General features: G+C 30.8%; 12 protein-coding genes and 1 long non-coding RNA gene across 14 annotated transcripts; 7 read left to right on the top strand and 6 right to left on the bottom strand.

Moving 5' to 3' along the window:
- The first annotated feature begins 206 nt into the window (after positions 1-206).
- Cul4 (cullin 4) lies at positions 207-6892 on the top strand. Its single transcript, XM_074255467.1, has 5 exons — positions 207-1063; positions 1737-2100; positions 2845-4372; positions 4458-4610; positions 5285-6892. The coding sequence occupies exons 1-5, from the start codon at positions 556-558 to the stop codon at positions 5378-5380; spliced, it is 2649 nt and encodes an 882-aa protein (XP_074111568.1). The 5' UTR covers positions 207-555; the 3' UTR covers positions 5381-6892.
- On the bottom strand, positions 6597-12461 carry LOC141535510 (mitochondrial intermediate peptidase). Its single transcript, XM_074255469.1, has 3 exons — positions 12181-12461; positions 9737-11087; positions 6597-8691 (listed from the first exon to the last, which is right to left on the bottom strand). Exons 1-3 carry the CDS (start codon positions 12319-12321, stop codon positions 8087-8089), a joined length of 2097 nt encoding a protein of 698 aa, XP_074111570.1. The 5' UTR covers positions 12322-12461; the 3' UTR covers positions 6597-8086.
- On the top strand, positions 12386-13763 carry LOC141535518 (uncharacterized). Of its 2 annotated transcripts, XM_074255479.1 has the most exons (5): positions 12386-12511; positions 12617-12716; positions 12799-12879; positions 13289-13434; positions 13502-13763. In XM_074255479.1, exons 2-5 carry the CDS (start codon positions 12653-12655, stop codon positions 13619-13621), a joined length of 411 nt encoding a protein of 136 aa, XP_074111580.1. In that variant the 5' UTR covers positions 12386-12511; positions 12617-12652; the 3' UTR covers positions 13622-13763. The 2 variants fall into 2 exon arrangements, with proteins under 2 accessions (XP_074111580.1, XP_074111579.1); XM_074255478.1 differs by lacking the exon at positions 12386-12511 and having other exon boundaries at positions 12543-12716.
- A 122-nt stretch (positions 13764-13885) lies between these two features.
- On the top strand, positions 13886-15479 carry Nrk1 (nicotinamide riboside kinase). The gene has a single exon (XM_074255477.1). It carries the CDS (start codon positions 14101-14103, stop codon positions 14695-14697), a length of 597 nt encoding a protein of 198 aa, XP_074111578.1. The 5' UTR covers positions 13886-14100; the 3' UTR covers positions 14698-15479.
- Csn3 (COP9 signalosome subunit 3) lies at positions 15469-18823 on the bottom strand. The gene is made up of 4 exons (XM_074255471.1): positions 18634-18823; positions 18231-18485; positions 16888-17612; positions 15469-15860 (listed from the first exon to the last, which is right to left on the bottom strand). Exons 1-4 carry the CDS (start codon positions 18686-18688, stop codon positions 15567-15569), a joined length of 1329 nt encoding a protein of 442 aa, XP_074111572.1. The 5' UTR covers positions 18689-18823; the 3' UTR covers positions 15469-15566.
- Positions 18824-18961: 138 nt separating this feature from the next.
- Positions 18962-28579, top strand: LOC141535509 (dynein regulatory complex protein 11). The gene is made up of 8 exons (XM_074255468.1): positions 18962-19221; positions 23295-23684; positions 23747-24516; positions 24610-24894; positions 25514-26046; positions 26134-26226; positions 26286-26403; positions 27506-28579. Exons 1-8 carry the CDS (start codon positions 18962-18964, stop codon positions 27613-27615), a joined length of 2559 nt encoding a protein of 852 aa, XP_074111569.1. The 3' UTR covers positions 27616-28579.
- Positions 20950-22705, bottom strand: LOC141535515 (uncharacterized). The gene is made up of 2 exons (XM_074255474.1): positions 22135-22705; positions 20950-22060 (listed from the first exon to the last, which is right to left on the bottom strand). Exons 1-2 carry the CDS (start codon positions 22177-22179, stop codon positions 21281-21283), a joined length of 825 nt encoding a protein of 274 aa, XP_074111575.1. The 5' UTR covers positions 22180-22705; the 3' UTR covers positions 20950-21280.
- A 1120-nt stretch (positions 28580-29699) lies between the features above and the next one.
- Fasn1 (Fatty acid synthase 1) lies at positions 29700-44398 on the top strand. The gene is made up of 4 exons (XM_074255463.1): positions 29700-29982; positions 35336-42276; positions 42343-42579; positions 43319-44398. The coding sequence occupies exons 2-4, from the start codon at positions 35407-35409 to the stop codon at positions 43418-43420; spliced, it is 7209 nt and encodes a 2402-aa protein (XP_074111564.1). The 5' UTR covers positions 29700-29982; positions 35336-35406; the 3' UTR covers positions 43421-44398.
- Positions 44399-45009: 611 nt separating this feature from the next.
- Positions 45010-48197, bottom strand: LOC141534521 (2-oxoglutarate and iron-dependent oxygenase domain-containing protein 3). Its single transcript, XM_074253912.1, has 6 exons — positions 48120-48197; positions 47779-48030; positions 46452-46889; positions 46226-46379; positions 45333-45459; positions 45010-45258 (listed from the first exon to the last, which is right to left on the bottom strand). Exons 2-6 carry the CDS (start codon positions 47874-47876, stop codon positions 45104-45106), a joined length of 972 nt encoding a protein of 323 aa, XP_074110013.1. The 5' UTR covers positions 47877-48030; positions 48120-48197; the 3' UTR covers positions 45010-45103.
- A 225-nt stretch (positions 48198-48422) lies between these two features.
- Positions 48423-56242, top strand: L(2)k09022 (HEAT repeat containing 1 homolog l(2)k09022). The gene is made up of 2 exons (XM_074253359.1): positions 48423-48574; positions 49862-56242. Exon 2 carries the CDS (start codon positions 49869-49871, stop codon positions 56136-56138), a length of 6270 nt encoding a protein of 2089 aa, XP_074109460.1. The 5' UTR covers positions 48423-48574; positions 49862-49868; the 3' UTR covers positions 56139-56242.
- Positions 56184-76479, bottom strand: LOC141534184 (uncharacterized). The gene is made up of 8 exons (XM_074253361.1): positions 76073-76479; positions 70304-70407; positions 68978-69154; positions 68482-68664; positions 68153-68338; positions 58105-58290; positions 57753-57837; positions 56184-56727 (listed from the first exon to the last, which is right to left on the bottom strand). The coding sequence occupies exons 1-8, from the start codon at positions 76462-76464 to the stop codon at positions 56658-56660; spliced, it is 1383 nt and encodes a 460-aa protein (XP_074109462.1). The 5' UTR covers positions 76465-76479; the 3' UTR covers positions 56184-56657.
- An 8340-nt stretch (positions 76480-84819) lies between these two features.
- On the bottom strand, positions 84820-104721 carry LOC141535016 (protein FAM135A). The gene is made up of 16 exons (XM_074254734.1): positions 104645-104721; positions 103806-103882; positions 103052-103280; positions 101189-101323; positions 101018-101047; positions 100861-100942; positions 99435-99764; positions 98677-98917; positions 98144-98554; positions 95971-96724; positions 94426-95135; positions 92946-93402; positions 92649-92850; positions 91117-91366; positions 90800-91027; positions 84820-90289 (listed from the first exon to the last, which is right to left on the bottom strand). Exons 1-16 carry the CDS (start codon positions 104719-104721, stop codon positions 90084-90086), a joined length of 4419 nt encoding a protein of 1472 aa, XP_074110835.1. The 3' UTR covers positions 84820-90083.
- Positions 100926-101251, top strand: LOC141535017 (uncharacterized). Its single transcript, XR_012480522.1, has 3 exons — positions 100926-100937; positions 101021-101075; positions 101169-101251. It is a non-coding gene; the product is annotated as an uncharacterized LOC141535017 (long non-coding RNA).
- Positions 104722-116230: the final 11509 nt, after the last annotated feature.

Genomic DNA, 116230 nt, shown 5'->3' with positions numbered 1-116230 from the left:
CATTTCAATTAAATACATGTTAAATTAATTTTTATAAACAAAGAAGATTTATTCTTCAGTAATATAAATACTCGAGTCAGTGACACATTCTTAAAAAAAATTTAAACACATTAACACGAAAATAACATTTGACTAAAGTCCCGTCAAAAGATGAATAAAATGGCGCGTGCGCGCAACGACATTGTGAGTAATTTTTTTTTTATTTTACAAAAGGCTGATCGTAAAATTTTGTCTGTGGTACTGCGCGATCGTTCTCGATGATTTTTATACTATTAAAACACTAGTGGACCAATTAGTAGTTAATTTGTGTAGTTAATCAAAAACAAATAAACAATAACTTAAACAACAATAATCGCAAGTAAATAACCCAAAAAACAGTAAGACAAAAAAAAATAATAGCAATTTAAATATTCACATAAATAGATAATAAAAGCATCTACAGGAAAGTGTCAGCTAGCTACATAAAAAAAAAAAAAAAAAAAATCCAACATCTTGAGGAATTATTATAAATTTATTTATATAAAAACAGGGCCCACGGCCGGGTGATGCTTGCATATGTCTAGGCTCGGGAGGACCCAGCCTCTGGCAATAGGACAGGTGAAGAGGCCCGCTGTCGAGCATCATCACCACAATCATCACAACCACAGTCACTACGGTCCTAGCACTAGCGGTAGTAATAATAGCACCAGTAGCAGCAGCAGCAGCAGCGGTCCCAGCACCAGTACCAGTGCCAATAATTTGATTCAGTATCAACGTCAGCCTGTACCACCTGTCTTGATTGACTACGGCGGTGGCCCGTCGAAGCGCTTCAGACACAATAACCACCCCGGTAACTCAGCTTCGACCTCCAAGGCCGCGGCATCAACCTCTAACGACGTCGACGACGACGACGACGACGAGGAATTCGACAACAGTATGACTGACACGGCGACAGCTACCACCGAGAAGAGAGCTAATTTTTCGGCACTAAATGTTTCTAATCCAAATGGAGTTAATAAATTGTCCAATGTTGTTAATTCCAAGCCAGGATCTGCTAAAAAACTTATTATTAAAAATTTTAAAAGTAAGAATTTTTATTTAATTTTTTTTTTTTATATTTATTACAATTTTTTAATGGCGATTCATTTTTAGTGTGACATAACCTACAATCAGCTGACTGTAATTGGCAGGCTGCCTTTAATTGCGAAATTTGTCATTGAAAATTATTGTACTTTTTTTTTTTTATTCAGACCTATTTTATAAAAATTAAATTTGCCGACATTTAAAAATTTTTATAATTTATTATTTTGAAAAATTAATTTTTAAAAAATTCTAAGAAAAATTTTCACATGTAGAAAATTTAAAAATTTTTTTTAAATGTCTTTTTAGTTCAAATTTTAGTTTAAAAAAAAATCCAAAATTTTTTTTAGTGTCGGTTAATTTAATTTTCATCATATTTTTTATTTTTTTTTTATGATAGTAATTGTCGTTTAGGTTTTGTCAACGCGACATAACCTGTATGTTAATAATAGTAAAAATTATTTTTGATAATAATAATTTTATAGGAATGAAAAATAAATTAAAAAAAAAAAAAATAATTGAGAAACAATAAAATGGCTCAGGATGCTCGAGAATGTTCGTCAATGTGTACATTTATAGAATTTTTCGTCACTTTTTATTTTTATTTATATTTAGTTTTGTTACTCATTGTTGGTAGGTTTTTTTTACTTGAATAAAATTTGTTGTTTTATTTGCAGACAAACCAAAACTGCCGGAAAACTATCAGGAGGAAACATGGGAGAAACTGAGAGAAGCTGTGGTTGCGATACAGACCAGCAAAAGCATACGGTACTCACTGGAAGACTTGTACCAGGCTGTTGAGAACATGTGCAACCACAAGATGGCTTCGACGTTGTACGCGAACTTGACAGTGCTGACGGAGTCACACGTCAAGGCGAACATTGAACAATTTTTAGCGGAGTCCATGGATCGACATATATTTTTAAAAAAGATGAACGAGTGTTGGCAGAGTCATTGTCGCCAGATGATTATGATTCGCAGTATCTTTTTGTACCTGGATAGAACTTATGTTTTACAGAATCCTACTATCTCGTCTATTTGGTATTCATTTTTACTTATTTTTTTATTTTTATTATTATTTTAAAACACCGGGATCAAGGTCTAGAATTTATTAAAGATAAATTTAAGAAAAATTAATGAAAATTAATTTAGCAGATATTTGACAATTTTTGTAACAAATTATGACAAAAAAAATTGACATGTAGAAATTAAAAATGCAATTTTTTTTAAATAATTTTTCGGAGCAATTTTTTTTTATTAAATAAAATTTAAAAATTGTCAAATGACAGCTAAATTTAATGTCAAAAAATTGTTTCAATTAGAGATTATTAAAACTTATTAAAGAAAAAATTCTTTTCAAGGTTTATTAATGTTTAAGATAATAGACCTAGTTATTGACACTTTTAATTTTATATTAATTAAAAAAAAAAAAAACAAATCAACTCTAATAAATTAATAAATACAATTTTTGAATTATAAATTTAAAAAAAATTGGTTTTTTGAAAACATTTGATTTTTTTAATTAGAATAAAATTGCAAGTGTCAATAACTGGGTCTTTTACCTTATTACAATTTAAATATGAATTCTGTTAGTAATTTTAATTGAAAAAGAAAAAAAAAACGATTTATTACAATTTAATTTTTTGCATGTGAGTCTGTTACCTTAATAGTAAAAAAAAAAAAAAGAAAAAAAAATTATTAAAAATAAATAATAAAATTTATTAAAAATATTTATCAAAAATAATTAATAAAATTATTATTTTTAATTATTAATAATTATTTTAGGGACATGGGCTTACACCTCTTCAGGATGCACATAGTTTTAAATAACCTGGTGCAAACCCGAACCGTGGAAGGTCTGTTGATGTTAATAGAAAAAGAGCGACAAGGAGACACAGTCGACCGAACACTGTTAAAATCATTATTAAGAATGCTGTCAGACCTGCAAATCTACCAGGAAGCCTTCGAGACGAAGTTCCTGATGGCGACGGAGCGGCTTTACGCAGCAGAGGGTCAGCGACTGATGAACGAGCACGACGTCCCAGAGTACTTGGCCCACGTGGATAAGCGACTACAGGAGGAGAACGAGCGACTCCTCCACTACCTCGACATGTCGACCAAATGGTCGCTGATCCACACAGTAGAGAAGCAGCTTCTGTCTGAGCACGTGACCAGTATCTTGCAGAAGGGTCTCAGCGGGTTGCTCGAGGAGAACCGGATCAGCGACCTGACGTTACTCTACAACTTGTATAGCCGGGTGAAGAACGGGCTGGTGGAGTTGTGCGTTAACTTCAACGCTTATATAAAAAAGAAAGGCAAGACGATAGTGATCGACCCGGAGAAGGACAAGACCATGGTCCAAGAGCTGCTGGACTTCAAGGATAAAATGGATAATATTGTTAACACTTGTTTTTACAGAAATGAAAAATTCGGTAACAGCTTGAAGGAAGCCTTTGAGGCGTTTATCAACCAGCGCGCGAACAAACCCGCGGAATTGATAGCTAAGTTTGTGGATATGAAGCTAAGGGCAGGCAACAAGGAGGCGACTGAGGAAGAATTGGAGAGACTGTTGGATAAAATAATGGTTCTCTTCCGTTTCATCCACGGCAAAGATGTCTTCGAAGCTTTTTACAAGAAAGATTTGGCCAAGAGACTGCTTGTAGGAAAATCGGCTTCTGTTGACGCGGAGAAGTCGATGCTTTCTAAGTTGAAGCAAGAATGCGGAGGAGGATTCACCAGCAAGCTAGAGGGCATGTTCAAGGACATGGAACTCAGCAAGGACATTAATATCGCCTTCAAACAGTACTCTGGTAATCTCCAGCACGAGATAGTAGCTAATAATTTGGATTTGACGGTATCTATTTTGACAATGGGCTACTGGCCGACCTACCCGGTCATGGAGGTCACGCTGCCCTCGGAAATGGTCCAGTATCAGGACGTGTTCAATAAATTTTATCTAGGCAAGCACAGTGGACGCAAACTTCAATGGCAGCCGACTTTGGGACACTGTGTTCTCAAAGCTTGGTTCCAGGCGGGAAATAAGGAACTTCAGGTGTCACTCTTTCAAGGACTTGTCCTTATTTTGTTCAATGACGCTGATGATTTGTCGCTGGAGGAAATTAAGGCGGCTACGAATATTGAAGACGGTGAATTAAGGAGGACTTTGCAGTCGCTAGCTTGTGGAAAAGCTAGAGTGTTGCAGAAAAATCCACGCGGACGTGATGTTGCTGATAATGACCGTTTTGTCTTCCACGCTGATTTTACTAACAAACTTTTTAGAATAAAGATTAACCAGATTCAAATGAAAGAGACGGTAATTATTATTTTTTTTTTTTTTTTTTTTTTTAGTTATTTTGATGGATTAATTTATTTTTTTTTTTTTTTTTTGTTTTATGTAGAATGAAGAACAAAAGGCCACTGAAGAAAGAGTTTATCAAGATAGACAATATCAAATAGATGCAGCTATTGTGAGGATTATGAAAATGAGGAAAACCCTGACTCATAATCTTCTTATCAGTGAACTTTATAATCAACTAAAATTCCCTGTCAAGGTAATTTTATTTATTTATTTATTAATATTAATTAAAATATTTCTTTGTCGCTGATATCTTCAACTGTGCAGTGAGATTAAAAATTTAATTTTTTTTAAATTGGCATTGTTGAGGCAAGAATTTAATTTGTTGGAAATTGAAAAAAAAAATTATTTCTTCAGTTGAAAAAAAAAAATTCAATAAATTGATTTATATTAAATTAATTATCTATATTATTAAGAGAATAAGGAAAATTTTGTGGGCAGTATATTTTAAAAAATGTCAATAATCAAGAAATTACTTTGTATCTTTTGAACTATTGACATTTTTAAAGGTATAAGCTCATCCTGATGTTACAGTCATCAAGACCTTTCATTTGCGTACCCACATCAATTTTTCATATATTTTATATATTTATATATATTATATATATGTATATATGAAAAATATATAAAAAATGCATGTGGATACTCAAATGAAAGCTCTCGATGAGTGTAACATCGGGATGAGCTTGTATTTTTAAAAACGTCAATATTTAAGAAAGAACAGTGCAATTTAACAAAAGTCAATATTTAATAAAACAAAATTTTATTTATTTATTAAATTAATTTCTTGAAGAAAAATTTTTTATCTCAGTTTATATTTTAAAATGTATCCTGTACGATAATTAATGTTTCTCTATTTCAAAAATTTAGCCAGCTGATTTGAAGAAAAGGATTGAATCCCTGATTGATCGTGATTACATGGAAAGGGACAAAGACAATGCAAATCAGTACAATTACGTTGCGTAACCACAACCACTTGCCAAAGTAACGTTGAACCTACGGGAATTGTGTTTAGAATTAAAATAATCAGCATAACATAAATGGAAATGGAATAAAATAAAATAAGTAAATAAAAAAATAAGTCAAAGTAACAGAAGATGAATGACTGGCTTAGCTCGCAGTTTAAAATAAATCTAACAAGCAATAAAATTTATAACTCAATGTCATCAACAACATATGGAGGATCTGGAATTTTATTTTATCAATCAGTGAACAAGTGACTACTTTAATGCAGCTTCTTCTAAAATTATTCAACAGTGAAATTAATTTTTTAAAAATAATTACACTCAGCTCGATATTTTTTTCTTTTTTGATTTTTTCACTTGATTCAGGTTCGTTTTTTTTATTTTTATTAAAAAGGATGTAATTATATATTTAAAAAAAAAAAAAAAAAAAAAAAAAACTACGGCTCAATAATGTTTGCTTGCAATAAATTGAGCTTGCAATGATACGATACAACTAAACTTTGTAACGATTAATAATAAATAATAATTACATTTTAAGAGACTGTTTGTACGAGTGAAAAAGTGTTGAGTGTTTCCAGTGCGTAGACGTCGACTTAAATAATAATAATAATAATAATAATTATTTACAAAATATAAAAAACTAAACAATTGATAAATAAACTCCAAAAGATCAAAGGATTAATTAAAATGATAACAATAGCATACAATAAATATTATTAAATTTTTTCATTGAAATAATCAATAAAGTGTGAACTATTATAGAATATAATTGTATAAAAAATTATAACTTACATTTAATATCATCATTTATAAATAACAAATCATTATAATTATTAATTGATATTAATATTAATTGTTATTATCATTAATATTATTATAAAAACAAAAAACAATTTGTTGAGAGGTCATAAGACTTTTTTGTGATCATCTCATTATTTATCAGCGTAGCTTATTCATTTACTGGAACAACTAATTTAAAAAAAAAAAAAAAAAAGAAAAAAAAATTATGGCCAGATTTTTTATGTTTTAATTTTATATCACAGTAGGGCAAGTTGATTTAAAAATATCTGGCCGGCATTAAATAATTATATTTTGATACAAACACAGTAACTAGTCGTAAATCATCACAGGTATGATTTTCAAAATATTTTTTATCGTCAGTATCGAAAAAAAAAAAAAATGGCTACAAAATTATTTTTTTAGTTCTGATGAAAGTGTTATGCATTATATTTATAATTTATATTATTAAATAATGAATTTACTTATAAATAAAAAAAAAAAAAAAAATAAAATAAAATAAAATAAAAAAATGAAAAAAAAAAAAAAAAACGTTAAAAACTATGTGCTGTGTTTGTGTCCACTTTTTTGGACTTATGGTAAAACTTATTGATTAATTATCGTTATTTTAATAATGTAATATTTCGTAGGATTTGTCAAAGGAATGTAAATAGGGTAAAATTAAAAAAAATCACTAAATAATAAATATTCTTACTTGTAATAGAAATACAACGAAGATGATATTATAAATATCAATTTTTTTTTACACTAAGTGTAAAGTCAAAAAATTAATTTAATCTTATCTATATTATTAAGAGAATAAGCAAAATTTTGTGGCAAGTTTGTTTATGTGATAAAATTGGTTTTTATGGTTAAATTTAGTATCGTTGGAAAAGTCTTGACCTGAAGTTGTGTCTTTCAAGGTTTAATATCATTCTAATCAATAGTAAATTTACTATAAGTATTTAGGCTGCATTCGAAAATATTCTATCTCTAGATTCGTAATTAAGAAAGGGCCTTGTATCTTGTGAAATATTGACATTTTTAAAGATATAAGCTCATCCCGACATTACACTCATCGAGAGCTTTCATATAAGTACCCACATCAATTTTTCATATATTTTATATATTTATATATATTATATATATGTATGTATGAAAAATATATAAAAATGCATGTGGGTACTCAAATGAAAGCTCTTGATGAATGTAACATCAAGATGAGCTTATATCTTTAAAAATGTCAATATTTAAGAAACTACAGTGTAATTTAACAAATATCTTGTGAACTATTGACATTTTTACAGATACAAGCTCATCCCGATGTTACACTCATCAAGAGCTTTCATTTGAGTACCCACATGCATTTTTATATATTTTTCATATATACATATATATAATATATATAAATATATAAAATATATAAAAAATTGATGTGGGTACTCAAATGAAAGGTCTTGATGAGTGTAACATCGAGATGAGCTTATATCTTTTAAAACATCAATAGTTAAGAAAGTACAATGCTTTATCTCTAGATACCTAATTAAAAAATGACCTTGAATGTTGTGAACTATTGACATTTTTAAAGATATAAGCTCATCCCGACATTACACTCATCGAGACCTTTCATTTAAGTACCCACATCAATTTTTCATATATTTTATGTATTTATATATATTATATATATGTATATATGAAAAATATATAAAAATGCATGTGGGTATTCAAATGAAAGCTCTTGATGAGTCTAACATCAAGATGAGCTTATATCTTTAAGAACGTCAATAGTTAAGAAAGTACAGTACAATTTAACAAAAGTCATTTTTTAATAAAGCAACAAAATTTTATTTATTTATATTTCACAAGTCACGGCAGTCACATAGAGACTGCAAGATTGCTCAAACTAAAATAATTATATACATATTAACAATTATTTATTGAGAGCCATGATCGATTGAACATGTTGATCTTTTTCGTCGATCTCGTTAACAAGAGCATTCGCAAAATTACTAGCACTAGCTTCTTTATTTAAAAAGTCAGAGACGACTTTGGAAGCCGGTTTGCCGCCTCCGTGAGCAAGACACTCTCTGCGATACTTTTCACCGGCTGATCTGCTGAGCGGGTCTTTCTGGAAGTACGTCTGCCAGATCCAGGAAGCGACTGCACGAGAGATGAGGTACGAGTAGTACTTTGCGCCGTAGCCGACCAAGTGGGAGAACTTCAGCTGCCAAGCAGTGTTTTCTACATAGGGAAGTCCATAGTATTTGTTCTGGATGTCCTTCAGAATTTTTGTTGTACAGTCTTGGATCTTACTCGAGTGATACGTTTGATCCAGCATGCTGTAGAAAACTTGGACTTGTAATTCCGAAGCTGGAAATACATTCTTAGAGGCGCAGAGCTTCTCTATCATGTCATCGGGCAAAGGTTCTTGGGTTTGATAGTGCTTGGCGAAGAGCTTTATTATTCTTTTGTCGCTTGCAAAGTATTCCATTAATACACTTGGTACTTCTGCAAAATCTGAACTACAGCGAGTACCTGTAATTAGAAATTTAGTCATTATTTGCATTAATATGTTCACTATTTTTTGGTCTTAGAAAATTTTAAATTGAATTTTAGTCAATTTTTTATTACAGCTTGTAAATTAAAAAAAATCTAATTTTTTGAAAAATTAATTAAAAAAAAAAAATAATTTTTTATTAATATTTTTTGAAAAATTAATTTAAAAAAAAAATCTAATTGTTCATTGATATTTTTGAAAAATTAATTTTTAGAATATCATACAATTTTTTTTAAGTATTTAAAATTGAACAATAAAAAAAATTCATTGCAGGTATGATGATATAAAAAATTTTTAATGAAATTTTGAAAAATTTGTAAAGTTTAATATTCAATCAATAATTTAAAAGTGATAAAAAAAATTTCCATTAGTACAGTACTTTAAAAATTTATATTTAAAAAATTTTGATAAAAAAAAAGACAATTTTGCATTTTTCAATTTTAAAGTAAAAAAAAAATTTTATTTTACTTTTATTAGTTGCAGGAATGGCCTTTAGGGTCAACCCTTTTCCTAATTTTTTATACTGAATACATAATAAAAATATTCAAAGCATAAAACAAGTAAGAAACATGTTTAGTTTTTTTGGGGCCCGTTTTACCCCACTTTTCTCAATTTTTTAATTTCAATAGACACAAAAAAATTAATACCATAAACTCAGTAAAAGACTAAAAAAAGTAAAACAAGCTGAAAAACTCATAATGTAAAAATTTTTTGAAGGTGGCCCATTTTGCCCCACATTGAAAATTTTTATTTTCAATGAACAGAGCAAATAAAGGTCAAATACTTAGCAAGAAACTAAAAAAAAAAGTAAAACTAAACAAAAAGTAAGGATTTCAACATTTTTTTAAGTGGCCCATTTTGCCCCCTCTCCTTCCCCTATGATACTCTGAAAAATTAATTTCTAAAAATTTTTAATAAAAAACAAGACAATTATAGATTTTTCAACTTTAAAATAAAAAAAAAAAAAAAAAAAAAAATAGTCTCAGATTTGAACAAAAATTGAATAAAAAAAATATTTTTCACCTGTAACATGTTGATACCGCGTTCTCCCGAGCATAGAATGGAGCGCGTGTCCCATTTCATGGAACAAATTATCGACAGCAGAGGGCGAGAGCAAACAAGGATTGTTCCACCTTGGTGAAGGCAGCGACAGCATCAGAACAACCACCGGGTTCTGATAGGAGCCATCCGCGAGCATTCTTCCTCCCCTGATCGTGAAATGACAATCCTGATTGGCCTTTCCAGGGCGTTCGAAAAAGTCGCAGTAAATGTGTCCCAGAGTTCCTTCAGATTCGTGAACCACCGCGAGTTTTTGGACACTGGGTGCCCAGATCTCTCCAGCTTCCGCAGGCTCGGGTTCAAGCCTGACTCCGTACAAGCTCTGAGTCAAAATGTTCAGACCATCCATGCACGCTCCTAAAGAAAAATAAGGCGCGAATTCATTGTTGGAGGTTCCGAGCCAGGTTTTCTTGACTTTGGTCGTGAAATAAGTGGTGTCCCAGGGCATCAAAGGCAGCTGGGTTCCAGTTTCTTTAATTTTCATGTCCCGCATTGTGTCGAAGTCAGTTGCAGCTCTAGATTTTAGCTCGAGGTTCAAAATATCCAAAAATTCTCCGACTACTTCTGGAGTCTCGACGGTGTTTCCTTTGATAGCGCGATGCGCGTAAGTAGGAAACCCGCAAATTTCAGCGAGCTGGTGCCTGGAGTTCAGGAGTTCCTGCAGAAGACTCTCCTGTCGCTCGTCCGGGTATAAAAATATTTTATAAGCAGCTTCACGCGCCAAAGCGTTCGCAGAATCTGTAAAAAGACCGTAGACCAAAATATTGTCGCCTTCTTTCATGAAGTACTGCCTGATGTGCTCGGGAAGCAGCTCGCAGTCGACAGACCTTGGAGTGACGGCTCCTGCCATGAACTTCTGGCCTACTTGGAGAATTTTGTCGTTGATACGCACTACCTGGCGACGGAGATTCTCCGGAAGGTGGATGCCACACTGCTCAAAGTCAAACAGAAATAATTTAGACACGTGGTTGTCGATTTCACTTGTCGGCACTATGTCACCAGAAGCAACGACTTTGCTGAGAGAGGTGTAGAGCTCTCGGTGGGTGTTCAGCTTCTCGACGATCCCGCTCACTGCCAGACAGGTGTCTTCTGCTGCTAAAGCGTACTTTTGGTCCGGGTGCGCCATCCGGATGAACTCGGCCAGGTCTGCTACTCTGCAGAGAGAGTCTGACAGGTCATCGAAGATCTGGACCATTTTACGGGCCCTTCCATGGCCTACTGCTTCTTCTATCAGACGGTCCGAGTCATTGATCGCTTGCGATTTTAACTCTGAGAATCCTTCGGCGGTTGTCAGCTCTGGTACTCCAAATAATCCCTGCGTAAAATAAAAAATGAATTTAATATTTATAATACGTCAGATCCTATATCGCGTGCTTAAAGGTAAAAGGGCTTATAGCTAAGGGTTAATAGGAATTTGTGGTGAAAGGGTGGATAAAAAAAATTTTTTTTGCCATTCGTTTTAAAATTGTCTGAAACGTAAAAATCTGTGGAAAAAAAAAGTTGGTATCCTAAAGCTGAAAGGGCGTATCTCAAGACATACGCCCTTTCAGCTTTAAGAAAAGTATACTACTTAAAGGTAAAAGGGAGCATAAAAAAATTTTATTTTTCATACCAAATGTTAAATAATAGTTTCACGAGTTATGCTAAAATAACAGCCTCATTTACAAAGTTTAATATAAACAAATAGAAAATAAATCAATCAAAAACAAATTAAGTAATAAAAAAAATCACAATGACAGATAACATTCAAATATTTTGAAATTTCCCGCTTTTTTTTAAAACATTGTAATATTTTTAAATTATAACATTTGAATATTTTAAAATTTCCCATTTTTCTTCAAACATTATAATTTCATGATAATTGTTCATGTTTTTAAATTTTATAATAACTATTTCTTAAAATAAAAAGCGAGAAAATAATTACGCGTACTTTATTGTTTTTTGGATATATTTTCTTTTGTAACTTTAAAAAATTGTACAGTTGAGGTTTTACGCCGCTACTATCACAGAAAGTTTTTTTTTTTTTCACATTTTTAAACTACGAATATGTTCCTTTGTAAACTGGTCGAAAAAAAATTATACGCCCTTTCACCTTCAGATCACCAAAATTTCGAATTCTTAAAAGTAAAAGAAAATAAAATCTTTGATTTTTTTTATCAATTAAATTACAACTAAAAAGATATTTTTAAAAAATTACACTTCATGTTTTTCAAGTTTTTTACAGGTGAAATTTTTTTTTAAATTATTTTATTGAAATTTTCTCAATAAAAAATTTTGAATAAAAATTGTCAGCTGTCTGCTAATTTTATTTTCATCTAACTTGATTGAGATAAATTCTTTTACACTCACAAAAATAAAAATATAGAAAAATACAACATAAAATAAAAAATAAAAAATTTTTAACTTACACTTGTTTGACGAGATAAATTATTAACTGACAAAGCTTCTGTTAATCCAGAAGAATTAAAAGCTTTTGCTAAAGGTGACCAAGTGCTGACACTCCGACTTCCTTTTGGTTTCTTCACATACTCACGTAATATTCGCAACATTTTTAACAAAATTTGTCATCAGTCATCAAATTAAATAATTAATTAATAATTTTTTTATTTCCAGTCATTCCTAGCTGTTTCTTCTTTTTTAATTTTTGGAGTAGATTTAAAATGTTTAAAATGTAAACATTGTTCGAGGTTATAAGTCACACATGTTCAGTTCGGCCTTCGGCATGGTGGAAATAGAAAGGTAGGAATCTGTAAAATTGTAACAGTGAAAATTTGTACAGTAAAAGGAACACATGTTACTTACATCGCTCTTGCTGTTTACTTTTTTTTATATTATTTTAAGCAGAGTAAAATTAATAAACAGCTGATTTTTTTTTGTAAAATGTCAAATTCTCTTCTTCGCGCGAGTTTGGAGATTATAAATACTGGTGATGATGTTAAACTAGGTAAGTGTTGTTTTATTTTTTATCAATTTGTTTTTTTGAGGTTAGGTATTAAAATTTAAATGTTTATTTTTTTATTTTTTAGATAAAAAAAAGAAGAAGAAGGCAAACGATATACTAGGTTTAATTCCTGCTAATCACAGGATTAATAAAAAAATTAAAAAAGGTATTTTTTGGTTTTTTAATTTTTATTGCAATTATTATGAAAATTAAATTAGAAGACATTTAAAAATTTTAATAATTTAGTTTATTGAAAAATTATTTAAAAAAAAATTTTACTTGTAGAAAATTTTTAAAATTACACATGCAATTTTTCAAAAATATTTTTTCGTTATAATTTAATAAATAAATAAAAATCAAAATATTAAAAATGTCGGCTAATTTTTGTATTTTTATTGCAAGTCTATAAAAAAAATATTATTAAAAAATTTCACTTTTAATTTTTCAAGTTTTTTAATAATGAAATTAAAAAAAAATTTTTTTCAACAAAAAAAAAATTCTTAAAATTTTTAGATATCGGCTAACTTAAATTTCATTAATTTCGAAATTATTTAAAACCACATTGTTAATTACAGATTCATCTGTCTTCACGCACAACCGCAAAGTAACCATCAACGAGGCAAGAAAAAAATTAGCTGACAAAAAAGACCTGACTGAAGAAAATATTGAAAAATTATTACACCTGAGTAGTTTTTCCGTCAATAGAGAAGTCGCAACCAAGGTATTAATTTGAGAAAATATTTTTGACTAACTTAATAAGAATAAAAATAAATTTAATAACTTTCTAGTTGATCGAACGCGCAGTGTCAAAACGCGCTGTAGTAGAAAAAGAAAAGATCAAAGAAGAAGAAGCTACAGCGTTCACCGAGGAAGACTTTGCTAAATTCGAAGAGGAATTTATGTTATAAATGTCATGTTGAGCAGCGACAGGGAAAGAGGAAAGTTTATACTCATCACAACATCAATATTATTCCTTTACTACACTGTGTGGGTCCTAGGCCTACCATTTATCGACGACAGCCGTTTGCAGTCGCTCTTTTATTCCCACGACGTCGCTCTGATGGTCCCAGCAGTTATCAGTTTTTGTTTCATTGGAGGTCTTGTTGTGTTTACTTGCTATCATCTCAGCCCTCTAATGTTCGCGTCGAAGAAAGATAACTAAATAAAAATATTTTAAAGTAAACAATCATTCAGATCAACAATTCTATTTTTTTTTTTTTTTTGCTCAATTGATACAAACAACTTGAGTAATTATTATATAATTATAGATAATTATAATTATTATGATTGCGTTGTAATTTATCGCTTAAACCTCAGTTTATAGTGAGCAAATGATAGTTTAAGTAATAAATTTAAATCGCAATTGAAATAAAATTTGACAAAAATAATGGCCAGGTGGTTAATTGTCGGCATCGGTGGTGCAACTTGTAGTGGCAAAACCACCTTGTCAAAACAACTCCACGAATTTTTTAAAAACAGCAGGTTGATTAATCAAGACTCTTATTTTCTTCCTGAAGATGATCCAAGACACGTTCACATTCCTGAATTGAATCATCACAACTGGGATATTCTTACCAGCTTGGATACAAGTCGTATGTACGCAGATGTGCTAAAAATCCTCTCTGGATCCAATAGGTCATCAAGTGGAGTTAACATTAATTGCTTGGATATTAATAAAAAAATTGAAGAAACACGTGTGCTAGTTCTCGACGGGTTTTTGATATTTAAAGACAAGCCTATTGCCGAGTTATGCAATCTCAAGTATTTTTTAACACTAACTAAACAGCAGTGTTGGGAAAGGAGACAGAAAAGAGTCTATGATCCACCAGACGTTCCTGGATACTTTGATAAAGTTATTTGGCCGGAGTATGAAAGACATCTTGAAGATATTAAGCGTGAGAAGAAGATTTGTTTCATTGACGGTACCATGAACCAGGAGGAAATTTTTCAGCAAGTTTTAGCAGATATTTCAAAAGCAATGTGATGAAATATTTTAGCTTCAGGTGTGGATTAAATATTGTGCGTTACAGATGTCATAACGGCGTACCAAAAAAATTTTTTTTTCGGGAAACAACTTATTTTTACTTTAAACGCTTAGAAATGACGAAAAAAAATTTTTTTCAAATTTGAAATTTTTTGGAATGCTCTTAAAGCACCTGGGGTATCCACTAGGGGTCATAAGGGCGTACAAAAAATTTTATTTTGAGAAACAACGGATTTTTACTTTAAATGCATAGAAATGATGAAAAATTTTTTTAATTAAAAAAAAAAAAAAAATTATCACAAATTTCAAATTCCAAAAAATTTTGATCAAAGTTAATTTCAAATTAAAAAAAAATTTTTTTTCATCATTTCTATGCATTTAAAATAAAAATAAGTTGTTTCCGGAATTTTTTTTTTCGGGATACGCCCTTATGGCATCAGTACCTCGATTTAATTCCTTGAATAAAAATAAAATTAGTTAATTTTCAGTCATTTATTTTATCTTAGATAAATTATCGGGGTTGTAAACAATTACGCGTAGTAAATTCACATACAAACTTACAAACTACCTTAGGTAGTAATCGAGTTATTCGAAATTAACGAAGTTTACCTCTCGTTGAGCATTTATTAATCCACATAAAAAAAAAAAAAAAAAAATAACAGTAGTTAATGTAATTAATAATAAATAAAAAAAAAAAAAAAAAAACAGATTTTTTTAATGAAAAATTTTATAAAGTGTAATGTAAGAGAAAATGTATTAATAAATTATGCGGATTCTGGTGACGTTTTTCTCGTCAATTTTTTTGCTTCAGATGTATTAATTTGTTAATAATTAATAATAATAATAAAGTAAAGATAGCACGACGTATGTTACATAGAGTAAGTGTTAAGTTTAGGTTGAACTTGGGCATTTGTGACGTTAGTAGCCGGGGCACCAGCGGTATCATCTGAGTCGCTTTGTCCACATGCTTTGCGAACGTATTGCGGTGTTACGATTACTTCTTCTTCCATGGCAAGTACTCGTTTGTCTAACTCGGCACATGCTGCCATTTCTTGCTCTAGTTTTGCAAGCATACGAGGTGAATTGTATTTTTCTGGGTCGTCGTGGAACACTACCATTCCATCTTTTTGATTGATCGTTGCATATATTTCTCCATCTTCAATCTAAAATAATTAATTTGTAGCAATTAATATTAATTAAAATAAAATTTTATAGACTAAAAATTCATAATTTAGTAAAAAATTAAACTTCTCTGAGAATTTTTTTTTTTTTGCAAACAGGCATTTATTTTTGTGACAAAAAATTAATTTTTAATAATTTAATTTCTCAGCTAAAGAAATAAATTTTTTTTTTACAGAAAATTTCTTGTTAAAGAGATCAATTTTTTTTTAATTGTGCATTTTTTTTTTTTAAATACATCAATAAAATCAAATAAAAATTTCGTTGAAAAAAAATAAAAAATAAGAGGTGACCCCACTTGAAAATATTTACTAAAAATTTTTCAACTCCAAATTATTGGAAAAATTGTGTTTAAATGATCCTTAAATATTTTCTATCTATGCAATGGATTGCATTTTTGAAAAAATGAACAATTTAAAAAAAAAAATTAATTATCACAATTTTAACAAATTTTCAAAAAAATTTATAAATTAAAAAAGAAAAAAGTTGAATGTCACAATTTTTAAAAAAATTATATAATCCAAGATTCTACTGAGTATAATTCAAATTATACGGGATGTTTTTTAGTATTATATCCAGCGTAATCTTACGGGGTATAACTAGAAAAATTATTTGGTCAAATCGGAGATTACACTGAGTATAATACAAAAATAATTTAGTGTAATCTGGATTATATTTGATATTATCTAAAATTTTTTTCACCACATATTACACTGAGTATAATATGGGAGGATATGCAGTGTAATTTTGTACTTGGATCACCTTAAAAAAAAAGAAAAAAAAATTTTAAATAGACAACTTGTGAATTTTCGTCCAATTTTTTTTTACTGTGAAAAAAATTTTTGTTTTTTAAACTAAAAAATAAAATTGTTTAAAATTTTTAACAAATTATTTTTTGGACGGAAAAATGTTGATTTTTTGCAAAATAAATTTTTTTTTCAATGTATAACTTAAAATTTTCCATCAAATAATTATTTTAAAAATTAATAAAAATAGTAAAAATAAATTTACCATGTTCAAAATATATTTTTCAGCATCAGCAGGCCCAGGAAGCTGAACGCGACTCGCAACATCACTAAGACTTAGTGTCAAAAAAGTTTTAGTTAATCTTTGAATATTTTTCTTGTACAAATAACTAAGTACTTGTTTAACCAGACCAAGATTATGATCTCTGACAAATACTTCTCGATATTTGTTAATAACTCCTTGAACTTCCTCGCAGCTGTTGGTTGAATACGCAGTAGCAAGTTCGCAGTACGGCTGACTAAGGGGCCTGATAAAACGGATCAGTACTTGGCTCGCGTACTTCGGTATGTTGACTATCTTTCCATGAAGAATCAGCGAGACGAGGATGAACTTTTTGTACGCCTCCAACATTATGTGGCTCACGGCCATCGCTGGTACCGTCACACACACCTCGAAGAAGTATAAAGCCCTGTCGTAGTTTTTTAGCGCCGTGTAAATCATCCCGCCGTAGTAGTAATACAGAAGGAAGTATTTGGATTCAAACTGTCCACCTTCCTGGCTCACGCCGGTGATGTCCGTGTTCAGGAACTCCAGTGCGGGCTTGAAACACTTGGCTAGTAAGCACAGCTGACACAGGTCCGCGTGGATTGACGTCAACTGGCTGTCGTATAACTGGATTTTTCGGATCGCCCGTTGCAGGAGTTCTATGCCGCGCATTGGGGTGTTCATCTCGATTAAAGATTGGGTGAGTGAATGACACAGCTCAGCGTCTAAATAATAAATACTTGATATTAATTATAGAAAATATTTATCACAATAAAATAAATAAATTTCTTAATAATTAAATCAAAAGATTAAACATTTTTTTTAACAAATTAATTGATAAAATAATTCACTTTTTAAATTTGAAGAAAAATTGTAAATGCAATTTTTTATAAATTATGAATTATGGTACGAAAATTGAAAGACATCTGATGATTTTTAGAATTTTTTTAATTATTAAATTATATATATGAAAATTAATTTAGCATATATTTAATAATTTTAAGAATTTCACAACAAATAAATTATGGCATAAAAAAATTGACATGTAGAAATTTTTTGAAATTAAAAATTCAATTTTTTAAAAATAATTAAAAAATTGTAAAGTGACAGTTGAATTTTATGTTATATCATGTAAAGAAAAATTTATTTAAAAAATTTCATCTTTAGAAGATCTAAAAAATTATAAATACAATTTTTTAGAAATAGAAAACTAAATTAAAAAAAAAAAGTGTCTGTTAATTTCAGTGTCATAATTTATTAGCTAAATAAAATCTGCTGATTTCAAAGTAATTAATTTTTAGAAACTTTAAAACAGAATAATAAAAATAAATGGAAATACTTACAACTATCAGGCGCGAATCTAACTTGTTCGCCATTGCATCCAAGAATAAATTCTTGAACTTGGGTAAAAAGCAATTTGTTCGCCTCTGAATTAGTGTGCCCAGAGGATAAATTGAGCTTGATGCAAAGTACAGCAAGAATCCCCAGGGAATGCTGCTGCAGATCAAGCGTCTCAAGGACGTTATCTAGAAGCGAGGCATTTTTCGTCAACGTATCGTGTGATTTTCCAAGTATGTCGCATAGTTCCCGGTAATTACCTAAAAAAATAAATTATTAATTTAAAAATAAAAAATAATTCAGAAAAAAATTTTTAAGTTTAATGAAAAATTTTTGGGATAAAAAAAATCTCCAAAAAACAAAAAATTTTTAGGTTATAATAAGTGTGGTTGAGAAAAAATAACTAACCTTGAGTAGAAAGTGTCTGGACGTTATTTACAAACACTTCCAGTGCCGAAGCCATTGTCAGTGTTGTATACTGCTCATCACCACGACTGATAAAAATTATTATTTCAAACTATTTATTTACAAAAAATAAACTAATGTACATCAGCAGTGAGGACACGAAGCACTTTAACCAATTTGCCGGACCTAAAAATTACGTTCTTTTTTTTTTAGCGTTACAGTTTTGATTTTATTTTCCACCAGATGGCGCTTGCCAGTAGTGTGAAGTTGTTCAGTTTAAAACTATCACTTCTTGCGTAAGTACAACTCGAAAGTCGAACGCGAATTCAAAATGTTTTGTTACTATAGCAACGATCAAGTTTATTTATCATTATTAGAGGAATCAAACAATCACTTGAGTGTTGAGAATAATTATAACAGCTATTTATTTTTTATTTATTTACAGATGTCAAATATTACTTACAATGAAGTTTGGAGAGATACAGAATCATGTCTTGAAGAAATTTTACAAACAGATTCTAATTTGCAAAACGCTAAACCGCAAAAAGATAGGAAGAAAATTCATAAAAATATTTCTGAGTTGTATGTTAGGTAATTATTTTTATTTTTTATTTTTAATTTTTTTTTTTAGGTCAAAATACAATAAAAATAAAAAAATAAATAAATAATAATAATAAATGACATATATTAAAGTTAACTAGGGTAAGTGTGAGTATTACTGTGGATTTTTTTTATTTCAATTATAAATAAATCTTACTTGAGCTTTTTGAATAAAAAAAAAATTGTTTCTTATAATTGAAATCTTCAAGAAAATATTTGCATAATATTTTTACACGTACAACAATTATTCAATTTGTTATTAATAAATTAAAATTAACTGACTAACAGGTAGTAAACTATAGCTTTTTTGTGAGTTTCTGTACGAAAAAAGGTGCTACTAAAAGATCTTTTTCTTTACATAAAATGGTTCAAATTAAAAATTTTTTGCATATAAAAGTAAGATAATCCTTCTTTAATATCAGTTACGCATTAAAAATTGAATTTTGATCAATTAATATTATTTATTTAAGGACGCAGTAATTGGTACCAAAAAAATGAACATGCTTGTATTACTGCGAATGTTTTCAATAATCCGCAGTAATAGAAGCACCTCTATTTCTATGCATTTGTACCAATTATTGTGGGTGTAAAAATGCATATATTCTAAATTAAAATGAAAATATTGCCTGTCAATTCACAGTTTAAGTTGCCTTCAAATTGCTCTTAGTTAAAAATAAATAATCTTAAAAATAAATTGTAAACAGAAATTGATAAAAAATAAAACAAGTAAATCAAAGTTGATAAAAAATACAAGCGGTGATTATAATAAAGAATTTACTGTGTTAAATTAAGCAGAAAAATTTTCAAACCAAGAAATTTTTATTAAATTAAGTGAATGTAACTTTATTCAAAATTTTTTTCTGATTGATTTAAAAAAATTCAAAATGATTTTTTTAAATCAAGATTTATGTTTCTTCGATAAAGCTAATTTTTTTAATTACTATAAAAGCTCTGCATGTTATGTTATACATCATTATTTCGGTCATTATTATTAATTCAAATTATTTCAGGAATACGTTTTTCTAATCCATTCATTTTATTAAACAAATAATTATCTTTCAAACGTATTTTATTAATTTCTTATATGATCCCGAAGTTGTTTATCATTGAATTTCATCCGCAGTGATAGGCACGCAGCCCAGTAAACAATATGATGTCTTTAGAGGTTCTTGATGAACTCCTATTTAAGATTTGGACGTCGTAATTTTTAACGGAATGGTGTCTCTAAGACGTCTTGAGGACGTCGAATGCGCCACTTTAAGAGTAATATAAGACTTCCACAAATATTCTCAAAGAGATCTTTTTTCTGAGTTCAAAAAAAAAGAGTGCTTACAGAAGTTAGAATTAGGAAGTCTTTTTGAGTTCAAAAATAAGATGTCTTGCAGAAATCCGAATTAAGAGCTCTTTACGACTTCAAATAAAAGAGTACTTATAGTAGTCAGAATTGAGAGCTCTTTCTGATTTCATACAGAAAATTTGCAGAATATTATTATTATAAATTAATAAATATTATTTATTCATGCTATAAATTTATTAATATTAATTGTTAAATTATTATTGTTGTTATGTAATACTCATAATAATTATAATAATAATATTGATTTTCAGTCATTTTGTGACTTAATTTAAGTAAATTTTTATCATTTAGTCGCCATCCTTTCGTCCACGAAGTCAGTATTTTTTTGATACTCCTTGACAAACAAGATGCATGTAATCCACTGGAAATTGAGACACCATACCAACACCAATATCTTCAAAATCTGATTTTCCTAAATGATGATCTTCATTTAAACGATTTATAAAATTCGAGTCAGTGCGTAATGGTGCATCCATATCAAGAAATAACATTCGATGGTCACTATATTCTCCTTCTTGAATGCACTTATCGCAACCATAAAAACCACCATGACCTTTTGTGTAGGTTACAAAAGCTCTCGCTGGTGAATCACAAATGACAGCCCTTATAATTACTTTAAATTTATGACTATCATACTCGAAACCTTCCTCTCTCAGATTTTTGTACTCATTAATGAAATCTTGAAGAAATTCATTAGTCATTTGGTTTGTTCAGTCCATGGTATATACCAATAACGAATGGTACAGAGACTTTTGGAAAAATTTCTCCCAGTATAGGATACAGTTGTCGTTTTGAATTCTTCGATATTGGCAAACCATCAATGTGTATACTAATCAGGATAATATCTGTAATCTGTTTTATATCGACAATTTTTAATTGATCAATTAATCCTTCTTTCAGTCCATAGTGGAAATATTCTCCTGGTGCAACCTCACGAATAGTAGTATCTGTAGGAGTATCAATTAAGGTACGACTGTCATTTGGAAGACTTTTTAACTCTTCTATTGACTCCACATTTCTAATAATTTTTAGTAAAGCACTTGATCCAGCTTGAGTAATGTTAAATTCGCATTTCCATTGAGCTAATTGTTTGGTTAAAGGAATTGGTACTTCGATATCACAATTATTATTATTATTATTATAAGTGATAGAAGTTGTAGTAGTTGTTGCTGTTACTGTTGATGTTGTTTTTGTTGTTGTACAATGAGAATTATCATTATTATCTGTGTAAGTCTTTAAAGAGATATCGGTTACGGTATTATCTAAATGAATCGACTGTAAACTGAAATCATCACTGTCATAATTATTGTCGTTGTTCATTACACTGTTATTAATAACTGGATTATTATCAAACGAAGTATCAACCGATGCTTTTGCACGTGCAGTCTCCAAAATTGCCTGCTCATAGCGTTTTTTCAATCTTCGATTTTTCTGACTCTTAGACAGTTCACTGAATCTTTTTCTTTCAGACATCTTGAGAAAAAAATATTTTAAATTAAAAAAAAATCATAATTTATATTTATTTTTTGGATAAATGTATACGTTACCTTTAAAATCGAATGATTTCTCAAATTTATCACTGATAAAAACATGAAATATCATACACAGTCAAATATTAATTAGCTACGAATATGCACTTACATTATTTTTAGAACTTTTAATTTACAAATTACGAAATCACTGGTTATAAATAATTAATTGATTTCACTAAATTAAAGTTTTGCAATTCGACGCTGAATGTAAACAGAAAACGTACCATACACTTATAGGTTATATTAAAACAGAGATAAAAAATAAAAATAAAATTTCTATCGTTGTGCGCATGCGCCAATACAATTCAATCCTACCTCAGCAAAAAGACCTCTGAAAGAGTTCATATTCATGACATCTTACGAAGTCAGAAAAAAGACCTCTTAAAAAGCTCAGATTATTGATGTCTTATGAGTTCAGTAAGTAAACTACTTGAAGAGCTCATATTTTAGAAGTCTTACAAAGTTTGTCAAAAGATTTCCTGTCGACTTCTTGATTAAGAGTTCTGATTGATGAATTCGTTAAGACATCATATTTAGACTTCTTATGGACGTCTTTGAAAAGACTTCTTCCAGAAGTCTTTCTGATTTGGATGCTGACTGGGAGATAGGCATGCATATGAACTTTTTTTTTAAATGCTTATTATTTTAAAAAAATATTAGTTTATCGTACTCTTGATTTTTTTTTTGAGCCAATAATGAGTCAAACTAGGGTTTAAAAAAAAAAATTATTGTTATTTTTAAAAAATTTAATGAAAATGCTTTTGAAGTAAGACCTAACGAAAAAACCGCAGTAATATAATACCCACATTTACCCTATCTTCACAATTTTTTAAAACTTTTAAAAAAATTTTTTAAAAAATTGCATTTTTTATTTTTTTTAATTTCTAAATGTCCATTTTTTTCTTAAATTTTTTTTTTTGTCATAATTTAAAAAAAAATCCTTAAAATTATCAAATACCTGCTAAATTAATTTTAATTTAATTATGACATTAAAATTAGCAACTTAAAAATTTTTTTATTTTATTTTGATAAACAAATTTGTTCCAAAAAATTCTTTTTTAAAAAATTGTATTTTTAGTTTTAAAAAATTTCTCTATGTCAATTTTTTTTGCCATAATTTATTTGATACAAAAATGATGAAATATCTAGTAAATTAATTGTCACTTAATTATAAGGTACATCGTATGCTGTAATAAACTAGAGCAATGTTACGATCAAATGATCCAGCCACAAAAGCGCATGTTGCTGCGTAAACTTCTAGACTCAACACTAGGAAGAATATTAGAAATAAAACACGAGCTGGTGGAAGTAGACCTCTCGGAGTACAATTACTACGACGACGTACTACTAAAGTATGGGATTTTATCGCAAGAAGTTGAACTAAGAATACCTAATTACTTCAGACGAGAAAGAGAGTCTGAAATCTTGCAGCGTCGAGAATTCATCAGCGAAGTTTTAAGAAATGCAGGTGTCCTGGATGAAGTCGTGCAGCCGCGTAAAATGAGTGAGTCCGAAGCAATAAGATTGATACAGACTCACGAAAGAGCGCGTCAGGGACGAGTCAGGTAATTTATCGCTTTTTTAGGCCCCAATAGACCTGTATAATTAATTGTTAATTGATCGACAGATTTCAGTTCATGAAAGAAATCCGAGAAATGAAAGAAAGGTCGACTATAAAGCCAGAAGTAGCTCAGGTCGACGTTTTAAGAGAGATAATGGCTACAATGAGAATCCAGAAAGTCTGGCGTGGTTACATAACGCGAAGACGAATGAGAAAGAGGAGGATTGCAGAGATGCTGTTGATTGGAATGGTTCAACCAGGTCAAGTTATTACGGATAATTATAGGAATGCTGAGAAAATAAAACTTCACAGATACGAAAAGCAAGTTGAGTACCAGGAAATCTTCGAGAAGAAACTTGCTGAGATCAAGGATTACGTTAGGAGCGAGAAGAGCGCTATCATGGAAGAAAATATAAGAAGTGACATCAGACAGTGGATTAATGAATACTTCCAGCAGACTGGCAAGATACCCGAGCTTCCGTCGGCAGAAAGCGGTGGCTCCGGGATGATTTTGAGCCGACAAGGCACCGAGAGCTCGATGAGCAAGTCAAAAGAGTCATCTTCGTCGAAAGAGTCCAAAAAATCTAAAAAATCAAAGTCCAAAAAAGAAAGCGATACCGAAAAATCTGAAGATGAATCTGACCCCGGGATCAAAGTCGTTCCTTCGAATTTTCTTCCTGAATTGATCCAAGCGCATACCGAGTATCAGGACGTCTGGAGGGACAAAGACGAGTCCAAGAACCCTTGGCAGCTGCCTTACGACGACATGATTCTCTCTGAAAAGACCCGAGAGATCGAGGATGAGGTAAGAGTCGGGGTTGATCAAGCGCTCAGAGGTAAGTGTTGGACTTATCACTCAATTGCTTTTACCTTTATGGTCTACATTTGCTAGAGCGTAATGTTTGAGTTGCTGAGTGATTTTGTTACAGACGATATCGAGGCGCTTCAGGCTGCGCTGGACCGAGACAAAGGACACAAAGGTAAACGGGCTAAAAAGCCGCAAAAGCGAATGCGTCGGAGTGGAAAACGTAATAAACGCAAGAAAGAAAAAGACTTGACGCCTGATCGAACTACAGAGTCACTCTTTGAGGAACTATTGACCCAGGGTATTATTAAACTCATTCCAGAAGTTTATTTAAATTGTTTTAGAGGTGAAAAATCTTACGCGAATTTTGATCTTTGGGAAAAAGGGAAAGATCCTCTGCCTACGATAGGTGAATCTATTACTCTAAAAAATAGATTTTTTTTTTTTTGAGGGCTACAAAATAATTATACAGAAAAAAAAAATTTACTTAAATCAAGTAAATAATTTTGAAGAATTTTATCTTCTTGGACAAAATTTTGGCTCATGTTTTTGGGTAAAATTTTTATTTTATCTTTTTTTTGATATTTTTTTTTTTTTTTTAAGTACATAAAAAAATGAACAATTTAAAATAAAAATGTTGAATATCTCAATTTTTAAAGAATTTATAAATTTTTTTCAAATTGTGATAATCACCTTTTTTTTAATTAAATTTTTCATTTTTATTTATTTAAAAAAAAAAAAAAAAAAAAAAAAAAAAACCAAAATTTTCAAAAAAAAAAATTTGTTAAAAAAAATGAAAATGGTTTACCCCACTTGTAAATAATTACCGAAAAATTCTTAAACTAAGAAATTTTTTTTGGTTTAATTAAATTTAACTTAATTCAATAATTGTTTGTCTTGATTCAAGCCAATAAAACTCTTCAAAATTATTTTCTTTATTCAAGAATTTACCTCTTGATTCAAATCAATTTTTTTAGCTTATATTAAATTAAATAAAATTTTTTGTTGAATAATTTATTGATTTTTAGGCGATATCAGACAATTAGTAGCTGAGTACTGCATCTTGCCTCAAGGAAATGAAGATGTGAAGTTATTGTCACCGCTAGTGCGATCAGTTCTGATAGCAGGACCGCATGGTAGCGGTAAAAAAATGCTAGTCCACGCAATTTGCACTGAACTGGGCGCAACTCTATTTGATATAACTCCAGCTAACATAGCTGGCAAGTATCCAGGAAAATCTGGACTGATAATGCTGCTCCATTTAATTTCAAAGGTATCGCGTCTGCTCCAGCCTTCGATAATTTTTATGGATGGCGCCGAGAAACCTTTTGTGAAAAAAGTCCCCAAGACCGACAAAACTGACCCGAAGCGCCTGAAAAAAGACTTGCCGAAGCTCGTTAAAAGTTTCACCAATGAAGATCGGGTCATTCTGGTCGGTACGTCCAATGCTCCTTGGGACGGTGATCAGAAGTTGTTGTATCAGACGTATGATAAAGTTATTTACATCCCCAGGCCGGACTATGGATCGATGTCGATGCTGTGGAAAGATTTGTTGTACAAAGTACTCTTTTTTTTTCCTAAAATAAAACAGCTATGACGTTTGTCATTAATTAGTCATTAATAACGGCTTAATTGTTTTGTTTATCAGTACTCTGGAATTAGTCGACAGTTCGATACATCTGCTATGTCAAAGATTTGCGACGGATTTACCGTCGGCACTGTTATTGCCGCAATTAATGAAGTAATTATTATTTTATACTGCGTAGGTATTATTTTATTGCTTAGTGATGTTCTTTCTAGGTAATGACTACCAAGAGAATGGTCCAATTAAGAGTTCAGCCGCTAACCCACGTTGAATTAGTAAATGCTTTAAGTACCCGTGATCCTGTTTATAAAGAAGAGGAAGAAGCTTTTCTAGGTATTTATTTATTTATTTATTTGGTAAGTTTACGTCAATCGGCTTTGTGATTGATATGAATATACATATCTATTTATATATATTAGGGTGGCCCAAAAAAACCGACTTTTTTTTTTTTTTTTTTTTTTTTTTAGTCGAGTGAAAAAATGTTAGTTTTTGATGTTTTAAGAGCCCTCTCCAAAGGACAGCTCAAAAAAAAATTTCTAAGAGGTCGCTTCAATTTTTTTTAAATTTCAAAAATCGTCAAAAATCGAACTATTTTTTTTCTCGTTATAGTATAATTTTATAGACCAATAAAAATAAGTTTCTGAAAGTTTCAGTTCAAAATTTAAATTTTGAAAGGTCGCTCATAATTTTTTTTTCTTTAATTAATTATTATTTAGAGCCGGTGAGTCATTGAAGTATTGTTAAAATGTTGTAGTTGATTAAATAAAATTATTAAATTAAAAATAAATTATGTTTTCTATATTGTGCTATATTGTGCTATATTAAATAAAAAAAAAAAAAAAAAAAAAAAATAGTCGGTTTTTTTGGGCCACCCTAATATATATAAAAGGGAAATCAAAAATTAGCAGTGATGGTAAGAATAATAAAAATAGTAAAAATAATAATAATAATAATAATAATAGGAGAATTTCTGAGTACAATATAATAAGTAAAAAGTTATAATAGAATAGAATGACATTAGGATTGATTTAATCTGAGCTTAATGTTCAATGTCCGACGAGTTGGTCACATGATGAGGGTTCTTAGTTGCGCTTGAAAGGAGTTTAAGGGTCCACTGAAGAAGTCGATGTCTTGGTGAAGTTTGTTGATGGCTGTGGCTATTCTGTTAGTTGGTAGTTTTCAAAAGACGGTTTTGTTTTAGATCACGCTTTTTATCCATAAACTCAATGAATATAATGTATATAATGAATATCTGTTACATAATTATTTTTAGGGGGCTCAGGTAGAAAGAGTATTATACCTACGCATAAATACGCCCCTATATTTGGTCTCTTAAAAAAAAAATATAATAAATAGCATAGAAATTCTTTTGATAATTTTTTCTATTGTTGAATTTTATTCTGAAATATTTGAAAAAAATTATTTTTTATTTTAGCCTGGTACTCAAAAACACCAACGTGTCGCAAGAAGCAGCGAGCTGTAGAGCAAGAGCTTCAAAAGTTAGAAGAGGCTAACGAAAAGCAGAAGAAAAAAGGAAAAAAATAATCAAACATTGATAATTTATTTAGAATTATTTTTTAAGTGATAAAACTATCTTCTAGAGTTATTTTTTATTCAAAAAGAGTTTTATTATCTGACCTTTGGTAGTTTATCAGCAAATGGTGTCTCGGCTTACTAAAAATTTATATAAAAAGTTAAAAATAAAATTGATACATTGATCGGATAATTAATTTCACGTGTGCCATGAGTGATAATAGTACACTATGATGCTGTAAGTTAGCAGACACTTGAAAATTTTTAGATTTTTCTTTAAAAATAAACTAGGCATAGAAAATTATTTATAAAAATCTTATTTATAATTTTTCAGAGCTTCTAAAAATGAAATTTTTAAATAAAATTTTCTTGATATAATTTGTTTGGTAAAAAAATGCTGAAAATTATCAAACGTCTTTCAATTTCAGTATCACAGTATACTACATGTATAATTTGCGATATGATATCATAACATCTCGGACATTTTGTACTCTTAAAATAAAATAATTCATATTTGTCACTATTATCATTATTACATTATATTCTTTGGACAAAAGTCCTATTAAGAGATAAAGAAATGATTTGTTTAATTTTATTTAATCTTTTCATCTAGAATTACTCACTTCAATTTTTTTATTTATTCACTTGATAATAAATTAATTATAATTATTAAAAATATAAATAATTTAATCGCTTTGTACTATTAAAAATTTACAAGGGATGAATATTTTACTTTTAGCACAGGTGAGCCGAAAAAAAATCATTCATTTCAAGGTGTTGTCCCACGTGGTATAATGAAGCTCTGTTTGACATTAAAGTTAGCAACTGATTATTTTTTAAATTTTATTTAAAAATCATTTATTTCGAAATTAAAAAAAAAAAATTGCATTTTTAATTTTTAAAACTTTGTCAATTTTCAAAAAAATAAAAAAAAAATTTCAAAAATTGCAAGTGCAATTTTTTAAAAATATTTTTTTGTTTTAATTTAATAATTAAAAAAAAAAATCAAAAAATTTTAAATGTTAGCTAACTTTAATGACATATTTTTAATTTTTAAAATTTTGTGTCAATATTTTTTGCAATTTATTTATTAAAAAAATTATCAAATATTTGCTAAATAAATTTTAATCTTACACTATGACATTAAATTTAGCTGTCATTTGACAATTTGTTAATTTTTTTTAAAAACAAATTTGTTCCAAAAAATGATTTTTAAAAAATAGCATTTTTAATTTTTAAAATTTTGTCAATTTTTTTCGCCATTTATTTATTAAAAAAATGATTAAATATCTGCTAAATAAATTTTAATCTTACACTATGACATTAAATTAATTAAATTTAGCTGTCACTTGACAAATTCTCAATTTTATTTAACAATTAAATTAATTCCAAAAAATTATTTTTGAAAAATTGTACTTTTTATTTCTTTAAATTTATAAATGTCAATTTTTTTTTTTGCCACAATTTATTTGTAAAAAAAAATTCTAAAAATGATTAAATATCTGCTAAATTAGCTTTCAACCTTAAATTTAGCTGTCACTTGTCAATTTTTTAATTTTCTTAACCAACAAATTTGCTCCAAAAAATGATTCTTAAAAAAATAGTATTTAAAATTTTTTAAAATTTCTAAATGTCAATTTTTTTTTTATAATTTAATTATTACATAAATTAAAAAAATTATCAACTATCTGTAAACTTAATTTTCATTTTTACACTTGACAGGTTCAGAGTATCATGGCTCCAAAGTAGCTTTTTTTTTCAAGATAACAAAAGCAAAAATCCAATCCAACAATAAATTGAATAACGCCGTGGAATTTTAATGTATAACAAGGGCTAGATAGACTTAGATCCCGGTAGGACGTATATGCGACGAAAAATGTTTCGATGTAACATAAAACATAAGGGACGTAGTTGCGCGGTCGGTACTTTGTCTTTGATGCGCGGGAGCACTAAGCTATAAAGACGCGCGCAGGCGCGTCGGAAAATCTAAACTCCTATTGGTCAGAACCACATGGTCTGATGTCAGACCACGGGGCCGGTCCAATTCAATAATAACGAGATGCCCGCACAACCAAACGCCAGCCAGTCCTTTGAGACAAGCCAGTGAAGTTCTTTCGTAGGAACTTTTCGGCACAATACTGACTAATAAATATTCATTAAAACTATATTCAAAACTATTTCAACGACTTTAAATACAATCAAATTTTATTTTTTGAAGTAATTTATTTTATTGAATTTGTTTACTTTTATCAGAGACTACTCAGGTGCTCTATCAATAACTGGTGTTATCATTATTACTTAAGCAATTTATAAATATAAAGGTTGATAAAAACGGATTGTTGTCCATTTGTGAATTCTACTGGATTATCCACGTCTTAAGTGAGTTTTTAACCCCAAATTAAAATTAATAATCAATTAATCCAATTTTTAAAATTACAAAAGTTATTTATAATTTATTTTAATTATTATTTTTTAATACTTAATTTATTTTTTTAAAAAATAGTTTCCATGAAGAAGAATAATTATTAAAATATCAAAAATCAATTTTTAATTGATCGTCAAGATGATATTAAATTTGAAAACAAGAATTGTATAATTGATTGGTGAAATATGAAGTATAATATTAAAGTTGGAGTTCTTGGAGCGTCACAAACCAAACGGTAATGTCGTGTGTAGTGTGACGCATCAGATTACGTTAGAAATATAGACGCCACCAGAAACTTCCGGTTTTTGGTTGTATTTTATAATATCTCCTTCAAATTTTTATGCAAATATTATTACATTAATATTATTATTTTGCATTGACAGTAACACCGGCAATAATTTATTTCCAGCGCAGTACAAAATTTCTAAAATTTCTAAAATTTTGTTATTTTAACAATTGAAATTGTTAATAATAGAAAAAGTCTAGGCCACGTGAGTACTTCTATATATACGCATAGTATAACCTATTTGCATTGTTCGTAATTCAAAATTACCGAACACCTGAACCTGGAAATAAGTTTTAACACGCGGAGATCACGTGTTAATAAGCCTAACTGATTATTCATTAATTATTGCTACTAGACTTTTAATACTCACTTCGATTCATTATTAATACTTGTTACGGTACGTCATTTTATATTTTTCAACGGTTTCATTTGTCAAGGTCATGGTTTTACATGGTCGCAGGAAGTTAAGGGCGGTTGTTCCATTCTATTACTTTCTTTGGAATTTTTCGTTATCGTACCGAGTATTTGCACGATAATATTTATCCTCGTTTCTATGAGCTGGCTATTGTTACTGTAAGGATTATTTTATTTGTTTATACTCGGTATTACGAAGAATTAATCACACTTCACTTCAAGATTTTTCTAGCCATTTTTTTAAATGTTTAAATTAACAAAATATTTATGAGATAATTACGCAAGTGTCACCTTTTTGACGACCTACAATCAACTATTGCAAGTCAAATTTTTCTTTTAAATTCATATTTAACTTTTTTTTTTTTTTTTTTTTTTTTAATTTAAATTATTCATATTAATTACATTAATATTCGGTTTAAAAATAAAAATCACTCAAAGTTCAATTAAAATTAGTAGAATAATTTATTTTTGTGCAAATAGTCAATATTTAATTTTTGACAAATTTATTTATTTACAAATATTTAAATTAGCAATTTTAATTTACTAAATAAATATTGTATTGATAAAATTACTTCAAAGTTATTTTTAATTAAATATTTACAATAGTCATTTTTTTTTTTTTTTATTAATAATTTCTATTGAATTTTGTTAATTTATCATTTTTAAATTAAAAAATATTATTATTTTTTTTTTAATACTTGTAATATTTACTTTAATTTTTTTTAATTTTAATTAGCAATTTCAATTTACTAAATAAATATTGTATTGATAAAATGACTCCAAAGTTATTTTTAAATATTTACAATAGTCATTTTTTTTTTTTTTTTTTTATTAAAAATTTCTATTGAATTTTATTAATTAATCATTTTTAAAATAAATTTATAATTATTATTTTTTTTTTAATACTTGCAATATTTAATTGAATTTTTTAAAATCAAAAAAAAAAATTTCCTTCACAATTAGATAATTTTATTTAAAAATTTATTTATTTATAAATATTTAAATTAGCAATTTCAATTTACTAAATAAATATTGTATTGATAAAATTACTCCAAAATTATCTTTAAATATTAACAAGTCATTTTTTTTTATATTAAAAATTTCTATTGAATTTTTTTAATTTATCATTTTTAAATTAAAAAATATTATTATTATTTTTTTTTAATACTTGCAATATTTAATTGAATTTTTTAAAATAAAAAAAAAAAAAAAAAAAAAAAATTTCCTCAACAATTAGATAATTTCATTTAAAAATGTATTATTCTGATGAACGCGTGATTGATAAAATAATTGAGTTGTTATCGAGAGTGATTAATGAATTATTTAGTAATTACAATCGTGTTGATTTAATTATTTTAATCTTTAAAATTTACATAATTTCATTGAACTCTAGTTAATTATTTAAAATGAATATCTAATCACGAAATTAAAGTAATTAATTACCATAAAATAAATTCTAATTTATAAAAAAATTTTTTTTAAACTATCGAATGTCTTAAAAAAAAAAAACTTTGAAAGTAATACAAGCTGCAATGCCTGAATAGTTACCAAAATTAAAATAAACATGTGAGTGAAAAAAAAAACATCATAAAGTCAAGTGAGGAATTAATTTCCAACACTCAACACAACCGAAGTAACCCGATCCATTTAATCCTAATGCAAGAAGTTATTGTCGTAGGTACTCATACGATTTGTGTTGGTGACCTGTCGGATTGGAGTTAACACTAAGTGCGACAGCAAGTGCGATATTTAATTAAAATGATAATTAAGAAGGAAGTAAATCCGCATCGCGTTATCGAACGACTCTCAGCTGTTGTCAATTGAACTTGACCTTGTTTCACTCGCATTTTATTTAACACATCAATACATCATCTACTTTTAATATATACCCTTCTTTTCGCTATTACTCATTCTATTTACTTATTTATTTATTTATTTTCCCTCTTAATGTTATTCATTACTCTACTCTATATTCCCTTATAAATTACCATTTTAATTATTAATTATCAAGCAATAACATTCGCTTTGATTAAACACGACAGATCCACGACATTAGCACACTATTTAATCAGCTTTTTATTAAGACGCGTGTATCCAATTTCGTCATGATAAAACCTTCAAAATTGATAAATTTTTTTACATTTCTTTCAGCTCGCTATCAATATTTGTTTTTTTTTTTTTTATTTTTTTATTTTTTTATTTTTTATTTTATTACAAAGCTTTCATACACGTGGTTCACTTCCCTCACTCTTAGCCGGTATATTCTTCACGATAATTCCCGATATCTTTTATGTCTTTTAATATTTTTCTGAGAACCGTCTAATATTTTAATAGTAAAAATATCAAAAATACTTGCATAAAATTAAACATAAAAATTGTAATTTAATTTTAAGCATATACATTGAAATTTAAAACAAAAAAAAATTTTTTTTTCATTTAGAAATTTTTTTGTTTAAAGTAAAAAAATTAAAAAAATTTTTTTAGTTCAAAATTTATCAAAAAAAAAAAATTAACTTTTATCAGTGTAAAATTTTAAATGAAAAAAATTGAAATTTTAAACGAAAAAAAATTTTTTTTCAATTAGAAATTTTTCTGCTCAAAGTAAAAAAATTAAAAAAATTTTTTTCAGTTCAAAATTTATCAAAAAAAAAAAAAAAAAAATCTATTTTTATTAGTGTAAAATTTGAAACTATTACCTGACTAAAAAAAGTTTCTTCTCGCCTTAAAACTCGGAATTTTCTTAGAAAGATAAGCGCTACGATTAAAATGATGAGGGTCTTTTTTTTTTTTTTTTAGATACTTGAATTTCCTAAAAAAAAAAAAAATCTTACACTATCTCTTACACTTTTTTCATATTTTTATCTGACAATTAAAATTTAAATAAAATCTAATCTAAAATTTGAATTTATTATCTTAAAAAATCTTTTAAAAAAAATCTAATCTTTAGATTAATTAATCGCTTATTAATAAGCCAATCAAACTCGGTAGTAAAAATTTAATCTCGGAATTTTACCGAGTAACAACATTAATGTCAGCTAAAATAACTGCTTACGACTTAATTATTTTAGCGCAGCACTAAGGAATTATTTGAATTTTTTAGTTATTAAAGTAATTGTCGATTAAAATAATCTTAGCGGTCACAGGTGACGATTGCCCGCAAGATGATGCAATAAATATATATTTTTAAAATAAAATAATACTCTTGCATTCTTACTGCGGGTTGTTGTTACATTATTATATGATCCGCATATTTTTTGTGATAACGGTTATATCAATTGGAATCGTGATCATGCGATCGTGTGTTTTTGCATCGTATTAATGTCACTGAACATTAAGTAAGGTAACTATTTTATTAAAAAAATCAACGTTAAGAAAAATTATTGTTATCTTTATTTATTCAAAAGGTCGATGTGATTGACACAAGCGTGAGCGTAATTTGAATTTTTATCACTAGTCATTTTGACATTGTTTATCTTCTATGGAAATTTTTAATTTTTTATTGTTTAAATATTTATTTTTTAATTTTCTATTCAATTGCGCATTTTTTTATTTTATTTCAAAAATTTTTTTTTACTTACGTTATCCATTTATATGATCCAATTACGGGCCGGTTAATCGGATCAATAAAAACGCTGGCCCTTTGAACTATTAAATAATAATTAAAACCCAAAGTGTCAACGGCAGCTCAATTACTTGCTCCCAGCTCGAGGTCACGGCTATTACGACGTACAGTTTAATTGAGTAATCGCAATTGGATTTTATTTTAACAATAAGTTAAACCTATTTTATGCAATTACTTCGAGAAAAGACAAACAAGTTTTGTTTACTAGTTGTTACTTTTTTTTTTTAATAATTCTATTTGTCAGTTACTTTTAACAGCCGGCTGTTTTATTACTCTGAAATATTTTTATTAAATAGATAAGAATTTTATAATGAGTGGGCAAATATTTAATTAGTTAATTGTTTGTAATTTAATTTAAAAAAAAAAATACTTTTATAAATTAAATAAGGATTATTATTAATTTTTTTAAAACTAAATTTATTTTTTAAGACAATTTTTTTTTTTACTTTCAGTAAAAAAAAATTTTAATTAATTATTTACTTATTTACTTTATTTATTAATCACTTTATTTGTTAATCAATTACAAAAAATTTTTTTTTAAATACAATTTTTTATTGAATTAAAATTTTTCACAAAATATCCTCCAATATTTTGATTTCATAAATTATTAAATTAAATTCTATCAAATTTAAAAATTTTATTTACTAAGTATTTTGTAAATAAATTAATTAATTGAAAAAAATTATTTTTGGAGTTTTTGGCAAATATTTGATCATAAATAAAAAAAAAATTAAGTTTTCACTTATTTTATTTTTAAATTAATAAAAAATTGAATTAAATCAAATAAAAAAATCTATTAAATTTTTTTTATAAAATAAAGTAATTTTTTTAATTTTTTAGCTATTAAAAAATTAAATTAACTTTATTTTTAAATATTAAATGTTTTTCCCTAAATATCAATAAGTAATTTTTTTTTTTATTAATTTATAATTTTTTAATTAATTTATAATTTATAAAAAAAACTAAGAATGAATTTATTTTCCAGCCTGCTGTCCACGAGGTTAAAACGTCAGATAAATCACCCAGAAGTTCACTCTAGTCCGAAAATATTCTAAAATGCCAGCTCGATTTGAAGGAGTAAACAATCCAATGATGCGCGACCAAACGATCCCAAATGGGGTATCCCACTCAGCAGACAACGAGATAGTAATCACCGGATTTTCGGGACGTCTGCCAGAATCAGAAAACATCGAAGAGTTCAAGCGTAACCTCTTCGATGGCATAGACATGGTAACAGACGACGAGCGGCGATGGCCGCGAGGTCTTCACGGGTTGCCAGCCCGAACAGGAAAACTAAAAGACCTAGCATCATTCGACGCGACCTTCTTCGGAGTGCACGCAAAGCAAGCAACAGTAATGGACCCGCAGCTGCGAATGCTGTTGGAGCTGACGCACGAAGCGATCGTCGACGCAGGAATCAACCCAGCGGAGATCCGTGGCTCCAAAACGGGAGTGTTCGTCGGAGTATCAGACTCAGAGTCTGACGAGTTTTGGACCGCGGACCCGGACATGGTAAACGGATACGGCTTAACCGGGTGCTGCCGGGCCATGTTCCCCAATAGAATCTCCTACACCTTCGACTTGACCGGTCCGTCGTTTGCAGTGGACACCGCGTGCTCCTCGTCTCTGTACGCGATGCACCAAGCGGTGATGTCCATGGAGACCGGACTCTGCGACGCAGCCATCGTCGCCGGAGTTAATTTAGTCCTGAAGCCCACCAGCTCCCTGCAGTTCCACCGCTTGAGCATGTTGTCGCCCGACGGCAAGTGCAAAGCCTTCGACGCCTCCGGAAACGGGTACGTCCGGGCGGAAGCCGCCGTTGTCATTTATTTACAGAAAGCCAGAGACGCAAGGAGAGTCTACGCGACAGTCGTCGGCTCCAGGATCAACGTCGACGGTAACAAGTCCGAAGGAATCACTTACCCTTCCGGAAACATGCAGAACAAATTGATGAAGGAGCTCTACGAGGAGTCCAAAATTGACCCCAGAGACGTCGTCTATGTAGAAGCTCACGGAACCGGAACTAAAGTTGGAGACCCCCAGGAGGTAAACTCAATTGCGAACTTGTTCTGTAAGAACCGAAGTTCTCCGCTGCTCATGGGCTCAGTCAAGTCGAACATGGGTCACTCTGAGCCAGCCAGTGGACTCTGTTCCATTGCCAAGATGCTGATTGCTATGGAGGCTGGAATAATTCCAGCGAACTTACACTTTAACTCTCCCAACCCTGACATCGCGGCTCTCAATGACGGCAGGATCCAAGTTGTTGATAAACCGACGCTCTGGAACGGCGGGTTAGTTGGAGTAAATTCCTTCGGGTTTGGAGGAGCTAACGCTCACATTATCCTGAGAAGCAATCCAAAGCCCAAAATTCCACCGGTACTCAATGTTGAAGTGCCCAAGATTGTTGGAGTATCTGGTAGGTCTACAGAAGCTTGCGATATTTTCTTAGAAAAGGTCAGAGAGCAGCAGAAAGACGATGAGTTTGTTGCTTTAGTACACAGTGTTCATAATAAAAATATTGTTGGACATAATTACCGAGGGTTCCAAATTTTGGGAACTGAAGTCAAGGAAATTAATGAGTATCATTCGACCCAGGAAAAGAGACCTATTTGGTACGTCTTTTCAGGAATGGGAACTCAGTGGGCTGGAATGGGAAAACAATTGATGGGAATAGAAGTTTTCCAGCGCAGTTTGCGTCGGTGCGCTGAAGCACTCAAGCCAGAAGGTGTTGACTTGTTGAATTTAATTTTGAACGGGACTGACGAGACATTTGAGAGCGTTTTAAATAGCTTTGTGTCGATCGCTGCGATCCAGGTGGCTTTGGTGGATGTTTTGACACTAATGGGCATCCAGCCAGACGGAATTGTCGGACACTCTGTAGGAGAGCTTGGTTGCGCGTACGCTGATGGAACTTTCACGCCCGAGCAAACTGTCCTAGCAGCTTACTGGAGAGGAAAGAGCATCCAGGATTCTCAATTGCCACCCGGAGGAATGGCTGCTATTGGTTTGAGCTGGGAAGACGCTGCTAGAAAATGTCCACCTGATATTTCTCCAGCTTGTCACAACTCTGCTGACTCTGTCACTGTTTCCGGGCCGGTTGACTCTATCAAAAAATTCGTTGAAGATCTCAAGGCTGAAGGAGTCTTCGCGAAGATCGTCAACAGCTCCGGAGTCGCCTTCCACTCAAAATACATCGCCTCAGCGGGTCCTAAATTGAGGACAGTCTTGGAGAAAATAATCACCAGTCCCAAGCAGAGAACTTCAAGATGGATTTCTTCTTCGATCCCCGAGTCCGCCTGGGGAACTCCCTTGGCTCAGCTCAGCTCGCCGGCGTACCACGTCAACAATCTTCTCTCTCCAGTCCTCTTCCAGGAAGCATTGAAGCACGTGCCTGAAAATGCAATTACTGTTGAAATAGCGCCGCACTGTTTGCTCCAAGCGATTCTCAGACGCTCCTTGGCTCCAACAGTGACCAACGTTGGCTTGCACAAAAAGGATCACTCGAACAACCTCGAGTTCTTCTTGACGAACGTCGGCAAGCTTTACATCTCTGGTGCTCAGCCAGACTTCAGCAAGCTCTACCCACCGGTGAGCTTCCCAGTGGGCCGAGGAACGCCCATGATAAACTCGATCATCGGTTGGGATCACTCTGTCCAGTGGGACGTCGCTGACTTCTCTGGAAAAACTGCCGGTTCTGGAGAAACTGTCGTAGAGGTTGATCTGTCCAAAGAAGAACACGCTCACATTGCTGGACACACAATCGACGGTAGAGTTTTATTCCCCGCTACCGGGTACTTGACAATTGTCTGGAAAACATTTGCAAAACTCCACGGCAAAGATTTTGAAAAAACTCCAATTATTTTGGAAGACGTTCAATTCCACCGGGCGACTATCATGCCCAAAGAAGGTCCTGTGAGATTTTTGATCAACATATTTGAGGGAACAGGCGCTTTTGAAATCTGCGAAGGCGGATCTCCAGCAGTGACTGGTAAAATTCACGAGTCGGAAAACATCCAGAAGGACCAGCTTAATTTGCCAGTACCTACAGTCAAGAGCGAGTCTGACTTGCTGAACCTGACCACCGGAGACGTCTACAAGGACCTGAGACTCCGCGGGTATGATTACAATGGAATCTTCCAGGGAATAAAATCGTCAGACAATCGTGGAATTGTTGGAGAACTTGGTTGGGTCAACAACTGGATTTCATTCATGGACTGCATGCTGCAGTTCAGCATTTTGGGAAAAGATACCAAGGACTTGTACCTGCCGACGCGGCTCCAGTACGCTGCAATCAATCCAGTAGCTCATCTAGAGGCCGCTGAAGCTCTGGAAGAAGAATCAGGCTTCCCGGTATACTCCTACCCCGACATCAGTATTATCAAATCAGGAGGCGTCGAGCTAAGAGGAATGAAAGCTTCCCTCGCTCCTAAAAGACAGCAAACTCAGTCAGCTCCCAAGCACGAGCGATATGTCTTCATTCCGTATGAAAATGCTCAGACACTCGTTGAAGATCCTACTAAAGCTCGCACTCACGCTTTGACTGTCTTATTGCAGACGATTGTTGAGAACCTGGGAGTCATGAAGGTCAAAGGAGTCGAAGCCGCGGGGGAACGAAGCGCAGAAGCTCTTCTGGCTCCTTCTGTGATGGACATCTTGCTCAGTGAACCAGCGCTCAGCGTTGATATGCAAGTCGCTGCTACTTTTCCAGAAAACTACACTGCTAATTTAGAGCAGTGGGATATTAAAACAGTCGCCAAAGACTTGATCAAGACTCCCGTTGGTCAGGATCTTCACTTTGTCATTGGCGCGGACATTCTCAGCAATGGAAACGCATCAGGTCTTGCTAATTTGGTAGCTTCTATCAAACCAGGCGGTTTTGTCATCTTGGAAGAAACTGGAACGCCTCAAAAGTCTTACCTGAAAAACTCTGGACTAGTTTTAACAGCCAGTCAATCTTCACCAGGCAAATGTTATCTTCTGTTGAAGAAAATTAAAGAAACTCCGGAGCCAATAATCATCCAGATAACCGAAAAGAACTTCTCGTGGCTGGAAGGCGTGAAGGGTGCGTTAAAAAAATCCGAGACTGAGAACCAGAATATTCTGCTAGTGTCTCAAGGTGAAGAACTTCTGGGTCTTATTGGACTGATGACTTGCATCCGTCGTGAAACAGGAGGCCAGAACGCACGCTACATCTTCATCCAGGACAAAAACGCCCCGAAATTCGCTCTGTCAAATTCCTTCTACTCGTCACAATTGAACAAACAGCTGACTTCAAACATCCTGAAGGGAAACCAATGGGGAAGCTACCGTCATCTGCGCATGGACTCTCAAACAGATGTGTCTTCACTCCAAGTAGAGCATGCTTACATCAACGCGCTCACCCGGGGTGACTTGAACAGTCTCAGGTGGATAGAAGGCCCGCTGAGTTTCTACCAACCAGAAAAATACCCCGACAGCGAGCTCTGCCACGTCTACTACGCGCCTCTTAATTTCCGAGACATCATGTTAGCCACAGGAAAGCTTCCACCAGACGCACTTCCCGGAGACCTAGCCGGCCAGGACTGTATTCTGGGTCTTGAGTTTGCGGGTCGCGACAGCAAAGGCACCAGAGTCATGGGAATGGTCGCCGCCAGAGGATTGGCCACCACCGTGCTAGCTGACCCAGGTTTCATGTGGGAAGTTCCTGAAAAATGGAGCCTTGAAGAAGCTGCTACAATCCCCGTCTGCTACGCGACCAGTTACTACGCGTTGTTCGTTCGAGGAAGACTCCAGCCTGGAGAAAGTGTCCTGATCCACGCTGGATCCGGTGGAGTTGGTCAGGCGAGTATTGCAATTGCTCTTCACGCTGGTTGCAAAGTATTCACCACGGTAGGTTCTCAGGACAAGAGAGACTTCCTGAAGAAAACATTCCCGCAGCTGACCGACCGCAACATCGGGAACTCCCGAGACACCAGCTTCGAGCAGCTGATCCTTACCGAGACCAAGGGCAGAGGAGTCGACGTGGTTCTGAATTCTCTTGCTGAAGAAAAACTCCAGGCATCTGTCAGGTGTCTCGCCAAGGACGGGCGCTTCCTGGAGATCGGTAAGTTCGATCTGAGCAACAACACCGGGCTAGGAATGGCCTTCTTCCTCAAGAACACCAGCTTCCACGGAATCCTCCTGGACGCGCTCTTCGGAACCGACTCTATCGAGAAGAAAGAAGTCGTCAGGCTGGTCTCCGAGGGAATCTCCAACGGAGCAGTCAGACCTCTGCCTGCTACAGTCTTCTCCGAGCAGCAGATCGAGCAAGGGTTCAGGTACATGGCTTCAGGAAAGCACATAGGAAAAGTCTTGCTGAAGATCAGAGACGAGGAGACCCGCGGAGTCGCTCAGCCTGGACCCAAGACAGTCGCTGCTATTCCAAGGACCTACATGAACCCAGACAAGAGCTACGTTCTTGTTGGAGGCCTCGGAGGTTTTGGACTGGAGCTCGCTAACTGGCTGATCACTCGCGGCGCCAAGCACATCGTTTTGACCTCCAGGTCTGGAATCAGAACCGGGTACCAGTCGGTTTGCGTGCGTCGCTGGAGAGAAATGGGCATAAATGTTTTTATATCCACTGCTGATGTCACCACGCTCCAGGGCGCTGAGAAACTTATGAAGGAGTCCAGCAAGCACGTTCCAGTAGGAGGAATATTTAATTTAGCAGCCGTGTTGAAAGACGCGTTGATTGAGAACCAGGAAGAGGCGCACTTCAAAGCCGCCGCGCTTCCTAAAGTCGATGGTACTAAAAACTTGGACACTGCGTCAAGGAAAATGTGCTCTGCGCTGGACTACTTTGTTGTATTCTCTTCTGTTTCTTGCGGGAGAGGTAATGCTGGCCAGACCAATTACGGGCTGGCCAACTCAGCTATGGAGAGGATCTGCGAGCAGCGGCAGGCTATTGGACTCCCTGGACTGGCCATTCAGTGGGGAGCTATCGGAGATGTCGGTCTTATTCTTGAGACCATGGGCAACAATGAAACTGAAGTTGGAGGCACCTTGCCGCAGAGGATGTCCAGTTGTCTGGCCACCATGGACACGTTCTTGCAGCAGCCCCACCCGGTGTTAGCTTCCATGGTGCTTGCTGACAAACACAAGCATGGAGACACCGGCAGCCAGGTCAGTATCCTGGAAGCAGTTGGTCATATTTTGGGAATCAAGGACGTTAAAACTGTCAACAAGTCCAGCAGCCTGGCTGACCTCGGCATGGACTCGCTGATGGGAACTGAGATCAAGCAAACGCTGGAGAGAAATTACGACCTCGTTTTGTCTGCTCAGGAAATTCGAGGGCTGACTTTTGCTAAGCTCGCTGCTCTTGCTAACGGTGGAGAGGAAGTTAATTCCAGAAGCAACTCTCCAGGAAAAATTGGCTCGCCCAAGAGTCCAGATCAGGAAGAGGACTCCCTGCTGTTCCAGTGCTCGGGCTCTGAGATTGTCCCGCATGAAGCCGTCTTGAGACTCAACAGCGATGACATCACCGGGCAGCCCATCTTCTTCGTTCATGCTATTGAAGGAACTATCTCCAACATGAAAGGCCTGGCTGTCATGTTCAAGAGACCTGTCTATGGACTCCAGTGCATCAAGGACGCGCCTCTCGACTCCATGGAGAACTTGTCACAGTTTTATGTCTCGCAGATTAAAAAGATACAGAAGAAAGGTCCTTACACTCTGATTGGATACTCATACGGGGCATGTGTTGCCTTTGAAATGGCCTTGCAACTCGAGAGTCAGGGAGAAATTGTTACGCTTAATTTGATTGATGGATCTCCGGAGTTTGTTAATAAACACAGCGAAAGCATTGGAAAAAATGCTACGCAATCTGGATCTACTTTGCAGAGTGATGGAGAACGCAAGGCACTTGCTTTCTTTGTAAGACAATTGAATGCTGATGTTAACTTTATCAAGGTAATTTTTTTTTTTTTTATATTTATTATTATTGAAATTTTTAATGATTTTTTATTTTTTTTTTAGGCGTATGCTACACTCAGAGAAATTGACAGTCATGAAGAAATGATGGAAAAAATGCTGGAACTTATTGGACCAACACCTTTTGAAGGCGAGGACATCAAAGATGCTAGTTTATTATTCTATAAAAAATTGTATGCTGTTAATAAGTACAGACCATCGGGTAAATTCAATGGTGTTGTTACTCTTATTAAATCAACAGACAGTTTTATGTCACTTAGTCGTGATTATGGACTTACTGAGGTAATTTTTTTTTTTATTCAATATTAGTAATAACAATTATTATTAACTTAAAAGTTTTAACAATAGAGAAGTTTCAAAAATGCTCTCTAGATACATGATAAAGAAATTACCTTGTATCTTGTGATTTATTGACATTTTTAAAAATATAAGATCATACCGATGTTACACTCATCGAGACCTTTCATTTGAGTACCCACATCAATTTTTCATATATTTTGTATATTTATATATATTAAATATATGTATATATATATATATGAAAAACATATAAAAATGCATGTGGGTACTCAAATGAAAGCTCTTGATGAGTGTAACATCAGGATGAGCTTATTTCTTTAAAAATATCAATAATTAAGAAATGATCTTGTATCTTGTGAACTATCGACATTTTTAAAGATGTAAGCTCACCCCGACATTACACTTGGAGACCTTTCATTTGAGTACCCACATCAATTTTTCATATATTTTATATATGTATATATGAAAAATATATCAAAATGCATGTGGGTACTCTAATGAAAGCTCTTGATGAGTGTAACATCAAGATGAGTTTATATTTTTAAAATCGCCAATATTTAAGAAAGTACAGTGCAATTTAACAAAAGTCATTATTTATTAAAACAAAATTTTATTTATTTATATTTCACTAGTCCCGGCAGCCACATAGTGACTGCAAGGTTGCTAGTTAATATTATTATTATAATTGATATTAAAAATAAATTCTATTTTTTTTTTACAGTACTGCAGTCAAAGTGTTAAAGTAGAAGAAGTATACGGTAACCACAGAACAATAATGACGGGTGATAGTCTAAAAAAAATGGCTGAGATATTGAACGCATAAATGAGAATGCCAATAAATAACAAACGTACATCATTCCAAAAAAAAAAAAAAAAAATGAAACTAAATAAAAAAATTTCTCACTAATAATATATATATATATATATATATATATATATATATATATATATATATATATATATATATATATATATATTTATTTATTTATTTAATTATATAAATAATGATTGAAAACTGTCAGCTACAATCCTCGTGTATAAAATCTATTGCTAGGAGAGTCTCCTCATGAAGAAAAAAGCCATTTTATAGATTAAGCTCATGATTATTTTAATTATTATAATAATTTTTTAAAAATCATCTACACTAAAGAAATCAGCATTTAAATGTACTAATAATTGAAGCTGGTGCAATGTACGATCAAAGCGTGTCTATACGGCGTTTGGATGTAACTCAGTGGACAGATTGGCATTCTTAAGCTGTATGGAACGCCATATTTGTTACTATTAACGCCATATCTCATGAGAGTATCGAGGATCACACAATAATTGTAGAAAATAAAATATTAAATATTAAATATTAATTAATAATAATTAATAACTTTAGATATTATTTATTATTAAAAATATTTAAATTGATAATCGTTTTTTAAAATATATTGAATTGTTCAATTGTAAGTTAACGTTAAAGTTTGTAATATACTTCTGTAAAATGTAAAAAATATTTCTTTATATTTTTTTAAAAGCATTTCTTGATCTTTATATATATATTATGATACATTCGCCTTCATTATGTTGTGATTTAGCTTAATTATCATCTCTTTAAATGTCTGTTGTTATTAGCAGGTGTTCTTAAACATATGTGACTAATTTTTCATTACATACTATTATCACTACTATATAATATTACTCTAAATAAAGATTAATTAATACTGTAATTGTAAAACACGATTGGGACACACGTCACAATTTTATGGTCGTAATTTTAAGTTTAATTATTAAATAAAACAATGTTCCAATTTTCCATCAATTTTTTTATTGTTTTATCCTATTTTTTATTAAATATTAAAGTAACAATTTAATTACTATTAATAAGTAATTAAAAAAAAAAAAAATTAAAAAAAAATTTTTTTTTAACAAAAAAAAAGTAAATAAAATTTTTTAAAAATTACTTTTTTTTTTTAACTTATGAATATCAAGGTAACAAATTTAATCAATACTAATGAGTTAGATTATTTTTAAAATTTACTTAATTTTATTTAATCATTAAATAAAACAATTTTCCATCATTTTTTTTTATTTTTTCTCAACTGCTAAAGTAATAATTTAATTACTATTAATGAGTAATTAAAAAAAAAAAAAAAAAAAAAAAAATTCTTTTTAATAAAAAAAAGTACATAAAATTTTTTAAAAATTACTTTTTTTTTTTGAACTTATGAATATCAAGGTAACAAATTTAATCAATACTAATGAGTTAGATTATTTTTAAAATTTACGTAATTTTGTTTAATTATTAATAATGTCCCAATTTTCCATCACTTTTAATTTTTTTATCCTATTTTTTCTTAACTACTAAAGTAACAATTTAATTACTATTAATCAGTAATTAAAAAATTTAAAAAAAAGTACATAAAATTAAAAAAAAATTCCTTTTTTTTTTTATTTTGAACTTATAAATATCAAGGTAACAAATTTAATCAATACTGATGGTTTGAATTATTTTAAAAATTCACGTACGTTTTTTGGAAGTTTTTAAAGTTGGATCTGTTATCGCGGCCGCGGGATTACACGTGAATGAAACCGTGAGTGCAAATCGCGTTCCCGAGGTCACGGGTTCTACTGCGTGAAGGTTCTCGCCTCCAGACGTAAACATTGACACTCTGCCTGTTTAATTATTCACTCGTAAGTATTTAATCCAATTAAATAAATGAATATTTTAAAGAATCTAAATAAATTACCTTTACGAGGTTCGACCGTAGAGTTGACATTATTGTCATCAATGAATACAAACCTCCCACCATCGAAATCTCGGCCAAAGTCATTTAGATATAATAGAGACGTGTAATGAAAATGCTCGTATGTTTCCTGGGAAAAATTTTTTTTATTAAAAATCAATGATTTATTAAAAATTATTAATGATTTTAAAATCAGCAGATTAATTGTTTTTTTATTTTATCAAAAAAAAAAAATTTTTTTTTTAATTAAATTAATATAATTTTTGGTTATTATTGACAAGTGGGGTCCACTAAGGTGTGCCAAAATGTAACTTCCGTGATGGATTTTTTAAAATTAGAATTTTGAGTTCTGCTTTTATCAAAAACATAAAATTTTAATTTTACCCAAAAACATGAAAGCCAAAATTTTGTCCAACTTTTGAACGATATTTTTTATCAAAAATGCGCCGTAAAAACAAGCAGAATAAAAAATATCGTGAGAGAAAAAAAATAAAGATTGTAATAGCTTTTTTTCCTTCAAAAGTTGGACAAAATTTTGGCTCTCATGTTCTTTGGTAAAATTAATATTTTATTTTTTTTTTTAAAAGTACATAAAAAAACGAAGTAAGAAAAAAAATAGTTGAATATCACAATTTTCTAAAAAATTTATTAATTTTTTTGAAAATTTTTTAATCACCTTTTTTTTTTTAATTTTTCATTTTTTTTATGTATTTTTAAAAAAATTTTCGTTCAAAAAAATGAAAATTAAATTGATGGACCCGACTTGTAAATAATTACCTAATTTTTTAAAAATTTATATAATTATATATTTTTTCAATAATTAATTGATTTAAAAAAAATCATCAGATATCAGCTGATTTCAGTATCATAATAATAATCATAAAAAAAAAGTAAACCTTATCAATATGAGGGTGCCAGTACTCATCATGAACAGTTTTGGCAGAGACGTTGGTCATCCGTGAGAAAAAAGTGGGTTTTGTTAAATAAATTTTGTCTGCATCAACTCCAAAATGATGAGCAACAGCGTGCTGGATCTTAGTCTTGACAACCCTGTAATTAAATAACTCAATTAATTCACCGTATATATTTCCAATAAAATCATATCACAAAAAGTAGACTTTCTTATAAATAGCAAAGTCAGCAGGATTAAATATTTTAGCAGCTTGCTCCAGCGAGTAAACATCAATAAACTTCTTCCCCTTGCTCAGCGCTCCGCTGTGAAGGTCCAGTATGCTAGCTCCGCCGTCAGATCCGCCGAGATTCATTCCATTCAAGGCTATTTTGTACAGCACCTCAGTCTCGGTGTTAGAAACTAGCTTATCAGTGACGACACGGCCGCATTTTTCTGGTACGCAGCCTGGATACGTGGCGAGCTCGGCTTTGTAGTCATTAGCACAATCTAGATTCTGAGTTCTGCTCAATAGAATGTCTTTCTGCCGCGCAAATGACACTTCTTTGCCACGTTTGCTGTTGTACCAGACAATCAACAGGACTCCGAGAATCAGGACACAGCGAGACCAGACTTTTTGATAAGGAAACGATACCCTTGGTCCAAATTTCCTTAAAAATTAATTTTAAATTAAAAAAATTAATTCCAATATTTTTTAATGACAGCTGAAGTTTTTAGCTGTCAGCTGTCAATTTTAAAAATTTTTTTAACAAATCAATTACAATAAAAAAATACTTCTAAAAAATTTATTAATTTTCACATGTGAAATTTTTTAATCAATTTTTTTTTATAATAATTTAATTGATGAAAATGAAGTTAGCCGACATTTAAAAATTTTTAGAAATTTTTTATTGAAAAAATTTAAATTAAATAATTAAAAAAAAATTTCACTTGTAATAAACTTGAAAAACTATAAGTGTAATTTTTTAGAAATATTTTTTTTAGTTGTAATTTAATTAATAAAAAAAATAAAAAATTTGCTAACTTCAGTGTCATTTTAATTGCCATAAAATTATAAAAAAATTTATAACATAAAAGTCAGCTGTCGCTTGACAATTTTTTAATTTTTTTTAACAAATAAATTTGCTCCAATAAATTATTTAAAAAAAATTGCATTTGTAGTTTTTTTTAAATTTCTAAATGTCAATTTTTTTTAGAAATTTTTTTTTGCCATAATTTATTTGTTACAAAAATTATTAACTATCTGCTAAGTTAATTTTCATAAAAAATTTTTAATGAAAATAAATTTAGCAGAAATTTAATAATTTTAAAAATTTTTTTTAACAAATAAATTATGGCAAAAAAAAATTAGGAAAAAAAATTGACATTAAGAAATTTAAAAAAATTAAAAATCCAATTTTCTTTTAATTATTTTTTGGAACTAATTTTATTGTTAAATAAAATTTAAAAATTCTCTAATGACTGCTAACTTTAACGTCATAATTTTTTAATGTCTGTCAACTTCAGTGTTATTATTTTTTAAAGTAATTTTCTACTCACGGTTCTACAGGAACATCCTGATCCTGACTGTCTTTTTTCGCCTCAGTTTTACTTCCTTTACCTTCTCGCTGTCTTACTTTTTTTTCTTCTTGTGTCATTTTTTGTTTTTTAATATTTTTATTTTCGAGGACGGATTTCGGAATGTAAGTGACGTTTCGTTTGACAGATCGTTGACACTTATTTATAAATCGTCACATAACCTCCCGCTCTTATTTATCGGCTTTTTTGAATAACATTGAAGTTAGCCGTCAGCTGTTGATTTAAAAAATTTTTTTAACAAATCAATTACAATACAAAAATGCTTATAAAATTTTTCACTTGTAATTTTTATTAATTTTCACCTGTAAAACTTTTTAATTTAATTTTTTTTATAATAATTTAATTGCTACAAAATCCTAAAAAAATTTTTAATATCTGTCAACTTCAGTTTCATGCTTTTTTTGAGTGTTCTTCAAGTGTCAGCGCCTCTGACGGCTAAAACTCGCGAATTTAAATTTTCCGCCGCTAGAGGCGCTGAAACTCGTCCAACTGTCAAATAATAATAAATTTAAATCTGCTTTATCAACACAGTATTTTTTCACACCGATTTTAATTTTTAATTTTGTCTAAAAAAATATCACGTTTCCTTTTTTCATACACTGGAACACGTGTTTTAAGTAACCGCATGAAACGCAATAAATATTAAAAGTATTGACGTATAATTACATTAAACAATAATTGTTAATTTTAATCCAATTAACTGAAAATAATTTTTTCAAGTATTTTATTAAAGTTAACAATTGTTACTTTTATAAAGGTGAGTTTTTGGTTATGTTTACTAGTGGTGATTATTAATTTTTAAATTTAAATACAAATAAATAATTTAAAGTGAAATAACATAAAATTTCCTATTTGACATTTTTTTTTATTGTTCTTAAAAAATAAAGTAGTTTTAAAAAATTATTTAAAAAAAAAACGCAATTATAATTTTTTGGAGCGATCTAAAGATGAATTTTTTTTTTATAATTTAATTATAAAGAAAATTATCAGATGTCTCTCAATTTCAGTACCATTATATAAATTTTAATTAATTATGATTAATTTCATGATAACGCATTTGAGAGATATCTGACAACTTAACAATTCAATTATAATAAAAAAATTTCCACGTGTAGAAGTTTAAAAAAATCCCAAGTAAAAATTTTTCAAATTTTTTTTTTAAATTGATTTATTATAAAAATTTGAAAAGTTTTTATATTCCCGCTAATTTGAGTATCATTTAAAATCATAAAAATTAAGTTAGCCGACATCTAAACTTTTTTAGAATTTTTTTTTAATGACATTAAAGTTAGCAGTCACTAGATAATTTTTAAAATTTTATTTAACAAAAAAATTACATTTTTAATTTTTAAAAATTTCTACATGTCAATTTTTTTTGCCATAATTTATTTGTTAAAAACAATTATTAAATATCTGATAAATTTAATTTAATTTTTTTTTTTTTTTTTTTTTTTTTGATAAAATAATTACAAAAAAATTGCGCATGTAAAAAAATTTGAAAAACTAAATGTCCAATTTAAAAAAAAATTTTTTTTATTGCTAATTCAATTAATACCATCAGACAATCGCACAGAATTGCAAACAAAAATAAAAACATGACTTTCAAAATACCAAACTTAGTCACTACAATCTATGAGCATTAATTTGTTATGTCAGCTTAATGGTTCTGGCAAGATTTACCTCCTAAAATTTCAAATTCTCTTAGTTTAGAGTTTCTTAAGATGAGAGTACTGGATTTTCTGATAAATCTTGAATAATAATATAATAGTAAGCTGGTTAAAATAATTACTTTATAATATTTAAAAACATTATGTACATTTAAATATTATGTAAATTTTATGTTTTAAGCTATCAAGTAAATTCTTTATCATTAATATGTATCGGCTGTACTTTTGTGAATTATAATTTTGTAGACATTATTTTGCCATTCGGCTTTCCAGTCTAGTTCGTGTCTAGGCATTTAAACCTAATAAATAAATAACAAAAAAAAAGAAATTCAAAATTTTTTGCTGTCGGCTAATTTTAGTTTCATTTAAATTTCTAGCTAAAAAATGGCAACATCATTAGCAGCCCAACTAAAAAAGCTCGAGGTTCCTCAAACTTCATTGCTTCTCCAAGATAAAAAGCGTCCGAGTTTATTATTTGACCCGAAGGAAGCAGCGAATCTCGACCTAGAAAAAGTCTTCAAAATCGGTAAGAGTGGCTTTGACGAGCTTCTAAAACAATCAGCTGTCTTCCAGCAATTCGAATCAATATTCTTTTCCGAAAGCTCGCTGAAATTCGAGCGAGCAGTCCACTCATCAAAGGAGAATAAAAAACTCGACTTGGTAATAAATAATTTTCTAATTTATCTCTCGCCTTATTTTCTGCTCCACACTGCGCACAAGACCTTGGAGTGGTTAATCCGTAGGTTCCGGATCCACGAGCACAACCAGGACCAATTTATAATGTTAATCTTACCGTATCACGACACCAGGATTTTTGTACGAGCGCTGCAGCTCGTGGACTTGACGAACCCGATCAACAAGTGGCACTGGCTCGAGCCGATCCAGAAACCAGGAGTTCCACTGTCTTCCCTAGCGGTGGTGAACCGGTTGGCGTGCGACAACAGTTTTCTGAACTTGCTCTGCTCCCATGTGCTCGCTGCGACGGAAATCTACGGAGTAGAATCTCGCCGGTTGAGTACTTTGTACTCGTTCTACGCGACGAGAGTCATCGGAGCGCTGGAGCGGTCTAAAGAAATCACCGAAGTTCAAGTAAGTCATTTACTTCCAGTACTTGTGCATGGACTCATCAGTTCCGTTGTAGACTTTACCGCGAGTACCTACATGGTTCTCACGCAATTGTGGACCAAAGCGCGTCTTGATGATCGGACTATGAAATCATTGCTAGCCAAAGCTCTCAAACACCCGCCTGACGAGCTCAGAAATGAAGTATTGATGCTCGTTTACTACGTATACGACACACCTCATCATTCTTTCACAGCAGTTTCCGATAAAATAGTAACCCGCGCAAACAAACCGTGGTTCTGCGAAGAGTCCACCAAAATTCGAGGTACCAAAATTGATACTTCTAAATTTTTAATTCTCCTGAGCGAGAATGCCATCAAAATGGTGGTAAAAAATCCAGATGAGGCTAAAAAAGTCAGAGATTTTGTGACAACTATTTTTGAGAAAATCAATTTTGAAGACAAAGAAATTAACACTATTTTAAAAACGACTTTAAAGCCGAGTTTGGTCTCCGGAACGTTGTCTCTGGCTGGTAAAGAGTTTCTGAGCCAGCTGTTCAAGGCTATCGAGACCCGTTACCCGGTGTGCTTCGACGAGTACCTCAAAAACTTGATGGCAAAGAGCGAGAGCGACCTAGAAGCCAAGAGTGTCCTTCAATTTCTGACATCCTGGCACTCCGGAACGAGAGACACCAAAAAATCAATGGATATTTTAAGCAGATTGTTCCACTACAGCGCTGACCAAAGAGTCCTGGCCTTGAAAACTTTCTCCACAGAGACTCTGCACATCAGTGACGGGTTCCAGGAGCTGTTAAACAACGCCCTGCTCCAGAGATTCAACGACGAAGATGTAAGAGTTGTAAAAGCTCTTTTGGATTTCCCGGTGAAGCGGCTGCAGAGTTTGTTTTCCACCGAAGTTCTGGTGGACAATTTGATGACTCTATTGTCGCAGTGTCACACAGCGAAGCGTCACACTCTGGCCAGTCCGGCGCTTAAAATTTTACTTGAAGTCTGGGACGAGGGAGACGACACCAGTATTTTCATCGCAACTCTGCCGTATTTATTCCCGAGCTGCGGCGAAGAAATTACACTAGCGTTGCAAATTCTTAATTCTGAGTTCGCCAATAAAAATAAATTATTGCAGAAGGTGAAGGAAAACCTAGGACCCCATATACTCGCGAAAGACCCCACAGTGTCTGGAATAACCGCGGAAGAAATTGGATCAACTGCTTTTCACAATATGATCAATTGGGAATTGATACCGCCTACTGAAAATATTTTGTCTACCATGAAATTGTCTGACAATGTCGACGCGACAGCTGTGTTCTTTAATCTGATGCTTCTGGGGTCAGTTGTCCGAGTTCCAGTTAAGAAATTGCCACCAAAAACAGCTTTAGAAGTGATTGAAATGGTCGCTAAAATGATAAAACAGTACCCCAAGGTCCAGGTTATGCCCGGATACAATCAACTAAACGGACAAAACATCCACGAAGCGCTAAAAATGACTTCCAAAGAAATTCTACCACTGCAAGCTGGTACTGGAGTCCTTGAACAAGTCCACAGACGCTTTGATCTCCAGTCAAAATTGAACCTGGACTTTGAAAATGACCCTGAAAACGCTCATCTTATTTTACGGACCCTTGAGATCCTGTTTGACGGCATGGCTTCGTCTATTCACAAAGCTATTCACTACTCTTGGTGCGTAAAACTATTTTTCCAACGTCACTTTTCTTCAGCGTCAGATTTGTTGCGCTTTTTGTCCCAATTTTTCGTAAAGCCCGTAGCGCCTCAAACTTCATTCCACTGTTTACAAATAGCCTTGGCAGTATTGTCCCACTCTGATTCATTCCAGTGGATTCACCAGGACAAGACCTTCATCACAAATTTACTGATTGCTTTAGCACGACCGAATCCAAGATGTCGCGAAGCAGCGTTGACTATTTTAAAGCGCATCACCCAGACCTTCAATATCTCGATGGAGGGAGCGTCAGTTCTTCTGAACCAAATCTCCAACCGAGAATCTGAAATTTCATTAGACCCGGAGCAGCTTCGAGTAATTCTTTACCTTACATTATCTCCAGACCCAGCTGTAAAGTCCCAGTTCAAAGAATGTGAATGGGAAAAGCTTCAAGACACCCGAGAATTTTTATTCAAAATAATTCTAGACGACAGTGTGCCAATTCACACATCAGCTCAGCTTCTGGAAGTCCTGACTTTCGTAAACGGGCCGAAGGTGCTCCAAGAACTCGCTCCGAAAGGCGTGAGACTGCTGAAACAGCTGAAGGAGTTTCCAGAAAAATTTTATACAAAATTAGCGCTCAGTAATATTTTGCAGAGGTTTGAGAGCTGCACAGCAGAAGCTCTGAAGCAGGAATACGCCTGGCAGCTGTTCGACCAAGCTATCGTCACTCACCACGTTGAAATCCCTTGGAAAGACAAGCACAAGTCTCCCAGCATCGTCATATTGAAGCAAATTGACCAGAGCTTCTACGACAAAGTCAGCAAAGTTGTCCCGGGGCTTGAAAAAAAAATAATCGGCAAGCTCGTGGACATTGTAACTGACTGCGAGGTCGGTAGCATCGTTACAGCAGCCACCCGGGTGGTCAAGAGAATCCAGATCGACGCCCAGCTGATAATAGACGAGCTCAGGGCGATGAAGGAAGCCAAGCTGCCTGAAGAAGACACTTCCCAGCAGACTCCAGCGCAGAAGCGGCGATCTCAGCGCATGAAGCGCATCCACTTGCGACCGGAGATCATCAACACCCGCGAGTGGAGGCGAGGAATCACCGTCCTGGAGTTCATCCAGCGGGCTGACAATCAGGAGCTCAATGTCAACAATCAGGAGCTTTTATTGCCAGTTTTGTTCGAGCTACTTCGACTGTGCATTGCCTTTGAAGAGCAGAGTCCGCTTGAGTACACCAACCAGCTGCTGCTCTCTGCGATTAATTACCTGTCCTCCAAAGGACTCCCCATTCCGGATCCTCATCAGCAGGTGGATTTAATTTCTCAGTGTATAAGAATCTCCCAGAATCCTGGAACTCATCATCACGCGCTGCTGGTTCTGGTGGAACTATTTAAAGTTGCTGATATTTCAACAGCCTTGCACAGCATCATGCCGATCTTCACTTTCATGGGAAGCTCTGTTCTTCGCCAAGACGACGCTTATTCAATTCAGATTATTTCCAAGACCATTGAAACTGTCGTGCCGATTATTAATGCTACTAATGATGAAACTCACGCCTGTGAAATTCTCAGAATTTTTGTTATTTCTCTGCCAGATGTTCCTGAACACAGAAGATTCCCGATATTTACCAAGCTGCTGCAGCTTTTGGAGAATCATCTCCATTTGTTTTACCTTTTGACGTTTGAAAGTCATGTTTTGATTCAAGGAAAAGATCCTCAGTTACAACAAACTTCCTCACAGCGGCTTGAATTTGCGCTTAGTATTTCTAAAGAATTTTCCGCTAAAACGCTGATCGACGTCTGCGTTAAATTGGTTGAATTTATGAAGATTTTGCCAGTGGAAATAAAAGAGAACCAAAGACAGCACATTGTTTTTCCAAAAAATTATATTTTTGACGTCAGTAAAAATTCTCCCAAACAATTAAGACACTACCGGTACACAATTGTCCAATTTTTGAGCTTACTTTTGTCTTCTCAGGAGTTTGTCGACAAAGTAGCTCTTTTGAGCGACAAAGGTCTCTCAAAAATCAGATCATTGTGTGACAAATTGATTGTGGAGCTGATAATCATCATCCAGAGCGTGGCTAAGAGCGCGGACTCGGCTCAGGGCAAGCCGACGGAAAAGTACTGGAAAGTCCTTCTGCACAATTTGTACGACATTTTATCAGCAGTGAACAATCTTCTGCCGAGTGAAGTTTTTGTAATGAGCGTCGAGAAGCTGATCAACCACGACTTGTTGACGGTAAGACGTAAAATTCTGGAATTACTCAACGCGCGGCTCCAGCAGCGCAAGTTTGCGGAAGAAAACCGCACGAAGCTGATGACTTTGGTGAAGCATTTGATGGAGATAGTCGGTAAACACGGAAGAATGCTGAGCCAAGAGATGGAAGTCGTCCAGCAAACAGCTCTCATTACTCTGAAGCTCCTGGCCAAGCTGCTAGCCTTCGAGCATCCTGAAGAGTTCAAGCCAGTGCTAACACTCACCACCGAGTACATGAGCGCGAAAGAAGGGCCACTGTTAGGATCTGTTGTGCTGTGCGTCGCGGAACTCAGCAGCGCGATGAAAATCCACGCGATTCCTCTGATGAGCAAATTCATGCCGGGGATAATTAAACTGGTGAAGACTCACTGTCATCACGAGTCTCCGGACATTGTCGTGATTAGTATAATCAGCGCGCTGCAGAAGATCGTCGATTCTTTCGCAAGATTCTTATCCAGCTACCTTGATGAGCTTCTCCCCGAATTATGCAGATTAAATATTCTTTACACAGACCCAGATCATCCCAAAGTAGGAATAGTCGTTTCTAAACTCAAGGCGACTTGTCAGAAAATTTCTTCTGACGTAAGATTGTCGCCATTGTTGCGCATAACTGGAGAAGTTTATGATTCCGTGATTGAGGGACAGAATTACGCGCTAATCCCGCCTCTGGTGGCCATTTTGTCGGACGCCTTTGCAGGCTTGACGCGTATCACCTTAAAAGGGGTTAAAGGCGAACTGACTTCGTTTTTCTTGAAGTTTTTGGAGTTCCGCGAGAAGATAGGAACCACCGACGCCATGGAGACTGACGATGAGCAAAATCAAGTCGCTCAGAGGATTTATATGGTTGAAGAAAGCGTGAGCAAAGCTTTGATCGCCTGGGTGCTGAAATTCGACGCTGAAACTCTTAGAGATTTTTACAGAAAGGAGCTGCTGCCTTGGACCAGAGGAGACTCGGAGCTCAAGTGCAGAAAGATTATTTTTTACAGATTGTCTTCGAATGTCATGGACGGAATAAACGAATTGTCCGAGTCTTTGCCTGAGTCTTTTTCCAAGGCCTTGGCGGAGTTGGTCTCTGCTGTACCGAACTTCATGCTGCCGCTAGCGGCGCCACTGCTCAAAGACAACAACTTGGCGGTTAATCCGCCAGGTGACGACACTTTCCAGGAGGAGTTCTCACGTGTTGAAGTCACGGAGGCCATTTTGTCGACGCTGAAGAAGATTTTTGAAATTGTTCCCTGTAATGCTATCAACTCGGAGTGGTTTGATATTTTGACACAGCCGATTGTGGATCAGATTGAAAATGTCTTGGGAAGCAAAGAAGATTTTGAATTCAGGGCTAAAGATCTGATTGTTCCCTGTGTGGCGTTCTTCGCTGCTGCGACTTCAGACGCCGCTGTTCATAAGAAGATTATTTACCAGACGCTTCTCAAGACTCAGCACAAAGAGTCTCATGTTCGCGGCACCGCGCTAAATGCTGTTGTGGAAATTGCCAGGAAACTTCAGGAAGACTTCATGCCCTTCTTGCCGGAAACTGTGCCCTTCCTCGCGGAACTCCTGGAGGATGGAGAGAAACAAGTTGAGAAGGCTACTTTGGAAGCTGTTAGGACTCTGGAAGATATTCTTGGAGAACCCCTGCAGAAATATTTCTAATTTTTTATTTTATTCAAGATAATATTAATTAATAAATTTGAATAATTATTTAGAAAAAAAATAGTTTATTTTTAACTTAAATACAATTTCTTATTCGAAATACATTTATATAGTTTTTTTTTATAATACAAATAGATTACATAAAAAAAAAAATAGCCCAAATTTAATTAGTTGTCAGTTTTTACATTAAGTAGTAAAAAAAATATAAGGTGATTTATGGATTTATAAAATTTTGTGGAAAATTATATTACGTATCGAACTTTGACAGTTTTTGCTTGTTTAAATAAATGGACGCAATATCACGCGGTCAATATTAAATCAATTAGTTTTTTTTTTTTTTTTTAAAGTCGCTCAAATAGTAAGTTACTTTTTATCCAAAGCTTGGATTTATTGTTTTAGTTTATTTAATTTTTCTGTTAGTTACAATTAGGCTCGTTTTTTTTTTTTTTTTTTTTTTTAAGTCGAGGATTTTTTATGTTTGTCGGATAGTTGTCTTGTTTTTTCACCGCTGTTGGGTAATCAGACTTGTGGAACTTCTTGCGCTGGTCTCAGAGCCATTCCTTCTCCCGAGTTAGTTGCCGGCGTTTTCCTGGTCATAAAAATTTTTTATTTTAATTAGTTAATAAAATTTGAGGGGAATTTTAAATGGTTTTTGAGTAGTAAAAATTAATGTGAAATTTAGAGTCAATTATTAGAGAGTTTATTTTTTGAAAATTTTTTTTCTTTAGGTTGGATTTATGGATTATTTATTACAAGTTTACAAAAATTTTATTTGTATATTTTTTTTTGCAATTTAAAAATTTTAATCATTGAGTACTTAAGTATCAAACAATTTTTTTGATTAGTTTTTTAAGTTTTTCGAGAAAAAAAATGATATGGTACTCTACAAATTTATTTTTCAAAATATTCAATTAAAAACTAGACAAGTATGCGTTTTTTTTTTTTTTTTTTTTTTTTTTAATTGGACTTTTGCAATAAAAAAATTTATTGTCCACAATTAGCTAATTCAAATTCATAAATTTGCTGCACTAGAAAATTAAATAAAAATTTAATTACTAAGTTAATTTTTTGATTTTTCAAGATAAAAAAATAGTGTAGCTCTTAATCTAAAAATTCATAAATTTCCTGATTCTGGAACTAGAATAATTTTTTTTTTTTTTTTCTACTAATAAATAATGAAAATCAAGTTAGCCGACATCTAATAATTTTAAGAATTTTATTTTTATTAAAAAAATTATTACAAAAAAATAAAAAAAAAATTTTCAATTTTCATTTAATTTTCAAAAAACTTTAAAAATTATAAGTGCAATTTTTTAGTTCTAATTTAATAAATTAAAAATAATCAAAAAATTAAAAACGTCGGCTAACTTTATTATTGTTAATAAATATTAAAAAAAAATTATAACACTAAAAATTAATATGATAAATATTTAAAAAAAAATTCCACGTATAGTTTTAAAAATTTTCTACATATGAAATTTTTTCCTTTAATTTTTTAAAAATAATTTTTCAATAAAATAAATCATTAAAATTTTCAGATGTCGGCTAATTTTCATAATTAATAAAATTAACTAAAAAAAAAAAAGTAATAAATATATTCAAAAGAGCGTTTACCTCTTTCGGTATTGAAAAATGATATAAACAATAACCGCGTTGCCAACAAAGAGTAGTACAATCAGGATGGACGGCACCACCATATCTGCAAAAGAAAAAAAAAAAAAAAAATGTTAATAATTAATTAATGAGAATAAATAATGTAGATTTATCGATTAAACTGTTTACAAATGAGTCACTCGAACGCCGCATGGCACATTGACCTATGAACTTTCAGTATATTTAAATAAATAAACCATTTTGCCCGGCAAAAATTCGAGCGGTTCTCTGTAGAAGGTTTTGAGAAAGCCCTCGACCTAACTCTGGCCAGGGTGCTCCATTTGCATGGAAATAATCTAAAAAATCCACTAACCTATGACAAAGTCCCCCTTCTTGCTCATCGCGGATTGCGCTGGATCTGCCATATCAAAATTACTTCCAACGGCGACTGCGTTCTCGATTCTTCCGATTCTCACCCCCGTTGACTGGATATTACTGTCTGATAGGCTCGATAAGCGGTTGCTGTCCGACTCCGTTTTTAAAATTGCCGCCGACGATGCTGGAAAATTATTTTTTATCAGTATTAAGTTACTAAAAAATTTAATGATAATTTGTTTCGTTATTTGTACGAGTAGTTTTTAAATTTAAGTTGTAGTTATGTAGTGCTGACGAATCGGTTATTAGATACGAGATAAGAAACATTTTTTTTAATGTTCATAAGCGTAATCTATTTTTAAATATCTTTTTTTTTTTTTTTTCTTTTAATGTTTAAAAAATAACTTTGTCAGTTTATGGTAATAAATAATTACTGTATCAGTAATTACGAAATAATTTATTAATAAATTTCATATTTATGTCAATTGGTATAATAATTGATAAATTAATAATAATAATAATTAAATGGTCAATGACCATATTTTTGCTCTGGAATTAAAAAATTATTATTTATAGAAAATTTTTAAATAAATCTTAATTTTTTAATAATAATAAAATTTTTTTATTATTATTATAAATTAAGAAAAAAATAAATCATAATGATTTAATATTATTTTTATTCTGAAAAAAATTATAATTTATAGAAATTCTTTAAAAAAATTTTGATAAATTTTTTAGTCTATATTATTAAGAGAATAAGCAAAATTTTGTGGCCAGTGTATTAATATGATAAAATGGGTTTTTATGATTAAATTTGGTATCATTAGAAAGGTCTTAACTTGAATTTGTGCCTTTTTAAGGTTTTATATCATTTTCACCAATAATCGATTTATAGTGATAAGTATTTAGGCTGCATTCGAAAATTCTCTATCTCTAGATACATAATTAAGAAATAATCCTGTATCTCGTGAACTATTGACATTTTTAGAAATATAAGCTCATCCTGATGTTCCACTCATCAAGACCTTTCATTTGAGTACCCACATCAATTTTTCATATATTTTATATATTTATATACATTATATATATATGTATATATGAAAAATATATCAAAAATGCAAGTGGGTACTCAAATGAAAGCTCTTGATGTATGTAACATGAGGATGAGCTTATATTTTAAAAAACGTTAATATTTAAAAAAGTACAGTGCAATTTAACAAAATTCATTACTTAATGAAGCGAAATTTTATTTATTTATATTTCACAAGTCACAGAGTGACTGCAAGGTTGCTATAATAACAATAATAATATAGTAATAAAAAATAAAAATAAATCAATGCAATTTAATGTTATTTACTTTATGAAATGATACTATTTTAAAAAGCCACGTGGCTGTCATGCGTTAATACTTTTAAAAGTTCTTACTGTATAGAATCTTACGTAGTAATGCAATAAAATTATCATTAACAATAACGATAATAACAATAACTAAGAAGCATGAGGTCAGAATGAGGCTATCGCAGTTGACTTCCCCTCGTAATTCACTTAAAACATCGCGTAATATATACTACGTACATATGTATATGTATATAGAAACATTTAAAAATAATTCTCTGTATTTACCGAGTTACTTTCCGACCGGAAATTCGAATTCTTTGTCACTCTTTCCGTCGATTGTCCGAGCATTTCTTTTAATGCGACACAATGGAGTAGAGATTAGTATGTAGTGAATGATAAGAGTGATATGAGCGAGTGTTTCGAAGACGGGCGAACTAACACTGAAGAGCGCTTATTTATATTATATAAAATGACGATTGTGTCGGAATTCGTTTGGAGGTAGATTGGGGACTTGTCTACTAATTCTCACGCTAATTGATTCAACACGCTTCTGTTTGTTATTTGTTCTGTGGTTTGATAGATATGTTTTATTTTTTATTTTTTTACGCTCAGTTTTTGTAGTTATTTTTTTTTAATTTTTTAATTCAAAATTTGAATTTTTTTTAATTTTTTAATTTAAAATTTGAATTTTTTTAATTTAAAATTTAAATAAAAAAAAATTTTTTAATTTAAAATTTCAATTTTAAAAAATTTTTCAATTTAAAATTTGAATTTTTTTTAATTTCTTAATTTAAAATTTTAATTAAAAAAAATTTGTCAATTTAAAATTAAAATTTTTAAATTGAAAATTTGAATTTTTTTTAATTTCTTAATTTAAAATTTGAATTAAAAAAAATTTGTCAATTTAAAATTAAAATTTTTAAATTTAATAAAATTAAAAATAACTTTTTTACTTAATTTAAAAATTCATAGCCAAAATTTGGAGTATAAAAATTCAGTATAAAATTTCTGAATTATTTAAACATTTTTCTGTAAATAAAAAATTTTTTTTTTTGGTTTCTAAAGATAAAATTTAATTAAAATAGAATTTATTTAACTAATCAACTTAAAAAAAATTTAACATCAAAATTCATCAATAAAATTTTACTGTTTTTTTTTTTTTTTAATAATAATAATAACACAATTTTGACTGCCGTTAAAAAATTCAAATTAAAAATTGACGTTAAAACATGAAAAAAAATTAATTATATTAAAAAAATATATAAATAAAATTTTTTTTAATTTTTTTAAAATAAATTTTTAGTGTTTCAATAATATTTAAATTAAATTAAAGATACTTTATTTTTTTATAAATTTTTTTCAAAACTAAATTTCATTTAAATTTCAAATAAAAAAGTAAATCCGAGATTGACGTCCTCAAAACTCAAACGAATTAAAATCTCCGATAACGCTAATCTTGAAAAAATCTTATCAACATATATTATTATGCATTAATATTATTATTATTATTATTAAGTCACCTACGCAACTATAAATACATTGTAAAAGAATAAAATATTAGAATAGAGCAGAAATCAAGGATTTAGCAAACTATTGCATCAGTTTCTAGCAAAATAATAAATAATTAACAATGGCTTAAAAATGTGATTACAACTGTTCTTTTGGCATGAAAAAAAAAAAAAAAAAAAAAAATGTTCTGTTTATGCAAATAAAAAAACTCGGCAAGCAAATGATAAAAAAACAAATCGAGCGAACAAAGAGGAGAATTCTCATCCAAAGTTAACTCACTTATGAGGTTTCTTAGCGTGTCTGCAAAAATCCGTATCATGATGTCTTTGGTTCAGCGTACAAATAATATTTAATAAATAATAAAAATCAACAAAAATGAAAACTAGCAAAAAAAACCATTTTTAAAAATTTAAAAAGCAGCTCCAAAAAGCGGAAAAAAATTTATTAATATTTATCGAAGACATTTACAATTCGGCTCGGAATTGTCAGCTGAACACGGTCAGCATCACGTTCTCACACCGTTTTCACGATACTGTACAATCTCGCGGATTCTGACTCTCTTTCTCGGTCTCTGTCTTTGTTTATCAGCACAAGGCACACTCTACAGTCAGACAAATGTCCAAAGTCTCTTCCCGCCTTGTTCTGTTCCACTATATGTGCAATTTTATCCGCTAAACTTAACTAAACTCCAATCCGCTCGTTACGTTTAAGATTGTTCTCAAATAAATGTGATTTTATATGATTTTTAAAAATTTTATCTATTTAAAAAAATAAAATATCGCTTCTCTTTGTCTCAACACGAATACCGTAACTGTGTTTCAAATGATTTCATCGATTATTACTCAGGAAGTTAAGTAAATTGCACAAACACAAAGAGCGAAACTTGCTAGTCGAATGCTCAAGTTCATTTGACTGCTCTTCGATCTTATTTGAGTTATATATTTTATTTACATTTATCGTTGCAATATAACACAATTATCCGAAATGGAATCTCGGTGGCGTGATCCGAACAGAGAATTATTTAATAATGTTATCTTATTTTTATTCTTAATTAGTGATAAACTTTTAACCTACTATAAATTATGCCTATAAATGATTTCTGTTGTTTGGAGTCATGTTCATTCATTTTTATCAATTGGAAGAAAAAAATTTTTTTTTTATAGAAATTTATTTATTTCTATTTAGATTGCCGAGTTATTTTGTAACTTGATTTTATTTGACATTGATATTGTAATATAGTTGGAGAAAATATTTTTTTTATGGAATATTGTTATTGTTTTTTGATAAGTTTAAAAGTGAGCATGTTTTTTTTTTTTTTTTTTTTTTTAATTTTGAATTTTAATATAAATAATTGAATTTTTAAAAATAATAATAATAATAATAATAATAACGATAATAATAAGGCTTATTATAATTACTTGAACATTTTCATTTAAAAAAATTAAAACTGATTCTTATTTTAAAAATTGTTTAAAATAAAATAATAATTAAATAAAATTAAATATATAAATTATTTTTAATATTATTATTGTTATTATTACAAATAAAATGAATTATAAAATCTAAAAAAAAACATTTAATATCAACGTTCAAAATTTATAATAATAATAATCTGTGTTATTAAAAGAATGAGCAAAATTTTGTGGCTAGTGTGTTCATAAGATAAATGAATTTTTTTGGTTAAATTTGCGATCATTGCAAAGATTTTGACTTGAATTTGTGCCTTCTTAAGGTTTCATTTCATTTTCACCGATAGTCAATTTATTATAATAAGTATTTAAGCTGCATTCGAAAATTCTCTATCTCTAGATACATAATTAAGAAATAATCCTGTATCTCGTGAACTATTGACATTTTTAGAGATATAAGCTCATCCCGATGTTCCACTCATCAAGACCTTTCATTTAGGTACTCACATCATTTTTTCATATATATACATATATATATTATATATATGTATATATGAAAAATATATTAAAAATGCATGTGGGTACTCAAATGAAAGCTCTTGATGAGTGTAACATCGGGATGGGATTATATCTTTAAAAATATGAATAGTCGAGAAACTACAGTGCTCTATCTCTAGATACATAATTAAAAAATGACCTTGTATCTAGTGAATTATTGAAATTTTTAGGGATAAAAGCTCATCCCGATGTTACACTTATCAAGACCTTCCATTTGAGTACCCACATCAATTTTTCATATATTTTATATATTTATATATATTATATATATGTATATATGAAAAATATATGAAAAATGCATGTGGGTACTCAAATGAAAGCTCTTGATGAGTGTAACATCGAGATGAGCTTATATCTTGAAAAACATCAATAGTTAAAACAGTACAGTGCGATTTAACAAAATTTATTATTTAATAAAACAAAATTTTATTTATTTATTGTTCACAAGTCCCGACAGTCATATAGTGAATGCAAGGTTACTAATGTAATGAATTTATTTAAATGGCCGCAGGACTACAAGTCCTCTAGCAGCCAAGACTCAAAATTCATTTTAATAATAATAATAATAAGTTCGAAATTTTTATGAGAAAAAATTAAAATTAATTTTAAACGAGTTTGATAATAAAAAATTTGAAACATAAAAATAATAATTATTATTATTGGTATTATAACATATAAAATGAATCATAACATAAAAAAAAATCAATGAAAATAAACTCTAAAATTTTTGATCCATATTATTGATAAATATGTTAAAATAATAAAATTAAAAATAATGATAATAATAGATATAAGTGAATAATCATTTTCTAACACTCAATACTTAACTTAAATTACTCTAAAAAATTATCTATTATTTTTTTAAATATTTAGAAAGTTGTTTTAAACTTTCATTAAAATTATCTTCAGTAATTACCATTATTAAAAGTAAAAAAAAAAAAAAAAAAAAAAAAAAACAACTGATAATTTAACTCTATGAAATTCGTAAGCACGTGACACATGGAGTAATATATATGTTTATATTTATAGTTTTGCCGGCGAGTTTAACGGAATGAAAAAAGAGCAAAATCAAAGTGGTTTTGTAAGGACGGCTACCTTGGAATTTATTTATTTGGCAATTAGAAATAAACTTCCATCCTAAATAATAATTATAGTAATAATAATAATTATTTAAATGGAAGCGTGGCTGATAAACTAGGAGGTAATTAAAGCGTAATTTATGTATTTATGTATTTATGTATTTGGGGAATAAATGCTTGAGAAATGGTTAGACTAACCTTGAGCAAAAATCGAGAATATTTGTGAGATGAGTACACGTGCCGTAGTATCGGAGCTAACTGGCGTCGTGAAGAAAGTATACTCGCACTCTACCCCACTGGATCTTCCCTCTATCCCCACCAACTAATATATAGATAATATATACTGTATATTTGTATGTACAGAGTGAGTACGTGTAAAGTGTACTTCTTGCCCTGTTCTAGTACTCTGAAGGTCCGGGAATTCCCTACGATAATTTCAGGGCCGTAATTTCGGACACGAGCCCAAAGCTCGACACAATACCGCGAATAGAATGCGAATGTCTGGCACGAAAAGCGCGAGTCGATTATCGGGTCTATTCGAATTCTGGTGACCTATTTCGCTTCGAAATGTCTGGTTAGAGCTATTGAATTGGGTCAAAGAGTTTTAGACAGTGGTATGGACGGCTGACGATTTCAATAGACAGTATAGATAGAAAAAAACCCCACGGAAAATATATATATGCAAAAATAACTGCTAGCTTACATTTAATTAAATCCATTATTTGTTTTTTTTTTTTTTTTTTTTTTTTTTTAAATTAAGTTTAAAAATATGACTCTGAAATTAGAAGACACTTGACAATTTTTTTTTCAAATAAACTATGTATAAAAAATTGCGCTTGTATTTTTTTGAAGTTTCTAAATATGGAATTTTTTTTTTAAATTTCTCTTAAAATAAATCATTTGTTATAAAAATTATCAGTAAGATTTTTAAATAAGAATCAGTATAAATTTATTAAATAAATATAATCATTATTCTTAATAATTAGCAACCTTGCAGTCACTATGGGACTGCCGTGACTTGTGAACTATAAAGAAATAAAATTTTGATTTATTAAATAATGAATTTTGTTAAATTGCCCTGTACTTTCTTAAATATTAATGTTTTTGAAGATATAAGCTCATCCTGATGTTACACTCATCAAGAGCTTTCATTTGAGTACCCACATGCATTTTTCATATATTTTTCATGTATATATATGTATATATATATATATATATATATATATATATATATATATATATATATATAATATATATAAATATATAAAATATATGAAAAAATTGATGTGGGTACTTAAATGAAAGGTCTCGATGAGTGTAACATCGAGATGAGCTTATATCTTTAAAAATGTCAATAGTTCACGAGATGCAAGGTCACTTCTTAATTATGTATCTAAATTGACTATCAGTGAGAATGACATGAAACCTTGAAAAGGCACAAATTCAAATCAAGACCTTTGCAATGACACTAAATTTAACTAAAAAAAAACCGATTTTATCGTATGACTATTAGGGTGGGTCAAAAAAATCGAATAATTTATTTTTGACTTTATACTCTGAAAAATAGGTTCGTAGACACCTAAAAAGAATTCTCTCCAAGTATAAGCTCTTAGTTATAACGGGAAGGTCCTCCGCTTTGCGGGTTTCTATTTTTTTCGAATAATCAGATAAAAAAATTTATATCTCGCTTCCAACTGCTTGGAAAAATATTCCGTGGCATAGATTTTGTGAGAAATTGAATGCTTTACAAAAAAGGTCTCTTATGACTTTTTCAAAAACTCAACCGATTAAAAGATATTCATAGTTAAAGTTTGGCTATTTTAAGGAAAATATTCGTTTTTATTATGAATTTTATAAGTCGATGAAAAAAATTATTTCGGATTGCGGAACTCATGATTTTGTAGGAAATTTACTGCTCTACAAAAATGGTCTCTTATGATTTTTGATTAAGTGAAGCCGTTACGAGATATTCATCGTCAAACATTAACGAATATCAATATTTCCAGTTTTTGATCAATAATTCGATAAATTTTAATTTAAACTATGAGTTTCAGGAAAATTTACATAAATTTGAGTTTCGATCGATAAAGAAATGTTATAAACAATTTTTTTAATATTGTTTTCAGTCTTGAGCTTGTTTGATTGCATTAAAACAAGAAATTAGAGCATTTTTTTCGACATATAGCCAATGATTAGTTTAATTTGAAGTGAATGACATATTTCTTTGTCAAATTTAATATGAAAAGTATTGAATCAAGTGAGAAACAACCAGTATTTAACTTTTTATAGATAAATTTTTTATTGAATTATCAATTGCAATATAATTGTCTATATTTTTAACATAACAGTACGCTATTACTATAAATAATTTCTTTTATTACAATTTGGGAATGTTTTTGATGTTCTTTGACAACTTGCAATAAGTACTGGAATTGTTCTTCATTTTTTGTCAAGCATTGATTATATTCACTGACTAATGCAACAGCTCGCTCTGCTGAATCATTGACAACTTTTAGTTGTTGAAAGTATTCTTTATTTTCGAGATAACTCTCATTAGTAGGCCATAATTCAACATCGACATCAAGAAAGTCATACGGTAGATCGAAGATTTTGAAAAGATTTAATGACTTTTTAGACACAAAGTCACTCAGAGTTCTCTGCGCCAATGAATTCAAATCTTTTTAGCAATTACAAATCTTTTAGCTTTAGAATCTGTACCTTCACGAGTATTAACAGCTTCAACAATACGTTTTTTTACTTCTAATGGAACGCCATCGTCAAACAGTGATAAAATGGCAAGTTCATCGCTCAAATACCATAAGTGCGAAATCATTTTTTCACACGTAGCTGAAGAAATCAAAGGATTGATATGTTTGTACTCCAATAAATTTTTCATAAACTGCAAGTCATGATAAGCAGCAGTTGTTGCAGAAGTTGATGAAAACCAAGCTTTTAAATACAATGTGACTATAAAAATACAGAAATGACGAAGACCATGCAATTCTTTCTGAGAGAGTTTGAATTCATCTCTGAATAGATACATTTTCAAACTATAAATGGCCTTAGCCATCCATCTAGCATGATGAACAGCACCAGGACGTTTGAAAGAAATCTTTTCTTGAGGCATTTCTCCAAGGAAAATCAATGATAATTCCAATAATTCTTTATCTAACTTATTATAACATTTCTTTATCGATCGAAACTCAAATTTATGTAAATTTTCCTGAAACTCATAGTTTAAATTAAAATTTATCGAATTATTGATCAAAAACTGGAAATATTGATATTCGTTAATGTTTGACGATGAATATCTCGTAACGGCTTCACTTAATCAAAAAATCATAAGAGACCATTTTTGTAGAGCAGTAAATTTCCTACAAAATCATGAGTTCCGCAATCCGAAATAATTTTTTTCATCGACTTATAAAATTCATAATAAAAACGAATATTTTCCTTAAAATAGCCAAACTTTAACTATGAATATCTTTTAATCGGTTGAGTTTTTGAAAAAGTCATAAGAGACCTTTTTTGTAAAGCATTCAATTTCTCACAAAATCTATGCCACGGAATATTTTTCCAAGCAGTTGGAAGCGAGATATAAATTTTTTTATCTGATTATTCGAAAAAAATAGAAACCCGCAAAGCGGAGGACCTTCCCGTTATAATTAAGAGCTTATACTTGGAGAGAATTCTTTTTAGGTGTCTACGAACCTATTTTTCAGAGTATAAAATCAAAAATAAATTATTCGATTTTTTTGACCCACCCTAATGACTATCCTGGACACAAAATTTTTTTTATTCTCTTAATAATAAAGATAATAAATATATTTTTTCTGTGTGGTAATTAGACAAACCATGAAGTAAAAATACACAGTAAAAAAATTTTTCGTCATTGTGTAGAGCGTTAAAAATTGTGTGTTAAATATTACACTCTCGTGTGTAGAATTTAACATTCTCATGTGTTGATTTAATGATTTAACACACTAGAATGTTAAATTCTACACACTAGAGTGTAATATTCTACACACAAATTTTAATACTCAACACAATGACGAAAAATTTTTTACTGTGCAATAAGATCTACTTTCTTGTTTTTTTTTTTTTTTTTTTTTGTTTATGTTTATTATATTTAATAAATTGAATGAACAATTACCGACGCAAGTTGGCAGTCTGTCGATACTCTCGTTCCAGCGTCCATTTCGACAGTCAAGAGTCCTCGTGGGCTCCTTGGTATCCGGGAATATCGTCCCCGAGAAGCACTTGAAGGTCCTAGAGTCGAGGGTATTGTTGGTGACGTAGCTTCCTTTAGGGACTGTCGTTTCCGGGCAACTTCTTATCGCTGGAATAATTTATAAAGATCAAGAATTTTTCAATTAAATTTTTTTTTACTTAAATCGAAACCATAAAGTTCTTAAAAAAAATGTTCTTAGTACCAGAAATTCTTCTGGAGAATTTTTTTAGACGAAAAATAGATCTCAGTACCTTCGTAGTGAAGCAAAAATCCCCTTCCTGGATAGACACGTGACGAAGAGATGAGATCGACTGTTATCTTGTTAGAATGGGAGATTATTTTAACTCCAGCTCTCGTTCCGCAGGAGTCAAATAAAATTCTGCCGTTCTCACGAATCCTAACGCTGTCGAGGCAGCTTCCGTTCGGTTCAGGACCTGGGGATTCATTTGCAAGTGAATAAAGTAAATTACAATATGAATTATTGTTTAAAATAGAAACAGAGCGATTCACAAAAAATTTATTTTGTTGTAAAAAAAGTGAGGGAGCTTGATGAATTTAAAAAAAAAATATTTTATTGATAAAAAAATTATGAAAAAAAAAAAAAAAGTAATAAAATTATTTTAAATATTTTTTTCCATGTGAAAAAAATTTTTTTAATAAAAATAATTAATAAAATTTTTTTCTTTGAGTGTAAAAGTGCGTTAATATATAATTAAAAATTAATAAATCTATAAAAGAGTATCTTACTGCGAATATTAAAGTCATGAAAAATCAGCGAAACTCTGTGACCCGGAACGGTATGAAAAGTCCAGTTACAAGCGTACTGTCCAGGATAATACAGAGGATAACCTGGAGACTTAACATACCCGCCTTGATTGTCGTCAATCCTCACTTTCATGTTGCAGTATTTATTAACCGCGTTTTCTGAAAATCATTTAATAAAAAAATAAAATTACATTTATTTATAAATTATTAATAATTAATTTTCAGTTTAAAAAAAAAAATAGAGTTTGCAGTAAAATTCACTCGCGAATCCGCCCTTGGCTGACTTTTATTTCGATTCACCCCCTGGAGTTCGCTCCCGGCCTCCCGGATGGGAATGAACAGATGGGAACAAGAGTCAGCTAGATCCAGGGGTTGCGATTTATAAATGTAGATGTAGATAGAGATATCAAATATAGATATATGAATATAAGCTTGCAGGTCTACACACTATATAATAGTAACATAACAAAAAAATCTACCTCGCTTCTCTTTTTAATTCTAATTTTTTTTTATTGTTTGTCATCGATTCACTCTCCATTCCACCAGGCAGGTTCATCTCGCTTCTGGCTTTTAAAGTAGCTATTCAAATTCCACTCAATTCAATTAAAATTTTAAAATAGTTACGAAAGGGTTGCGAAAATTGTTATTGATATTGATATTTTAATTTCTTAATTTTTATTTTTTTTTTTTCAATTTAATTAAAATTTATTTTTTTTGCAGTTTAATTTTAATTGCCTGCACGGTAAGAACAAGATTACACTGGATATCATCCTAAATTATACTGAGTAAAAAATTTTTTTAGATAGTAGCTAGTATAATCCAGATTACAATCAGTATAATCTCAGATTATAATGAGTATAATCTCAGATTACAATGAGTATAATCCAGATATCATTCAGTATAATCTAGATTTTTCTAGTTACTGTCTGAAATTTTTTCCACCACAGATATCACTGAGTATAATCTGGGATGATATCCAGTGTCATCTTGTTCTTTCCGTGTATTTAATAATTTTTTTAGTTAAAAAAAAAAAATTTTTTTTTAATTTCATTTTATTTGAAGTGTGAATTTTTAAAAATTGTGTAAATAATAATTATAAGCCTTATTTATGTCACACGGCCAGCTGTTTAACATGATACTAATCTAGACATTCGGTTTAATTTGATTTGTCGGCGCCTGATTTTCGATTGTGGGAAATATGGACACAGGGTGTAGTTAGCTGCTTTAGGATATTTGTTTCGGGGTATTGTTGCTGTTTATTGGTCACATTGTTAGTTTAATTGGTGTAATAATAGTTACAGGCCTTACCGGGTATGCATGCGTACTTAAGCCGCAGGTTAGCCGGCTGCCACTTTGTCGCGCCTGGATGGTCTTCGTTGATGGTCACTCGGCAGTGATAGCGCCCGCTGCATCTGTTTAATTTAACAAAAAAAATTTTTGCTTATTATTTTTATATTAACAAAAAAAAATTTATTCAATTTACAATTTTAAATAAAAATTATTTAATTTAATAAAATTAATAATAATTATATTTTCATTTAAAATTGTAAAAATTTAATTTAATTTTGTTAATTTTATTAATCAATTTAATAAAATTAATAATTATTATATTTTTATTTAACATTGTAAAAATTTAATTTAATTTTTTATTTAGTTACACCAATAATTATTTTTTTGTGGCTTAAAAATTTTATTTTTAATTTTTAAATGAAAAAAAAATTGTCAAAATTTAATTGCAATTTTTTTCTTCGACGTTTTTCATTGAATTAAATTAATTCGACAACTTTTTTTTATTAAAAAAAAAATAATAACAATTAAAAACTATCATAACAATAGTTTGTTAACTTTTAATCACTAGAATCGAGTCATGAATAGATACACCGCAAAGAGAAAGGGTGTAAGCCAAAAAAATACCAGAGAATATGTTTTACAAAAGGGGAATGCAAAAAGTTGTGTACCCAAATGCAATTACTCTATTCGCTTGCCTACGGGTTAGGTACCGATAGTAGTATAGTACAGGGACGTCGTTTTAACACACACATATATACATATATAAAATATAAAATGAACATACATTGAAGCCAATAGAATCAGCGACTGAAAGTTTGTTTTTTTACATTTTAATTCACAAAGGGTCGTTTAATAATTTTCTTTGTCTCAATTAAAATTATTCATTATATTTTTAATTAAACTTTTTTATCAGATAAATTTTCTCTCTCTAGAGTTCTGTTTTTTATAACAAAAAATTTTATAATTTATAGAGATATCTATACATATGTATGAATGAATTCATCAAGTAGGAAAAATATTGGTAGGAAAAATTTTTATTTTCTTTCGATAAAATGGGAAAAGGTGAAAAAGCAATATTAATATCATAGCAGATGCCACGATTTGAAGTCTAGTGATAATCCCGTGGATCGAGCTGAGAGCTAACACGTGATCCGGGGACGTTTCTTTGTTCCTTTTCATCCCTTTTTTCTTTCTCTCTGTGTACTTATTCTGTCGATTCTGGCGATGATTTTCCAGACCCTCCTTTTTATTCCGAATGATGCACATCTGCGATCACTACTCTCGACATCTTTCACCATATTACTATTTATGTTAGATTTTTTTTTAATTTATTACTCTTCACACTTCTAATGTCAATATTAATAAATTTTTATATTTAAATTTTATAGAATTAAATTTTTATATTTAAATTGTATAAAATTAAATTTTTATATTTAAATTTTATAAAATAAAATTTTTAAATTAAAAATTTTAATTTTACAACTTGATTTAACTTACAAAAGAAAAAAAATAATAATTAATTAATTCTACAAAGAAAAAAATATTCTTTTAAAACTTTGAAGTGTACAAGTATTTTTTTTTTTTTTTTTTTTTATTAATTTGTCATTAAATGTCTTTAATATATCACTTAAAAGTTCTGCTGAACCTCTCAATTTTTTATTATATTTCTCCAATAAATTTATCAAAGTTCAGCCTTTAATTTTTCACACAATTAATATCTTCGACATTTTTGATTTATTATTATTAATAGAGCAAATTTAATCTCTTTTAAAATGTTGTTTTTTTTTAATTAGTTTTTTTATATTTTATTTTTGATAAAATAAAAAATGTGTAATTGTTAAAAAAAAAAAATTCCAGAGAATTTTTATCAATCTATATATATATAAGAGATTCCTATCTATATAGTCACTCATCACGATATCTCGGGAACCATCAGACCTAGAAACTTGAAATTTGGTAGGAATATATTCCTTTCGCCGAGTGGAGGTCAGCTAAGAACGGATTTTACGGAATTCCACCCACAAGGGGGGTTGCGGGGGCGTTAACAATGAAAAATTCCCGTTTTTAAACTATAGCTCCTATCGACACCAAATTTGGTAGGAATCTTCTGTAGGAGATGTAGAAATAATCTATGAATGAATTTCACGATATTTCACCCCCCCCCCATGGGGGCTGCGGGGGTGACTTTGAACAATGAAAATTTTTAATTTTCAAGCTAAAGGTCCTATCGACTCTAAATTTGGTAGAAATCTTCTGTAAATGATGTAAAAATAATTTATGAACGAATTTTACGATATGTCACCCTCCCAGAGGGTTGCGGGGTGGCTTTTAACAATGAAAATTTTTAATTTTCAAGCTATAGCTCCTATCGACTCTAAATTTGGTAGGAATCTTTTGTAAGAGATGTAAAAATAATCTATGAACGAATTTTACGATACCTCACCCCCATAAGAGGTTGCGGGAGTGGCTGTTAACAATGAAAATTTTTAATTTTCAAGCTATAACTCCCATCGACTTCAAATTTAGTAGGGATATTACTTTTACCATGTAGAGGTCAGCTAAGAACAAATTTTCAGAAATTCCATCCCCAAAGGAACTTGCGGGAGCGTTAACAATGAAAAATATAGGAGCTGTTCTATAGGTAGATTGACTCATCACGATATCTCTGGAACTAAAAGACCTAGAGACTTGAAATTTCGTAGGAATATTACTTTTACCATGTAGAGGTCAGCTAAGAACGAATTTTAAGAAATTTCTCCCCAAAGGGGTTTGCGGGGGCGTTAAGAATGAAAAATTCCCGTTTTTAAATTATTAATCCTATCGACTCCAAATTTGGTAGGAATCTTTTGTAAGAGATGTTGAAATTATCTATGAACAAATTTCACGATATCTCACCCCCATAAAGGGTTGCGGGGGTGGCTATTAACAATGAAAATTTTTAATTTTCAAGCTATAACTCCCATCGTTCTCAAATTTGGTAGGAATCTTCTATAAGTGATTTCAAAATGATGTAAGAGCGAATTTTATAACAACCTACTCTCAAAATGGATTGCAGGGGTGGGTGTTAACAATTAAGATTTTTAATTTCCAAGCTATAGCTTCTACAGGTTTTAAATGTGGTAAGAATCTTTTGTATGTGATGTAGGAATGCTATAAGAGCGGATTTTATGATAGCCTACTTATAATATGGATTGCGGGGGTAGGTGTTAACAATTAAGATTTTTAATATCCGAGCTTTAGCTCCTGCAAACCTTGAATTTGAAAATACTTTTGATCTACCCACCTCCTCCTACACATCTACCTCATAATTCTTACGCATTTAACATGTCGCGATATCAATTGTTGCCCAGAAATTATCCTTGAGGCAATAATTTTTCTATTGACTCAAGAAAATTTATTTGTTTAAAATGGTGTTCTCGGTTAAAAATATTTTAATAATTTCAAGGTTACATATTTTTCAGCGTATTAATAACAAAATAAATTCACATATGATGTTAAATTCAGCTAGAAATAGCTTTTCTCGAATTCTGACTTCAAAAGGGATTACGCGTGCGTTAACAATGAAAATCTCTTATTTTTAAACAATAGTTTTTATGGCCTCAAACTTTTGTTGGAACTTTTTGTTTACAATGTAGAAATCATTTCAAATAGGATCGTACGAAATTCCTCCCCTACATAGGAGTGCGGGAGTGATGTTTGTCAAAAAATTCACATTGTTCCTATAGATATAAAATTTAATAGAATCTCAGGAGAAACAAAAAATCACAGGGATGGCCTCCAAGGACAACCAATTAAAATTTTTTTCTTTCTTAATAATTATATTTTCTTACAACAATCGTCTCTTTAGCAGCGGATAAAAAGTCATCATTATAAGGTTTCTAAAATTTTACTTCATATGTAACTATTGAGTCAACGGACTAAGAGATTAACATACATTTTATTTTTATTGATCATTAATCGATGAATTGTTGTTATTACGGAGAAAATTTTAATTAACAACAAAAATCGCTGGACTTTGACCTAGGCAGATTTTAACTTCACTTATGAGACCTACAATATAACTTTAACTGAAATTTCCAATGCTCATTTAAAATTTTTTTCGTTGTATGAATTGTTATTCATTTTTTCAAGAAAGCCACGGGAATGTTATATTAATTGCACATGGAAAGTTACAATACATATTAGCTAGAAGGATCACGTGGATAAAAGGTAAATGTTACTCCGATGGAATTTGGAATCTCTAAGTCAATATAACATTCCAATCAAATTTCAAATTTAAATCTATAAATACAATTCTGTAAACGCCCAGCAGAGCGGGCGGGTAACAGCTAGTTAAATAATAATAGCGTCTTAGCAAATTTTTGAAATAAATATCTTCAGTAAGCAAACTTTGCCACAAATTTTTTAACTCGATAAAAAAAAAATAAAAACGTGTATTTTCTCTTCTAATTAACCAGAAGTATCAAATTCATTTTTTGCGGTCAACATTTTCTAGTCTTCTTTCGAAATGCTCACATTAATCTTGTCCTTTACAATTCTCAAGAAACTCAATACCATGCCTCCATTACTCGCCTTTTACTCAACACACCGTATCAAAAAAAAATAATAGTTTACAAAGCTAACAAACCCGCTTTACTAAAAAGTATAAAATAATTTTCAATGCGTTGAAAATAAACAAAAAATTAATTTTAGTGTAAAAAAGTGTCGAGAGTTTTTTAAGATATTTTAACAATTGACATCAAGTATTCCCGGCTTTTATACAATAAAATAAATTTTTATGAATATTTTTATTGACTAATATATCAAATTGGGAGATCAAATAATATTGAATCATTTTTTTTTTTTCATTCAATATGTAAAATTGCACGCTAAAATAGTATAAAATGGGTATTAAATATTCAAGAGAAAAATTTTCTCAAGGTGAGAAAATTTTTATCTTAGCTGAAGTAGGTGGCGATATTTTCCTAAAGTGTCTAAAAATTTTGATCAAATATAAAAATTTATTGTATCAAGTATTTATGATAATTTGAATTAAGAAAAAATTACTTCCATCAAGAATAGAATTTCAAGAAAAATTTTTACTTCGGCCAACACAACTTCGGTCTTCCTTTAGGTATCAGAAAATTTTCTTGAGCCAAGAATTTTGTTCTCCAAATTATACTGAGTGAAAAAAATTTTTAGATAGTAGCTAGTATAATCCAGATTACAATGAGTACAATTCAGATTACAATGAGTATAATCAAGATATCACGCAGAATAATCTAGATTTTTCTACATTGAAAAAAAAAAAAAAAAAAAAAAAATAACAAATTAAGAGAAAAATTTTTGATCCAAGAAAATAATTTTGAAGAGTTTCATTGTCTTGAAACAAGACGAAAAATTCTTAAATTGAATAAAATTTACTTAAACCAAGAAAAATTTCTTAGTTTAAGAATTTTTCTACTTGAATCAAGAAAATGAAATTCTTCAAAATTATTTACTTGATTCAAGTAAATTTTTTTTTCTGTGTAGCTACTATCTGAAATTTTTTTCACCACAGATATCACTGAGTATAATCTGGGATGATATCCAGTGTCATCTTGTTCTTTCCGTGTAGAAATTTTAAAAGTATTACTTTTTCAAAGAATAATTTTAAAAAATTGTAAAACGTAAAATAAGTCCTTAGTTGATCCTACAAGTCAAAAGCTTGTTTCAAAGATTAAGCTGAGCATGTGTTAGTACAGGCGTTAGTGCTCACACATAGATTCATAAAAAGCTAATAAAAGTTTTTTAATATAAAAAACCTACCTGTGATTAAAAAGTGTCCTAAGATCGATCCGGGACGTATCCTCCTCGTCCTTAATATAATTCCCCCTCAGTTTCACCTTAAAGTCCTCGCGCATCCGCGGCCTGAACTCGCGGAACCTCGCGGCTCTTCTCACTTTGTTTATCTCGGAGCAGCTGTGACTTTTGTCGCGCTGGTACTCCGCCTCCAGGACGAAGACGAACGCATGCAAAGACCTGCAATTCAGACGGATCACCCCGTCAGAGCACGTGTCTTCCTGCACTATCTCCATGTAACCCGCGGGAAGTCTCACTCCCTTCAACACTCGCGTTGTTTTTGAAAAAGTTACCCTTATTTTAGCGTCCAAAATCGAAAGCGCCAGCAGCGTTACCGCCAACCACCTTCCCGGTTGCATGTCTAATCATCACAATGCTACTGAACTCATTCCCGACTTTTTATATTATATTTATTTTTGTAATGTAATTTAATATTTATTACGAGCGCGCTTATCTCGGTTTTAATATTTCTTTGAGATCAAAAGTTACTTAAGAGGCACTAGAGAAACAGGTACTAGATTCTTGAGTTTTATTTAAACTTCTTCAGATAAAACTTTAAAATTTTAGATTTTAGTCATAAATTTAAAAAAAAATCCACTTGATTTTTTTTCTTTTGTCGGTTGATTTTTTTTAACTGGCAGTTTTTAAAAGGCAGTCAATAAATTTATAATTTTTTAATTTTAAATAAAATAAATTCGTTAGAAAAAATCACTTTATTTTATTAAAAGTTAATAAATAAATTTTAATTTATAAAAAATTGCCATTTATTTTTATTTTTAAATAAAAAAAAAATTCATTAATTTATTAACAGAAAAATCACTTGATTATTATGAAAAAACAATATTTTAAATTTATTATTAAACTTTTATTAAGTAATTTAAAAAATTTTTGAAATTTATTTAAAAATTCTAATAAATTTATCTTTTTGCAATTTTAGCATAAAAAGGAAATTAAATTAATTAATTTATTGATAAAAAATTTATTATTTACAAAGAAAATTTTTTTTTCGCCGGTTAATTTATTAAAAAATAATTAATTAAATTTATTAAAAATTTGTTGTTTAAAATTACATAAAATCCAAAATAAACCAATCAATGTATCGATAAAAAATCACTCGTAACTCTCAAGATATTTTTCACATTCACTGAGCCAGAAACCGGGTACTGTAAAAGTTAAACAGAGAATTCCACTTGGGATTTAAAAATTACGAGCAATCTAGTCCGGCTTCATTTAAAACTTCTGTGGCTGCTAGATAGTCTACTTTTGTTTATAAAATATTAATCATTATTCTCAATAATCCCATAAATATTTCCCCCACTCGAACACAATAAAAACTTTTTACAAAAAAATTCACATTCTTGCGGCGATAAATAAAAATAAAATTTTAGCAAATTTTAAATTATAAATTACAAAAGCACTGAGGTGATAAAAGCGAGAGCGTTCGCTCGTAACAATGGTGGAGCTCGAAATGTCAGAGAGCGTGTACATTTTGGTTAGTGCTCCCGATCGTGCTGGTAGCGTGCAGAGAAGCCCCTACAGACTAGCTCCCGTATACCATACTATGATGTACACTCACTCGACTGTATATATATAAATAAATATACATGTGTAAGGGAAAATATATAAATGTATGTGTCCAGGCGTACGAATATTGTGGAGCCCGGTGGGCACGTGCGTGGCAAATTCACCCGCGAGTTGATTCTATGCGATCAAACGAACCCTCGAGGGTGGAACAAGTGAGATACAATGCAAGAGTCCTGGCAAAGAAGGTTGGCTTATACCTATATACCTATAAGGGCTGATGCATTGTGTTGGGTGGGTAGAGATAGTTTGGAATAAAAAATACGAGCTCGAGTTATGGAACGAGGGTATAAAGAAAAAAAATTAAAATTACTAATGGCTGCATTTTACATCCTGGAGTAGCTCTGGAACTTCTTATGTGGATTTTATTAAATATAAATACATATATTTTTTTTTTTTGCGACTATTCTTCCGGAACGATTGATACTTCCGCTTCGTTTGATTAAATTTAGGGTTTTATATTAAATTATCATTAGTTTTATTCTTTTAGTTGGTTTTTTTAATTTTTTTTTTTTATTAAAACGTGTTTTTAATACAAAGATAAAAAACTAAGAAATTGATAATTCAGAATGAAATAAAAACCCCATTTTTTAATTATTGACAATTTTCAAGATATAAGCTCATCTTGATATTACGCTCATCGAGAGCTTTCATTTAAATACCCACACGAATTTTTGATATATTTTATATATTTCACAAATATGAGAAATATGATATATATAAAATATATGAAAAAATTCGTGTGGGTATTCAAATGAAAGGTCTTGATAAGACTAACTCCAAGATGAGCTTATATTGTTAAAAATATCATCATTAGACAAAATACACCGTAATTTCTTAGTTATTGACTATTTTCAAGATATAAGCTCATCTTGATGTTACGCTCATCGAGACCTTTCGTTTAAATACCCGCACGAATTTTTGATATATTTTATATATTTTACAAATATGAGAAATATCATATATATAAAATATATGAAAAAATTCGTGTGGGTATTCAAATGAAAGGTCTTGATAAGACTAACTCCAGGATGTGCTTATATCTTAAAAAATGTCAATAATTAAGGAATAACTTTGTATTTTGTCTACTGATGATATTTTCAATAATATAAACTTATCCTAGAGAAACACTTATCAAGACCATTCATTTGTATGCTCTATCTTTAGAATTATTTATCAATACAAAAATTTTTTCTAAAATCTCTCAAAAAATTTTCTTGTAAATTCATTTCAAATTCGATAATAATCACCTAGAATTTTCACGGTATTTACAATCCTAAATTTTTCTTTCAACAGAATAACTGTCCACAAAATTTACTACTCGACTGTCTTAAGCTTTCTGAGAAATCGAGTCGTTGCCCTTTGAATGAAATCTTAAGGCGGCGCTGAGAAGAATTAAATCACAAAGGTGAGATAAAAAAAAAAAAAAAAACGGAGATTGGTTGTAAATAAAAAAGAGATTTGTAGCCGTATTTTCCCAAGAAAACCCATAAAAATATTTTTGTTTGAATCTTGCGTGATAAAATTGAGCAATCAGTGCATACAGTACAAGTATAAGTATAAGTATTTGTATAAAATAATTTAAATGTAAGTCTTTGTAAATTTACAAGGAACAAAGAATATCGGGCATTGGATGAAGCATTATTATATTTTCAAGATGTTCATTCTTCAGATCACGATTTGGAGCCCAGACGTCACCGTTCGTATTATTGATATTATTCATTATATGTTGTGTACATAGAACGCATTGTCGCTGAATTTCTATTCCGGTGTTTAGGACATTGTGTTTGGTGTCTAGTGTCTAGATGTCCCTTGATTTATCCATATTTATTTATAAGTTGAGGTAGAAAAAGAGTGGGAGGGCGACGAGGGTGTCACGGTGGCTTTCACAGAAGCACGTGCGCGACAAGCGCATCTGCGCTTCTAGTTTCAAGAGTAGAGTATTATAAAGATACAGGAAGCTGCATAATATTGTATTACATTACAAGTATCTAGATCAGAGCATCTTCAATGTTACTTTTTACGAAAAAATAAAAAAATAAAAATAAAAAAAAAATTAACTTGATTTAAGAAAAAAAAATATAATAATAATAATAATAATAATAATAATAATAATAATAATAATAATAATAAGCGATGCTTGCTACGTGGCCTCCAAGCGGCGCATCGCGGGAAACGCAGACCATAACATCAGGTCTGTAGGCGAACGACGTAGCCCGTGCAGTGGGCCAACTACCCACTGCATGGAAATAACTGAGTTACCACAAGATACCAACTCAGAAGTGCTCCCCACAACCGGTCCTTTTCGGATGAGGACCATTCATCAGGTGGGAGGAGCACGCCGGACCCGATGAATGATGACGACCCTGGCGCCTTAAGGACTTACTTTAAGTGGACGGAGGAACTGAGAGTCGATCTCTTGGTGTGCTACCAACGTAGCGAGCCGGGGGTGAGCGGCTATATGGCCCGGATGCACACTCTTTGGAGTGATATGCATCCGGAGCTAGCGCATTTTACGCCCAAACACCTGCGTAATTATGCCGCTCATCTTCGGCGAAATAGAAGATCGCTTGTGCCGGACAGAAGGCAGTCTAATAGACTTTCCTTTCCGGCGCAACTACACCAAGAGCGACGCCGTTCCTCCTTGGACAACAACAATCCCTTTGTAGGACGGCAAGTAAGTATATCTAAAAAGATAACTTACTCCCAACAACAGCTTGACGCGGTAAACGAAGATCTCCGTGCAAACATCCTGGAGGATTCCACCCTGCTCACTGTGAGCCAGGTTGTGTATGGTGCAGCAGTTTCGGCTTTTCCGAGAGAGAGACAATGTCTCTCGATCGAGGCAAGGTTGAAACAGCGCATCTCACAACTTGGCTTGAAAATTGACATGTCCCGGAAACAGGTCTCCCGCATTCAGTGTGTGATTGAGTACGACACAACTCAAACACCATACACGCCCCGAATTCGGCGCATTGCTGCTGAACTTCGGTGGCGTCATCACACACTGAACAAGAGTACTCTTCATGTCATCAAGGAAGAGTGTCTTAATAAATTGCGGGCTCTAGTGGCTGCTAAAAAGTCATTAGAGAAAAGGCTGAAGCGGTTGGTCGACAACTCGTTGTTTCGATCCAGCCCTTCACGGTTTCTGACACCAAAGAACGATGTTACCGGGAATTATCCAACACCTGAGCGGGTGGAAGCTTTTGGACTGAGTTGTATGGAGATCAACCAAACGTGAACGCCAACACTCCAGCTCTGCACGACTTCAAAGTATTCTGTCGGGAACACCGTCGACAGAATGCTGATGAAGAAGCCCTGCAGTCAGTGTGGATGAAGTTCGTTCAGCTCTAAATGGCAGCAAAAATTGGGCTACCCCGGGACCAGACGGCATTAATGTCTTTTGGTGGAAGAAGTTTACTTCTACCCACCTCCATCTGGCCCGCATATTTACATCATACATTAGAGCTGACGATCCGATTCCGGACTGGCTTGTAGAAGGGCGAACCGTACTGATACCTAAAAAAGGTGACTTGTCTGACCCTAAGAATTTCAGGCCTATCACCTGCTTGAATGCGGTTTATAAAATTTTTACAAAAATTTTAAATAACCGTATCTTGCAGCAGATAGAGCCTGTATGGCAACAGATATATGAACAACGTGGCAGTAAAGAGGCCTGTCAGGTTGCAAGGAGAACCTGATAGTGGATCGATGCGTCTTACAAGATGCGATCTACTATCAACGCAACCTGTCAATGGCTTGGATTGACTATCGCAAGGCATTTGACTCAACTCCACATGAGTTGATTTTATATCTACTCAAATGCCTGGGAGTCAATCCCGAAATAGTGGAATGTATTCGGCGTACAATGCAGCTCTGGCGAACGCGATTTCACATTGGAAGTGGAAACGCATTGCACGTAACCGGAGTTGTAGAGTACAAACGAGGGGTCTTCCAAGGCGATTCCTTGAGCCCTCTGCTGTTTTGCATTTCACTGCTGCCTATATCTGTTGTTCTCCGTAAAACTCATGGGTACTCTGTGGGGCCTCCGGGTGATCGAAACTATTCGATTACCCATCTGCTTTACATGAATGATCTGAAGTTGTATAGCGCTGATAAAGATCATCTACAAGCGGCCCTCAACATCGTAGCAGAGTACACACGAGATGTCGGAATGTCTTTTGGGTTGGACAAGTGTGCGGTCGTACATCTGGCGAGGGGTAAGTGCTCTGATACTGGTGATGATGTCGAATTAGTGGATGGGAGCGTCTTAAGCCAATTAGACGCCGGGGAGTTGTATAGATATCTAGGAATGGAAGAGCACCACATGCATGCGGTCTCTGAAGTCCGAACAACTCTCCAGAGCGAGTATGTTAGGAGACTCCGGAAAATTTGGTCCTCCGAACTTTCCGGCAAAAACAAAGTCTCAGCTACTAACATGCTCGCTGTCCCAGTCTTACTATACTCTTTCGGTGTCCTGAAATGGACCCGAAAGGATTTACGAGATCTCGACATCAAAACCCGTAAGATCATTAATATGAATCGAAGCATGCACCCCAATTCATCAGTCGCCAGATTATACCTCTCCCGGTCCATCGGTGGGAGAGGTTTGCAGAGTTTGGAGCGGCTTCACGACCGTTTGGTCCTGGGTTTAACTCACGAAGTTGTCAATTTCACTGCAGACGAGGATGACTTTCTTATGCAAATTGTACATAAACATGAAAATGCGCATAAGGGGTCATTCTTGTATAAGGCAGCAATATATGCGGCAAGAACCCTTGGTCTTGGAGAAATAAACGCTCTTATGGAACTCCGAAAGGAGGAATTTAAGAGCGTCATCAGGAACGCCGAGGAAAAACTACTCCTTGGCGAACTGATGGACAAGTCCATGCACAGCGTGTTCTTTAAACACGTGCGTGATCATGGCTTGTCCATCCAGCTGACGTTTTCCTTCTTAAAGTCAGCGGGCCTGATGTCCGAGACTGAAGGGTTCATATTTGCCTGCCAAGATGGTGTCATTAACACTCTTGAGTACCGTAGCAAGGTGCTCCAGGTGCAGCTTCCGGACACGTCCTGTAGGAGGTGTAGACAACATCCGGAGACGCTTATGCACCTTTTGTCGGCATGTCCAGTGCTGGCGAGAGGTGCATATATCCAGCGTCACAATGCTGCCCTGAGAGTACTGTACTACTATCTTCGTCATTGCTACGGTATTGACGTGACACCAGTGCTGCCTTATTTGCCAGGAGATATTCCCCAGGTTGTTGAGAATGACAGTTGCAAAATTTATTGGAACATGCCATTTGCAACAACCCGGCGGATAGATCACAACAAACCTGATATTGTGCTCTTCGACAAGGCCACTCGTGACATTTATGTCATTGAGTTCTCGGCCCCGGCTGAATACAACATCTCAGCCAAAGAAGAGCACAAAAGACAAATATATCAGGATCTCCTGTTTGAAATTGGCAAACTTTACCCAGGTTACCGTGTCAAGCTTGTCGTCCTGATTGTTGGCGTCCTAGGAGGGATGAAACAGTCTTTTGTATCCTCACTTGCCAAAGTTCCAGCTTGCTCATCAAAAGCTGAGTTCTTGGCAGTTAGGATGCAGAAGGCTGTTTTACTTGGTTCTCTCCGTCTCTTAAGGGAAATGACTTTGGCCTGCTGTGATCACTAACCGCCTTGTTGTGCGGAGTGGTCCAGCAGTAACGGATGGAGCTCAGGCTGGGCCCTCGGAGAATCGGACTCCGGGGATAACCCCCCTGAGCATTTAATAACAAAATAATAATAATGATAATGTTTAAAATTTTTAATTAAAAAAATAAAAGAATTAAAATTAGTTCTTTTGAAAATTAATCTGAAAAATTTTAATAATTAAAAAAATTTGAAATAAAAATTATTATTACTATTTTGAATAATATATTGGATGGAAAAATAAGAATAATTTATTCTTTTATTAATTAATTTAATAATAGAAATTTTTTTTTCATTTATTTAAAAAATATCCCAATAATGAATAATTGAAATTAATTAAAAATTGAGTAAAAATTTTTTAAACGATAATTTACAATTATTTCAATTAAATAAATTTATTAATTTCCAAAAGTCATTAAAAGTAATAAAAACTTCTCTAAACGAAATAAATAAAGTATGCTGGTCCCAATAGGTAATCGATTAGAGTGTTGAGTGAAAAATAGTGTTCGCCCCCGACGAAATTACCAAAAATATGGTAAAACTGTAGATTGTAAAACATAGGGGAACTTTTAAATGGTTCGCTTATACAATTTGTCAATTTATTTTGTGGGCTATAAACTACGCGTTAAGTCGACCATATGTCTCGCTGAATAATTTCATGTGCAGCCTGCATTTGTAGTATATAAAATATATAGATTACTGTATATAGTAGACTAGATGTATATCACCAGCAACAGTAAACAAAAACATCATTAATCCTCATTTAAGCATCCCTAGATTGAAAAAATTAAGTACCACCAGTACATTTTATTTTAAATTCAAAAGCAACTCATATCCTCAACATCTCTCGGAAACACGGAAGTATAAAATAAGGAAATTAACGGTTGAATTGGGTGAGATAAATAAGGTCAGATAATTGTGCTCTTAAGAGGACAGTAACTTATTTTTATTTAGGTCTATCCGGAAAAAAATATACTACACGGTTGAAAAAATTAACTTGATTCAAAAGACAAAAATTTTTAAACGAGAAAATTATTTTGAATGAAGCATTTTTTCTTAGTAATAATATCGAAGAAAAAATAATTTGAAATTGACTCTACAAATTTTTACCTATATCATTGATGAATATGTTAAAATAATAATAACTAACAATCTTGCAGTCACTACGTGACTGCCTTGACTTGTCAACTATAAATAAATAAAATTTTATTAATTTTAAATAATGACTTTTGTTAAATTGCACTATACTTTCTTAAATATTGACGTTTTTAAAGATATAAGCTCATCCCGATGTTACACTCATCAAGAGCTTTCATTTAAGTACCCACATGTATTTTAATATATTTTTCATATATACATATATATAATATATATAAATATATGAAAAATTGATGTGGGTACTCTAATGAAAGGTCTCGATGAGTGTAACATCAGGATGAGCTTATATTTTAAAAAAAATCAATAGTTCACAAGATACAAGGTAATTTCTTAATTATGTAGGGTGAGAACGATATGAAACCTTGAAAAGGCACAACTCCAGGTCAAGATTTTTCCAACGATTCCAAATTTTACCATAAAAACCCATTCTATCACATGACTATCCTGAAGACAAAATTTAATAATAATAATAATAATAATAATAATAATAATAATAATAATAAATAGGATTTTAAAAAAGAAACAAAAAAAAATTATTAGTAATAATAATTATATTTATTTCAGCTATCTCACAATTACTTTTTATATGTATGTGTATATTTATATACTCGATAATAGTTCGTTTATACATATATACATATACAGGACAATAATTATATTTATATATATAATATATTAATAATCAATATTCATATATATTTATAATCAATTTTTCATATACTCTCAAATCTCAATTTAGTTTTTTCTTTCAATTATTTGTATATAATTTTTATTTAATAATAATAATAATATATGTATATATATATAATTTGGTGTTGATTTTTTGTCGCGCCATCTAAATAAATACTTTTTACTCATTATCTAATTATACAATCGCATAATTTGTGTCTAAGTATCATACATCTATCGTTCCTGATCGAAAGTCCCCTTAGCAATCACTCTTTATTTATTTATTTATTTTTATTTATTATCAATTATTGAAATATTTTTCCAATAGTAAAGACACAAAGTATTACAAAGTTTTATTCGTGATTAGATTCGATGACAAAAAATTACTGATACAATTAAAATTCATATATGTGGTAATAATTTATTTATGAACTTTTTATTTAATAGACTTGTTCGTATTTCTATCATGAGATACTTGAGCAAACGATAGGACGATAAGAAAAGATTTCGATTTAGTAATTGGTTAATTTATCAAAGATGCAATCGTCTTTAATCGAATCTCTAAGTCTTATTCCCTTGCTTTAATTTTAAGTATTTAGTAATAATAATTATACATCAATACAATAAATAATTCGGTAAATATCAAACACTTAGAGCGTCATATAAAACCCTGTTTAAATTAATTTACAAATTTGTGATTTTGAAAACGGATATTTAGACTTAAAAATTTTTTATATTTAATTACAATTTTTCAATAATTTTTAGTCATTTTTTAAAGTTTAAAAATTCATTTTATTTAAATTAAAAATATTAAATTATTCTCAAATATTTAAATTAAATTATTTAAATAAAAATTTACTTGAAATAAAAATATTACTTCCTTAAATTTCAAAATTTCTTAATAATTTCAATAATTTGTAGGTATTATGGCGAATTTTTTTATTTCGATTATAAATAAATCGTACTTGAGCTTTTTAAATAAAAAAAAAATTGTTTCTTGTAATTGAAATCTTCAAGAAAATTTTTGCATAGTATTTTTACACGTACAACAATTATTCAATTTGTTATTAATAAATTAAAATTAACTTACTAACAAGTAGTAAACTATAGCTTTTTTGTGAATTTCTGTACGAAAAGAGGTGCTACTAAAAGATTTTTTTCTTTACATAAAATGGTTCAAATTAAAAATTTTTTGCATATAAAAGTAAGATAACTCTTCTTTAATATCAGTTACGCATGAAAAATTGAATTTTGATCAATTAATATTATTTATTTAAGTACGCAGTAATTGGTATACCAAAAAAATGAACATGCTTGTATTACTGCGAATGTTTTCAATAATCCGCAGTAATAGAAGCACCTTTATTTGTATGCATTTGTACCAATTATTGCGGGTGTAAAATGTATATATTCTAAATTAAAATGAAAATATTGCCTGTCAATTGATAGTTCAAGTTGCTTTCAAATTGCTCTTAGTTAAAAATAAATAATCTTAAAAATAAATTGTAAACAGAAATTGATAAAAAATAAAACAAGTAAATCAAAGTTGATAAAAAATACAAGCGGTCATTATAATAAAGAATTTGCTGTGTTAAATTAAGCAGAAAAATTTTCAAACCAAGAAATTTTTATTAAATTAAGTGAATGTAACTTTATTCAAAATTTTTTTTGATTGATTTAAAAAAATTCAAAATGATTTTTTAAAATCAAGATTTATGTTTCTTCGATAAAGCTAATTTTTTTAATTACTATAAAAGCTCTGCTTGTTATGTTATACATCATTATTTCGGTCATTATTATTAATTCAAATTATTTCATTCAATACGTTTTTCTAATCCATTCATTTTATTAAACAAATAATTATCTTTCAAATGTATTTTATTAATTTCTTATATGATCCCAAAGTTGTTTATCATTGAATTTCATCCGCAGTGATAGGCACGCAGATAGGCATGCATATGAACTTTTTTTTTAAATGCTTATTATTTTAAAAAAATATTAGTTTATCGTACTCGTGATTTTTTTTTTGAGCCAATAATGAGTCAAACTTGGGTTAAAAAAAAAAAATTATTGTTATTTTTGAAAAATTTAATGAAAATGCTTTTGAAGTAAGACTTACTGAAAAAACCGCAGTAATACCCACATTTACCCTATCTTCACCATTTTTTTAAATTTTTTATTTAAAACTTTTTTAAAAAAAAAATTACATTTTTTATTTTTTTTTCAATTTCTAAATGTCAATTTTTTTCTCTAATTTTTTTTTGTCATAATTTTTAAAAAAATCCTTAAAATGATCAAATATCTGCTAAATTAATTTTAATTTAATTATGACATTAAAGTTAGCAACTTAAAAATTTTTTTATTTTATTTAAAGTAAGACCTACCGAAAAAACCGCAGTAATATCCACACTTACCCTATTTGATAAAAAATTTACTTGTAAAGAAAATTATCAACACTTAAATATCGTTATATAAAAAATTAATTTTTTTTAAATTGTTAAAATCCATAAAATTTAATTTCTTGATATTTAAGCATAAATCCGTTTTCAAATTCACCAAAAAGTCTCAAATATTAATAATAAAATTGAATAATACATTAAAAATTCACAATTCTCAATAAGAATAAGAATAAGAATAATTGAACAATAAAAAATTTATCGACTTAAATCGTCGTGCAGTTACGAGTAATGAATTACTTAGACCACTTAGCAATTAAAACCCCGTAGACTTTACACTAGAACTATTATGTTCTGAGCAATTGAGATCTATTTGGAGGGACTCATCGTGAAACCTGGAACGAATATATAATTAAACTATTTTAAATACTTATATATTCTCTTGAAGTCATTCACACTTTACAGCATTTTTTTCTTTCGCACTGACACACTCATCTGAGGGATTAAATTGACATACGTTTCGTGACTTTCCTAATTACATGACGGCGCTTACATTAATACAATAATCGTAATCATAATCATAATATAATATAAGTTACAATTAGCATTACCTTGATTTATTGCCTACTTTATACTTTAATTTTAATTTTAATGACATTAGATTATTAATGCCGTCTACCAGCCTCGAGGAGTTTTATTACAATGACTCAGTCGGTTTAATAAAATTACCATGATCGTGATTTTGAATGTTATTACAATTATAATTTTACATGTGTTAAAATGACGTATTAATTTTCATTAGGCCAACAGTTTGCTTAATTAAAATAACGAGTATAATTTCGATCGAGAATGAGATTAGATAAAATTCGTAACTAGTAAGACTAGTAAATATTAAATTCGATATTTTAATTTTCGATGAGAAAATTACAATCACAAATTACGTTGGTTCATTTCTAGTTTTTTTATTATGTTATATTTAATTTTTACAGAAAAATTTTTTAATTTATTTTTTTTTCTAAATTTTATTAAGCACTAAAATTAAAAATTTTATTGTTTTTTTTTAATTAAAAAAGAAGCAAAAAATTTAATTAAAAATTTTAATGACTTTTTGAATTTTTATCGAATTAATTTTAAATTATTTAAGGGGTAATTGATTTTTTTTTTAATGTTTTATTAAATTCGGCAACATCTCTAGAATATTGTCCTAAAGTTTCAAATCGATCCGAATAATAGTTACTTTGCAGTCGTTCAAAATTAATGAAAATTAAGTTAGCCGACATCAAAAAATTCAAAAAAAATTTCTTTTATTAAAAAATATTATTACAAAAAAATTTTTTTAAATTTCATTTGTAAAAAACTTGAAAAAGTAAAAGTGCAAATTTAAAAAAATATTTTTTACTTCTAATTTAATAAATGAAAAATAATAAAAAAATTAAAAACGACGGCTAACTTTTGAATTATTAAAAATTAAAGGGTTATATGGGTTTCACGGTTCAAAAGCTCGATTTTTTTTTAAATTCTACAACATCTCTAGAATATTGTCCCAAAGTTTCAAATCGATCCGAATAATAGTTTCGGAGATACAGTTTTAAAAAGTTGCGCGCTCAAGGCGCTGTTGTATTGAAATTCAAAACTTTAAACGCGTTTTTCTCAAAACTATGTTTTCAAAAACGGTACCCACGATTCCTCGAGAACTAATCAACCGATCTTGATGAAATTTTAGACAGGTCTTCGAGATATAATTTACAAGGTCTAGAACGGAAGAAGTTTTTTTTTCAATTACAACTATTTAAAAAAAAAAATTCCGCGAAATTTTAGCCAAATTTTCAATTTTTTTGTAAAAACCTCTGCCAAAAGTCCAATTTTAATTTTTTTTTCTTCTGTTCAAGACCTAGTTTGAAGTCTTAACTAGAGCACATGTTTTTTTTTTTTCACTTCAAATGATCCTGCTAGGAGTTCTACTGATCACGCGGACGCATCTTTTTTCCGAGGGCTCGCCGAAAATGCCGTCACATTAGCAGAGTTTTTAATATTTTTTTTTCAAAATTTCAGTAATCCCTTATTAAACATGTATCTTCAAGATAGTATATAAGCTTGAATAAAATATTTCATTTTTTCTATTAAAAAAAAATTATTAAAAATAGACCATTTTTTCCCGGAGGAAACCCATGTAACCCCTTAATTAAAAAAATCAATTAATTGAAAGAATAAAAATGACTAAAATTTTGAATAAATAAATTTCTGTAAAAATTAAATATAAGTTGCAATTACAATTATAGAATAATGAAGAGCTCTGCAAAAAATAACGAGAAAAAATGATTATTATTAAATTAGTAAAAAACGACGATATTATTAGTTTAAAAATTTTCTTAATGGTCATTGTGATGTCACTGTTTATCAATAATTGTTACTTAAAATAGTAATAGTCAATAGTAAATAATAAACAATAATTATAATTGTAATTATCATTAAGTGGTGGCTTATCTGAAGTACTTGAGTCCCGCGACAAGAAGAAACTTCTCAATAAATAATTCAGAGTCAAGGACGGCGATATGAGCAGCGCGTCCAATCAATGCGTTTGCCGTTGGTGGTAATGCATGATGGACATCATAGCGTACGAGACTGACACCTGAGGCTGACATTATAGGGTACAAAATATTGTGGACCATTTCTCTGTACGCGGTACCTGGAAAAATCAACCAAAGATCTTTAATTAATATTATTCATTTTGTTCTACAAAATTGTATTTTTAATTTATACAAATTTCTACAAGTCCATTTTTTTAATAATTTTTTTTTTTACTGTAATTTATTTGTTTAAGAAAAATGACACTGAAGTTAGCAGATGTTTAAAAATATTTGATTTTTTTTATCAATTAAATTACAACTAAAAAGATATTTCTAAAAAATTACACTTATAGTTTTTTAAGTTTTTTACAGGTGAAATTTTTTTTTAAATTATTCAATTGAAATTTTTTCAATAAAAATTTTTAAAAAATTATTATAAGACCTTTTACCTTTAGACACGCGAACGGTTAAGTATTATAATGATTAAAATAAAAAAAAAAAATATTGATTAGGTAAATTGTAGATAATAAAAATTTTGACAGAAGCGCGCAAAGCGCGTTTGATTTTTTAGTATTTACAAATTTTGATATTAATTATATAAAATATTTAAAAAAGAAGATTTTTCTGACCTTGGTCAGTTGGATCACGTACGGCAACTTTGCAGAGCTCGATCCGGGCCGAGTGGAGAGGAACATATCTATCCTGAGCACTACCACAGAGCAAGACGTGTTTGAACCTCTGCAAGTTGCTCTTCTGACTCAGTCGGAACATGAAAGATCTCCTAACATCTGAAGCATCCTTCATTGCGAGCTGCAGCAGAGATCCGGATTTTTTCCATTTTTGCATGAACCACATTCCTGAAAGGGACGAATTTGTTGAGTTTGAGTTTATAAGTTTGATTGGGGCATGGTGGATAGTTTCACCGAATGGTAGAAGCTTAACGAACCGGCATTGACAAGTCCACTCGTGTTGTAGAGAGTTCCTAGATGTGGTCCACTTAGACTGAGAAATGTGTGGAGTCTCGACAACAGTGGCCTCAGTTGTGGCCTCGTTAATGCACTGCGTATTATTATGGTCCCCAGTGAGTGTCCAATGAAACTTACTTTCGTGGGGTTTAATCCTGATGTGTCTATGTGGTGGAGGATCTCCTCCACCAGTCGGTCAGTCATTGTGTCGAAATCCGAAAATGTATCACCCTTTTAGGATAAAAAAAAACTTTTAAGCACAAAAGTTTGTTTTTTGGTGGGATTTTATTAGAGCCAAAGTTTGAGAGGAAAAAATTTAGGTAAATACTTTTGAACTATCCGGAAATTTTTATTTTTTTAATTAAATTTTATTTTATTTTATAAAAATAGTTTTTTATAATTTCACGGAAAAAAAGAAGAAAAAATTATATATAAATGTAATTTTATAAAATATAATTCCAAATATTAATTATTACAGTTTAAAATATCGCGTTCTAGGTGCCATAAGGGCGTATATCGACAGAAGGTCCCAGTGAAAAGCCATAAGGGCGTATAAAAATTTTTTTTTCGGGAATCGACGTAGTTTCGTCCGAAATGTGTAGAAATGCAAAAAAATATTTTATACGCCCTATGGCTCCTGGGACCCACCTCGGATGCCATAAGGGCGTACAAAAAAAATTTTTTTTGGGAATTAACTTATTTTTATCTGAAACGTCGAAAAATACAAAAAAAAAAAAATTTTTTTTTCTTCAAGTTAAAAATTTTTTTTGACTTGGAAAAAAAAAGAGAATTTTTACTTTACGCCCTTATGGCATCTGTAACGCGATATAATTTAACAATTTTAAAATGTATATCTTCCAAAGTTTGTACAAATTTATACTTTTTTTTTTTAATTTTAATTTTTCTATCTTTTTATTTGAAGCTTTCAGTTTTTAAAAATTGTAATTTAACTTAAAAATTTTTCTTTTTTTATCGTGTATGAATATTTATGAGCGACCGTTCAAAATTTAAATTTTGAACTGAAACTTTTAGAAACTTATTTTTTTATTTATAAAATTTTACCGTAATAAGAAAAAAAATAAAAAAAAAAAATTCGATTTTTGACGATTTTTGAAATTTAAAAAAAATTCGGAACGACCTCTTAAAAATTTTTTTTTGAGCTGTCCTTTGGAAAGGGCTCTTAAAATATCAAAAACTAACATTTTTTTACTAGAAACTCGAAAAAAAAAAAAATAATCGGTTGTTTTGCGACACCCTAGTGCATATGCACCAAAAAGAAACATTTTTGAACCTTGAAAATTATTTAAATATTTTACTTTTCTTAAATCTAGAAAAAAAATTCTTTAATCAAGAAAAATTTAGATCAAGAATTTTTTTACTTAAATTAAGACAATGAAGCTCTTTAAAATTATTTTTTTGGTTAAAATATTTTCCCCTTTAATTAATAAATTTTTTTTTCTGTGTTTCAATAATTAGAATTCTTCATTGATAAAAAAAACTGCTCTTGTCTCACCTGATTTCTCTCAGACATAAGAAAATCCAAATGAGCCCCAGGTAACCCGAGCTCAAGATAAGTTTTAACGAGTCTCAAGTCAGCAGCGTTCCCTTCCAGCCCATGAACGCAAATAATAAGATGAGGTCCCTCGGGAGAGAATATCCTGTACTCGTCGCTGATGTTGAAGTAGGGAAGGCTGCTGGCTACGCCGGTGTAGTCGCTGGAATTCGATTGAAAGAATCTTAACACCGATTGCAATCCAGCTCCCGCGCACCCCCCAGTTTCCAGGAAAAAGTAAAAAATAAAACAACACACCTGTACATTTTCCCGGAAAAGCTCATCTGCCTTTTGAATTCCTCCTTGCACTTTTTGAAGTTAATGACGTCGTCCTGCGTCGACTGGAGCAGCTCTTTGCCTTCTTGATAGCAGTCCAGACAAAAGTCCCTCGCGTAGACGCTCTCTCGCTCCCTTTCAACCCTGTCGCGGCTCCTCTGGGGGCTGCAGGGGGCGGTTTTGTTCTGCTTTGGACTCCTGGCGCACTTCACGGTCTCATAAACGTGGTAGAGCGGGTTGTCGACCATCGGAACCGGGGCGGGGACTGGGGCTGGGTCTCTGAATGCTTCTGGAGGCGGGGGCTCGTCTTGGAACATCTTCGGCGGCGGGAGTCGCACTTCCTCGTAAGAATGCTCTGTTATCTTTTCTTTGCCGCTCTTTGTTTTACTTTTCTTGTCTTTTGCCACTGGGATTTTGTTTATGTTCATCTTTTTCTCTCCTATTGTTATTTTTTAATTAATTATTATTATTATTTTTTTTTTTTCAATTAATTATTATTATTTTTTTCAATTAATTATTGTAATAGCTTTTTTTTATTACCTACGATTTGAACGTTCAATACGTTGAATCTACGATTTAAATTTTGACTCGAGTTATATTGAAAGAAAAGAAAGTAAATTTGATTCGTACACGGAAAAATCAAGATGACACTGGATATCATCCTAGATTATACTGAGTGAAAAAATTTTTTTAGACAGTAGCTAGTATAATCCAGATTATAATGAATATAATCCAGATATCACGTAGTTTAATCTAGATTTTTCTAGCTACTATCTGAAATTTTTTTTAACCACAGATATCACTGAGTATAATCTGGGATGACATCTAGTGTCATCTTGTTCTTTCCGTGTAAGCAAGGATAATTTTATTTAATTAATTTTGTAATTATAATAAAATATTTCAGAAAAAAAAATATTGAGGTTATAGATCCTTAGTGACCTAGGATTAATTTAAAATATATTTAATAGCTACAAAAAAATTTAATACTACTTTTTTTTTCAAGTCGAATTACTATAAAATGCATTTATTCGAATGATTAAATGAATTTATCTGAAACATTGCCATAAAGCTTAGAAGGGCTTAAAATGGCCAGGTTTTATGAATAATAAAAGTATAATTCTTCGTCAGAGTGAAGTTCAAGGGGATTAAATAAAAATGATCTATTACGCATTCATTCTGTATTTAATCCGGCCGCTTTCATATAGTGTAATAGTAGGGAATATTAGCTAACAGACCACTCAACTTGTGTTTTGTAAATAGATCAGATTAACTCACGCAATTTTAAGTATATTGGTAATTAATATTTCAGGTTGATAAGTAGTTAATAGGAGTATTAAGTTTCATTTTTGCTAACTTTATTGTTAGAAAAGTTTAATTGTTATTTGTGCAATTATTTGTAAATATCTTTTTAATTGAAATTTAATTAATAAAAAAAAATAAAAAATTTTTAGTCGTCTGTTACCTTTGCGTTTTTGTTCAGAACCGGAAGTATCCCCGCTGCTGACCCACCCAGAGCACTCGGAGGTCAAATTATTAGAATCTGTGCTACTGGTGGGACTGCTGGGCCTGGAGGACGACGGACTGGGAGGAACAGCAACGAGGTCGGCGCCTAGGAGCTCTTTGCTGTCCCTAATTGGCATACAAGGCAACGAAACTGCGCTCCGGGGCACGACCACCTTGTTCTGTGCCATGGGAACGCTCGCACATCTCAGTCTTTTGGCATTTGGCTCAGGAACTCCGGGGGAGGGCGATTTGTCGGTCGAGGTCGAAGAAACAACCCCGTTTTCCAGCCCCTCGACCTTCAGGTTGACCTTGCTCCCGTTCTCCACCTCCTGGAGGCTCGACATCTGGCCTCGGTACTTATTTCCCGGCATCGGAGGCAGAGGCAAGGGCAGGGGCAAATCTATCGCATCCTTTTCGTCGTATGGAGGTGGGATTGATGGCGGGGAAGGTGGTGGAGGCTTGCGGCCGCGATGATGACATTTTTTGTTGCTGGAGGAATTCACCAAGTCTTCTTTAATTTCTCCGTCAATTGCAGGGGCCGAATGCGGCCGGCGACCGCGCCGTCTTTCTTCTACAGGGTTCGTGTCGATCATTAGCGCGATAACTTCGTACACTGGCTCTTTTTCGACCTTGTTTTTCTCCAGCTTTTTTGTGGCCTTGTCCTTGTCCCTAAATAGTGAAAATTTTGTTTGAATGATTGAAATTATTCAGAAGAAAATAAATTATAATACTATGTTACTACCGTGACTTGTGAAGTATAGATAAGTAAAATTTTGCTTTATTAAATAATGAATTTTGTTAAATTGTACTGTACTTTCTTAAATATTGACGTTTTTAAAGATTTAAGCTCATCCTGATGTTATACTCATCGAGAGCTTTTATTTGAGTACCGACATGCATTTTTGATATATTTTTCATATATACATATATATAATATATATAAATATATGAAATATATAAAAAATTGATGTGGGTACTCAAATGAAAGGTCTTGATGAGTGTAACATCGGGATGAGCTTAAATTTTAAAAAATGTCAGTAGTTAACATGATATTTGTTAAATTGCACTGTACTTACTTGAATATTGACGTTTTTAAAGATATAAGCTCATCTCGATGTTACACTTATCAAGAGCTTTCATTTGAATACCCATGTGCATTTTTACATATTTTTTATATATACATATATATATATATATATATATATATATATATATATATATATATATATATATATATATATATATATATATAAATATATAAAATAAATGAAAAATTGATGTGGGTACTCAAATGAAAGGTCTTGATGACTGTAATGTCGGGATGAGCTTATATCTTTAAAAATGCCAATATTTCACAAGATACAAGGTCATTTCTAAGTACTGAGATTTTTAAGTAATTTGTGTGTATCAATTTTTCTCCATAAAAATTTTATCTAAAATAAAAAATTTTTTTAACGCTGAAAAAAAAAAATTTACAAATAATAATATCAATAAAAATGTTTACCGAGAATTTATATATCTATCGCGTTCATAATTCTCCTTATCCTGCGAGTAATCGACCCGACCAACATCAAAGAGCCTCTCAGTACTCTTGGGTCTCTTCGGGCGGTCAGAGTTCTTGCCGCTGGTCCCGTTGGTCCTGTAGAAAAAGGAATCGACATTGACGTCGCCGTAAACGCCACTAAACCTCTTGTTCAAAGGATCAACAAGCAAAGTGTGGCTCTGGGCGTCTTCGTTCAAAGTATTAAGGAAGTCCTGGGACTTAACTCTCTCCGGGTGGCCGGAAGACTTCCCAAGGGTGTGATACCGTCGGTTGTCGGTGTTACTCTTGGCAGCCTGCTTCCGGTGGTTCCCGCGATAGGTCACGCGATCCAGGGTCGCGGATCGCATGTTGCCGGAATTGGTTTCATCAAAAACTCCGTTCGGGATGTTTAGCGACTTGTCGGGGTGGAAGAGCCGATGGCTTCGGGGCTCCAGTCGTATCCGCTGGTTCCCGGTGCTGTTAGACTCCGGCTTGTGATTGCTGTCAAAGGACCCGAATTTATTATTCAAGTCAAAGTTGCAGGAAGGAATTCCGAACTCGCAGGTCTTGTTTGAAGGTCGATACCCCGGGAAGTGTCCGTTCGGCGGCAGTTCGGGAAACATCGCGGCCAACAGCGATGTTATTGATGTCGAGGGTTGCATGTACTCGTGCCTGGAGTTTGCGACCAACATTTGGGTTGATTTTGCTCGCGGGAGCGGCATTACTGGCGTTGACCCTAAAGATAAATCAAAAGGAAATTGTCTTAATTGTTATTTAATAAAGGTCGTTCGGTTTTACGTCTCAAGAGGCCAATGGTGTCCAAATACAACTTTTTAATTAAGAATTTCATTTTTAGAAATTTAATAAATTGTTTTTACAAGAATTTTTCAGTATAGATGGTTTAATTTAGTTAGAAGGGTCGGAAAGGATAAATTGATTACTGGAAAAATTTACGGCACTAATGGAAGGATATTTAAGTGGAAAAGTCTCGTCTTTTTAGGGATATTGAAAAAAAAACAAAAAAACAAATATTGGTCAAGAGAAATGTTAATGGATGTTCATTCATTTCAGGAGAATTATTTTGTCTCCTTTCCAAAATTTATTGTTTTTTTTTGACTGAATTTTTGGTTTAAGCAGAAGACTAATAGAAAACTTATTAATTAAAAAAAAAAAAAAAAATTGATTGAATCAATATTTTGAAGAGTTTGATTTTTTTTTTTTTTTGATGAAATAAAATTTATGTAAAATTATTTTGTAATTTGAAAAATTTTTTTTTGATTTAAAATCAAAAAATTCAAAATCCTGAAAATGATTTTTTTTTATACAAGTTTATCGTAAAAATGAGTTTTTTGAGCAATTCAATTCAATAAAAAATAAATTAACAGAATTTGAAGTAAAAAATTGATAAAAAAAATTTTTAAAGGAAAAATAGTTTATTAAAACTAGGAACCTCGCAGTCACTATGTGACTGCCGTGAATTGTGAACTATAAAGAAATAAAATTTTGCTTTATTAAATAATGACTTTTGTTAAATTGCACTGTACTTTCTTAAATATTGGCGATTTTAAAAATATAAACTCATCTTGATGTTACACTCATCAAGAGCTTTCATTAGAGTACCCACATGCATTTTGATATATTTTTCATATATTTAAATATATATAATATATATAAATATATAAAATATATGAAAAATTGATGTGGGTACTCAAATGAAAGGTCTTGATGAGTGTCACATCAGAATGAGCTTAGATCTTTAAAAATGTCAATAGTTTACAAGATACAAGGTAATTTCTTAATTATATATCTAGAGATAGAGCAATCTCGAATGTAGCCTAAATACTTATCATAAAAATATTTTTTTTTTAATCAAGTTAATTTTTAAAAAATTTTTCAAGGAGCTCTAAAAATTTTTTTATATCAATAAAAATCAAAAGTTAATTTTTTTTTAATTTACCAAAAAGTTTTAAAAATTTTATTTTGACATTAAAAATTAATTTTTAATGAAAAATTTTCAATAATTATTCAAAAATTGGATACCAATTGTCCAAGAAATATCAAGACGACAAACCAAACGATTTTCTAAAATTAAATAGAGGGACCAATAAAAAGATAGCAGAGAAGCAGAAACTCAAGAAAGCGCAAATTAATAAACCTAGAGACGGGTTCGGCGCGGAGAAAGCCTGCTGCTGACCCGAGGGAGGAAAGAGCGTGGTGCTCCGAGCAGTGTGAAGCGGTGCCTGAGATCGAGACCTCCCCTTGGAGGGCACGGAGGTCGGGGGAGTTGGATTACGTCCTCCTGACCGCTGCCGAGGGAAAAGTTGTGTCGACGCAGACCTCGGAAGGGTTTTCGGCGAAGTTCTGGGCTGCGGGCTGGCAATTTCAGGGCCCAGCTGGTCCAAGGACTTGCTGTGACGAGCTGGAAGCGAGGTTGGTCCTAGAGACAGCCTGGCCTGGATCGAGGCGATGTCCTGGGCGGCTCCTTCGCTGCGGGGTGACCAGACACTGGACTCGCGGGACTCCAGGATCGCGGATATCCCGCAGCTGCAGTCTTCTATGCTGGGAACTTTTTAAAATAAATTTCTGATTAGATAAATTAATTTCTTCCTTTATATTTTTTTTTTAGAGTAAAGTTACTTTTTTTTTTTTTTTTTTTTTTTTTTTTTTTTCAATGCGAAAAATATTTACCGCTGTTACGATGCCTCTGTTGCATGTCAGCGTAATTATCCTCGAATATCAAAGGAAGGGAATTGAGATCACCGTCGAGCTCAGGACAGTGAACCGGCAAGGGTGGAAGAGCCGCCAAGTAACGCGATCTCCGGGCCGCTTCACTCACCGCTTGATAAGATTGATAATTTGCGTCGTAGCAGCCTGCTGCTGATGTTCGTGGATTCTCGAGGACAAAGAACCCTTCAGAGAACCGTTTAACCTGTCAATTTTAATGTCATTCAATATTCATTCTTGTTACAGAGGATCTCTTCATTTTAAATGTCATGATATGCAAGTTAAATTTTTAAAATTAATTTGATTTAAAGAAAAACTTTTTGTTAAATAATTTCACTATTTTTTTTATCAATTTATTGATTAAAAAATTAATTTTATCAAAAATAAAAAATTTTTTTCAAGAATTTTTTTTAAAATGAAAAATACTTTTGATTAAAAATTTTTGATAGATTTAAAAAAAATTACTCAGAGTAATTTTTAAGATCTACAATTTATTTACAAGTTAAAAAAAAATTAATTTTCTTCCATGGTTTAAAAAAAAATTATTAAAAAAGAAAGTAAGGACTCGATAAATTTGAATTAAGAAAAAAAATTTTAATTAAATTTTTCACTTGAAAAATTCTCTCAAAACTGTTTTTAAATAAGAAAATCTACTTTAATTTTCTTGGAATTATAAAAGATGATTATTATAATAATAATAATAAAAATAATGAGAAACTAACGCGAAGTTGATGGTGAATTCGAGCTAAATGCTGGTGCACAGCCTCCTGTTTGCTGAAAGCCTCGAGGAAAATGTGCCAGAGGACGATATTTTGTGCGCAAAGTTGTGCGATGTCAACCTCGTCGGTGTCAATCATCTTACTCGCCTCCTTGTGCTTACGCTCGGCGATTTCCAGGTCTCGCTGCTCTCGAGACGGCAAGAGCCGTGCCAAATCTGCGATGTCATTCAGCAAGTTTTCGCGAGCTGTTAATAATATTCGCGTGACTTCTGTTTGCGTCGCTCGCGCGTGCTGGGTTCGTGCTGTTGATCCTACGCATCTTGTCGTTGTTTCCTTTTTCAATGTTAAATATTATTATTTACCAAATTATTATTATTAAAAGAATAAAAAAAATTACTAATATCAATTAATATTTTATTAAAACAAAAATTAATTTAGGAGTTTATTAAACTAAAAAATAACGTCAGATAAGCTTTTTTTATTTTAGAACTTTAAGGCTTCAAACTTAACTCTCCTGTATTGAGAAAATTTAGTAATCGTGCGCCACCTGTCGGATATTTTTAATACTAGTTTTAATAAAAAAAATTTATGTGGGTATATATAGCCATATTAGGACATATAAAGCCACATATGAGCACATATTGCTATATTAAGCTGTTTACGGACAGATAAACTCATATAAGAACATATTTAGCCATATATGGACATATAAAATCATATGAACCCATATATGATCAAATATTATCATAAATGAATATCAGGACATACCAAAAATGTTATATAGGTATTTATGATCATATCCAGTTTTATATGGACATTTCAAGTCATATATTGCCATATTAAGCATTATATGAATATTTCAAGTCATAAAAAGATATATTAAGCAATATCAAGACATATGAAGCCATATAAAAACTGATACAAGGAGATATTAAGTCATATGGGTACATATAAAGACATATATTATTATATCCGTCAATATCAGAACTGATATTGACATATTATGCCATATCAAACCATATATGACTTTATATGATCATATATGGTTTTATATGGCTTTATATGATCATATATGGTTTTATATGGTCAATTTTGATGCTAAGCTTTTGTAAAAGAATATTAAAATTTATGAAAAACTATACATAGACACATAAAACCATGTCAGGTCATATATAGACATATTAGTCTTAGAATTAAAAAATTCTTTAACTGGTTAATTTGTGGTTCAATATTTTGACTGTTAAACTTTGAGTGATTTTGTTATTAATGTAAAGCATAATTTTGACCTCTATATTTTAACCAAAACTCGATACTTAGAGTCGACAGTCTATAGTATAAATTATTCAGAACTCTATAACAATTTTCCGTGAAAGCTCTCGTAGGTACGAAAGGGAAAACCCCTTAATAATAAAATTAATAGAATAATTACAATGTTCAAGAAGGCAGTGCTGTCTGCGCCATTAGCCGTCGGCTGTTTGAACTGTAACCAAGGTTTTCCACTCCTAGGTGCGCTGTAAAATTTTTTTTATTTTATTATCATGATTTTATATTTACATAAATTTTTCATCTTTTACTCTGAAACTCACCAGCTTTGTACATAGTGAAGTATACTCTTCCTGGAGATGAAGCGTACGAACAAGATGGGTAAATTACTTATTCATTTTATTTATGTTATTTATTAGTTATTATTTATTTATAAAGAGAGTATGAATTTATTATAAATGAATAAAACAGTAGATAAGGAAGAGGATACTGACTTAACGAATGGCTGATGGAGCGCGACGAGACAGGCGTGGATCGTTATGGATACCGCTGCCAGATGAAAGTAGTCAAAGAGTACCGGTAAATGATAGTGAAGCCCCTTTGTTGGTACGAAATTCAGCTGCAACGTTCTACAAATAATTATTTTCATTAGTTATACTCGTTAATTCGACTTTCAGCTCAGAGTTTCACCGCAACGCCGATCCCAAGTTTTTTTTTTTTTACATTTTTCTATTTCTGTTTACTCTCAAGAGTTTTTCCGGAAGAAAAAAATCATTGATGGATAAAAAAAAACTAAGTTGGAATATAAAACCCGAGGTAAAACTGGTCCAATTAAAAGCTCTGGCAATTCTGAGGCTCAAGATGTCAGTATTGTGGTTTTTGTTTGGAAAAATTAAAAAAAATCTTGATTTACACTCGAAAAATTAGACGACACGCTTATGGGTATCGAGGGCAGCTTTTTGAGTTACGATTTGTGCCGAGAAAAATAGTAGTTTTATTTGAAATAGTATTTTGGATATAAAATTCAAGCTCATATTTTTTTATTGAAAATTCAATTTTTCACGAATAAAATTATGGATTTTTATGAAAAAAGTTTTTTTATTTGAAAAAAATAATTTTTTCTGCTAAATTTTACTATTCCTTTGAGATATTTAATTCGAATTAATTCTATAAATTCACTCTTAAGAAATAAAAAGGAAAAGAAAGTTCTTTTTGGGATTATATCAATTCAACAAATTTATTATTTTTATAGATGACCTATTTCGACCAAAAACTTCTTTTAAATGTATAAAAAAAAATTTTTTTTTGCAATTCCAAAAAAAATCTAAAAATAACAAAGTCAATAATTTTTTTAAATTAATTTAAATTCAATTTCAATTACGAATCCTTTTATATAAAATCCAGAAATTAAATCCTTTAAAAAAAAAAAAAAAATAAAACAAACGACAATATTCTTTAAAACCCACAACTTGTTTTCTTTAAACCCGATTCTCAATTAAAGTTATTTCAATCCACCAGATCTCAACTTTCGCAATTAAACCGAAGGAAAAAAAATTTTTCTTGTTTAATACTTCAAAAAAAACAAAATTATTCCTTATGATTGTTATTATAAGGAAGGGTGGGGCAAGACGGCCCACCTAAGCCAGTTTTTATTTTTTGTGACTTTCTTCTATCAAGTGGATTTACTCTGGTCCAACTTTGACTCAAGTCACTGGAATTTTTTGAAAGTTCCAAAAAAAATTTTTTTTTTTTTGGGACAAGATGGCCCATCTCCAAAATATGATAAAAAAATAGTAGAAAAATAAATTTTTGGTCAATTTTTGAGGTGGGCCTTCTTGCCCCAGGTGGACCGTCTTACCCCAGGTGGGCCGTCTTACCCCACCCTCCTCTATTACAGAATAAATGGTATATTACAGAAAATAATATACTACAGAAAAAATTAATTTTCATAACAAATTTCAAAAATCTGCTCTAGGAATTTTTTTTTTTTTTTTGACGTTTTAAAAAAGTCTTAAAATAGTTTCGGTTTGTGTGACTTTTAAGATCTTAAAAAAATGATAATTTTAAGACAATTTTTTTTTTTACACGGGTATTACTGTTTGAAGTAATATTTTCTTCCATGTTAAGAATAAATTGTTGCGTTTAAATGATAAAAATTATTAAGTGTACTAGAATTCAATAAATTTTGTTTTATAATTTTTCTCGATTTTAATAAAACATTTTTATATAAATATGCCAGTAAATTTTGCAAAGCAAACACAACAGAATAACAGAAACAAACATGGAGTATCTGAGAGTTGATTCACGCTCGAGAAAACAAACGAGTGATTCAAAAATAAAACCAGATCAAAAATCACCTTGATGACACACATGCCATGTTCCCTGGCTGGGTGGGCTCGCTGAACCATAGCTCGACGCCGAGATTGAAGTGAGTCCGGGAGAGAGCCTCTTCGATCTTGTGACTGTGCACGAGCACGTGAGCGCGGAAGAGCACGGATGTTCCTAGAGTAACTTCCTCGTTCCTGTAAAGGATCTGGAAACGCTTGCTCGTTCCCGGCGGGTCCATGTTCTCTAACGAGCGCTTATCTAAGCGAGCATAATATAAACAGCAAATATAATATCAAGGCTCATTATCATTGCAATTATGGAAATTCGGGTTAAAATGGATGAAAAATTTTTTAAATTAAATAAAGAAATTATCACAAATTTCAAATTCCAAAAAATTTTGATCAAAGTTAATTTCAAATTTGAAAAAAAAATTTTTTCATCATTTCTATGCATTTAAAGTAAAAATACGTTGTTTGCCGAAAAAAAAATTTTTTTGGTACGCTCTTATGATTTTTCAAGGGTTTTTTTTTTTTTTTTTTTTCGGGATACGCCCTTATGGCATCAGTAACGCGATATTTCATATGATAAATTATAAATATTATATGTGATCTTTCAGCTGTCGCATAAAGAGGGCTAGTTAGTCTGTATTTATTTAAAAGGTGCTCCAATAATGAGATGTTTAGCCTCTCTCGTAAACCGATTGTGAAATCGATTATTGGCAATTGGATTATTATCACAAACCCTTCTATGTATATTTATACTGATTAATTAAGAAACACTCACGATTACGGAGTTGATCGACTTCCACTTTAATTGGCAGTTTAGGTGATACCCTGAGGGCTGTTCGGATTTGATAGTACCTGAATAAATAAATAATTTATTTTATTCAATTTTTCAAAAAATAAAACAGCAATTTCTACTTTATTTAAGCTCTATTAATCTCTAAAAAATTTCATTTTTTTTTTCAAACAAAATTGAACATATTTTTAAAAAAAATTCAAAGTTCAAGAATTTTTATCTTGATTCAATAAAAAAAATTTTCTTTTAGTAGAAAGTCAAAAATTATTTTTTTAGTATGTAAAAATTAATTATTGCCTAAAAATGAAAAAATTGGCTTATTTATGCTTGTTTTTTTTTTTTTTTAATGTTTTACTTTTCGGTAAATTAATGATGGAAATAAATTTTATTTCTAAAAATGAAACTTCAAAATCTTTAAAAAAATTTATCAATTTAACAATCAATGTTTTAAAATAAATTAAAATTGAAAAATTAATATATTACCTTGAAATTATTGATAAAAAATTCAAAATTTTAATTAAAAATTTTTTTGATTAAAAATTCTAAATTAAATTCGATTTTTTAAAAATCTGACCAATTTTATTATTAATTCGCCGACATTAAAATAAAAATTTGAATATCTTTTTTTCCATTCGATTTAAAAATATTTACAAAAAGAAATAAATTAATTAAAAAATAAAAATTTTTTTTATTTCAAAATTAAACTTTGATAAAAAAAAATTAATTAAAAGCTTGTATCAAAACATGTTTCCGAAATACGCCGAAATGCAAAAAGTATATGCAAAAGAATAAAAAAAAAAAAGAAAAAGAAAGAGGAGACTCACCCGCGTTGAAAGAGATCAACATTGTAGAATTTGCAAAGCTCGAGGGAGAACTCGAGGGTGGCCTGTAAATCGCTCATCGCTCGGCGATTTTCTGCGTGAGCCTTCACCCTCTGCTTCTTTGAGTGAGAAGCCTCCTCGGTGTACGGTGTCGGTCGTTATTTAGCGGCAGTATAACCCGGCACGTCTTTTCTCGAGGTCCCCTCGGCTATTTACTCTCTCGTCCTCCTCTTATCCTCTTATCCTTCCTTGAGAGTTTCCACGCACTGGTACCGGCTAGCAATACAGCCCGCCAGTAATATCACTGACAGGAGAGACTACGGTGATGGCCAAGGCGCCAAAGTCTACATCGTTACTTATTTCGAAAACTTTAAGGCTGAAACCTCTCTTTCTCTTGACACTTCCTCCGAGGAATATCTTCTACCGCTCTCGACCTCATCTTCCTACATTTTATCATCGTGTGTGACGCCTGTCTACCTTCATTAGGCTTTAATTAACCTGTCAACAAAATATCCCCGAATGAGCCAACTAAACACTCGCTTGTCTTTACATTCATTAAATTTTCTTTTTACATTTGACACTTTTTTTTTCTGTCAAATATTAAATTAATTATCAATATAAAAAAAAAACAAAATTATTCAGTTATTAAATAAAATAATTAGAGCTTTTTTTTTTTAATTTAAAGCTTTTTCTTTAAAAAAATACAAAGTAACAATCAGGAAAATTATTTTTTTCTTAACAATTTTGATAGAAAAATTTTATGATCTATATTATTAACAAAATACGAAAAACTTTGTCTCCGGGAAAGTCATATGATAAAATCGGTTTTTTTTAGTAAAATTTAGTGTTATTGCAAAGGTCTTGATTTTAATTTGTGCATTTTTAAGGTTTCTTATCATTCTCACCGATAGTCAATTTATTATGATAAGTATTTAGACTGCATTCAAAAATGCTCTATCTCTAGATACTTAATTGAGAAATTACCTTGTATCTTGAGAACTATTGACATTTTTGGAAATATAAGCTCATCCCGATGTTACACTCATCGAGACCTTTCATTTGAGTACCCACATCAATTTTTCATATATTTTATATATTTATATATTTGTATATATAAAAAATATATTAAAATGCATGTGGATACTCAAATGAAAGCTCTTTATAAGCTTACATCTTTAAAAACATCAATAGTCAAAAAAGTACAGTGCAATTTTAATAAAAGTCATTATTTAAGAAATGACCTTGTATCTTGTGAACTATTGACATTTTTAAAGATGTAAGCTCATCTCGATGTTACACTCATCGAGACCTTTCATTTGACTACCCACATCAATTTTTCATATATTTTATATATTTATATATATATATATATATATATATATATATATATATATATATATATATATATATATATATATATATATATATATGAAAATTGCATGTGGGTACTCAAATGAAAGCTCTTGATGAGTGTAATATCAGGATGAGCTTATATCTTTAAAAACTTCAATATTTAAGAAAGTACAGTGCGTTTTAACAAAAGTCATTACAAAAAAAATGATTAATTTATTTATTTAACTGTTAATAAATATTTTTTACCTCTCTAAAAAAATATATCAAAAAACATGAAAGCTTACACTCAATAAATTAATAAATCAACACTTAATAAATTTCCTACCCGTGAGTGTAATAATAATAAAAAACAAATTTTTAATAAATAAATAAAAAATCATAATTTATTACCGTAAGCTCGAAATAAAAACTGTAGGTAGCGCCGTTAATTATTGTAAGCAATTAAAACTAACATTAAACTTTACACGCAATCATTTTTCGATCCTGATGTTCGCGGCCAAATTACTTCGGTTCTTTATCGCCGAAAAATTAAAAGTAATCAACCAGTGTGATAATTTTGATTGGATTTTCTATTTAATTTTTTTTTTTTTTTTTTTTTAATTAAATTTTCACCGGAAAAAAAAATTATTTTTAACTAAAATAATTTTATTTAATTTTCAAGTGAGCCAAAAAATAAAAATAAAAAAAAATTAATATAATAAAAAAAAATTAATGTAATAAAAAAAAATTAATATAATAAAAAAAATTAATTTAATAAAAAAATTAATTCAATAAAAAAAAAAATTTCTTAAACAAAATAAAAATTGAAAGTGTGTCCCAACAAAAAGCTAATAATAACGAAAGCTCCGAAAATAAGCGGCACGAGGTCTAAAAATAAATAAACTACTGTAGAGGGCAGTAACTCTAAAGCATTAAAGTACTAAAGTACTAAAGTGCACATAACGGATCAAGTGTATAATAAGATGATGTAGTGGACTTTATTCGCAGTAAATAGTGTACAGTGTATGTAGAGAGAATAAAATAAACGCTTCCTCAAACGTCTATTTCTGTACAGAGCCTCTTCTTCCCTCAGCATAACATGCACTCATTGCACAACTCCACTTGCAACACAACTCTTCCCTTTATTCATCCCTTCTGACTTAGCGCTTCTCCTCGTATCACTTTTATTTAAAACTATCCGTTTATTCTTTCATCCGTGATATCATACACACGGTCTGCAGCCCGCGGCATAAAAGCGACGTCTAGTCTGCGAACAACGTGTATCGAATAAGGTGAAGGGAAAAAACCCACGGACTAACAACAAAAAATACTAATAAAAATAAAAATAATATATAGATAACATAAAATGGGTAAACGAGGGCCGAACGCACCTGACCGTGTTATGTACCGCATCATCCCAAGCGGCAAATATATTCTTATGATTTACACTTGTATTATTTAAATAAATAAATGCGCTCCCCGTCCTACCCTCATTTTTATTGCAACGTTTCGTGACTCTTGCGCTTCGTATATTTTTGCAACGCCTGGTAAATGTAATTCAGTCAATAACGTCAATAGTTAAAAAAGTACAGTGTAATTTAACATAATTAAGAAATGGCCTTGTGTCTCGTGAACTATTGATATTTTTAAAAATATGAGCTTATCCCATTGTTACACTCACCAAGAGCTTCCATTTGAGTACCCACATCGATTTTTCATATATTTTAAATATTTATATATATTATATATATAAATATATGAAAAATATATGAAAATGCATGTGGGTACTCAAATGAAAGCTCTTGATGAGTGTAACATCGGGATGAGTTTATATCTTTAAAAACATCAACAGTTAAGAAAGTACAGTGCAATTTAACAAAAGTCATTATTTAATAAAGCAAAATTTTATTTATTTATAGTTCACAAGTCACGGCAGTCACATAGTGACTGCAAGGTTGCTTTGTTAATTTTATAAATTTCTTCCGTAAAAATTTTCATAAAATAATTGCTGATTAATTCTATGACAGCAATAATATTTTTAAAATTTATTTCAAACTATTTATGTTCTCATAAAAATTTTTTTGTTATCACCACTGTAAGTAATAAAAAAAGATAGTATAGTAATAAGTAATAATAATCCCCTCCGTGGCTGCAGAAGTGAATTCAGCTGGAACAACTCGTAAAAGCAACAATATTTTATTTAATATCAGAAAGATCTTTATACGAAAGAAAAGTTGTTAGGGGTGTCCTTATCCGAGATGACTTAAACCGTCTTGGCCGAGCAAAGTTCGGGACCGAGCGTGGGGCAACAGTGACATAAGACATGAGACATAAGACATAAGGAAAGCGCTATTACCGTGTTACCTAAGCTATCTGGAGAATAGTGTCTAGTTTTGTAGTGGTAGCTTTATAAAACACAAGATATAAGAGAGTGTTGGTGAGGGTGAGGTTGGTGGCGAGTATGAGGGAATATAAGTAAAATAAAGCAGACGGTATTTGAGAAGAGCACGAGCTTTGGGTTCTTGAGCACAAGACGCTTTGTATTGTAGATTCCAAGACAAGACTTTACTTGTTTTGTCATTAGCGTCGGCTGGTAATACGTCTCCTCACCCAACTTTGTAGCCTACTCTACTTGTGTTATTATTTTTATTATTTAGCTCACTGGTAGGCATTCTCGTTTTATATTTTTTTATTCTATTCCACTTGGGTTTCTTGAGAAACTACGCTTGTAACCGTTCTAAACTCTGTTTCTGTTTCTTTTTAATTTTTTTCCACTTGCCACTTGCGTTCCTCTCTCTTTCATTTCAGAGCTTTTTGGGTCGACGATTAGTGGAGGCTCTCACCGAATTCCAAGTGTCGCTTCACAGCTTTTTAAGGTCTTCAGAATTACGCTAAAGCCCACTTTTAGTTTTTTAAACAAAATTATTCCATTTGTTTAATTATTTTATTTTTAAGTTTTTATTAGACCTTGTTATTTTTGAATAAACATATTTGACTTTTTTTTAAATACTCTATTTTTTTTTTTTTATCATTTATCTGGAAATTAAATTTTTGTAAATAAAATAAAGTTGTCTATAAATTTTCATGTATATTGCATACATCCATTCATATGTTAAAAAAAAAAAAAATTATTAGCATTGAAAGCTAAGTAAAAATATAAACTTAATCCCTTTAATAAATCATTTAGCGCTTACAAAATATTTTTTTAAATTCAGAAATTTTTCTCGTAATTAATTTTATACATTTTCGGCGAAAATTTATACATGTGGATATAAATTTTTTTACATAAAAAAAAAAAGTCCTTATGATTAATTAATTAAATATTAAAATCTTTCAAAAGAACAGTGACACTGTTTTTTTCTCAGATATGTCAATCGGATTCTTCTTTCTGCGGTATTTCGTAGCTTACCCTCTCTTTTTGACAAAGACATTTGTCTAGATACATTTATATACACATATAAAATATGACATTTGATTATTGTGTATTTAATGAAGTCTTGAGTTCAATTCCGAGCAACTGCAAGTTGAAATATTAATTTTTTTTTTTTTAAATAAAATTTTTTTTTTTACATTCATTTATCAATTAGCTTGATAATAAGAAGTATTAAAAAAAAAATTCAATAAAAAATTTATTACAAAAAAATTATACGGAGAATAAGGTCAACTTGGAGCTTATATAGCTTTTGAAAAGTCTGTCTGTCATCGGCCGTAGTGGCCGAGTTGGTAAGGCGTCGAGACATTGTCCATACATGCTTGTAAATTAAATATATATATAATAATAATAATAATAATAATAATAATAATAATAATAATAATAATAATAATAATAATAATAATAATAATATGGTTATTATATTATAATATATATATAATATAAATATAATATAAATAAAAATAATTTATTTCATGCCGTAAGATGGACGGCGGAGTTCCTAGGATCCACCTTTACAAGCATAAAATGTGAGTGTATACTCGAAGATTCCTGGTTCGAGTCCAGGCTACGGATTTTTTTTTTTTTTCACAATCATAAATTTTTCTCACAATTTATTTGATAAATTTTCGGTGAAAGTGTCTATAAGAAATATATATATATATATATATATATATATATATATATATATATATATATATATATATATATATATATATCGCATTACAGATGCCATAAGGGCGTATGAAAATTATACGCCCTTATGGCACCCAGGAACCACAAGGGTGTATAGCAAAAATTCTCTTTAGTTTAAAGATAAAATTTTTTTTGCATTTTTACACGTTTCATACAAAAATACGTCGGTTCCCAAAGAAAAAATTTTTTTATACGCCCTTATGGCATCCAAGGTGGGTCCCAGGAACCATAAGGGCGTATAACATTTTTTATGCGCCCTTATGGCATCTGGAACGCGATATATGTGGATATAAATTTTTTATGTTTTCATATATATTTTTCCGTGAGAATATTAATCTGTAAAAATTAGCGAATTAAAATTACTAGCTAAAAAAAAAAAAAAATTAGGAAAACTGTTGACCCCAAAGGCCATCCCTGTAACTTCCGGTTAATTCATATCTAAGCGCTTAAAATTGCACTTATGATGTTTTTGAGCTCTTAAAGCTCAAAAGTCTATTAGAAGTTTATTAACATACTAATTTTTTAATTTTCAAACCGCAAAAACTTTTGAATTCTGAAAGTAACTAATTTATAATTAAAATCCGAATTTCATAATTCTTTCAGTACAGCAAAAAAAAATTAATATATATTACTAAAAATTTTTTTATCTTAAATAAAAATAAAAAATCAAACTACAAATTTATTTTTTCATTAAAAAAACCTAAAGTCAAAAATTTCCAACTGTGAATTAAACTTTTAGGATCGATAGTGCATAGATGAAACGTCGAATGTAAATAAAAGTTTTCTGAATGATTTAAAGTTTTTGGAGTAGTGACAGCGGGTATTTGGTCAGACGTCTAGACATTAATATCCGATCGGAAATGCGTAAACTCGAGTGTGAACTGTATATGTAAACACAGAGGCGGGAAAGAGTTGCCCGTTTGCAGATTAACGGTTATAGAACCTTTTGACAGCTTTCACCCTTCAATCTTCAGAGGTAGAATATAAGCTCGCGATTTATTTTTTCTCATAACTTCAACTGATATATAAATACGCAAGAGCTGCTTCGAGAGCTGTAAACTCAAGATCGAGATAAATAAATATTATCCTAGTCGGTATGTATTGCAATAATAAATCACTCTCTCGGCAGCCCCGCAAACATTTAATAATACTTTTCTTCCTGCAGTTTTTCATATTTAAAATACTAAATATTGTGATTTATAAAACAACGCCTCATTTTTTTGCCTTTGGGGATGGAGTGACGCCACCGAAATAAATGCAAGCGATATTATACAGCGGATCGTATATGTAGGGCGTCGCTGTACTGATTGTCAAGCTTCGCATGAATGATAAGAATATATATATTTATAATAGTATATAGTATGAAGAATGTAGGTGTTGCTATTCATTTACCTTTTTGTCGCCGATAAAAAATTTCTCATTGTTCAATGAACTTTTGTACGCCCGCGTGTTTCAAATTTTATTCTACTCCCTTTGTGTCTGTTTATTTTATTGAATTTACGGTATCGAAAACTTTATAATTCCTGTTTTATTACTCGAATTCAATTATTATTTTTAACTTGTTCAAATCGGCTAGTTTTTTTTATTTTCTAAAGCCGATTTAGAAATTTTTAATCATTTCAAAGTTCAGATACGTAAAATGTTTTTTTTTTTTTTTTTTTCAGTCTTTGGTAATTTGGAATAAATTTTATTCTACTAGTAGTTTATATAAAAAAAAAATCAATTTCAGTAATTTTTATTAAACATACTGATATAAAAATTTATTAATAACTAGCTGTTACCCGCCCGCTTCGCTGGGCATTTTATAGAATTGTATTTTTAAACCTAAACTTGAAATTTAATTAAAGTATTGTTTTGACTTTCACAAATGCCAAATTTCATCGAATTAGCATATACCTTTTATCCATGTAATTATTCCAGCTAATATTCATTGTAACTTTCAATGTGCAATCATTATAATGTTTGCGTGGCTTTTTTTCAAAAATGAATAATAATTGACACGAAGAAAAAAATTTGAAATGAGAATTTGGAGTCTATAGGAGCTATAGCTTGGAAATTAAAAATTTTTAATGTTAACACCCACGTTCGCAAACCCCTGTGAGATGAGCTATCGTAAAATTTGCCCATAGAATTTTTCTACATCTCTTACAGAAGATTCCTACCAAATTTGGAGTCGATAGGAGCTATAGTTTAAAAACGGAAATTTTTCATTATTAACGCCCCCGCAATCCTCTTTGAGGTAGAATATTGTAAAATTCGTTCATAAATTATTTTTTCATCACTTACAGAAAATTCCTACAAAATTTGGAGTCTGTAGGAGTTAAAGCTTGAAAATTAAAAATTTTGATTGTTAATACCCACCCCTGCAACCCTCTGTGAGGTAAGATATCGCAAAATTCGTTTATAGATTATTTCTATATCTATTTCAGAAGATTCCTACCAAATTTGGAGTCGATAGGAGCTATAGTTTAAAAACGGGAATTTTTCATTGTTAACGCTCCCGCAATCCCCCTGTGGGTGGAATTTTGAAAAATCCGTTCTTAGCTGACCTCTACTCAGCGAAAGGAATATTCCTGCCAAATTTCAAGTCTCTAGGTCTTATAGTTCCAGAGATATCGTGATGAGTGACTATATCTATAGAAAGTCTCCTATATATATATATATATATATAGATTAGTAAAAAAATATTATTATTTTTTCTAATTGTTAAAAAAATAAATAAATAAATTAATCATATTTATATATATTGTAAGGCTCTTAGGAAACTTTGGCTTCAGGGTCTAAATTATTGAATAAATAAAAAAAAATAAATAAATAAATAAATTAACATGAAAATTAAAAAAAATTTTTTTTTTTTCGGGAATCAACGTATTTTTGTATGAAACGTTCAGAAATGCAAAAAAAAATTTTTCTTCAAACTAACAATTTTTTTTGGACTTGGAAAAAAAAATAAAATTTTTACTATATGCCCTTATGACATCTGTAACGCGTTATAAATAAAAATTTTTCAAGCTATTTGCTTAAAAAAATGAAATAAAATAAAAATTGTTTTTTTTTTTTTTTTTTAATTTAGTTTTTCTATAGACTAGCCAGCTTGTTTTTCCTCCTTCTTCTCTTAATATGTAATCTCAAGTACTCGCAGTGATAAAAATATTTTTAATCTCCAGAAAGCTCAAGCTCAGAAAGCTCCTTGTTTTGATTTGTCAAAAACGAAAGAAAATAAATAAAATACTTTTAACTAATGGAAGAAATTTCAGCTAAGAAGGTGACCGAGATTTTTAGTGAATGTAGCTCATTGAGAGTCCTCAAAAGCTCTTGTACATTTACGTACTTATAGATCTAGGCACTGAGTGATAGAAAGACTGTAAGTACTTTCCGTCGAAACCGGAAGATATAAATTTAAAAATATCTGAAAGGTTGTGCTAGCTGGTATTATATCGAATGTCCCTTTTTGCTTGCCTTCAGTTTTATTCCTCTTTTATCGTGGATTCAGTGATACATACAATACACAAGTTCGGTATTGTACGGGGTACAAGTGAAGCACGGGCACTGCTCGGTCTAGACCGGGCCTGTTTGGTATCGATTCGCGGCACAGTTCCCGAGTTGTCGATATTGATCGATACCCGGTTACTTGAGAATCTGAAAGACTTCGTCCTAAAGAGCTTGTCTCTTTTCTCTTTTTACTTCCTTTCTCTTTTGAGGTATCGTGTGTCTGTGCGGTCTATACATTTCAACTATGTGTGTGTGTTAAATTATATACTTATATAGTGGGAGGTCTTATTACTGTAGGTGGATACATAAACATGGAGCATGAATAACTAGAAACGGTTTCATGACCTATTCGATCCTGGCAGCCTCCGGCCTCGACTTAATCTTCTCCTCATTAATGCGCGGTTGTGTTTTCTACTTGCGCTTCGGGAAATGGAACTAGAACTGCAATTTAATAATAAACTACGGGAAATAATTATTTGTTTTGGTGGTATTAATTTATTTTATTTCAGTTTTTTTTTTATTTACGGCCCAACCGGCTATTGGTTACTAACAGGATCTTAAAAAAAAAAAAAAAAAAAAGTGTATTACATAATTGCACATTCAATAGACATAAATATAGTGTGTAATTTATAAATTTTGAATGTAGTTTAAATTACATAATATTACAATTATAAATTATAGTTTGTATCAATAAAAAAATTTTTTTTGCAGTTGAAGACAAGATTAAAACTATCTATATAATTAAGAGGATAGGAAAAATTTTGTTTTAAAAATTTTGGAGCATTTTATAAAAAAAATTTTTAAAAAGGCTCTCTCTCTAAATACATAATTAAGAAATGACCGTATATCTAGTGAACTATTGACATTTTTAAAGATATAAGCTCACTCCAATGTTACACTCATCAAGACCTTTCATTTGAGTACCCACATCAATTTTTCATATATTTTATATATTCATATATATTATATATTTGTAAATATGAAAAATATATCAAAAATGCATGTGGGTACTCAAATGAAAGCTCTTGATAAGTGTAACGTCGGGATGAGCTTACATCTTTAATGATTGAAAAATAAAGAGCAAACTTCTAACGCCTTGATAAAAATATTTTATCATCCAAAAATACAATAATTATCATTTTGGTATCTTACTTCCTATTAAAAAAAAATGTAATTTTTTTTCTATAAAATAGTGTGACATTCTCGAGTGTGGGAATTGAGAAAGCACGATGACCTTTTAGCAAAACGGTTAAACTTTGCTTAGCGACGTCACCCGGCGTTTGCCAAGCTAATATAATCCACGCAGAAGTGAGTCGCCCAAAGATTTGTCATGGAATGAGAGGGAGGATAGGTTACTGGTAATTTTAAAGCTAAAAGGTCACGTCCCTCTTGTACCTCGAATATTTAAAGCTTTCGAGTAGAGCAGAGCCACTCTAGTCAGAATGTTTGCGCGTCGCCGAGCCAACCCAATTAACTCATCGGCTTTATCTATGATTAATGTCATGCGTTTCTGTCATCTCACTTAATTTCAGATTTAGGAATTTTATTTTTTATTTTTTATCTAGATAATTTTATTTATACGCATGTAATTTGTAATTTTTACCGACAAATTTAATGCACGTATAACCTTAATGTCAAAGTTAAATTTTCCTGAAAGTTTATAGTTCAGGTTCGAGAGACATAGAACGGAATAAATGTCCCGGTCGATGAGTAGTACTACTAGCGATAAATTTTTAAATATTTTCCCGGTTTATTTGCCAGATCAACTTGTTTGCGAAGTCAACTTCTTTGTACGCTGAATTTTGTATCAATATGACCTTTATCCTTGAGTTTATTTCTTCGGCCGGGTGGTTATATTCGTTGGATTTATTTTTTTTTCTTTTTTATATTTTAATTAGATCATCAATTTTTTTTTCGGACTAAAAATTGGAAAAATATTTTTTTTATAAATTTAAAATTTATTTTTTTTTTATAATTTTATCGCAAAATTGGGTAGTTTTTTAATCTATGAGGATTATATTTAAAAATTTGTTTTTCGAGTTCATAAAAAATACAATAATTTAGAAAAATCCATTTTTAAGGATTCCAAAAATAAATTTTTGTAAAAAAGAATTAATGCTTATAATAAAATTAAATTTTTTGCACATAAATACAGAAAAAAAAATATTTTAAATAAGTAAAATTGTTTAGACGTATTTTATTTAAAATTTTTGGACAATAAAAAAATTTTTGTTAATATTGAGAGCTTTTAAATAAATAATAAAACTAGAAACTTTGCACTATGTGACTGTCATGATTTGTAAACTATAAATAAAAAAATTCTGCTTTATCAAATAATGACTTTTGTTGAATTGCACTGTACTTTTTTAACTATTAACGTTTTTGAAGATATAAGCTCATCCCGATGTTACACTCATCAAGAGCTTCCATTTGAGTACCCACATGCATTTTTTATATATTTTTCATATATACATATATATGAAGTAAATAAATATATAAAATATATGAAAAATTGATGTGGGTACTCAAATGAAAGCTCTCGATGAGTGTAACATCGGGATGAGCTTATATCTTTAAAAATGTCAATAGTTCACAAGATACAAGGTCATTTCTTAATTATGTATCTAAAAATAGAGCAT

Source organism: Cotesia typhae, unplaced genomic scaffold (genome assembly GCF_013202065.1).
Source record: "Cotesia typhae breed Kobodo isofemale line unplaced genomic scaffold, CoteBio_Ctyphae scaffold_13, whole genome shotgun sequence".
Lineage (NCBI taxonomy): Eukaryota > Metazoa > Arthropoda > Insecta > Hymenoptera > Braconidae > Cotesia > Cotesia typhae.
Note: the sequence above shows the minus strand (reverse complement) of the source record. Positions and strands in the feature narration are given on the sequence as shown.

Excerpts from the sequence above, each read along its gene's own strand:
- Cul4 (XM_074255467.1), top strand. The coding sequence starts at position 556 with ATGTCTAGGCTCGGGAGGACCCAGCCTCTGGCAATAGGACAGGTGAAG. Across the intron at positions 4,373-4,457 it reads AGATTCAAATGAAAGAGACG|AATGAAGAACAAAAGGCCAC; the intron begins GTAATTATTATT and ends TGTTTTATGTAG. Across the intron at positions 4,611-5,284 it reads AACTAAAATTCCCTGTCAAG|CCAGCTGATTTGAAGAAAAG; the intron begins GTAATTTTATTT and ends TCAAAAATTTAG.
- LOC141534521 (XM_074253912.1), bottom strand. The coding sequence starts at position 47,876 with ATGACACAAGAAGAAAAAAAAGTAAGACAGCGAGAAGGTAAAGGAAGT. Across the intron at positions 46,380-46,451 it reads GCTGACTTTGCTATTTATAA|GGTTGTCAAGACTAAGATCC; the intron begins GAAAGTCTACTT and ends ATTTAATTACAG. Across the intron at positions 45,259-45,332 it reads TACGGTCGAACCTCGTAAAG|GCAGAGTGTCAATGTTTACG; the intron begins GTAATTTATTTA and ends ATAATTAAACAG.
- LOC141534184 (XM_074253361.1), bottom strand. The coding sequence starts at position 76,464 with ATGCAACCGGGAAGGTGGTTGGCGGTAACGCTGCTGGCGCTTTCGATT. Across the intron at positions 70,408-76,072 it reads AGGACACTTTTTAATCACAG|ATGCAGCGGGCGCTATCACT; the intron begins GTAGGTTTTTTA and ends TAAATTAAACAG. Across the intron at positions 68,665-68,977 it reads TCATGACTTTAATATTCGCA|GTCCTGAACCGAACGGAAGC; the intron begins GTAAGATACTCT and ends ATGAATCCCCAG.
- LOC141535016 (XM_074254734.1), bottom strand. The coding sequence starts at position 104,721 with ATGAGCGATTTACAGGCCACCCTCGAGTTCTCCCTCGAGCTTTGCAAA. Across the intron at positions 103,883-104,644 it reads GTTGATCTCTTTCAACGCGG|GTACTATCAAATCCGAACAG; the intron begins GTGAGTCTCCTC and ends TTATTTATTCAG. Across the intron at positions 92,851-92,945 it reads TTTTCCGGGAAAATGTACAG|CGACTACACCGGCGTAGCCA; the intron begins GTGTGTTGTTTT and ends ATCGAATTCCAG.
- Fasn1 (XM_074255463.1), top strand. The coding sequence starts at position 35,407 with ATGCCAGCTCGATTTGAAGGAGTAAACAATCCAATGATGCGCGACCAA. Across the intron at positions 42,277-42,342 it reads CTGATGTTAACTTTATCAAG|GCGTATGCTACACTCAGAGA; the intron begins GTAATTTTTTTT and ends TTTTTTTTTTAG. Across the intron at positions 42,580-43,318 it reads GTGATTATGGACTTACTGAG|TACTGCAGTCAAAGTGTTAA; the intron begins GTAATTTTTTTT and ends TTTTTTTTACAG.
- LOC141535510 (XM_074255469.1), bottom strand. The coding sequence starts at position 12,321 with ATGTTGCGAATATTACGTGAGTATGTGAAGAAACCAAAAGGAAGTCGG. Across the intron at positions 11,088-12,180 it reads ATTTATCTCGTCAAACAAGT|GGATTATTTGGAGTACCAGA; the intron begins GTAAGTTAAAAA and ends TATTTTACGCAG. Across the intron at positions 8,692-9,736 it reads GCGGTATCAACATGTTACAG|GTACTCGCTGTAGTTCAGAT; the intron begins GTGAAAAATATT and ends TTCTAATTACAG.
- LOC141535515 (XM_074255474.1), bottom strand. The coding sequence starts at position 22,179 with ATGTTTTTATCAGTGATAAATTTGAGAAATCATTCGATTTTAAAG. Across the intron at positions 22,061-22,134 it reads GAAATCATTCGATTTTAAAG|ATGTCTGAAAGAAAAAGATT; the intron begins GTAACGTATACA and ends TTTTTTCTCAAG.
- Csn3 (XM_074255471.1), bottom strand. The coding sequence starts at position 18,688 with ATGGCTTCGGCACTGGAAGTGTTTGTAAATAACGTCCAGACACTTTCT. Across the intron at positions 17,613-18,230 it reads TAGATTCGCGCCTGATAGTT|ACGCTGAGCTGTGTCATTCA; the intron begins GTAAGTATTTCC and ends TTTATTATTTAG. Across the intron at positions 15,861-16,887 it reads AAAAATATATTTTGAACATG|ATTGAAGATGGAGAAATATA; the intron begins GTAAATTTATTT and ends TAATTATTTTAG.
- Nrk1 (XM_074255477.1), top strand. The coding sequence starts at position 14,101 with ATGGCCAGGTGGTTAATTGTCGGCATCGGTGGTGCAACTTGTAGTGGC.
- LOC141535509 (XM_074255468.1), top strand. The coding sequence starts at position 18,962 with ATGTTTTGTTACTATAGCAACGATCAAGTTTATTTATCATTATTAGAG. Across the intron at positions 26,047-26,133 it reads GGAAAGATTTGTTGTACAAA|TACTCTGGAATTAGTCGACA; the intron begins GTACTCTTTTTT and ends TTTGTTTATCAG. Across the intron at positions 26,227-26,285 it reads TTATTGCCGCAATTAATGAA|GTAATGACTACCAAGAGAAT; the intron begins GTAATTATTATT and ends TGTTCTTTCTAG.
- LOC141535518 (XM_074255479.1), top strand. The coding sequence starts at position 12,653 with ATGTCAAATTCTCTTCTTCGCGCGAGTTTGGAGATTATAAATACTGGT. Across the intron at positions 12,880-13,288 it reads TAATAAAAAAATTAAAAAAG|ATTCATCTGTCTTCACGCAC; the intron begins GTATTTTTTGGT and ends TGTTAATTACAG. Across the intron at positions 13,435-13,501 it reads ATAGAGAAGTCGCAACCAAG|TTGATCGAACGCGCAGTGTC; the intron begins GTATTAATTTGA and ends ATAACTTTCTAG.